The sequence below is a fragment of the Dipteris shenzhenensis genome, chromosome 6, assembly GCF_047967505.1.
Source record: "Dipteris shenzhenensis isolate YYH24624 ecotype China chromosome 6, Dip_SZ_1.0, whole genome shotgun sequence".
NCBI classification, from domain to species: Eukaryota; Viridiplantae; Streptophyta; class Polypodiopsida; order Gleicheniales; family Dipteridaceae; genus Dipteris; species Dipteris shenzhenensis.
The window spans coordinates 32,883,519-33,027,697 of NC_141601.1; the positions used below are offsets into that span (position 1 = coordinate 32,883,519).

General features: G+C 42.3%; 1 protein-coding gene across 6 annotated transcripts; it reads right to left on the reverse strand.

The window, feature by feature from the left end:
• Window positions 1-34,737: 34,737 nt before the first annotated feature.
• Window positions 34,738-110,355, reverse strand: LOC147901072 (S-adenosyl-L-methionine-dependent methyltransferases superfamily protein). Of its 6 annotated transcripts, none has more exons than XM_087375894.1 (10): window positions 109,823-110,355; window positions 105,257-105,316; window positions 105,056-105,153; window positions 99,133-99,202; window positions 98,936-98,984; window positions 71,502-71,590; window positions 71,125-71,172; window positions 48,415-48,435; window positions 47,780-47,839; window positions 34,738-35,317 (listed from the first exon to the last, which is right to left on the reverse strand). In XM_087375894.1, exons 1-10 carry the CDS (start codon window positions 109,880-109,882, stop codon window positions 35,282-35,284), a joined length of 591 nt encoding a protein of 196 aa, XP_087232020.1. In that variant the 5' UTR covers window positions 109,883-110,355; the 3' UTR covers window positions 34,738-35,281. The 6 variants fall into 6 exon arrangements, with proteins under 6 accessions (XP_087232020.1, XP_087232016.1, XP_087232017.1 ...); XM_087375890.1 differs by having other exon boundaries at window positions 34,738-35,346; window positions 109,823-110,354; XM_087375891.1 differs by having other exon boundaries at window positions 34,738-35,346; window positions 105,257-105,313; window positions 109,823-110,353.
• Window positions 110,356-144,179: the final 33,824 nt, after the last annotated feature.

The window sequence follows — 144,179 nt, forward strand, 5'->3', positions numbered from 1 at the left end:
GCAGCACAGTGCGAGAGCCTCTCCTCCCCTGATCTTGAAATCGTGATATATGGGAGCTCCTCTCTCGCTCTTCTAAAGCCCAATTTGAATGCTCTCCAAAACTTCACCAGGTTGGCACAAGAGGTGAACATGAAGGAGGGGAAACTAGTCTGTCAAGGTTAGAAGATTACCACCACTGAAAGTGTTATTGAAAATGCTCTAGGAATTTCTCGAGGCAGTAGTTTGCAATTACAAATTTTTTTATAAGAATTGGAAGAGACATGATATTCTAGATGTATACCCGAATGCTCAGATTAGTAAAGATGGTGGAGTCAAGCTTTCTAGCTTGCCAATAGAGCTCCAAGATGTGCTAAAGAAGACCATTTACTTCTTTCTTGATACAAGAGGAACCGTGAAGTTCTGGCAGGTCCATGCAGTAGTAGAGCAACTGAAAGGACGTGATATATCTTTCTCAAGGGAGATCTCCAAGAGCATGTTAACTAACCTAAAGAACTGCATGGATGGAGAATCCCAATTGTCATCTCAGTCCACTGCAGTTGCAATGTACTTGATGGCATCTACCCTCAAAGGGATTTTTGAGCAATACGATAAGCAGATGTCTCAAAAGGTGACTTCTCTACAAGCGAAAGCCACCGATGCAACAAAGTCAACACAACTTGAGAAAATTCTCAAGGAAGGTGCAGAAGCCAAGGTAGAGGAGGCACAAGAGAGAGCGAGGGCCTTGTAGGCACAAGAGCAAGCTATGGCCGCTATAAAAATGGTCGACATGGAAAGGCATAGAAGAGAAGAAGCAGAGAAGTGCATGAAGGAGCTCCGAGATAGGCTCAAATAAGTAAGAAGTGGCAGGGACATCACGGATAAGGAGCTAGTGATGATGCAAAAGGAGCTTGAAGATCAGAGAGCCGAAAAGGAGGGTCTTTACAAAAAGCTTTGCAACATGCATAACGCATTGAAAATTGAAAATGACCAGATGATGGAGGAGCTGAAAAGGAGAATGCAGAAACTAGAAAGGTGATGCAGGAACTACGAGAGAGCTTTAAGGCTAGGAATGATGGGGTAGAGAGCATCTGGAGTGGGTCAATGAGGCACCTCTCTAGGCTAGGAAGGATGCAGGGAGTAGCCACAGTGGAGCAAGCTATAGTAGCCAGAATGAGGGTTGTTCTTTCAAAACACTATTGGAAGTCCAAAGAGTAAGCTACAAGACCCTGCAACGAGATTATGATAGGGGTGTGCACGAGCTTGCCATGGCTTTCGACAGTTTTGAAAAGGATTCCATCATCTTGAGAGATTTCCAAACTAGACTGGAAGTCTTGGAAATGGCCCATGTTGATGTTTTTGAGCAATTTAAGCAAGCAACTTCATCATGTATAAGGCAAGACTGTGGTATTAATGGCTGCAATAGTTAAATTGGATTCATATCTTACTGTGCCTATCCAAGCATCTACCCATCTCCAAGCACTACAATTCATAGGCCCTTTTTTGACAGAAATACCGACCTTTTTTACACTAAAAAGTTTTTTTTTGACGAGCGTAAAGGTCGGTATTTACATTGCTATAAGTGTCGAAAAAGAACGATTGCTATATAAGCATCACTATATAGCAACACTAATAAATGTCACTATATAGCAACACTAGTAAATGTTGCTATATAGTGACACTGGTAAATGTCGCTATATAGCGACGATTAATAGAAGCTTTACAAAAACATTAGTGGGACTAAACAGAGCCACAACAAGCCCTGTTTTGCCCCACTAATGTTTTTTATTTAGTAATTACAAAAGAATGTTTTTTGTTACAAAATTTCCCTTATGGAAAGGGTGATACAAAATCGCTCAAATGAATTGAGCGACAGAAGCATATACATGTGGAAGATATACAACATTGTTTGTCACAAAATTACCCTTTTGAAAAGGGTGATACAAAATTGCTCAAATGAGCCGATATACAAATGCATATACATGGCAAAGTATATGCAAACTACTACTAATACTACTACTACTACTACTGCTCATCCGAATTGTCATCCTCATCCTCGTCGCACTAGCCTAATCCCTGGCCCTAGTGAGCTGTGCTTGATCCCTAGTGTGAGTTGTGCCTGATCCCTAGCCCTCATCGAAGTCGTGTAAGCCTAATCCCTTATCATCACCACTCACCTCCACTTATGGGACGTTCGAGCTTTGATTCTAAGAGTGAAACCATATTAATTAGAAATTAGATTGGAACTTAAAGAATAAAAAAATTTAAAAAGTGAGATTATAAGTAAGAGTAGACTTATACCGTGTAAGCAGCCACCTCAACCCAATCGACCGTCGCTCCCAACACCTCCTGCTCAATAAACCACGGCTTTGTTCCTATGCGAAATGCACATCTCATCTCTATGTCTATAGGAAGGCGACCCATCACAGATTGCTGTGGGCCCAATTTACGAGAGTTAAATAAAGTGCATGCAATATGTAGTAAAACAAATAGAACAATACATTAAATGAGAAGAAGTAGACTTATCATGGTTGCCTTGAACGCCAACCGTCCGCCTGCACCAAAGTGCAAAGTACCTATGGAGTCTAGCCATCTCCTCGCAGCTCTCCTCTAACCCTCGAACAGTTCTAGATGGTCCTTGTACTGCTTCTTGAAAAACTTCCAATCAGCTTTGTCTAGCCAGCTGGGTTTAGCTTTCCCCTTTGCGATGGAAGTACATAAGGTTGACCTACAATGCTTCAAGAGGACCCCCATGCACTCTTTCATGTAATCCGAATTGAACTCCCAATTTGGAGGGTTAGGATATTGTCTTTTCAATTCATCCACGATTGCTTGCTTCTTTCCCTCATCTTGGTACCCCCAGCCAGGAGCTATGCTACTCTAGAAGTGCTGGCTCATCAATCGCCTCATGGTAGCCATCGCTGAGCCCTTTTTATTTTCTATTATCTCTCCAGCAATCGTGATTTCATAGGATTGGTCCTCGAATAGGTAAGGACTCATGGTAGTGGAAGAGTTAGAGCAAGTGGTGTTACTGCAAGAGCTTACGGAGCGAGGAGTAGCATGGGAGTAGGAGAGGGCAAGGGACTTGACTGGTACTGAGTCTCGAGACCAAGTGGAGACTTGTAGGGATGTGAGTGTGCTGACTCTACATCTCCTGAGTCAGCACAACGTAAGCGACCCCTCCTACTCTTCCTCCCCTTATGATGGGCATGCCTAGGGGACAGTTTGTGGGGGAAGAGGGAGCACTCAGGAAGGGATAAGGAGACACCAAAAGTGGTGGAGCAAAAGCTACTCCAGCTTATTCCTCTATCATATATATATATGAGTATACATGGGCACTGTACAAGTGGGTGGGCACACTGCACTTTACCCCAACATCCTCCCACTTAAAGGCAGTGTGCCTTTAAGGGAGTATAGTACACATACAATACAATCAGCCATAGGCTGAAAAACAAGATGACCAGACCATCATCCTATGCCCATCGGCACTTTACAATGTGCAAAGTGCATAGAGGATAAGCTGCTAGTAGACATCAGGTTTGTAGGATAGAAAATGACAAGCTGTAGATGCCTGTCAACCAAGATCTCATGCCAGATCTCACTGGGAGAGTGAACTCTCACCACCACGTGCTCCTGTGCTAAGTCCATAGCACCCAAACTGTCACTGTGCAAAGAAAATGTATGTACCACTTGTGACCATAAGCACATGCCCTACAATAGACCTCTGCTGGTCTACCCAACCTGCATCACCTGCATGCTGCTCCTGGAAGCATAAGGACCTAATGTCCACAACCGCTTCCCTACTGCCAAAATATGCCATAATCATGCTACCAACTCCCACTGCAACGGAAGCAAGAACTGGAAGTGTAGCCCCAATGGCAAACATGTGAGCTTACCATCCATTCTTTGCTACGAAAACCGCTTTCTCTCTTCACGATTTTGTACTACTCCTTACCTTCAATCCTAAAGGCCTTTCGATGGTTACACGGTGTGCTCTTGTCTCCCATCTTGCTACTCCTTGGCCCTAAGCACTTGATTACTAGTGTTGCTCTTATGCTTGGTAGATGGCCAGCTTGTTGGCAAAATAACTTACAACAACCAGATCTACTACTCTTTTGCGGGTCTTTACAATTCAGACGATTGTTTAGTTGTCCAATAGTTTTCTATGCTTATTACATTCTCCATCAGTAGCACTCCTACCCGCTCAATCTTCGCTTGGTTGAAAGCTCTTGGTTCTAGAAAGATACCCTTGATTAGTTGGGACTTTGGGACTTGGGTACTACTGGGTGCACTTTCTTTCCTTCCTAGCTACATTAAGAAGTTGACCTCGTGTACGATGCTTCACTTAATACTTTTGCTAGTTGCTTGATTCTCGTGGTGGCTTTTACATAAGTTTTTACAACTTTTCTACTTATAGTATCATTCATCTACTTAGCTCCTTTATATACACATGCCTTATTAAGTCGCCTGGCACTCTCCAAGTTCTCGCTATCTACTCAGGTGCCCTATTGCCTACATTGTATATTGGCGAGCTTTCCTACGTATTTTTTTCTTCTTTTTACGCCAGTGGTTGCCTTATTCTTGTTGCCTTATTCTTGTTGCGGACACAGTTTGTTGTGTGTGCTCACTCTTTTGCTCTCTAGCTACATTAATACATGTGGCTTCACGCGCTACTTTTTACAAAGCATTGGTTATTTCTTTAGGATTTATATATGTATATATATTTAGGTACATAGTTCTTTTTCTATTTTTCCTTATTTCTTTCTCTCTTATTTCTTCTGGTTAGTCCCTTTAATTAATATAGATAGTGCTTCTATAGAATGTCTTAGGACCACCGTTTTTTAGATTCTTTTGTTCATTTGCCTATAAACATACATACATACATACATACATACATATATATATTTATATATATAATATTCATTATATATATAATTTTTTCCTTTGGTTCATTTTATTTGTTTTGTACTTTCCCTAAAAAGTTTTTTATTTATTTAATTTTTTCTAATAAATATATTGCTTATAATTATTACAATAGTGTCATGAAAGTATTTACTTCATTAAATTAGGTGTTCTTTACAATTGAACCTATTCATTTAAATTGCTCACAATAATATTTTTTGCTCCCTTGGACCTTAGTGCCTTACTTAATTATAGCAATCAATGATAGTTTTCAATATATTATGCATTTCCTTTGAATTATTTCCCCAAGTAAATCAATTGCTTTATTCTACTTATCAATTACTTTAATCAGTCTATCACTTAAGGGAGTGGTCCACCTATGGTATTTTTAAATTTACTTGTGAATCTTGACGGTTGTCTATGTTCCTTGGTAAAGCAATAACACGCCAGGGGATATAGGCATTACCTATCTACCCATTTGAAACGATGATGTTCTAACACCTCGTTTTTCTTGGATGGTGGCAGGTAAGTAGACCCTGACCTCGCAGCCTGGACTATCTGACGTATTCGACACTGTTGTAATGTTTCTTTGCTTAAATTTGCAATTTCAATATAAAGAAAAATTCTAATGCCAGTCCTCTTTTTTTCCGTACCAATTTTTTGGATTACAATGTTGTCAAAAGTTATTTCAATTTAATATATACATACATCTATATAATTTTTTAAATGGAAATGTTAGTTTTGGTCTGGCATCCACATTGGATTCTAATCACTTCAATAGATAAAATTTACTAGACAAGGCATCAGAGCTACGAATGGCCCTATTTTTTCCCCAATTTATGGGATAATTCTGGGATTTTGGTCACCCTAACATACACATTCTACTATAAACTTCACCATTTGTCCAAACCACCCTCAAAAAATGACAATCATTTGGCCAATGATTGAAAGAGTCTATATCTATGCCTATATGTAGATATAGATATAAGACTCTTCTTTGTATAGATATATCCCAAATATATATAAGACTTTGTATAAGGATCTTATATATAAATCTCATTGATCAATATATTGTCTCAAGTTATGACAAAACTAGATGATGTTATCGAGTTGTGTCTTGAGTCATGGCACAACTCAATAACATCATCATGGGGAAAAAGTGGGGCCACGAATGGACCTATTTTTTCCCCAATTGTTGGGATAATTCTTGGATTTTGGTCACCTAACAAACACATTCTACTATAAACTTCACCATTTGTCCAAACCACCCTAAAAAAATGCCATTCATTTGGTCAATGATTGAAAGATTCTATATCTATGCCTATATGTAGATATAGATATAAGACTCTTCTTTATATAGATATATCCCAAATATACATAAGACTTTGTATAAGGATCTTATATATAAATACCATTGATCAATCTTTTGTCTCAAGTTATGACAGAACTCGATGATGTTATCCACTTGTGTCTTGAGTCATGGCACAACTCAATAACATCATTAAGTTTTGTCATAATCAATTTAAAGAATAGTAAAATAGCTGTAAATTCTGAATACTAACTCTGTTTTAGGATCTTGATGGCTCAAAATCTAGAGCACAAGCGAATCCTTGTTTGCCTATGTCAATCCATCCAAATTTGAAGGCACTCAAAAGTCAACCATAAGGTAAAGTTTTCATTATCTACTTCACATTTTGTTATATAAAAAAATGCTATCAAACAAACACATATACCCTACAAGTTTCCAACATAAATATTTGCATAAATAGAGATCCATTTGTACATATTCAACTCATATTATTCCTCATTGCTGTTTCGTCAAAACCTCTAACATAACTTGCTAATATCATTGAATTTTGTTATGAGTTATGACTACACTCGATGTTATTACCAAGTTATATCATAAGCTATAATAACAACAACTTCTCTCATGACTTATGGATCCCTATGTGATGGGATTGAAATCAATTAAAAACTTCCACAAACATGATCCCTATGTACTCCTCACTATCTTGGAGTTTGCTTAGTAACTCGATATTCAATACATTAAATGTTTCATCTTAGGTAGATCACATAAGAATTTGTGTTTGTATTTATGGCACTAATCAATGAGTTTATTGAGTTCTGTGATAGCATCGACTTCCATACATAGCACTTGACACAACATATATCAGGATATGAGTCAGTCTCATATTTTCACAATGTCCACTATTAGTCCTACCTCTAAGCCCTAAACCCTACAAAGTTCTTAGTATCACGCATTCATGTTAGGCAAGCATTTTGGGATTGGATTGGATCTACATGTTACATGACAATGCATCTTAGAATGTGGTTCTAGCAAAGTGCAAAGAAATAAACTTGTTGTTCGGATATAGGCCAATATTTAAACCCTTGAAAATGCTTGAGTAGGCTGCCTTTAACTCTCCTAAGATGAGGAGAACAACATATGTACCCTTGATGATATGAAGAAAGAGGGGTTGGGGATTGCATGTTGAGGTGACACAGCTCCATATCATCATTCAGGAGTCATTCAAATTACATGTCAGCCACAATGAATAGAGTGCTTGGTCAAAAATGTAAGTCTAACATTGGAAGGAGTTCAATTGAACCACCTTCAACCAATTGCAAAGAGGACAATGTGCATGATGCCATTTGGGCAATATGGAGAAATGCACCACATAGTGCTGTCACATGCTTTGGGTAATTAGCAAATACATGTGGGAGTTGTGGGATGTAGAATAATCTGCTCAATCAAAGGGCTAAATAAGAGTGCTTTGCACCATGCTTCAAGGCTAGATGGTGGCAAAAAAGTGATCACGGACCACATCATCAAGTTTTGCAATACAATAGTTAAAGATGTGCCTATAAATTCTCCAAGAGTGTGGATGATTGTTTGGGGCACCTCTCTAACTATGGATGAGAAAGATGAATTGGTCAAAGCAAGGTTTACCTTTGATGATGTTTCCCAAGGTGTGACACAAAAATCAAATGTGAGTAAAGAATTCAAAGATAGCGATGTTATGAAAGAGGATATCATTATGCCCAATGACGTGCATCTGTTTCATATATATCTATAGGTACAATTTAATTAGGAGGCCTTACAACAATCCTTGAGTGTTGGATTAAGTGCAACAATCCATCAACTCATTCATCAAGCTGCTCTCACAAAAGTGAAGATTGTTTGAGGCCTTTAGTAATACAAGAGACCTCACAAAATAGATGGATGGGAATGGCATGGGACACATCATTTATATTTGTGACACACACATGCGTGCATGTACACACACAGTATTTGTGTTTGTTTTTGTTTTTATTTTTTTTTAAATGTGGGTTTTATATTAATATGGAGTCAAATATATACATAATCGTCAAAAAAGACCAACAGACTTCCAACAGAAGTTTTGATCATTGACAATGCAACCTCTAGCTATAACAAAAACCATCCGTTCAACTGAAAACCTAGTAGTAGAAACAAAAAAGAATAGTGATCTAGGCCGTCTCTTGCGGCTCTTCCTTGGGTGCCAAGTGTGCAACCACTCGCAGAGCAATCGTGCTTGGGATGCAAGGATGGGGGCATGGCTTTTGGACTCTGGTACGTGGTCTGGGCTATGAAGGCTTGAAGTCGGGAGGAGTGACTTCATTACAAACTTTGAAAGTAACTCTAGCGGGGTCATTCCGTGACACCGGTCTCTTGTAGACAACCAAGGGAGGGGGGGCTGGTGGAGAGGGCGTAGTGCAGGCAGGCAAGACATGCAAGGATGTCGTGGTTGTGAGGAGGGGCTATGTCATACGGGAGGCTAGAAACAATTGACCCATAGGCACATGGTAAGAAAGCACAGGCTCAGGAACCTTGATCATCCTCGTTGCCTAGCCATGAGATAGTACCATCTGTGGGGTGGCGGTTGTACGAAACTCTTATTTTCCCACCTATTTTTGTAGTTGTGCCAGCAAAAGCAGTCTCTTTCTTCGCGAAATGTTCATCCTTTTTGTTGCACGCCTCAATTTGATGCTGCAGTCTCATGATATCTTTTCAGATTTGCACCTCTTTCTTGTGTTCAAACATACATTCATTACAATTTCATTAGTACAAATAGAGACATTACCAAAAACCTAAGTGCATCTCTGAGCCCATAGAGACCAAAGAATGGAATTGCGCATAGTGTTTCAATTTTCCGGGGACATGTCGCCTAGCAGAAGGAAAGCATAGTTGATCGAGTAAAAGCCAAACTATTTGTGCATAACGTCCCATACTTCTCCAGAATATCTGCAGTTTAGAAATAGGTGGGGGATATCTTCCTGTGCTCTATTACATCTTTGGCAATAACCATCTCCTTGTCCTATTATCATTGCTCATTTGGCTGTCGAGACTCCTTTGTGCATGATGAGCCATAGAAGGCAAGCTTCTTTCTCTAGGAGTTCCCTGTCCCACATTTTTTCGAATCTTTTAGACCACACTCTTTTCGAATCTACTCTCAACCACTTCCGATTAAGTTGAGCTAATAGCTCTTCCCGTCCTTCAACAAATATGGGGACATGGAAGAGTTCTGACTGGCCTGCCCATCTAAATTCTTTAGTAGAGAGAGGAGCCCTCCTACCCATCCAAGCAGTCGATTCTTTGTCCCAAAGAGACTGTCTCACGGCTAGCATCTCTAGGTCAAATCTGTTTAGTATAAATCTAACTTTTTCCTTGTCTCCCCACTTCCTTTGCTCTCTATCCCACATATCTTGTCTATCCCCCACCTGTTTGTTTTTTTGTGCAAGAGTGAGTTGATATTGGGTGCTTTATTTCCTCATAATCATGGGAGCACCTCATATCATTTGGTATAGAGATTTCTTTTATTAAACAAAGTGTTTTCTCATTTTTTGACTTTCCATTCTATTTCTTGATAGAGGGGTTCAAAATGTTCGCAACTCCAAAATCCTGCATGCATCTCTTTAAATGTAGTGCCAGCCTTTCGTGATGTGATTGATGCACCTCTTGTTGTACAGAAAGAAAATAGGAACCGAGAGCAAGTAAGTGGGTAACTGTAATTATCAAGTTGCCAATATATAAAAAAGATAAACCAAGCTATATCAAATATGAATGTGTTGACTCTTGATTTCCATTTCTTGCTCCATCGTATAGGTGAGGAGTGACCTTGGAATTAGGTGTGACAAGAAACTCCTCTTCAACTTTGGTGACCAGGTGTGTTCTAGTGAAAAGATTTCTTTGGAAAGATGTGATTTTTTAAACTAGGGAGGAGGCAATGCTAGATCCTAGTACTCTTAATGCAAAATTTCTTTTGCAAAAAACATTTAAAATTGTCACAAATGTCACGCTCCAAGAAAATCCTTGCTCCACCTTTTCTAGCATTGCGTAATAACTTGTGACTTTCTTCTTTTTCTACAGCAGCATCTCTGAGCCCAATTTCCTATTGCTTGCTTTGGCAAGATTTTTTTATTTTTGAGGATTTAAAGACTCTAGAGTCCTTCGAATCGTATAGGCTTTGGAGATTCTATTTTTCCAAGTTTCACTACTTCCAAATGTCACTCGGGCAATATTTCTATGATTTTCTATATGTTATTCTACTTTAATTTTGCATTGCATGGGGATGGCATGCAATGAAAATATCTTAGTGAATCACATAAAGCAGTATACTTTTGGTTTACCAAAGCAAACCACATGCAATAATACTTTTTCTCTCTACATGGAAATGGGTGGTTTACCTCTCCACCATGAAGAGCATCTATTTTGCATCCTTTTTATCTCCTTCTTGAATTACATAGTAGAATATTGGAGTGCAAATGGCTTCAATTTTCCCAAGTATCGATTGGATATGTATTCATTATTTCACCCTAGGGTGGCATGGTTTGGTAAAACTAAATATTTTTGTTAAAGAAGGGTGGCTACTCAAAGAAGATGTTAGAAGGCATTCAAGTTAACCAACTACCAACAAGTGTAAAGAGGGTGTAAAGAGGAGGATATGCATGATGCCACTTTTTCACAATCTCATAGACCCATCGGTCTTCCAAAGGCTTTAATAAACTCTCTCTCTCTCTCTCTCTCTCTCTCTCTCTCTCTCTCTCTCTCTCTCTCTGTGCATCGCAATGCATATAGCAAATATTTGATCATTGGTGTCTCAAAATTCTACCATAGATTTAAGGGGTCTATTGGGTTGCAAAACAGAAATACACTACTACCATTATCCCCTATTTTGATGGTATTCATCAATTCTACTACTTAAACTCTTCAAAAATGACATCATCATTAGGGCATCATTAGTATTACTAAATTGATGTTTTGTCAATATTTGCATTGATACCTTGTTGATATGATAGCCCATATTACTACAATATGTTCCCAAAACATCGATATTAATGTAAATATGCGTTTGAAAAGAACACTGCATTAAAAAAAGCATCAATAATTTGCAAGCACTTGAAGAAAATTTTGGACAGTGTGGGGTTTCACCCTGCACCTTGCAACAATAATGAAATTAAATCCAAATTAAATTTAAATGTTTTATTGATAAAAAATATATTCTATTAATGTCATCCTCCATTCTTTAGTTAATCAAAGACCTCACTAGAATCTTCCTTATGAGATTGATCGAGCATTGATTCTCATCCTCTCAAGGATCCATGGCTAGGTCTCCCACATCTTCAAATACCCTCTAAGGAACTCAAACTGTCTGCACGTTCCAAAAGTCTTGTAAAAGGGATATTGGAAGTGCTTGCTTCCAACACATTTATTTGATGATCTTGCATCTCATGATCTACTTCCATATCTTTATATATATGACAGTTTCTACATGCAACTTGAATCACAAACAACCATTCGTTGTCCGCTCTATTGGGTTGAAAGACCATCGAAGATAGAAATTCATGATATGTTCAATATGCAAGCCTTAATGAAATCCAAGGCCAAGGCACCAATATAAGAAAAACTATTAGTTACTCAAAGTGTGCAAGTAGAACAAATGTTTCAGTAAAGTCATCCTAAATTTTTATTGAGTCAATGGCAAAAAACCCACTTTGATTCTTCCTAATTGTAGCTTGAGCACCTCCGTACTTGAAATTCATTTTCTAAAATTCACTCGTAAATGTCTTGTATGGTTCCAACATAATCCATTGTGCCTGCAATGAGATTTGTATCTTTTACACTAGCTCTATTGTCTTGCTAAATGTTGGCCATGACTCCTTGATAAGATGTGTTGTGCTTTGCATCAATTTTCTTTACTCAATAGTGATTACCTATGCCTCTTATATGCCCACATTGCATTGAACAAACAGTGCTGCGGAGGTAATGGACTTTACTTAAAGGTTATAAACAAATGTAAATAAAAGCAATATGATTATATACATTTAGATCACATCCCCGTGCAACTTATTCCTCCCTATCTGTCACAATCTCCCCCCTTTGACTGGGCATCTATAAGAGCATCTTCTAACCAATTCAATAGACATTATTGATAACTTTGAAGGATACATCCCATCTCTATTAGTCCTTTGCCATGCTTTTCTATCCTGCTCTCTTTTAGCTGTATCTTCTTCATATTGTCTTATCCATTTCCCCACAATTGTAAAGATTAGAGTTGTTCAATTTGCGTTGCAAGGAGATACTATTTTTCTTTTGCTTTCCTTCCCTTGTGCAATCTCTCCTATCATTGCTATCCCAAAGTTGAGGCACGTATGGCATGGAGGATTATAAAAAAGCAAGCACTAAAAGTGAGCAGAGATTCAAAAGGAAGCAAGAAAAAATGAAATACAAACCTTAATATCTAGTTTTACAATCTACACCACCATGAGCGTGAAATAGTTAATACATATCTAATCCGTACTTAGCAAAGGTGAAGCCATTCATTATCCAATAGATTACTATCTAATACAAAAAAAGAGGCAAAAAGGATGTAAAATAGATGCCCGTCATGGTGGAGAGGTAACCTACTCACAATGATGTAGAGGCATCCACAAAAAATAATGCTACTCTACAACTTCCACGAAAACATTTTCATTGCATGCCATTCCCATGTAGTCCCTTCCCATCTACTTTATGAGATTTCTTCTACTACTCAAGGCTTGGAACAATCCCACTTTTGTCAAAGTGACTTGATGCATGAATTGATAAACCATTACACTTAGTCCAAGCACAAACATGAACACAAAGTATATGTGCTCTTCTTTGCATTGCATTGTACAAAGTCCACACACGTGCAATGTGGAAGCACTATGATGGGAGCAAGTAATGCCTTTAGCAACTGAACGAGTAGTCTATATATGAAACACATGCATTACCATTAGGGATGATGATTTCCTCTTTCATAACCCCCACCATTGCCTTCTCTATCCTATCTTTGAATTCCTTACTCAATTTTAATCTCCATTTGACAATCTTTCCATCACAACAAGGTGCTTGTGCATGGCTTATTGTATTGCCTTGTCACACCTCTACACCTTGGAAACCTTAGCACCTCAACACCTCATGAACTACTCAATGATACCTTTTGGATGCTACCATCTACCCTTGAAGCAAGGTGTAGGCACTCCTCATATGGCACCTCTACCAAGAGCATTAAACATGGCCCCACACCTCCCACATGTATCTGCCAAGTACCCTAAGCATGTGACCATGCTATATGGCTCGATTCTCTATAATTCCTAGATGTTTTTCCATTTAGATACTGTCATGATAGCCCAAATAATCTCCTAGTTGTAACCCAAATCTTATAGGCTTTGTATGAGGCGGCCTCTCGGAACGGTGTCAAATGCCTTGCGAAAATCCACAAAGTAAGAGTAAACCCTATGCTTCCGTGCCCGCGCCTCCTCAATGATACATGAACGCGAGAATGTGGTCCATGGTCCCATGATCCCGCTCTAAGTTCTCGACACTCCGTTGACCTCAAAATCAAGTACTGATGCATAAATCTTGGACATGACATGTCCAATCATAATGGTCATGTAGTCCTTTGGGCTCATGGGATCCCCTGCCTTGTGAATGGGTGAGATAGTGTTAATGGTCCAGGTGCATGGAAACCCCAAGCAAACAGCTTCATTAAATAGCTTGGCTAAGATCGGGGCTAGGAGGTTAATCTTATATGCAATGAACTCAGTGCATAGTCCCTCATGATCCTTTGCTTGGCCATTATAAAGTTTCGTTACGGCATCCTTTACCCCCCCCTAGTGAACAAGGTGTAGGATGTGGGGCATGGCATATGTGATAGGTTCGAGGCTGGATAATTTGGTATATCATAGAGCGTCCGTGCATAATCAGGCCACACCTGAGTGTTAGTAAGTGGTGAGGGGGACCATCCCTCTAGAAATCTCCGCCAAAAGTCCTTGGAGTTGTTACTGAACCAAATGTTTAGTAGCTCCTCCTCGTTCCGACACACAAAGTCAAGTTTTTTCTTGCGTACCAGTCGATGGTACTTGCATAGCGTCTCTAGTTTGCTCGAAAGGCTATTTTTTGTTTCGAATCTGAGTTGATGGCGTAAAGCCTTACACACATCATCATACTAGCTATTACAGGGTACGATCCAAGGTGGTGGTGGGCGGGTGGTGTGGGGGAAGGCATGAAGAGCAGCCTCATGTAGTGAGCGGGTGACCTGGGTAGCACGATCCACTAATAGGGGTATAAAGTCAATGTATGCGAGAAGTATGTACAGATGGCCAGAGTAAGTAGGTGAGTGATTGCGAGATCAAAGCGTATATCATGGTAGCGAGTAAGAACTCAACAAGGTAGAAAGTGTTGTGTGGTGGGGGGAAGAAATGCTAAAGAAAAGATAGGTATGATGTGGAGTTGAATTTGGAGCTAGAGCTGAAGCTAAGAGTGGCGTTGAGGCTGAGGATGAGGATGTAGTTGAGACCAAAGCTGAGACTGAAGTTCAAACTGAAGTTGAAGTTGTGACTGAAGCTGAGGCAGAAGTGGGTCCCGCCTTTGCTTTGCTGTCCACTCCGAGTCCACTACTGTTGTAGCATGTGTTCACATCTTCAAGTTTCATTTGTGATTGTTTCTTGGCATTGTTATCTTTCTTGGCGGCTTTATCTGTATCCTTCCCACCTTTCCCCATTTTGCTTGACAGACCCGTGTTTGGTGCAGGTCTTAGTGCAGGAGCGGGAGCATGAGCCCCCCCCCCCCCCCCCCGCCTCGACAGAAGGTACCCCCCCCCATGACAAGAGATACCCCCAGGGGGTTGAAAAGAGGCGGGGAGCGAGAGAGCTCAATGGAGAGGGCAGAAGGTAGGGTTGTAGGTCGGGGAGGAGTGAATGTGGAGGGGAATGGAGGAGGGAGGAGTGGTGATAGGGTAGGATAGGGCGGGGTGGACGGGGGGCTGAGTGGTGGCAAGACTAGGTGGAGGTAGGGCTAGGCGAGGAGGGCTAATGGGGTGGTGAGGCTAGCTGAGGGTAGGCGGAGGGAGCTGAGAGTGGCGAGGCTAGGCGGGGGAGGCCAAGAGGGAGGGTGGCACTGCACGGGCGGAGGAGGCAGCGGAAGGGCGGAGCAAGGAGGAGCTACGGGGAGCTGCAGAGGCGGGCAGCAACACCGCGCAGGGCGGAGCCAACAAGAGGGGCAGCGCGGGGGAGACAGAGCGGGCAGAAGCAGGGGAGAGAGGGTAGCAGGCAAAGGAGCTATAGGCAAGAGAGCAGTGTCGGGGGAGTGGAGACAGGCAGGGAGGAGCAGCAAGAGTGGAGGGGCAGTGGGGGGGATCACGAGTGGAGGGGCAAGAGCAGCGTCCGGGGAATGGAGACGAGCGGAGCTGGAGCGGAGGGGCAGTGGGGAGGAGCAGGTTCAGAGGGGCAGCAGGGCGGAGCTGTAAGCGGAGAGGAGGAGGAGCGGAGAGAGAGAGAGAGAGAGAGAGAGAGAGACATGGGACCACTCTTCGGGTACAAGCGCCCAGGCTCTCTCAAAGAGGGAGGTGGTTTTTGGTCGATTCTTTATTTGCAAGGTAGCATGTCATTTTTAATCTTGCAATGCAATATGATACATATTGCATGCATGTAATCCAACTATGAAAAGAACTATATCATATTGCATGCTTGCATTGCAAACAATATGAATGATGCATCATCTATCGTGTTGCATGCATTGCATCTTACATTTGTAAGTGTTAAAATTTGATTGTAGCTCATGCACATTCATAGAAATGTATGTGTTAAATTTTATTGCATTTGTGCATGCATTATATCTCAGAATACCTTATGTGGACCCGTTCTTTCCTTAAACCCTCACACAACACTATTTGAGATGCCAGGAGATGAGCCACCTCATGATGATAAAGCTAGAAGAGTAGAAAGAGACCGTTGACACAAGTGGAGGAACATGGAGAACAGTTAAGTGCCCATGCAATCCATGCACATTATGAGATGATGTAAACAATTGTTATCACACCTTTTCAACCCTTGTTGGACATTATCAAGTGAACCTCATAGTCTAAGGGCTCATAGCTCAATGATATCAAAACATTGGTGTCCATGGAGGACGTATTAACTATCTGGCCTATAGATGCAAAGATAGAGGTAGATGCAAAGAATTCTCTAGGTAAGGGAAGCTAAAGAAAGAGAAGCCACTTGGTGTCTGGTGCTCAGCTAGTTGAGCGACATGGCATATGAAAAATCAATGACTGTAGGCATCCAAAGGTTAGAGCATGAACACACAATATTTGCATCAATGTATATGGCAAAGAGCCTCATCATATGGCAAAGATCATCATCACAAGGATGCCCCTCTTGCAAAGATTTTATTTTGGCACTTTATGAAAGGGCTCCCCATAGATTTCTCCACACCTAGTAACAAATGTGTAAGGCCTCACACAGATACCATGGTAACACAAGAGATGCTTAGAGATGCATTAGTTAGAGCACGAGAGATAATGGAGAAGTAGTTGTAAAGGATTTTTTATTTAAATGAAGCTCATTTTGAGGAGATTCAATGGGTCAAGAACACAAAGACAAATGAAGTGGCACAAAAATTGGTCATAGCTTAAGCTACACAGCTAGCGAGCTTAACTGAATTGACCATGTAGTAAAGGCAAGAATGCTAGTATCAAAGAGCCACATTGTAGGGGGCATAGCCACATGACACACATAGTAAAATGTGTCACCACCCTACAAACCAATTGTTTCTCATGCAACCGCTTCCTGAAGGTAGTAAAGATGCACTTCTGAAGGTAGTAAAGATGTGCTTTATGTCCACTTTGCTAGGCAATTTTTGATTCCTTTATCGAATGCTGTGTCACACCTTGCAGGCATAGATTTCATCTTATCTTCTTATTAGGAGGCATGCAAGCAAGAAGTCTATGCCCACTTTGTCGGGTTGAGTTTTTAGCTTCTTTGTATATGGTTATTGAGATTGGCGATTTGATGCCCTTGTAGTATCTTTAAGCTCTTATAAACTACAACCTCTTTTATCTCGCATTTGACATCTATTTGAATATATGATAGCCATATATTTTTTGGGTTCTGAATATTGGCTCTTCAGTTTTTAATATTATATTGTTTGCACTACATATTCCAAGTTCTTGATATTGAAATGTCTACACAATATATGCTAACTTGACTCTTAAATTACGATTTTCAAGCTATATATAATTATGCAACAAGCAAACCCATTGCAGCAAACCATTAAAAGTGAAGCAAGAAAAAAATCCATTGGAGCAACCCATTCAAGATTTCTCAAGTTATTCAAATTACAATGTGTGTGTGCATGTGTGTCACTAGAATTGGATTCACGCGATTCTATCATCTATTACAGCCTAAGGTTCTTGACGTGCTCCTATATCATCCACCATGGAGTCTACATTTGCATGGGTGGATCCTCGCAAAATGGCTTCAACTTTCTTGGCTCGTGGACCCATATACTCTTGGTATAGCTTCTACTCATTTCCTAAGAAGTACTTACTCATTCTTATGATTGGTCCCTTATGTTACATCTCCACTTTCCATCGACTAACATCATAACATAATCCTATTCCTTTATAGGATTTCAACTTCACCCATGATCCTCACCCTAGGATACCAGACATGTTATTCCATCATCCATCATAGCCTAAGATCCTTGACATGCTACATGGCTTGTGATTTTTGATATGCTGCCTTTGCATGGGGTGGCTTTGTAGAATGGTTGCACCTCTCTTAGCCCTAGATCCCTTACACTTTGTGATCCACTTCCTCTAATCGCCTAAGAAGTGTTACTTTTTCTTGTGATTGGTCCCCGCAACTCTTTTATGCAAATGTTACATCTCCACTATCCACCGATTAACATTGTAACAAAATCCCAAGTGACTTCATCTCTTTGGAGCCATTATTATTGGAATAGAAACATAAAAAATTTCACTCTTGCTATTCTATTTCTCGTCTCTATACTTAAAGGCTATATCTTTTCAAATAAAAAGTCCAAAACATTGACATGTATGAACACAATCTATATTCCAAATACAATTAGTACCCGCACACATATACAAAGATAGGATTTAAATCCAAAAACCTCTTTGAAATCCTAATGCCTCACATAATCCCCTTTTGATTCATTGACTTTTTATTGTGTTTAACCCTTACCATAATACACAAAATATTGGAGCAGTTGACCACTTCAACAATCACAATAAACAGTCTCTTTCTCACTTCTCACAACTCAATTGTGGTCCACCTTATCCCGACACCCTAAGGACAGGAACTATGGACTACAATCTTGCTGAATGAAGAGTTCTTGCGGCTCTTACAAGCTTTCTATATGCATAAAATGGGCGGGAAAGCTAATCGAAGATACCACCAATGTACAAGCCTTAATACCATCGGTATTTCTATCTATACTATTGGTATTGTTAAAAATATCGCCAGGTGTATTTGACATATCGCCGGTATATGGCTTTGCACCGCTAGTATGAAGAATGTTGCTACTGCACTGTCTCATGTAATAGAGGCTAGGTCTCTTTGCATGGAGCTCAACATAAATGATCTTGCCATAGTCTACTACTATATGTAACTTGTGGACCTCATGAGAATCAAAAGAAGGTGGCACAATATGTGAGCTACTTTCTGGCCAAAATGTTTTTGCATATTGATATCAATCCAAAGGTATTGTATGTGAAATAAACAAACAGATCTTGTGTCCCTACATATTATACAATGGACATTGCATCTTGTCATAGTTGATGTAGCTGTGGACATCCATGTGTGGAAGATGGAGGGAGGATCCTTCTTCTAATTGTGGAACCGTGGATTGGCAAATGACATATCCTAGAAGCCTTAGTACAACTCACAACTTGAATTTTTTCTATTTTGTTTGTAATTTGTCCGTCAAGCATGCTCAACACTTGTGTAGAAATCATCAATGTATTTCTACAACATCATGCCTACAAGAAATAAGCCTTTTGTGTAAATCTGGATCTTACTCATTCTCAATCAATGAGATTAGTATTGCAATTGAGTTACTTTTTGGCAAAACATAGTGCAATGACATGCATGTTGAGTGTATGTTTGAGATATGTTGAAATGGCCATTTAATCATAGCACCATAATGTGTGCCACATGGGAGATTTCATCCTCCAAAATAGGCAAGAGGATAGTGATTTCAATCATAGCCGCCGATGCGTTTTAGCATTGATTGGGCCTAGTCTTGACCAACTAGCATCATAGGCTTGATGTGCTTAATATCACAAACACATATGAATGCATGAACATATCAGTTTACAAGGGTGGTGCATACGCTACAAGGCCTCAAGAAATATAGAGGTACGTCAAGGTGGGCAAAATGTGGTTCCTATTCTGTAGCTCGTTTCATGTCATAATGTATATTTGGTCAAAAGATATGTGAGTTGCTCCAATCTGATGGTGCATGTTCCGTGAACCTAAAAGTTTGAAACCCTAGGTACAGAGTCTAAAATCTCAATGCTCAATGAAGGGAATATAAATTTGTATTGTAGCTTCAAATCAAGGCATGGAAGCTTTCAGTGCCAAAGTGTGGCTCTATTGTTCAAGATGGAGATTTCCACCACAAAATTTAAAGGAAAGAACTTTCCATCCTAAAAATTGGGGGACATAAATCATGAAGCCTAATCATCTCTAATCATTACCCTCCTATCTGTGAAGAAAGGACTTTGGGAAGTTGCCTTTGATGCAAAGAAGTAACCAAGTAATAGTCAAGGAAGGGAAAAGATATTAGCTTGGGACCAAAAGAATGAGAAGGTAGTTGACCTGCTTGGCAAAGGTCTGGCACATTACTATTTTCATCATGTTGATGTGATGAAGACAATAGCAACAGGGTATAGGAACATGATCAAGCCTTTTTTTGGAGCAAAATTCAAGACTTTTAAGATAGTTTCATAGCAAGATTTACTTGAACCACATACGATTGAAGGTGACAACTTGGGCATAGATCTCAATCATATGCAAGCCATCTTGAAGCAGTTACATGCCTTGGCTCAAAACTAGAGGATGTAGATGCCAATGCAATTCTTCTTTCAAGTTTATCTCCATGACGTGCAAATTTGGTTACAATACTTTTAGTAAGTTCAGATAACATGGACTTTAATGACATGCTTTCATGCTTCTTGGTGAATAACATCAACCTACCCTTAGTGAATAACATCAATCTAAAGTGATGATTCCTAAAGGAGGCCTAGCACCACAGTGAAATATGAAGACAAGAAAATATTCAAAAATATCAAGGACAAACTCACATGTGAGTACTATGGGAGAGAAGGTCACTGAGCAAAGTTTTGCTACAAGAAGGCTTATGCAAGGAGACAAGGGCGTGAAATGTGGGAGAGGTGTCGATGACATAGCCTAGTGCTCTTGCAGGCTTGTGAATAATGTTAGGATGATAGGGATTAAAGATCTTAATTTTTTGAATGATAGTTTTTATGTGTCAACCAGACCTTGTGTGGGTGGTTCAATCCATCAATGTGGACCTTTGTGGGTGGTTTCTTTTTTTTTTGGAGCTTGACTCTATGTGGGTAGCTTAGCATTGTCATATTTGTTCCCCTATTTGGTCTAAGAGGGGGATTTTGGGGGTCTTAATCCTCATATGAGGACTTAAATAGTTTTAGGGCTAGTCATGCAGTGTGATGTGGCAACTTGTTCTCATGTGGTTGGTTGGACAATATATGTGTATATATTCAAACTGTCGGCATATTCTCAAGGTGATGGCCGTGTCAAGAAAGATAGTTCTCTTCCTCTACAAGCGTGCCTAGTTTTATAGGTGAAGTTCCATGAGACTCAAGGAATAGACTTAGATGTTGATAGGGTGGTTGAGTGTTTTGCACATAGGTTAGCATGCTTATGTGCAACACTTAGTAAAAGTTGCATGAGAGCAACAAGCATGATAGGTATGAGCTCTATTTTAATTTAACTTAGTAGGATATTTTTCTTTATAACTTTTCCCCGAGTTTGTGCTTCATTCATATTTACTATTCAAGTATATTGTGAGAGAGGAAGAGACAGAATTTTGTGAGCTAGGTTTCATTTTCAATTCTTATGATATCCACAATGTTTCGAAATAGGACTTGAGACTCCATGTTCTTTTCTTTCGTTAACATTAACACACATAGCACCTCTTGTTTCTACTTTCCCACCTTAGAAAATGACTACCATATATGAATTCCTAGAGTGAGATCTTCTTAAAGATGCAACAAGATATCAAAACCTTCGCCTACGATGGTGGGAAATAAGGTTATTCTCTCTTGGTACACCATTCCTTGTAAACTAAGAAAAGACAAGCATAGGCAAGCATCAGAGTAGCACTTCAAAATTGTTGCACCATTGAAAAAATCTTTTACATGCATCTATGTTTACCTCTTGTATCAAAGAGTGGAACGAGGTCTTCGAAAAAAGTTGATTAGCTCAATATTACCAACAATAATCTTGATGCCTATTCTATCATCTTTCATAATGGAAGACGTTAATAGGTCCTTTGTGAGATAGTCTACGCTTTTGGGACTCGTAGATTTGTCAATGTTTAAATTGCTTATTGCATAAGAAACCTAGTCTTCTCAATATACCTTCTTGATGTGCTAGGCTGAACATCATGTAGATGTGTCCCACTATGTACCTCTTGAAGTTCTCCCATGGTTGCATGGCATAGCACACCATACCATTCGTTTAGCATGCATGTGCCTGGCTAATTGTAGACTGAGAATATCATATGGGCATTTCCATCATTAGCTTGAAGGCCAAGTAAGCATTTATTTGCTAGGACTCCCTTAAAAACATATGTATTTTTCTTTGAATAATAAGGACACATAGTTTGGAATGGTGTTCTAGCCAGCTCATGCATATAGTGCACTCAAAGGCCATATTGCTAGATATTGAATTTATCCACAAATGCCCACCATTTTGTTGTTCCAAGCTATCCAAAGATATGACTTCTCCAAAAACAAAATGGCATTGTAGGTCTTGGAATCTACTAATAGTGAACTTATTTTGTGCTTCTTGTAAATGGAATAGTGTTGTTTGAAAGTTCATCATCATAGACCACTTTGTTGGTATCATTTTTTGTCGCTTCAATTTGAATTGCCATGCTTTGACTTCTATCTTCACTTCCAACACATTTTTTTGCACATGCAAGAGTTTCTATGCCATAAAGAAACTAAACATGATCAAAATCTCTATCCAAGGATGAAAGATCCTTGTCACTAGTGTCTAATTTTTTTTCGACCAGGACATAATGTGAAGAAATAGATACCTCTATCAAATATTGCTCATTGTCATCAACATCTAGGCAACTTGGAAACTCAATCATGAATATATTATCTAAACAACTATATTGCACAGTGTTGAAGCTAAGAAAAAATTCATCATTGCCAAGGCATCTTTTCAAATAGGACTTTCCAACAATATTCTTCCTATTAGATATCAATGCTCCACTCTCGTGTAACTATGCGGGAACTAGGTAACTCTACTTGTAAGCCCCCCTATATGAGGAGAAGGCATTTGAGTAGCTCGGTTATCCGGTAGGTCCTGGTTTGGACACCAGATGGGAGCCATGTGTGGCTTCAAGATGAAGACCATCCTAAGCGCATACGAGCTTTGGAATACTGCTACTGGGGTGGACCTGAAACCAGTTCCGAGACCTAATCCGGCCAAAACAGCACAACAGATAGTACCAACTGCGGATGAGATTCTCACGTGGACAAGAAGAAATGAAGATGCGATGTGTTCTATTGTCTGTAGTGTAAGTGATTCCATCATGGCGTTAATTCAACATGTCACCACAGCGGACGAATGGACGGTCTTGAAAAATTAGTACGAGACCACGAATCAGATGCGGATTCAGAATTTGGTGACTCAACTCGCGAATGAGAAACTATCTGAGTCTGAAACGGCAGAGAAGTTCATCACCAGGGTGAAGAACCTTGCGCGATCAGATGACTTCGATTGGCATCACCATCACCAGCGAGAATCTAGCACGGAGGTGCATACTGATTCTCCCACCAAAGTACAACGGTCTTGTTACGGTGCTGAATACGCAGAACAAAAATCCACCCCTCAACTTTGAGGATTTCAGCGCAATGCTTCTGGAGGAGGAGATGCGTCAAAAGACGAGGATTGGAGAAGATTCGGCTTTCTACGCTGGATCAAAGAAAGGTAAGAGTAAGGGCTCTGGTAACCCATCTTCTTCTGATGATAAAAAGAGAAAGAAGAAGATCAAGTGCTTCTATTGCAACAAGGCACGGCACAAGCAGAATGAGTGCCGAAAGAAGATTGCAGATGAGGAGAACGAAGAAAAGAAAGAGTCCAGCAATAGCGCGCAGGCAGTTCTAGTAGAGCTGGTCGTAGCAATTGAGGAGATTTGCACGGAGGCAGTTCATGTACCTGCGGATGAACCTTGGATTCTTAATAGTGGTGCATCGTGCCACATGACCAGTTGGAAGGATTGGTATACCTCTCTACAACCGGTAGGGAATGACATCCTGGTAGCAGTCGGCAATGATGCAAAATGTCCAGCAAAAGGAAAAGGTACGATTGCTCTCAAGTCAGATGGAGTTGTAAAACAGTTGTCTGATGTTCTTTATGTGCCAGATATCAAGAGGAACTTGTCCGTTTCTGCGATCACAAATCGGGACCTCAAAGTTCAATTCGATAAGAATGGTGCACAGATTCTAGATCTTCAAGGGAAGGTCGTTGGTAAAGGTACACGGTGCAACAACATCTACGAACGCTCAGCTTTCAGTGCTCGAGCCGATGTGAAGAACACTAAGCTGTGGCATGAGAGGTTTGGTCATCTAAACCTTAGTTCTTTGAAGGAGATGCATAAAAGTGGTATGATTGCAGACCTACTAGAAATTTCAGATCTGCCCGATGAATGTGAAGCTTACATAATGGGCAAGCAGCATCGGTAGCCCTTTCCTAAAGAGGCAGGCCAGCAGGGCAAAGGCTCCTCTAGAGCTCATTCACACGGACCTCTGCAGAAAGATGGACACGGAAGCTTTGGGTGGTTCCTACTACTTCATGACGCTGATCGACGACTACAATAGAAGGATATGGATATACTTCCTGAAGACTGAAGATGAGGCTTTTAGTAAGTTCAAGGAATGGCATGTAATGGTCGAGAAAGAAACGGGGAAGAAGGTGAAGAAGTTGAGATCAGACAGAGGTGGAGAGTTCACATCAACTGAATTCGAAAGTTACTGCAAAAGTCATAGGATCAAGAGGCAGAAACCCCCGCCACATACATCACAACAAAATGGAGTAGCAGAACACAAGATGCGCGTCATCTGCGAAATGGGCAGGAGTATGATGAAAGGGAAAGATTTGCCAAATACTTTCTGGGCTAAAGCATGTAACACAGCCATTTACATTCTCAATCGTAGCTACACAAAGGCTGTGAACGGGATGACTCCACTATAGGCCTTTTCTGGTAAGAAACCTTCAGGTGCACATTTCAGAGTTTTTGGATGTGACTGTTTTGTGCATGTCCCTGATGCTAATAGGACCAAATGGGAACCGAAGAGCCGGAAGTGTATTTTCTTGGGCTACAGTGAAGAGGCGAAGGGTTACCGTATCTATAACCCTATTACCAAGAAGGTAATAGTAAGTCACGATGTGGTCTTCTCAGAACAGCCGCATCAATTGGAGGAGGATGCTTCCTTCCCAGACAACTAGGACCATGATATCCATCCAGTACCACCACCAACAGCAGACCGAACTCCCCCAACGGTGCTTGGGAGGATTCAAGATAAAGAAGAGGAAGAAGAGGCCTGCAAAACCACAACGGCAACGGCCATTCCCGAAGAGGGTAAAGTAGCTTTTGGACGGCAGAGAACCTCCAGCCATTGAGGAGGAACCATCCGAACACCGCCGGTCCAAGAGATAAGAGGAGCAAAGAAGGGCGCAGGAACACTTGGTCAACTATGCTTTGATGATAGAGGTGATCCGTGCTAAAGAACTCAAGTGTCTTGAAGAGGCACAGGGTGATGATAGGTGGATGGAGGCTATGCAGTCTAAGTATGGCTCCATAATGAAGAACAACACTTGGGATCTTGTGGATCGACCACCAAAATGCAAGGTAATCGGCACCAAGTGGGTGTACAAAACGAAGTACAAGTCCAACGGCACGTTGGATAAGTACAAGGCTCGGCTCGTGGCAAAAGGATTCGCACAGGTACATGGTTTTGATTATTAGGATACTTTTGCTCCCACAGCTCGACTAACCACAATTCGCAATGTTTTGGCTTTAGCTGCCTAGGGAAGTTGGCCCGTGTTTCAGATGGATGTAAAATCCACCTTTCTGAATGGAGATCTCAAGGAGGAGGTATGCGTGAAACAACCACCAGGTTTTGTGATCCCCGGTTCAGAAGGTAAAGTCTGTAAACTAAAGGCACTTTACGAGCTGAAACAGGCCCCACAAGCGTGGTACCAGCGAATTGATGCCTACTTTCTGCAAAACGGGTTCAGGAGGAGCCCATCTGATGCAAATTTGTATATCTTCAGAGAAGGCAAGTATATGATGGTGGTCCTTTATGTGGACGACCTTGTCATAACAGGGAACCATGAAGAGAAGATCTTGCAGACAAAGCATTTGTTAGGAAGAGAGTTTGAAATGACAGACCTCGGACTAATGCATTTCTGTTTGGGGATTGAAGTTTGGCAAGAGCCGAAACAGATCTTCATTTCACAGCTGAAGTATGCTGGAGACATACTGAAGTCATTTGGCATGGCTGAGTGCAAGACAGTTGGTACCCCTATGGAGGTTGACGTGAAGCTCTCAAACGAGGATTCATTACCAGTGGTGGATGAAGCGAAGTACAGAAGGCTTGTGGGCAGCTTGATTTACCTGTGCAACACACGGCCAAACATCAGCTTTGCGACTGGTGTACTAAGCAGGTTTTCCAATAAGCCCCGGGAGAAACATTAGAGGGTAGGGATGCGAGTGCTGAAATACATCAAAGGCACACTTGATTATGGCATCACCTATACCAAGGGCAACATCTTGACCGGATTCTGTGACTCGGATTGGGCAGGAGACATGGACAGCAGGAGATCAGTGACAGGGTACTGTTTCTCACTTGGATCTGGAGCTGTGTCATGGGTCAGCAAGAAGCAACCCACAATTGCTCTTTCTTCTACCGAAGGCTGAGTACAAATCTGCATGCTTTGCTTCTTGCGAAGCAGTGTGGTTGAGGAGGATTTTAGGAGACATGGGTGCAGTGTAGAACAAGCCTACGTAGTTATCATGTGACAATCAAAGTTGCATGGCAATTGCAAAGAACCCTGTGTTCCACGCTCGCACAAAACACATTGAGATTCAATATCACTTTGTACGCGAGCTCATCATAGATGGAGAGGTCGACTTGGTGTACTGTTCGACTACAGAGAATGCTGCGGACATCTTCATGAGGGGGGGTGTTAGATATCAATGCTCCACTCTCATGTAACTATGCGGGAACCAGCTAACTCTACTTGTAAGCCCCCCCATATGAGGAGAAGGCATTTGAGTAGCTCCGTTATCCGGTAGGTCCTAGTTTGGACACCAGATGGGGGCCATGTGTGGCATGATGGCTAGACGGCTTCAGATAGAGTTGGCACACCGCCAACTAGGCTACATGCAAGTGCGGGAAGGCATCCCATGACTGACTGCACTGAGGGTAAACGGACCATTTCCCGAGGCAGCCCACTCTTGGGTTGCGGGGCTCGTTTGGAGCCTCAGATGATCCCGGATGGCTCTGGGCCAAAAGTTAACCGTAGGTTAGTTGCTCTATTTTGCGCACCGGTTCTATCATGTGGTCGGTGGCCTATTTCGGGACCAATCCCCAATTGACCGTTTTGGGCGGACTGGGTTGGTCAACCAATTGGCTCTAACCGACTACTTGTGGTGGCTGTATAAGAGCAAGCCCGTGAAGCCTATTTTATCACTGGCTACAGCAACCCTGATTCCTTAGCATCCAGCCTCCTTCCTCTACTGTTTCCAGCACGCCATCGAAGCTTCTCTCACAGGAGCGCACGGTTGGGAGGCAGCGCCATCTATTGTATCAGTTCTATAGTAATCAAATTTTTTATTCTCCATACTATCTGTTTTCTCTCTTGCATACGAGATCCTGTTATCTGTTGAGCACAGACGTTGTATTGTTTTCTTACACTTCCTATCTTTCATAAAGGTAGTCAAAGATACATGTGTCATTGTCAAGGATGCAATGAGTGCCTCTAGAAAATTTACTATGCTAAAATGACGAAAAGTCTTCAAAATGGTAGTACAATAAAATGATACCTCCCTTAAGCATCACATATGATAGGTGATATCATTGCTCGTTAAGAACACCATTATTCTAGAAAGCTCTGATTGCATTAAAATAAGAAGCAGAAGAGCATTCAAATGGGAAGCACTGAAAAAAAATGTAGTGCCACATCAAATTTGGAAGTTTCAAGTTGCTGATGGCATCATCTACTAAAAGTCCATGAGAAACAATAATTACCAAATGGATGATAGCATTAGGAATACTTGTAAGTGATAGGGATATGACAAATATGGCAATGAGGCAAGGGTTGATAATTCTCATTAGCAAGATGGAGCATATGTTTCTTGCACAATAAGCTTATAATGTGCTTCAACAATGTGGTTGAAGCACTTGTCTCCAAAGGTAGATCTGACAATTGAGGGATGAGAAAAGGTGAACGTATGATTTTCTTTTAAAATTTTATGGATATGCAACATACTTTTTCCAATAACCAACAACTAACAATTTCTCAAAGACAGTGCGTCTATGGCGCACTGTCTTTGAGAAATTATTAGTTGTTGGTTATTGGAAAAAGCATATTGTATATCCATAAACTTTTTTTTAAAAATCACACGTTTCTCGAACATTAAAAAAGCGCAATCATGATTAATGTTTAAAAATGGTCGCAAAAACCAAACTTTGTTAGCAATTTAAAAACAATAATGGCCCAAGATTTGACCTGTTAAAGCTAGGTGAAGATTGAAAACTCCCTGTATATATATCCCAACCTCCTCTTTTTCATTTCAATTTACAATCCACAAGCTCTCCCTCACCTCCACAATGTCCCATTGCTTTCTTATATAGGACTTCTCAATGTTCCTCTCTCATCCTCGCTTGTTTGATATCCTCCAAAGCTTGTGCTTCTTGAGGTTCCTCTCCGATCCTCTCTCTTCATTCTTTGTCCTCTTTCTAGAAGACATCCCGCTCTTATCTCCTACAGGAATTCTCTAGGTTCCTTTCCCATCCTCGCTCTTCATCCTTTGTGTTCTTTCTCTAAGCCATTCCATTACTCTCTCCTACAGGACCTCTCTAGGTTGCTCTCCCATTCACTGGCACTTGACATCCTCCAATGCTTGTGCTTTTCGAACTTCAATTCCCATTCTCTATCTTTTGTTCCTCTCTCTAGGTACGTCTTAGATTCTATCTCATTCTTATCTTCATGTTGTTTGATAGGTAAGGATACATGGGCTACAAGAATGGATGAAGGCTGAATGTGCCCTGATGGCTACAGAAGTTTTACCTGGGTTTGGCAGGAGTTCAAAGTTAGGAGCCCCTAACCTAGTGTATGAGTTCCCTAATAAATTTGTGTGTGTGTGTGGGGGGGGGGGGGGGGGGGGGGGGGGGAGATATTGACTTTTTCAACCACCACAAGCGAGCACCAACCTATCTCCCAACAATAGGGGCTATATAACGATAGCATGTACAACCCATTGTAATTCACTTCTATTATTCTTGTATTGCCCTAGAATACAACCTCTATTCTCTACTATTCCTAACATGCCATCTTCTTCACCAAAGAACATGGTCAAGAAGCAGCTATTGCCATCTATTTAATCCATTTTCAGTAATACAATTTTATTCTCCACACTCTCTCTCTCTCTCTCTCTCTCTCTCTCTCGCCACCATGCCACAACCTGTCTCACAGCCCATCTTTTGTCCACCATAGCCCATCTCGCCACCATAGCCCATCTCGCCACCACAGCACCAACTCAGCTTGTTTCGTCTCACCTCCAAGCCTCCTCCAAGGTTTCGGGTCCTAATGTTCCTTACAAGCCGCCAGCCTCATTTCTATTTTAGTTCAGTATAGTTCGCTTCTCACTCCATTGACCCCAGGTTGGGCTAAGCCCTTAACCCAAACTTGGAGGTTAGGACCAACATTGGGGTAGGCACTTTTATATAGGCCATCATGAAGCCTACCAAGAAGTCATTTGCTACCTTGACCTTGACCTCGACCTCGACTAGTTGGATCTCTTACTCAACTATTGCAGCTTTTGCCCCAACCCCTAGCGCAAAGAGATACCACCCAATGAAGACCATCTCAAATCGACAAGAGTGCATCTATTACCTAGAGCTTAAAGTTCGAGAGCTCAAGCTTCAGCTTGCAACTCTAGTAAGGAGGGTTCATGATATGGAGGGTAATGGAAAGCAAGAAGTCATCCATGAGGCAATACAAAAATGTGATGTATCTCCACTAACAACGCAATTGGTTTCTAAAGTATAAGGCAAACTAGCAATATCTGTCAAACTAGCACTCAAGCACAAGTCTATTTCAGAGGGAGGGTAGCAAGCGTTAAGATCCGAAGACAAACACATAAGTTGAAGGGCACAAAGATTTGGATATCTGAGGAGCTCACACCAACCTAGCTCAAACAACGAAATAGTGAACTCGCCAAAGTAAAGGGTATGCAAAGTAGGCAAATGGGCAATTTACCGAGATGGGCAAGCACTGAAATTATGCCCTATAATAAGTTGGGAGGAGCCAAGCTTTGCGCACTCCCCCGATCCTCTTTGGTTTTCCAGATGTAGTCAATCACTTTTTGAAGGTTCTACAAAGCCGTGAGTTCTTCTGCAGACGTTAGTAGATCTCTCTCTCTCTCTCTCTCTCTCTCTCTCTCTCTCTCTCCCTCTCTCTCTCTCTCTTCTCCACTAGAAATGAACCTATGTAATCATTTAATAATTATTATTTTGGATGCCAAATTTGTTGTATGTCAACAAGTACCTTTCCTGAACCCTAAATTGTTCGGATGCCAAATTTGTTGTCTATCAACAAGTAGCTTTCGTGAACCCTAAATTGTTTGTCACTATATCTTCATATAACAAAAATCGATAAAATATCCTCATTAATGGATGCTTGCTAAAAGAACACATTCACAGCACCTCTATCTCCCTTGACCTTGATCAAATCCTCTACTCTTTGCATGCATTTGCTCATCTATCTTAGTCTCTATGGGCTTTGCTACTACTAATCATGCACATTGTAGTGCCCTCCTCTGATGATGTTTCATAGATATTACCATTTTGGAAAGCTAGCTTTGCTGCTCTCCCTCCCCCCTAACGTTAGGCCAATGTGAGGAGAAATCCATTTTATGACCTCTCACAAAATGCAAGTATAGTTACATGCCAAAAAATAGAACAAGATGGTTTTGATACATCAACCATTATTCATTTGTGCAAAAATCATTTTTACATCATGATGTCCTCATATGTATAAAAGTGGATCTTGCACTACCATGCCTCTCATCATAAGAGAGAAAAAAAGGTTCCACATCTACCTTGCTCAACTCTTGGCTACATCTTTTCACTTCATAGCCAGTGGCCATGCCAACCTATGCTTCCTCTTTATAGCTTTCACCATGTGGGTGTGAAACTGATTGGAGGAAGAGTGCAAATTTCTAATAGAGTTTCATGTATTGCATTAGCCCATGTGTTTTTGGACTCCTCTTCATCATTATTCAGGAAACATGTCCAATTCCATCTTTAACATTGGGCTCATTCCAAGATCCCCATTACAACCAAGCTAAATCAAGTAGGATTTGACAACATTATGAGATCACTCATAGTGCTCAAATGTGCCATCGTCGCTGTTCTTTGTTCTTCCACTATAGGTGCAACTCTTGGAACATTTCTTTGAAAACCTATCCATAATCATACACATTAGAGGTAGATAAGTATGAAGAAGGTAGCCATGAATCTAGAAGCTTTGAGGGAATCTACTTGAAGGGTAAAAATTGGGCATCTTTCCTTCCTTCACACTATCTTGGAAGTCAAGTTATGACTCTAGCTATTTCTTGGATGCAATTAGGGCACCTCTTTTTCTCATTAAAACTGAGATCATGGTCCCAATTAATAATGCCAATGCAGATGTGCCGCCTGGGAGCCCAATCTAAAACAACATTCCAAAACCATGCAAACTTAGTGAATCTAGCCATATTTATCTAACACAGTGAGGCCCAACACTAGAGAAGCATTGGCCACATCAATAGTAGCATTAGTAAAATGTTTAACTTTACCAAGCATCTCATCCATTTCCTTAATTGCATTCGCACTTGTTACTATGGGTCTCTTGCTTTCATATCCAATATATTTATCCCTATATTGTAAGCATCACGATGGCTATAAGGTATAAGCATAGTATGGTGGACCAAAGGTTGTGTTCAAGACATTGCTATTTTGGTGCTTCTAAAAATTTAAAAAGGATCTTTTCAAAGCATGGAATGCTAACACATAACCGACATTTGAAACATTTTAAAATTCCAATAAGGTTCCCCCAAGCTTATTATCTTATAGTTGACCCTACCCACTCCCCTGTAATTGTCTATGCTAAGATCTCTCTCTCTCTCTCTCTCTCTCTCTCTCTCTCTCTCTCTCTCTCTCTCATGCGCGCTCTATTAGAACTTAGTTCTCTCTCTATTTAGCAAACATAGTATCATGATAGACCGGCTGGATGAATACAAATGAAAATTAAAATAAATTAGGATTTAAAAAACTTGATAAATGAAACTCGCTAAACCCCCCTAACCCCCCCAAATCGGGGGGCGAGGGGGGAGGGTCCATTTCCTCCTCTCACCACCCCCTCCTTCCACCCCAGCCCACACAATCCCACCCCGAGAGAGAGAGAGAGAGAGAGAGAGAGAGAGAGAGAGAGAGAGATGATATATAAGCATCCTTGGGAGGCCGGTGTCATGATTTCTTGTCTATGCTCAAAAAATTGTACCTACAAGATGGGGATTTCTATAGTTCATCTCAAGAAAATAGGAGAGATTGGTAAAATGGTATGAATGCATCACTTGGTGAAAAGGACAACATGTATCACACAAAAAGGAAGAGAATATCATATCTTCTTCACCCATTTTCCAACACATCCGCCAGCTTCTAGAAAGAGCACTTAAGATACTTCTTATTTCATTATACGTAAAAAAAACTCACTCTTCAACAAGTAGAAATTATTAAAAAACCCCATGGCATTCTTATTATACAACCCATATATAAAGTAGTCACCTACCCTACGAGCCTCAAGAAGCCAAACACTATCTAGTTCAAAAATAATGGCTATCTCACATTCCTAAATAAAAGGCTGCTCTTCAAGAGAATGCATATATAAAACCTCAATAATATACCTACTCACTCTAACTCTAGTGCTCCTCCCACTTATCCTAAAGCCTGCCTGCTGCCCAAGGATATTGAAGCAACAAACTCTTTCAAAACACATCTTAGAACCTACACTACGCCCTCTCAAATCTTAGTTAGATGTGATGAGGTTAGAAGCATAATTATATTATACATTGAAGAGTCGATCCACATTGGTGTGGTAGAGCTTTTGTGAACTCTCAACATCCATTCAAGGGAGTGACAAGGATAGGAGGTTGGATGGATATTTTCATTGGTAGCAAAGGATATTTGAAAGAAAGAGAACACTTCGAGGTTGCCATGGCAAGGTTTGCACTATAGCTATGAAACTCTTATAGAAAAAAGACCAAAATGTGGCACTCAAAGGAAGGAAGTGTGATTGCTGCATTCATGAAGGAAAAGCATCTTACAAGGACCATAAACAAAAAATTATAGACGACGTTGTAAGAATAGGCAAAGGACAAAATCCTATACCCAGTAAGATGCACAACAGAAAATTTGCAACGTGCAAATGTTGAAACCCTTGGAAAGGCAATTTACCCTTCAAAGAAGGTGAAGCAAATTTTTATCCTTTAAAAAAGGGGCACTTTTTCAAAACATTGTTTATTTACCCTTTCATGAGGGATATGAAATTTGACTTGCCAATGAAATTCTAAGGTCATCCTTCAAACCATGGGTACTTGTGACTTAGAGCATGATCTCGCGCCTCACATCATTATACATATATACAATTTTACTTCTCAAGACACATCAAAGATGTAGTCTATGTTTTTGGGTATCAATCAATGCCACAAATATGCATTTCTATGATAAGCAACCTCCTAGATCACAAGGAAGGATCCAAAGTCTTCTTGAGGATTGCTTCCAAATCAAGGTACCATCTAACAAGGGTGAAGCTAGACATGGAAAATTGTATTGAAGAAAAGGATACAAATAGTTAATTAGCCATTTGTTCATCGAATGACCTTCCACTATAACAAGATATATTATTAACCTTTTAAAAATGTGTTAGATTTGTTTTTCAAAATGCATTGGAAAAGCATTGATTTATATGTTGAAAGCATGTTCCACATTGACATAGCATCATTAGAGAAGCAACATTGGTAAACGTGAATTTTTCAAAACCATTAGTCACAAAGATCGTATTCATTACAAAGAGCTTCATGCATAGATTCAAGCACTAAACAAAGGAGCCATTACTTGCTTCGGGCACAAAATAATTTTCACACGACTTATAAGTCTATACACTCACAAGCATAAATAATTGTTAAAATGTTAAAAGTGCAACATTCCCTCAAATATTGGGTCACTGAATGTTAAGAAAATGTGAATATCAAAGTGTTATTGCCCCTAGAGACCACCTATGCATATTATTCATGTGGTTATATGCACTCAAAGCTTAAATTTTCCTCAATTCTTCTTGATTGGAAGGATAGATAACACACAAACATACATTCTAGAGATATTTACAGTACCTCCATCTTTTTCACTTCTAGTACAACCAAGACTACAAAATTCCCTTGTCCATGAGGAATGTTTGGGAAACTTTCCCTTGTATATTTCACACAGACCCTAGGGTCATTCCTCACCCAAGGCATGGCAACACTCTTTAACTGCGAAGAACCACTTTGAAATTGGTAAACTGATTACTTAACAAAACATGTTTTAATTTGAGTCAAACGAAGGCTTCAACCACTTAATACATCAAAGGGTGGTGACTACACCTAGAGTCAAATGGCAATATTTAGAATATGTATTTTTGTACTAGTTCTAGTAGGCCCTATAAAACTAACTTTCGAGCCTACCCTTGACCAAAAAAGATATGACTAGATTGTATTCTAAAGCAGCTACATGAGAATTCTTTGTTCCATATGGTCTCAATGTGCTCTCTCCAAACATGAGCCCAAAGTCAAGATGTTCTTAACACATCTTTGACAAAACATTAGGATGCAATTCAGGAACACCAAAGGTAGGTAATATAACACCTCTGCGAATTTTCAATTACATTTTAATAATACATTAAATTGATGTGCTAAGACATTTCCCCATGTAAACAACATGTCAATAATGGAGCTTTGAGCTTCACATTTAATCTCTTCTGTATAATATTAAAGTGATCCATAAATTTAGATTATTTCAATCCACAATTTGTAGTTCCTTATAACAGAAATCTAACTTTCTACACAAGCTTCAAGGATTTTATAAACAAGTGAATGATTTAGAAGAAGTTTGGACACCTACACCAAAGATTTACCTAGAAACAAAACACATACTATGAAATCCTTTACATTGAAGATGAGGACAAGTTATATCCATTTTCCCCCAAGAAAGGCTTGAGGGAAAGGATTGTTATTTTAAGCCTACCACATGGAAACTATTCCACATTGTAAAGAAGTAAGCAAAAAGAATCACATGGGCCTCTCCTTGTTTTTTAAAAGGAGGGGAGGGGGGGTGAAGGGAGGGCGGTGTAGAGGGGTTAGTGGAGGAGATGAAGGGGTTTTAGATCTATAGAAGATATGGATTGACACCATACAATCTAACTTGGGATTGGAAGGGGGAGTGCAGCACCTTAGGTCAATGTGAATCGCCACAAATCAACAGCAATGTCGACTTCTTGCTTCTTGTGGAACCTATAAAGTGCAGGTAAATCATATCGCAACTGCAAAAATAAAATTTCAATTAAATGCATGATAAATGATAGTGCTTTATACCTATTTAATGTCCTTGAAAAACATAAAAACATAAAGGTATTCCAATTATTGAAATAATCTTACACGATGATCCAATAATCATTTCAAAGATTTCTTCTTACACCTTGTATGTGGCATCCACCATTCCTAAATTGGCATGTTATTTGTTGTTCTCTTTCATCTTTTAAGTGAAAGCACAATGGTCGTATGAAAATTGGCATACACCATAAATCAATGTACTTTGTATCATTCATATCATCCTTTGTCCCTCCCTCCCTTGGTTTCACCCTTATTTGTACAACTATGTCTCAATCCAGACTTTCATATATTTGCTACAAATATCCTATCCGTACAAACACACAAAAATCTCAACCTATGAACTATGAGGCATTAGAGTAAACCATAATGCCAAAAAACACTCCTGATGCTACCATAATCTAAAATAAAGAAATCTCCTTACCCTAGGGATTGAGCGACCGAGCATCTTTATACATGCTATTATATAGCATGAGACACCATGGACTACTACTCAATCAAAGGGTAATCTCTGTGATGCTATAAAAGCAAGTATGAGCCCATGTTCCTACTAGTGTGGCTGATAAGACAACCTTCAAGCCAAATGTTGCATCTAGGTGCAATTACCAACCCTTGTTGTAAAGGCATTAAACGATGAGACTGACCTTTGGGGCCTCTTTAGGTCACCAAGTCTTTGTTGAAATGATTGGTCCTCTGCGATCCAATCTTCAAGCAATAGCACTAGTCCTCATGCCTGCAATCTAGTAACTATGTCCAAAGTGGAGCCTATAAGACATCCCATTTTGAAACAACCAGTTACAGTTACACACAGCAACAAAAAAAGGGGCAACAAAAGTACATATGATTGCTCATCGACAATCAAGCCTCCATTGCCAAATTTTGGCATGTGCTATAAGAATTTGCTCATATATAACACCATTAAGTATGCACTATTTTGAATTATTTCCTTAAATTTCAATCTTACTCTTCTCAAATTTCAATCATGCAAAGCTCGCTATCAAGCATGCCATACTTATGTGCAAAAGTGGCCTCATGACAATGCTCTTCCAATTCCTCTAGTTCCCATAGTGGACATATCCAATTAATGCTAAAATTGATTGCCCTTGGATTAGAACACATTGGCATCCTCTAGTCTAGTTGATAAGGCAACACTACCTCCAACCCATATACAAATTCAAATGGACTATATCAGTGTTGTCTATGTTCATGATCCTGCAAGCAAATAGAACAGTTGGGAGAAGCACCTTCTATGTAGCCATGCAATTGAGACACATTTGCAAGAGAGTATTGCATATTATCTTATAGTGCTTTCTACTAGCCCCTTGGACTTGGCATTCCCTTATGCACTATCTATCGTTGCTCTGTGATTTAAATTGTGATTTAAATTGTGGTAAATACAGTAAATACATGCAATACTTTCACAAGAATTTTCAATACTATTTTACATAATTTCTGCATCTAGAGGCATTTGCCATCATGCTTGGACAATTGAACATAGTTAACACATAAAAGAAAGCATGAGATATGTTCTAAACTCTTTATGAGTACAAATGCTTCTTGAATTTTGATACTTAGAAACCAAATCAATCAGATTTTCTACGATAGCAATGAATCTACTCATGCCTACGTACTCAGGGTCAAAGATACAATAATAAACTTACAAAGCAGAGAATATGAAGCCCGCAGAGATGGTTCAAGTCACCCTCAATGGACTGGGTAAGGAATATGAGAATCTCTTCGAGAGTATTCCCATTCAAAGACAAGAGACAAGTTCCATGACTTGAACAAATACATTCAGTGTTACTGAGAAACTCGGGACTCATGCCATCCAAGCAAGGAAAGACTGGTCGAACGAATTTATAGACATCAAAATCAGCATCAATACGATTATCAATTATGTTGATGCACATCGATAGTGGTCCATCATCTCACATGACAAGACATTAAAGATGATTTACGAAGATCAAACATTGGAAGGAGCCAAGAACATCATCTATACCGTTCATCATAACACACCGAGCCCATCTCAATGAAAGGCATAGTCCCTTTAAATACAAAAGAATCCATGAAAGATGTACTTTATGTTTTAAAACTCAGCAAGATGGAACATAACTATAGAGTCATACTTGATGGAGATGAATGTACCATTAGAGATAAATCTAAAGCATATCAAATCATTAGAAAAGTAGTTAAAGAAGGATGCATGTTATTCAGCATGCTAACTTCAGTACCAAACTAAAATGTCATGTTACTTCAACATCAATCGATGCTACTTTCCGTAATATGATAAAAAAAATATGTTCTTCAAAAGTTTGGTGTGATGGCAATTAGAATTCCTAAACTTCGGTTTCTTGAAAAATTTTGCGAAGCATGTTGCTTTGGTAGACAATCAAAAGCCAACTTTGAGAGAAGCATTTCTTGAGCAAGAGCTACTCTTGATTTGAAACATGAAGATACTTGGGAATAAGCATAGACTGGCAGCATTAATGATTCAAGGTATTGCTTGACTTTCATCGTTGACTACAATAGATATTGTTGAGTTCTATTTTCTTAAGGACGAATCTGAAGTTCTTTTCAACCAGTATTCATGAGCCAATAGAACTATGTGGATAGTCTCCTAAAGAACTTTCATATGACAGATTGCAAGATTGTAGCCATTCTCATGGAAAAAAACTTGAAACTTACCAAAGATTGAAAAAAACCTATTGCAATTGATAAGTATTATTGATAGCTCATTGGATCTCTTACATATCTGATCATCACAAGACTAGATGTTTGTTATGCAATTAGCTAACTCGCATAGTTTATGGCAAATTTCAACCCTCTACATACTTTACACTATTACCTTTTGTTACATGATTCTGCTTTTCTTGTACTCTCATAGGTTGCTAGATCCATCACGATGAACATGTGCAACCATGATTTAGTTTCTTGGTCTCATGAAATATATCTAGGTTACTTCAACCATACCATGGAGGGGGATTGGGCATCCAGACTATACTTGCATGTTTTCCAAACAATGGATTTCATCACAAATTGATCAAGTTCGAGGAAGAGGCAAAAGGAAACGACATACCAAGTCAGCTACTATCGACATTGCTTCCATTAATGATTGGCTACAATTACTCTTAATATTCCAAAAGGATCCCCACACCTCCAATGCAGCCTTTGATTCTTTTCTCTGGTGTCTCATTGATGTCAACGCTTTCAATGAGCAAGATTTAGAGTTTTGCCACAAGGCTCTCCCAGCCATTGTGAACAAACGCCTACTAGTAAATAACTTACCAATGATTCCCTTGCGTGCATTCCCCTGAACCCCATGGTAGATGTTGATGACTTGATCGAGAGCTAATCGAGAGCTAAGAAAGAATCCTTGGCAAGCCGAACCCAAGACTTTGCCTCCTCTGAAAATTCTTCTGACAACCCTCTTGCGCAGTTTGCCTCATTAATTCCTCTTCTTTCACCTAGGCAACTTGAGTTGGATTCCCCTTGATATGGCCTTGTAGGCCATTAAAACAATTGGGCCACTTAAGACATCTAGGATTGGTACACTTAGGACATTTAGTCCTAAGTCCGTTGGTTGGCCATTATTGTACTTTCTCATTATACATTTACAAGTACACTTCATTGCATTCTCAGCTTGTTTCCTTCCATTCCATTACATCCAACATGGCTGGCCAAGCATCAAACATTAGTGAACTATGTTACAAGCATCATCACAACCTTACCTTGGATACAAGTTCTTCAGCATTACTTTGACCCAAGTATCACATTAATGTTCTCATGCATACAAGTTCTTTGGCATTACTTTAACCCAAGTATCTCCATTAGCACTTGCAATATAGCAAATTAACACCTTCTATGTAATCCTAATAGCTTAGGTACCTCCTTCCTTGAAGGAACAACCACCATGCCTTCCCTAGTACAATCACTAAATGTGGAACCTTTGAATTATCCACCCACGAGGTTGCGGCTCGGCCTTGATGAGATGGGATGTTCAACCAGCTAACTTTCAATTGATAACCTTTCCATTCATCTTTCTACTCATTACCTAGTTGAAGTGCCCAATCAGCAAAGGTAGACATTTTCAGTCTCCACATGGTCCACAAGGACCTTAGTTCGACTTCTCAAGATAGTTCCCCTACCTCCCAATAGATCACAATTGCTAAGGCGAGACCCAAAAGTTAAGCTGTTTCCATAAGGAGGAATTGGGTTCCTTATCTTAAGGCAACTAAGTCAATCTCAATGCCTAAGGAGGTGATGGTCTTACTATATTCACCTACAGTGGCAAGGAACCTTGGGTTATTGATGCTTGGGGGCTAGTATTACACAAGGCAGACTACCACCAATAGATCGTTGACAGTAAGGAGCCACAACACAACAAAGCAAGGCTCGCTACCTTTATGTCCCACCTATGTCACTAAATGACGTCAATAGGCACAACACGATTTAAGTCTCTTCACGTGCACGGGCTGTCCCATAACAACAAGACATACCTCTTTATCAAGCGGTTGCATTTCTTCGTGAAGGGGCACACCCCTCCACACGATGGAGGTACCCATTAATGAAGGATCAAAGCCCTTCACCCAAGGGACACACCCCCTTTTGAGCCATCAACATAATGGTGCCACAAAATGTCACCCTACCACAAAGACACCCCCTTTTGAGCCATCGACATGAAAGAATTGCTACATGAGCTAGATGCCCCTTCCTTAAGCGAATACCCACATTTGTCCTTGCCATTCATGAAAGGACATAATATGTCAAAAAGACGCGTCACAAAAACACCCCCTTTTGAGCCATCAACATGAAAAAGGCATTACATGAGCTAGATGCCCCTTCCTTAAGCGAATACCAAGATTTGGCCCTGCCATTGGCTTCCATTGCAACAAATCCCCTTCTTGCCAAAGTCCCACCCCCCTTCTCCTAACCCCCCGTCCCTCCTGATCAGGTGTCTATCCCTGGCCCCCTGCATTGTTGCCTTACCTTTTGCCCTGCAGCCTACTTCCCCAAGACCTGCACACACACCCTTGGTAAAAATCTATCTAACCCAGGTGGAAATCATTCGCCTTGCAAAAGTCACCTGTGTCAAATCATCCTTTTCTCCCACATGGTTGCTTGATCTGCCCCCCCCTTCTACGACTGTTTGGAATTACCCCCGCCCCTTTTCGTGGACATGTGCCAACACTCCCCCTGCCTACATACATACACATCCCCCCCATGGAAGGCCCCCCTCGTGGTGCCTGTTTAAACACTATTTTACAATGTGACACCCCCCTGACTGGCCTTGTCACGACATGATTATTTGTATTAGATCCTTGTGGATCATTCTAGGGAATTTGGCGATTACCCTATGGTTGTAACATTGTAAACTGGCCAATTGAATATAAGAATGTGACAAGTGGTATCAGAGCCAAGATCCTCTGACTGTGAGAGCCTGCCATGTGGAAGTTGCAACAGTCACTGACATCGGCGTGAAGTCATCGAAGAGAATCAAAATGCACCCATCACGAAACCACCAGGGGGCTTCCTTTCCCTCTCTGAAAGTCGCTTTCTTTTTGGCGATAGGCAATTTTGTTGGTAAAGTCGATAGGGCAAATTTTTTTATTTTTATTTTTGTGGGGAACCGGTCTGACGCCGCCAATCGCGAGCTTTCAAGCCCTGTGCAGTCGACGCGCGCCAGTGATTAGGCACAGTCCTCAACATGAGGAGACTTATATATAAGGCCTTGTGTATAAAAGCCTTTTGTAGGCCTTTTGGAAGGTCGTGTGGCACACGGGTGGCATGTGGCATCGCAATTTACACCGCGACTAGTGCTTGCAGCCGCCCTTGCAGTCACCTTGTAGACTTAGCCATGTGGCGCACCAACCATTGGGAGCCGTCGCCACAGTTGGCCGCCAGCCCTGCGTCCTCTTCTGCACCCTGTTCTGCCACCCCCCTTCGACCGTCAACCGTCAGTCCTGTCAGTTGTCAATCGTCAGTCCTGTCCAACCACGACCCACTACCGCCCGCTACCACGTGTCAGCCCGCCCGCTGCCCATCTTTGCACCCTGCGTGTCTAGCCGCCTCTGCGCCCTTGCGCAGAACGCATTAAATCCCCCTCCCCCTTTCATCATTACTTACCCCCCCCCCCCTTGCATTTCGAAATCCCCCCCCCCCTCATCATTCATTACTTATCCCTCTCTTTTACTTTCGATATATATATATATATATATATATATTCCCACCCCTTGCAATTCGAAACCCCCCCCTCCTCGTCTAGCAAATTGCCCCATTATATTTGCTCTCATCTTTCCTTGTCTCTTTTCCCCCCTTATATTGTCATTTTTAAAATTTATTTATTTATTTATTTATATATTCCCACCCCTTGCAATTCGAAACCCCCCCCTCCTCGTCTAGCAAATTGCCCCATTATATTTGCTCTCATCTTTCCTTGTCTCTTTTCCCCCCTTATATTGTCATTTTTAAACTTTATTTATTTATTTATTTATTTTAAAGAGAAAGAGAAGGAGAAGGGGCCCTTGTACATCCGAGGGTCGTGGAAGCACCGAAGAGTCGCGGCAAGATCGTGGAGTGGGCGCTTCATCAAACAGGCGAGGGGAAGTACCACTATTCTTCTCACACTTAAATTCATTTCACACACTCTTAGCTCATCACGAAGCTTAATTGAAAACTTGATTAGTTCCACTTTGTATTTCCAAACATGGAAGATAATCAAGAATTCACACCTGACAACGTTCCTGAACTCACATTAAATCTCATGGGGACAACACCTTACACCCCTATCTACCAAAACGTATTTGATCCATCATCCGATAACCCTCAACCACCTACCGAACCTCCACCAAGGACACCATCACCACCACACTACCCAGACAACGCAATCCAAGAATTTCTTCAAGGATTGTCGACAATCATAAGTGACACAATTCAAAGGGAAATGCCCTTAAAAAGGAAATTATTTGAGGATCAGGCAGAAGACTAAGAAAAGAAGGTTTGATCCTAAGGAGCCGCTTCAATTTCCAAAGTATGATGGAACTAGGCATTCGGAGAAACTCCTTGATTGGATTAGACATTTCCAATTGTACTTTTGTGCAATTTGATCGTACAGAAGATGAGAAGTTAGCACTAACTACTCTACATTTGAAGAAGGATGCGTTACTTTGGTGGTCCGCACGCCAATCATAAAGTAGTCCAATCAAGGAGTGGTCTAAATTCTTGGAAGAATTAAAGACGAAGTTTCTCTCGCTTAAGTATAAGGAGGACCAAATGTTTAAATGGGAGAAATTACGGCAATTTGATAGGGAGACAGTGAGCGAATACACTATGAAATTTTGGCGTTTATCTCTAGAGTTCACAACGAACACAGAAGAGGATAAATTATATAAGTATCTCTCGGGTCGTAGACCCAACATCCGACATGAGTTGGAACTCTTGAGTCCGACTAAATAAAAGGACGCCATTAGATTGGTCGAGGCAGCGGAAAGGAAAGTCAATCCTAGAAGGAGAGAAGTAACATATGAGGCGTCAACTTCACAAAGTAGACCCTTTGTTCGATCAGCTAACTCTAAACAAAATGGACGACGTTTTCCTAAGCGAGCGGGAGTACGAACAATTAATAGCAAACCAACAAGGAAACCTACTCTAGGAGGATGTGTGAAACTTCCATTCATGTCTCCTCAAGAAAGGGATAGATTGTTTATGGAAAGAAAATGTTTTGGGTGCAAAAAGGCAACAGATCATAGATTCTATGATTGTTCGGAGTTAAGGAAGAAGATGGGTAAGACCAATGTAACTAGGACTTCTCACCCTAAGCAAGAGGGTGAGCCTTCTTGTAAAAATATTGAAAATAATAAAAAGAGCAATAATGCTAGTTTGCATTACACCTTTGGTCAACACGATTTATTTAAGTTACATGGATATGTTGGGGGTCAACGTATCATTGTCCTCATGGATGATGGTAGTAACTATGATATTATCTCAGATAGGTTGGCTAATATAGTCAAAGCTAAAAAATGGCCATTGAGGTATATGAGTATTAGTGGTGCGTTTAGAGGTAATGAAGAGCAATGTACTTCTAAAGTCAAGAACTTGCCCTCCAAGATCTAAAAGTATGAACACGTATAGACTTTTATTTGCTCCTCTGCAAGAAGTCGACATGATCCTACGCAAGTCTTGGAGGTATGATTTCCAACCATCTATGGATGTAAGCAAACATACTTGTACCTTTGAGCACCAAGGTACGAGGATCACTTTACAAGGTGAGCGAGATATTTCTCATATTCCACTCATATCTCATACTAGAGCTAAAAGAAAATTACGTAAGGGAGTGAGTTGCAGTGTGATATATGTTAGGGAAGTAAAGCCCAAACATAGTAATCAGGAACGTCAACATTTAGAGTTCCTTAAGCAATTCAATGATCGATTTGCTAGTGATGACCGGCATGAGTTGCCTATCTCTAGACCTGAAGATCATACTATTGAGTTGATCCCAAGGTCCTCTCCTCCATGCAAAGCTTCCTATCGAATCAATAAGGCAGAGCTAGAGGAAGTGAAAAAGCAAGCGACGGACTTGCTAGAGAAAGGTCTAATCAGGCCAAGTAGTTCGTCTTTTGGGGCTCCAGTCCTTCTAGTGAAAAAGAAGGATGGGACCTTTAGGATGTGTATTGATTATAGAGCCCTTAACAAGTTGACAATTAAGAATAGGCTTCCTATACCTAGAGTTGACGACTTGTTAGACTCCTTGAAAGGTGCCACGGTATTTAGCAAATTGGATTTAAAGTCAGGATATCATCAAGTTAGGATGAGGGAAGAAGATGTGCTTAAGACTGCCTTTAGAACACAACAGGACATTATGAATTTGTAGTTATGTCCTTTGGGTTGACTAATGCACATGCTACCTTTTGTAGGTTAATGAGAAGAGTTCTTCAACCATACATAGGCAAGTTTGTAGTTGTGTTCTTTGATGATATTTTAATCTTTAGTCAAAATGAAGAAGAACACAAGCAACATCTTGCACAAGTGATGGAATTGCTTCGAGAGAACCAACTCCTCCTTAATATTAAAAAGAGTGAGTTCTTTAAGAAGGAAATAGAATATTTAGGCCATGTCATCAATGAACAAGGAATTCAGGTTGATCCAACCAAGGTGAAAGCTATAAAGGAATGGCATGTCCCTATGAATGTACATGAACTAAGATCTTTTCTTAGTTTATGTAGCTATTATAGGAGATTCATCTTGAATTTCTCTAAGATTGCATCACCACTTACTGATCTACTTAAGAAACAATCAATGTATCACTGGAGTGATAGACATTTGAGTGCCTTTGAGAATTTGAAGCTTGCTTTAATGACTAGCCCTGTGTTAGTTTTGCCGGATTTTGATAAGCCTTTCTTTGTCATATGTACTGATGCTAGTGGTACATCTATTGGGGCCGTACTAACACAAGAGGGACATCCTATAGCCTTTGAAAGTCGAAAACTTCAAAGTGTTGAATTAAAGTATAGCACATATGAGAAGGAACTATTAGCCATAGTTCATGCTTTGAAGTTGTGGAGACATTATCTTTATGGATCCGACTTCAAGGTTAAGACAGATCATCAGAGTATTAAACATTTGTTTTCTCAACCAATAGTTTCACCTCGACAAATCAAGTGGGCAGAATATCTCCAAGGGTTTGAACAACCTGAGTTAGAATATCAACCTGGTAAGGAGAACGTAGTTGCAGATGCACTGAGTCGTAGACCTAGTGTAAACTATGTCTCCGTAGTGAGAGAAGAATCTCTTAGTGCAATGAAGGATGCCTACAAAAGTGATAATGAAGTTGGGACTATTTATGATGCGTTACTTTAAGGACAAGGTGATTCCTTAGAGCGTTATGCAATTCATGATGGGTATCTTCTTAGGAGACGTTTTATCTGTGTACCCTCCACTTTTAGATTCCTAGTTTTTGAAGAGATGCATAGTAGTCCCTATTCTGGACATAGAGGTATTAGAGGAACCATTGATAGAATTGAAAGATATTTCTATTGGTCAGGATTGAGAAAGGACGTAACTACTTTAGTCCAACAGTGCTTAACTTGTCAAAAAGTTAAGAGTGATCATGATGAGACACCAGGATTACTTCAGGCATTACACATACCTAGTGAAAGATGGGAGTATATTACTATGGACTTTGTGTCAGGATTCCCAAAGACAAGGACACAAAATGAGCAAATCCTTACTGTTATAGATAGACTTAGTGAACAAGCCCATTTCATTTCATGTAAGAAGAACATCACTGCTATAGAAACCGCTAACTTATTTATTAAGGAAATCTTTAGATTACATGGATTACCTAAATCCATTACATCAGATAATGATCCCAAGTTCTAAAGCCAATTCTGGCAAGCTCTTTTTGAAAACTTAGGAACTAAATTGCAATTCTCCACTACATATCACCCATCGACTGATGGACAAAGTGAAATAGCTAACCAAGCTATTATCCAATTGTTACGTAGTTATGTCCATGACAATCCCACCTTATGGGAATTATATTTACCTCTATTAGAGTTTGCATATAACAACTCTACCCATTCTGCTACCTGCAAGGCACCATTTGAGATCATCTATGGCCAAGTCCTTCCCACACCCGTTGTACATTTAGGAGATAGGATTTTGGCTGCTGATCAATTTGCTGAGGATGTGCAGGAAGTACTTACACAGGTTAAATCACATATTCAGCGAGCTCACAAGTCTGCGAATAAGAAGCGAAAGGATGTTTATTATGAGAAGGGAGATTGGGTTCTTTTAAAGATTGACAAAAGGCGTATAAAGAAAATCCGAGGAAATACCAAGTTTGTAAAGCTAGCAGTAAAATATTATGGACCTTTTCAGGTATCGAAGGTTATACATCCAGAAGGAACTCCAACATCATACATGTTGACATTGCCTACCAGTTGGAGGATGAAGAATGGTTTCCATGTTAGCATCTTGAAGCCATTTAAGGGAGAACCACCGGTGTGGCCTATTGAAGAAGAAGAACCAAAACTTGAAGACGGGGTAGAATTACTTGTTCCAGAACGAATACTATTCCATGAGGTCAGGAGTACCAGGAATAGACAGAGATCTCGATATTTGGTAAAGTTCAAAGGATATCCTATGGAAGATGGTCAATGGTTCGATGAAGATCACTTGAGGGATTACCCCGCACTTGTGGAAGATTATTTGAAGGCACACAGATGAGGACATCTGCTTCTCTAAGCAAGAGGGCATGTCATGACATGATTATTTGCATTAGATCCTTGTGGATCATTCTAGGGAATTTGGCGATTACCCTATGGTTGTAACATTGTAAACTAGACAATTGAATATAATAAAATATGCACGTATGCATTAGGTCCTAGGATGGTTAGGAAAGGGTAGCATTGTGCATGGGTATCACATTAATCAATGGTAGGCATAAAGAGTCATAGGCTAAGGGTAGAATAATGGAGTATGCCCAAGGGATGTGATCCCAAGAGGCATGAGGGTTGCACCCTCTCATGTCATTCATGGTGTGTGAGTATGGGCATTTGCACGCATATGGATTGTGGATTGCGTGGAGCATGTAGAGAGAAGAGTCTAGCAAAAATACACTCACGTGGGCACTCCTTCCACCCCATTTGGAGGGCCAATACTTCTCAATTTATGCATCATCTACACACATGTGCATCTTTGCATTGAAGAACGTGACAGGCCTGCACGGCCCCGTTCTCCTGCATGGCTGTTTCCAAAACTCCTCAATGCCAGGCTATTATTACATGGCCAACATCAGCATCCATGCTGGGACCTATGATTCTGACAAGGAGATGCAGCAATCGGTTAAACAACTGAGCATCCCAACTATGCACACCCGTTTTCCACAAAAATTGATGCTCTAACACACAAGGAAAGGCTGACATTTCTGTAAAATACACAAAAAAACAGCAGCAAATGCTAAGATTACATTCAAAAACTGTTTGAGAGTGTCATGATGCAAATCCTGTTTAAATATTTCACCCTGAGAACCTAAATATTGTCATCCTCACATAGCAAATTTTATCTCATTATTTGATACTCTAATACTTGTTGATTTCTTGGAGATGTGAAATTCCTGACCAAAACTTCATGGCCATATTTTTTATTTGCTAGTTGCCTTTTGAATTGCATTTATACTGTGTGATTTTGGGCCTATCTCAAGAAGATGCAGATCCCTTGTCTCCTTTTTGTGTATAAGAATGTCAGAAGGCATATTAATTGTTATTTATTGAACAAGGTTTTCACAAATATGTTTTAAGTGGAAACCTTCTAAATGAGATAAACAAGCACACATAAACTATTCAAAAGCCATCTGCACCAGCAAATTACCTCACACAGTACTTCTGCAGTCTTCACTCCAAAGTCCCGCAGAGCTGATCGCTTTACATGCTATCCAAAACAACAAACAGGTGGTTACATTAGAATACATTATAAAGGTTGCACATATCAGATATTAAAATGCAAAGAAGCTGTAAAATATTTTCCAGTCCGTCAGTAATCACCATAAATTGCCATTTCAACACCTTGGAATACCAAAATGTCAATGTGGCTGCTGGGGCGTTCTGGTTTGCTTTTGGAGCCGTGCAGGCCATTCCAGTTCATGTGCACCACAATCACACTCAATTTTCGCCATTCCTTGTACTCAATTAAGCTCCATGATCACATGCAGATCACTCCCCAACCCCTCCACACTAATCAAGGTTTCAGGTCTCACGAAGTATCATAGCGTGTCTCGGGAACCCACACTTCCTTCTCCAATGCTTTTTACTGCAGAATGGGTACATTATTAAGTGCACGCTGCCCACTGGTGATTGGTAGCACAGCATTATGAGTAGGGCATGTGTTATAAGATATGTATAGCATCACGTAGGCTTTGCCAAAACCAAAGCCTACTTGTAATCAAAGTCAATAAGGGCCTTTCCGTTATTTTTTAAAGAAATCAGGGAGGAGAAGGCATTACAAACCTCAATTCGGTTATATCCCACCTGAAAACAGGCAGAATAAGTAATCATTTTTCTCCCATGCTGCCATCATTTCAATCCAACATATAGTTGTCTTATTATTTTTCAAACACAAGAGCATAAACCAACAAGTGAAGCACGTAGGCCAGTGTACAGGGTCACCCTGCCTTTTGAGATCAGACAAGTTGAGAGCGACAACTGGGGATTCAGGCCTTCTCACAGAAAAGATAACTCCAAACAAATCTTAGGAGCCTGGGGATCTCTAAATCAGCCTGCAGGCTTGGTTACTTGCCTTCTCAAACTAGGGACAGATAATTACAATGTATACATTTCTAGAGGAAAAAAAGGGAAAAATACTTGTGCTCTCATCAACAAAATATTATGATTGATCATAATAATATGCTATGTCCATAACCACACTAACTAGGGCCTAACCATGATTGGATTATCTGAGGTGGCCTAAGATCTAGGATTGGATCGAGGGTTAGGGTGTAGTCTTAGGGTACAAAATAGCCTAAGGTTGGCACTGGAGCTAGAATAGATGAGGTGTAGATCCCATGGATAGAGCTAATCCAAGTAAAGTAAGCTATGCATGGAAAAGCTAGCTTCATTGGAAATGAAGAGGTTCTTATGAGAAGTAAAGCTACTTTATGCATGAAGCCTAATGTTAGGGCTAGCTACTAAAGATAGCTAGGCTAGGCTTATAAATACAAGCCTAGGGCTTAGTATTGGGATAGTCCATGGGCTACACCCTACCAAAGGTCAGAAGTGACTTGCCTGGTTTGGGGTATTTCAATTGGTATCAAGTCCAAGATTTTGAGCTTTTGAAAGAATCTTGCTAAGTCAGATTTGCATGAGAAAAAAAGAATGTTTTCCATTGCTTGTTTGTCTTAAGAATGGAAATCTTGATGTGCGGGAGGACTTGGCTTTGTGTAAGTTTGGGCTTATCTAATTGATAATTTTCCTCCCAAATGATGCATTTTTGAGGCATGTTGGAGGGCTTGGAATTCATTGCATATGAGCACGAATCCCTTTCTTCTTCTAGTCGTTGACCCTATAGAGTTAGGAGTCCATCATGAATTGCAACTTGGCTCCCTAAGAAGGTGATTCATCCAGGACTAGGATACGATTCAAATGGCTAGAAAAATTTGCCTTCATGATCCTATTGCATGATGCAGTTCGAGCTAAATGTGAAACATTGGTTCTTGGCCGGTTGCCAGCTTGGACAGGATGAAAGTGATAGCAAATAGCAAACAGCTTGTGGGCTACTTTGCCCAGCTTCTAAGTTCTGGAATAGCCACTGTGAGAATACATGCAGCCTTACGAAGGGTAGGTCAGCTATATGTATGAAGATCGAGAGATGATGCAGGAATCTGATGTGCTTTGTGAGAAGCATGAAAGCTATGGCTGCTGCTGCTCTCTATTACGTAGTCAAAGAAACAAGAAGATGAGAAAAATGAGAAATACTGCAAAATGAAAGACAAGCTAGCATGGCCCTTCACAGTGAAATCCCGTAATATGCGATAAGTTACTTATTAACGATTAAGAGGTAGGATTTGGCAGAGAATCTTCCTTGACTAGCAAATACTACTAATTTAAAAGAGCTGAAAGACATATTAGTAGCTAGACGAATCAAGTAGCCAAGACTATACTAGGACTACTTGATGTCGCCACTGTCTCTCATCCAAATAGCAAACTTATAGGTGTCAAGCTTGTCATTCAGGAAAGAATTTGTGAAAAGATCTGCCACATTCTTGAATGTAGGCACATACATCGCCTCCACATGTCATGTATCAATCATCTCCCACCCATTGATATAAGTCTTGCCATGTAGCACTAGATTATGTGCAACCTCAATAGCACTTTAGCTGTCACAAAGACTTTGAGAACTTTTCGCCGTTGTTCCTCTATGTAACCTACTCCTTGTTTGAAATATTTATATTCCCTAAGACAGTCGCCAATGTTATGTAAAAGGGGCACCTTTTTCCTTTATTAAGGTTTTTTTATCCCTAACCTCAGTTAGAGGTTGAACTTGTGGGTGAGTAAGTCACCACACATATTTTGATCTCAGTTAGGATTCATTCTAGGGTTTCATCTCTATGACTACCCTAGCATTGTAGTTCATTGTTGCTGCTGCAATGTCCTTCCAGCTTTGGTTCAGCTCCATTCTCTTGCGTACTCTCGCTTCCAATTTTCAATATTTGGTATTAGAGCAGGTCCCCCCTCGCTCCAGTGTCACAAAAAACGTTCCTAGAATTTTACACGTGTTTTGTCTAGAAATGCCTAATAAATGTGTATTTTATATAAATTATATTTATTACATAAACTAAGCACTCTAAAAATTCAAAAGACAGCCCAATAGCCTACAAGTGACAATGGAGTCATGGAGATTCCAATCTCGTCAACATAGATCTTACTGGTTGCAAATGCATTATGCTGCACAAAATACAGTGCAAACATATGCCATGGCCCATGGCCCATATTTTAAACAGTACTGAGTAAACAAAATCAAGATTCAAATTTGATCACGATTCATTCAACTTTCGATGTTCAAGTTTAAAGTTTAAATTAAAATTTGTAATGCCCATTTGAAGTTTAAACTTTGAAGAATCAAGATACGCATTGCAAAAGATGATCCATGGATCAGATTTCATTGCTCAAGACTCAAGAGTCAACCATGGATACAAAAGACAATAAAATGTAATACATGTAACATGTAAGGAGGATCCCGAGGCCATGGTAGATGTCTCTATATCCTCTGTAGTAGCACCAGCTAGTACTCGTGGTGCGCGAGCATGAGCCATCGAACGTGACTGACATCGGAATCGAAGTATATCATGTCGCAGAAAGTCGTAGGTATCATCGTTCTCTCAACTTCGCTGGATGATAGAGATATCAACAGGTTTTAGCTTTATCTTGTCGGGATTAACTTGCTTCGGCTTCTACCATTACCATTTGCAGATCTGTACGTCTCAAGCAAACATAGCTGCTCCACGCTCAACTTGACATAATTTACAAATTCTCACAACTTAAGAGCTATTTTTCAAAATATAACTTATAATCTATATCTATTGACTAAACAATTAAGAACTTACTTGTTTGCACATATACTACATATCATCTCAGCTGAACCTGATGTGCAATCTTATGAGAGGATGCGAAGAGCCAGGGTCTGCAATGAGGGATTCAAAATCCTAGATTTCTCCCACCAAGTAAGAGCCAGCAGCCTATTGTCACTTTCCTTGGCAATTGCACGGGAGAAATGACCCATGTCGTTGCGAAACTACACTATATCCTCTTCAATTCTATTGCAATTTGCAATACAAAAAAGACAATATAAATAATTAGATAATATAAAGTAATTAGACTACTGCAAGCTGCAGTAACTTACTAACTTGCAAGCCATGCTAGCACGGAGTAGCTAAATTGCTAATCTTGAATCTAGATTCTTAAATCACGGTTCACCTCACCTATTCTGGACCGATGGCTTGCGTACTTTCTCCAAGTACTGGGTCCATCCACTCACAAGCACACAATCATCCAATGTAGCAAGCTCCTTCCATAAGGGATGGACCATATGTGCGACAGTGTGGATTGGCCTATGAAACCAATCGCATCTCTTCGTCCAAATCCCTAATGTGTCATCTTTTCTGAAAATTTTTTGTTTACCAAAAGAGATCAAGTTAGAACCTAGAGCCAAGAGCTTAAAGGAATCAGGACTTAGTATTAAGTAATAACTTATAAGGGCAAGTTACAAGACTTTTAATTTATCTCCTCTGCTCGAGGATAGGGCAATCCTCTATGGCTTTTCAAAGCTTCAGCATGAACTCATATAGCAGGCCCATAGTACAACCCTCGTGGTTGAAGAGTCAAAGCACGAAGTACAAAAGGGCTCTATGGACATCTCAATGCAAAGGGCTTCCTGCCAAAACTGATTGTCGAAGACAATCGCCCCTACATTATGTCCAGCGGGCAATCTCGAGTCATTCCAGTCCAGCCAATCTGAACTGGTCAATATTCGACAAAGGCTCTCTTTGGTCTTAACTAGCCTAAGAAAATTAAGCCCTTTGTGAGTCCTTGGTGAAGAAGAAATTTCCAAGAGAGAATTACAAACAAATTTAACAATCAATAATTTGATGCATTAAATATTGAATGAGAATTCATTATTCAAATTCATACCTGCTAAAAACCAAGAAAATGTAGCGCTTTTTGTACCACAATAGACACCCAAGGCAGTTTTCCAATAGAGTGTGAAGCACAAGGAGTCTATATCATCTTCAAATACTTCTCCTCAAGGACACTTCCCATTCTCCTACAGTTGGAGCCATTGTCGATGAGGACTTGCACCACATTGTCTTCACCAACCTCCTTGATGGCTGCCTCAATATGACCCCATATCCACTCTCTGGTGATGTGAAGGCCCACATGTGAAGCATCAACCACCCTCAAGAAGATGTTGCCCACACAACAAGTGACCAACATATTAATCATATGCCTCCTCTTTGTGTCACTCCATCCGTCGGACACTATGGTGCATCCATACCGACTCCAGGCTTCCTTGAGTCCCCCCACATCTTTCTGAATTAATCCCACTTGCTTTTTTAAACATGTGGTACAAAAAGTCTCAGAACTAGCAGGTGTAAGGGATGATACTCCTGCTCTACCAGCAGCTACAAGTGCGTGGTAAAACTTCTTGTAGGCAGCAGTCCTTGCAACATTGAAGGATATATTGCAAGCACAGAAGAACTTCTCCTATGCAGTTTCAGCCTCTTGCTTCAGGCGTGGTATCCAAGCAACCTGTATAGGAATAACTCTTGGAGTGGAAGCTGCTAGACCACGTGTTCTCTTGGCTGGAAACCGTGGAGGAGCTGATGGCATAGTGGATAGCCCAACTGACATTGCATGTAGATGGAGTGGTGCCATGGAGAGGCTCAACTGAGATACTCCCATGCACCTATGATGTCGATGTAGATGGGGGCCCCTCCTGCTATGGGTGAGGCATACCTGAACCCTCCACATCCCCGGTATCTAATTAGGATGATGTGACCATTGCCTTAATGCCCAACTTCTGCTACTCAATCAACACCTTAGCTTAAAGAACCTGATCTGTGACCACAGGATGGAGGAGGTGTCAAATCTCAGCAAATTCGGTAAACGTATCTCCGTATGTCAAGAAGATCCCCTTTGGAATGGCATGGCAAGGACCTTTAGATGTGCCATCTCTCTTTAAAAAAATAGTATATCTTGCCACACATCCCACCTTGTGCTTCCACCGGCACGTCTCGAGGCCATGGCATGGATAATGGAATGAAGAAGGGCTTGGAAGTGTTGGAGAGGGAAGGCAAGTAGAGGATAGAGCATGGGATTGGCAAGGCTAGAGGTTGGAGAGGATAGAGGAGGCAAGTAGAGGCAAGTAGAGGTTGACTGTTGGAGAGGATAGAGGTTGGAGAGGATAGAGAACACAGGAGAGTAGACAAAGTAGAACTAGTTAGGACCCTCTACATCAAGAAGGATGGGGGGGGATATTTTAGTCATCATTCTTTATGTAGATGACATGCTTCTCACAGGGTCACACAAAGAAAAAATTGTAGATTTCAAAGATGAATTGAAAGCTACATTTGACATGTCAGATTTGGGCATGTTACATTTTTATTTGGGGATCAAATTTAAACAAAAGAGGCGTGGCATTATTATGTCTCAATCCAAGTATGTGCAAAAGCTCTTGGATTGGTTCAACATGCAAGATTGCAAGCCTACAACCACTCCCATGGAGCCAGGGCTGAAGCTTACTATGTATGATGTAGGTGAATCAGTAGATGCCGCACTCTACAGCCAAGCTGTAGGATGCCTCATTTATTTGTGCAATACACAGACCCATATTCAGTTTGTAGTATCACAAGTGAGCAGATAGATATATGCACAGCCCAAAGACAAAACATTGGTAGGCTATAAAACGCATCTTCCGTTACATACTCTGATTGGGTGCTATTAGGGCAACACGCAATTGAGGCAGCTAAAATTTTGCAAATGAGTGATTTTCCAATGGTAAAACATACCAAGGTGTTTATGCAAGAAGAATCACAAGAACAGTATTGAATTGTCCAAAGCAAATGTGTTAGGTAATTTCATGAAATGCCAATGAGGAACTTCAAAAGAACGTATAACAACTGAAGCAGTTACGAAGTCAGTGGGTTGCATTCAAGAGACCAGAGAAGCCTAAAGCTGAAGCTGCTAAAGGACATCAATCACAAAAAGAATGGGATGTAAGGATTTCTTCTATCATTTTGTTTTTAAAATTTGCTATCTTGGTGACATTCTTCATTGATGATATAAGATCGGGTTTTAAAACCATTCTATAAAAAATGAGTGTCATTCTATATTGTTTTTTATGCTTTCTCTTCCTTGTGTAAGCTTGACTTTAAAACGAATCTTGAGAGCAGTGAGCCATATATGCTATATTATTGTTGTGCAGGACTTTATCGATATTATCCAAAATTGTGGAAACAGTTTCCACCAAAAAGATGTTCATATGATTATATGTTCAGATGTATATATATATACATATACCTTTGTAAGACTAGAATAAGTCCAATCATACAAATTTAGAATTTTTGTTGTTCTAAAGATCAAAAATCTACAAAGAAAATAAAAGAGAAAATGAAAGAGAAGAAAAAACAGGTAAACAAAAACTTTTATGAAAAACAAAAGGAAGACATACTTAGCAAGCAAAGCAACACGTCATCAGTGCCCAAGCATAAGCAGCTATACTGGGTTTCTAAAGACCCGCGGAGTCTCTTGGGCAAACCCAGTGCTTACTAAAATACGTCAAATAAACAAAAGAGAATGAAAACAAAGCAACACTTCTAAGGACCTCTTCCAAGGATGGATGGAAATCATGCATAGATATGTCAATGGAAATTTACCAAATCAAAAGGGTGAGGTATTGGTCCAAGAGATGAGCACAATGCAAGTTTCCACTTTCGGTAACATGGGAGAAATCAATCAAGCAAAGGGCAAGACTAGGACCAACAATGTTCTGTTGTTTGTTGGGCATCGAGGACTCCATGATATCCGCTTTGCAGCATGAAATCTTAGAAAAAAAGGTCATTTTATCTGGTTCCTAGGCAACGAGCATCAAAACCATGACGAAAGGTGCTGGAAAATGAAAAGTCATAAAGTCCTTCAACCAAATATTGCTACTTTCCTCAAGGCAAAGTCACAAGATAATGTAGGTAAGAGTTTGGAGGAGCTGAAACGGTTTTATGATATCACCAATGACACGTATCAGATTATATTTGGTTATTGTAATAAGTAGTTGAAAGACCACTTAAATCCCAGCAAGTCGACAAATGTGATGCTACCTCAAATTGCTTTGACATTCCTTTCTTGGATACATAACTCTAAATTTGGTACCTCCATTCAGAGTGTGAAAGAGATGCCATGGAAGATTGTACATGCTAGAGGCAACTTAGAGAGACTAGAGAGTGTGAATAAATACACAGAACAATGAAGAATTGAAGTAGTTGTTCTTGATATGCAAGCACCTTTGGAGCAATACTAGAACGTGTCTTTCTTTGAAAGATTCTTTAGAAATAACAAACAAAGCACCTGAATGTGGATTACACGCGTATGTTTTGGTTAAATTTTTTCCCTATTTGTTAGAAGCAATCAAAGGCTTAGACTTGCACTTCAAGTATCAAGTGGGAGAGTATGGCACAGAGTCTTCAAAAGATGCTTTGTTATGAAGCCCCTTGCTGGTCAAAAAGGTATCGATCTTAGAGTACCATGCACATGGGGCTTCTTTCAGCCCGTACAAAGCTTTATTCAACTTGCAAACTTTATGTGCATTACCCAAAATTTCAAAGCCAAGAAATTACTTGACATAAACCTCTTCCAACAAGTCTCCATTAAGAAAGGCTGTTTTTATGTCCAACTGATAAACATTCCAATCAAAATGTGCAGCCATAGCAATAACTAATCTAATAGTGCTCATCCTGGAAGTAGGACCAAATGTCTCCTCATAATCGATGCCCTCTTCTGAGCATAGCCTTTTTCAACTAGCAGTGCCGTGTACCTGTCAATGGACCCATTTGACTTTCTTTTTACTTTGAAAATCCATCTGGTACCTATGGCATGCTTTCCTAGTGGCAAATCCACAAGATTCTAGGTCTGATTTTTCTCAATAGACTGCAACTCATCTTGCATGGCATGCATCCAATGCACACTGTCCTTAGCTTCTTCAAAAGTATTAGGCTCTTCCTCATCAAGAAGAGTACCTGCATAAGCTGATTCAACAGAAAGAGCCCCCCCTTCGTGCCTTGTTGCACTACGAGTTCTGCTAGGCAAAGGAGCATCAAGCCTACTCTCTTTGAGAGTTTGGAGTAGGCAATTCGGAATAGTTTTGGCTGCGTGTATTTCTGTAATCTCTTGCCTGACAGCATCTTCCACTACTTGTGGAGGAATTAAATCAGTCTGTGGCTGAATTGGGGCATGTGCAACAAGAGAAGCTTGCTGTAAATGCTGATTTTCAGTGGGGATGTCATATGCGGAACCCAAAGCAATGGGTATTAATCCCTCAAAAACATCATCTGATGTAGAAGAAGCTGGCACATTAAATTCAGCTCGTGTATGTGCTGAATTTTACATCTCTACTGACAAAAATCTTGTGTGTAGCAGGATTATAGGGACGGTAACCTTTGCTCTCTGCACTATACCCAACAAATATGCATTTAAGTGCCTTGTCTGGCAGCTTATGTCGAAACTCAACAGGCACATGGGCATATGCAACACATCCCAAAGACACGAAAATGTTCCATTAAAGGCTTTCTCCCATGCCAAACTTCATAAGGGGCCTTTGTTTTCAAAGCCTTAGTGGGAGCTCGATTCAAAACATAGTTGGCACACATGAGACCCTCAAGCCAAAATCTGTGAGGCAACTTTTTGCCTGTGAGCATGCATCTATCCATCTCAATAAGAGTTCTATTCTTCTGGTAAGCTTTGCAATTTTGCTGAGGGGTAAGCCTCACTGTAAGCTGATGTGTGATGCCTTTCTCTTTCAAATAAGCCTCAAATTCATGAGACATAAACTCCCCCCCTCTATTTGTGCGTAGAATCTGCACCGTGAGTCTTGTTTCATTCTCAACCTTTGCTACAAAGTGTCGAAAATGCTTAAACACATCTGATTTTTTCTTTAAACCATAGACCCAAGTGTAGTTTGAGTAGTCATCAATAAATGTGACATAATAGAGATAACCACCCAATGCAGGAGTCCTCATGGGACCTCAGACATCACTATGAAGAAGCTGTAATTTCCGAACAGCTCGTACTACATCATCCTTCTTGAAGGGAAACCTGTGCATCTTCCCAAGTATGCACCCTTCACAAGCATGAGGGGGATGTGACTCCAAGGGAGGTAAAGCATCAACCATAGAGTGCTTTTGAAGTGTCATCAAGCTGCCATAACTCATATGTCCATATCTGGCATGCCATAACTCTGCATTCTGCATAGCAACAGTGAGAGTAAAACTGCAAGTGCATTATCTAATATTTTCTCAAAAACATCAAGCTGAAAAAGACCACGAAACAGCATGCCAAATAGTCTCAAGGCATAATCATCTTCTCTATCTCGAACTGCATTTTCATCTTCGAAGACAACCTGAATTCTTCTTTTATTGAGAGAGGACACTGAAAGCAAATTCTTCTTGATTCCAGGTACATAAAGCACATCATGAATTCTGAAATGTGTGCCATCTGTGGCTGTAAGTACAATCTCACCAATACCACGAACTGAATAAGAAAAATCATTTGCACAAGACACCCTTTTTCCAGTGGGTGATGGATGCAGAGAATCAAACAAACACTTTCTGGAAGTGATATGTTTGGTGGCACCACTATCAAAGTACCAATTATTCAATGTCTCGTTGACATTGAAAGCACATGAATCCTTAGAAGAATCATTACTGCAAGGCAGAAAAGCATAAGAGTCATCCTCAGATGTGGCTGTAGTATCCGGAGCAGCCACTTGAAAATCAAGTCAAAAAGGCATAGTCTTCTTCCACTGAGTTGGCTGAAGCATCACCACCATCATGAGGAGCTGAATCTGTGACAACCATGCTTGAATCCTTTTTCTTATCCTTGGCATTTCTTTTCTTGCATTCTCCTATGTAGTGACCTAGCTGCTTGCAATAATGACAAACGCCCTTTCTCTTGGGCTTCTCTACATCATTCTTGGCCTTGTGAGAAGGCTCTCCAGAATCAGCTTTATGCTGATGTGTAGGCTGATTTGCACGTTGCTTATGCTGCCCCTTCCCTTTGGGCTTGAACTTCGAAAACATGGCATGCTCACCAGCCCGTGAGGCCATGTTCACCCTGGTTTGTTCTTCCTGCAACAAAAGCCCTATCAACTCATGAAAGGTGAGAGGGTTGCCACCCCCCCTCAAAGGCAAGTTCAATGAAGTGTGAAAACCACGATAAGACTCAAGAAGAGAATTCAAACTGGTAGTAACCATCTCTGAATTTGGAATGATCTCATCAATATTCAACAATTGCTCTCGCAAATCCTGAAGTTTAGTGAGGTGCTCAGACATAGAGTCACCCTCATCCATATGAGTATGAGTCAACTCTCTCTTCAGGAAAGATACCCTGGCATCATTGCGGGCTGCAAACATACTCTCCAAAATATCCCAAGCTGCCTTTGAGGTCTTGCATGACCGAATGTGCAGAATAATAAACCTTTTGACAAAAAGAAAGATTACTGAAAGTACATGTGCATCACGTGAATCCCACCTTTTCCATTCCTGTGTGGGAGGCACCACTGTAGCAGCACCTAGCACTTGTCCTACACCCTGAGCTTGCCCTCTACCCCTTCCTCCACCTTGTTGAGGAGGAGTGGCAGGTGCAGCCACATTCTCTGGCCGTGTCTCATCCCCAATGACATAATTTCACAAATGTTTGCCACCTAAAATATTATGTACCATAAAACTCCATAAAGAGTAATTGGTACCATCCAACTTATCCTCCTGTGTGAGGACGCCAAACACTTGATTGGGATTGTTACGGGCCATAACACCCAAGGAAAACAAAATGCAACAAATGTGACAAGAAATATCCCATCCTGGGATTTCAGATGCACAACCCAAATCTGCCAAAAACTCTGTCCACAATGACAAGTTACTGTCATAGCCAATCAAAGGCTCAAGATGCCACCAAAATGTCCTACAAATGCCCAAATGTATGCAATGTCACTCCATCTGAGTCCAAAACTACCTGCAAAGATGCCAAACAACTTGTACACTGCAAAATTGCATCCAAAAGCCAAAAGCCCCAAATTCTTGTGAGGAATTGCAACTGAAAGAGGAAAATTTGACTAAAAGCCCTAAATTTTACAATTATCAGCAAAAGCCCCGAATTTCTCTACAAAACCAAAAGCCCCAAATGCAATCTGCAACTATCACCTGCAAATGTAACCTACAAAGGTCACGAAAAACGAGAGCGCCTAAGTGCACACAGGAGATGAACAAGGTAGCTACTAGCACGGAGTTCGAAGCATGCGGGACCTGTAGTGGTGAGACAGTCCGTACACTATGGACTATACGGCTTTACGATACAGAACCGTACAGTTGTACAAACATGTACGATCGACTGAACGATGAGCTGGCGGTGGGTTGGCGCAGGTTGTACGACGATGCAGTACGGAACAGTGTACGGCCGACGGGCTGCAATGTATGGTTGACTTATGGACGGTGCTTGTACAATCAACGTACGGACGGAGTGTCTCGACGTACGAACAGACAGCTTAGTCTTCCATATAGGGTATGGACTGACGACAGCTGTACGAACCGAAATGTACAGGCTATATGGGCAGGAGCTCTACGGGCGGGAGGTTGAAGCAAACGAAGAAGATGGTGGGCTGGAAGGGCTTGGAGCTACCTACTCTGATACCAAATGAAGGAGAAAGGAGAGCAAGAGCACACGAAGCAATGTATTGAAAAAGATAGGAACAAGATACAAGCCTAAGGTTTTGTCTTAGTGAAAAAACCTTATCCTAACTACTAGCTGTACTTAGGGGTCCTAACTATGGTTAGGGGGAAAAACCTCTAAAGAGGGAAAAATGCCCCTAACCCACTTGTTAGTCATACATTGGTCATTGCCATAAATTATGGCGATAATTCCAATAGACCCCGCTCCCCTATGTGGAGGAGCGGACAGGGTCCGGTAATGAGACGTCCATCATGCACTATTGCCCACTTTCCCTCTTTGCGAGCCGCATCACGCAGTTGCAAAAGGGCACGTCTCTCCTCTATTTGTTAAGGAGTCAGGTCCTCATCCATAGATATAGTGGGGTGATCTCATAGAGCCGATCTATGACGCCAAGTTGCTAGGCATGCCTGAGTGTCCTTGAAGCGTATAACAAGAGGCTGCTCTCTGTTGGGATCTCTCTCTGCTCGCCATGCTCCCACAATAGCATGGTCCGAAACCCCTAGTATGGTCGCCACGAAGGTGGTCGTGTCGCCCATCGGTGCAATCTTTGTACGTGGGATCCCTCCTACTCTGATATTGAGAGCCTTGGTGGCCCTCTGCTGCTGCTCCAAAAGGGTAGCCGAAACAATGGACTTTGCAAGTTCCCGCTTCACCACATCTATCCATTGGATGTCTCTACTATGGCTAACTGCATGGTGGCTATCTGATCCTCCACGGCTACTGCAGGTGTACCCCCTAAAGGCCACGCTCAAGGAAGAAAACTCCTTCTTGAGATCCACGATGTAATGTCTAAGCTCGTGACTAGCTTGCTGCGTCGTAACAATCGCCTGCTCCTAGGTGAAATGGGCCTGCTCCTGGGTGAAACGGGCCTACTCTTGGAGCAATTCTCAAGCACTCCGACATGCGGAATCAGGCAGGAGCAGCCCTAGAAGAGGTGAAAAACAGCAAAAACGATTCTGGCACCCCTCGTCCCTTGGTAGTCCACCAATCCTCGTAGGCGAAATGGATCTGGCACCAATGTGGCACCCCAAAAGCCTATCTGGTGACCCTAGAGTGGATCTGGAGCAGCAAATTCAGGTCTGGCAGCCCTGGAAAGCCTTTGGCACAGCAAACCTTGAAGCTCCAAACTGCCTAGAAAAGTGCGGTTTTGATAGTTAGGCGCCTAGCCTCGAAGGCTCCTAGAAGAAGTGTGAATCAGATTTGGGGCTCTGGGAAGGCATGAACAGTAGGCATGCAGCAGAAACGAATTGCTTTGGAGGTTTTTGGCACAAAAGGAATTCGTTTTGAGCATCTGGCATCCCACCGCCACAGATTGTCCTAGTAGTCCAAAATCAGTAGGGTGATGTAATAGAATAGCACTTTCCCAGCCTATGACTTGCCTGTCCTTGTTCTTCTGTGGTCCAGAAAAAAAGCCTCAAAGCAAATTTGACTTTTTGCCTTGTCCCAGCTTGCCAAACGTGGCTCCTAGAGCTATTTTTGGCTAAGGGGATTTTTACCCCTCTCTAACCTTCAGTCCCTTGCCTTGGCCCATGGAATGAAGTGTCCTTTGCAAATTTAATCAGTTTGAGGCCAAGTCAGTCACTGTAGATCCCTAAAAACTAGAAATTTACATCCCCATGACATGATCTCACTCTCCTACAACGGGAACAATGGAAGGAGGGTATGGTATGCATAATGGAAGCAAGAGAAGCAAGGAAATGGGCTGTATACAGGGATAGTAGGGTGATCATTCGAGAGAGAGGAGAGAGGAAGGAGAAGGAAGTGAAGGAAGATGGAGAATTATGATGGAGTCAAGCCCATGGGATGAGTGCACACAATGGAATGAAATGGCAGTGTGAAATTGTAATGGCACACTTTGGTCCGATCCGGGAGGAGTTCTGGAAATATACAATAACAGAGACCTAATATTCTACACCGAGACACATGAGAGCCTAGAGAGAGCGCTGCCCACAGTGATAGGATACACATGGGAGTCATCTCATAGGAGGGAATTGAGGAGAGAGTGGGGTACAAGGCTCTAGGGCATGGCTGTCCTTTTCAAAAACACCACACCTGAGACCACTCATATATGCGGCATGCATGCCATATGTGGAGCTACTTTATCTGAGGATAGTTCCACGTTGATCTACACAACATCCCTGCAATAGGTGGCATAAAAACAGAAGCTGCACCTTGCATTCAACGATAGGAATTGAGACGCCGATGCGTCAATAGTGATTGGTGCCAGAACCACCCGTTTCTTGGTTCTGAACCATAAACAATACTTCGGTGGATTCGTTTGGCTACCTACTCTGATACCAATGCTACATCAACAACAAGATAGAGGGCTTTTTGCGCATTGTCCACCCAGCCACGAGTACTCTAGAAAAAACCCCTTCATCTCTATGTGAGAGAGAGTCGTATGTCTTTCCCTTCATTCTCTCTCCTTCTCTCTTGGGTTCTCTCTAGAACTCTCCCCCTGTACCTAGTGCCTGCCATGTGGACTGTCTTTTTACAGGACCTTACCTTTTAACCTTGCTTGGACATCCCTCTTTAATGCTAGGTATGATTATTCCCAGCCCTTAACCTTTGTGTCCACCGTAGCACTGTCGAGCCCTCTTGGTTTCCGACCTCCTATCATGGCCTAGGTATTATAGTTGACGTAATAATAACCATGCACTTTATTTGTGACTACATATGTATAAATGTACAAGTATACACAATGTCGGAAACCACTGAGAAAGATCAAGATCCCGAGCAAGATCCTGAGACTTCTGCAAAGAGATGATGGCACCCTCTTCTAGGAAAGAGAGTACAACTAGCACTCACCGCAGCCCAAGTGATACCCATGCCAGAGTTTTCAGCTGGAGTATATCCAAAGGAAGATGCACCATTCCATGTACAAGAGGGAGGGGGCCTTCTAACAGAGACCATTTTCTTGGGTGTTTGCCAACCATCATTTGTCTTAGCTTTTGGCTGAGCAAGAGAAAAATTTGAGCCAGCTCCAATATTAGTTGAGGCGACCGTGGCTTTCCCTTTTTCTTGCACTTTAAGAGGTAGCTTATTGCTCTTATTTTTGGACCCAAATGTAGAGGTGACATCCTTGCTTTGAACAGGAGGAGGCATCTTGTGAAGAACCACTAGACATTGAGAAGCCATAAATACACCATTTCAATTTATAAAAAGCAATGCCCATGTCTACATTATTTACAGTGACAGAGTAGGAAATGGAGTAGGGACATCAGTGCCTGATAATATGCAAAACCTGTTAGAATTGCCATTTTGTCTAGGAGGGCAAGCCACTGTGCCTAATGAAACTGCAATCTTCGGTAAAAGTTTTCCCAAACATTGGGGAAACTCCACAACCTCTACACATACTGGACAGCGATGCCTAATGAGAGAGGCATAATCCTAAGTGAGAGACCATGGTAAGATATGCACCATGTGCTACCCATAATAAATTGGAGAATACTCTAGGAGTGTTGTTTGTGCTCCTCATCAGTCATGATAACTTCAAGAAAACCTCTGGCAGCATAATGAACCTTTTTGCATAAAACAACCCCCCAGGGTCCTTGTGAGTCAGTTGCCCACATCAGTAGCTACAAGCATTCGACCTGGGAAAAAATTTATGACAGCATTTTTGGCATATTCCCTCACGTGATCAACTATCTCACTGTAGGAGGATCTTTCCAATCCATCCTGGTGTTTTCAAAACCTTCACACATATATGTACTATGTGTAAGGAAGTTGTGTAGGGTCTAGATTCTTTTCATGAAAAGCCAAGCTTGGTTTCGAAACCCAGCTTGGCTTTACAAGCGAGCATGAGAAGCCAAGCTCAGTTTTAGAACCGTCATCGTGGAGGATGAAAAGATAAGCTCGGTTTTAAAACCAAGTTTATACTTTCATCCTCCAAGAAGCTCGGTTTTAAAAGGAGCTTGGCTTTTCGCCAAAAAGCTAAGGTAGTCTTTTGATCCTCCACCAAGCTCAGTTTTAAAAACGAGCTTGGCTTTACAATCGAACACATGCTATGCCTCATGAGAGGCGTGAACCGGGTCATCCTGACCCGAACTAAACTATGCTTTTGCTTCTTACTTTGTGAGAGCATTATCCTGACAAAAGTCTTATCTACTTCAGAAGCTGCCACTACTGTAAAGATATTGATAGTGGCACAAAGAGAGGCGAAATCTTGCAAACCTAATGAAGGTTTTGAGAAGGAAAAAAAGGGAGTAGAAAGGAGTCTTACACTCAAATGGGAAATGGCGTACGGACAGCAATAGGATTAGAAGAAAAGCAAGGCAAAATTACCCCCACACAAAGGCAGCTTATGAACAAAGAGTAAATGAGAGCAAAGATCGTCGATTACCGACCAGCAATGATGGAAGACCAAGCAAAACAAACCCTAAAGGAAGCGAGAGATTAACACACAAGTGGAACAAATTACCCACAGCCACCAAGGAACACACACGCAGAAGCTGCAGCAAAAACGACAAAAGGGTACATTGAAAGCAATGGGAGAGAGAAGCACCTCAAGACAGGACCATGAATGCACGTGACTCTGCAGAAGGGCTACGATCGACGAATGGATGCTCCACGCAAGGGACAGCTAGGGCCAGGCACAGCAAAAATGTGGACTCCAAAGATTGCAAAAAAACCACGCAAGGGACAACCATGGCCGGGGCGAAGCAAGAATGTGGACTGCAGAGATGGCGAGCACAAGGTCACTGCAAAGCGCGAGAATCCTGAGCGGAGCCAGATCAGAACGTCAGCCACCCATGGGGAGGCGCAGGTGCTAGACTAGAGGATTGGGGGCGCCATAGCTAAGCTCCACCTTCACACACCCACACACATTTATTCTCACTCACACACTCATGGTCTCCTGAATCCTTTCTCCACCCTCACTTCGTTTCACCTTCACGTGTTTTTCTTCTTCTCCCTCTCTCAGTGATGCTTGCAAGTAATTGATGGGCATCCGAAAGGTCTCATGTCAGCCTTCCCTCTAAGATTCGCGAATGGCTACCCATTCAGCCAATCTTCATCCCCTTTCACTGACTGCACTTTTTTCAAAGACGAAATAAAACAACTTCAAAAGGAGATGATACTTGAGAGCTCCACTCCTCTCTCCACACCTTTCAAACATTCGTTTGTTAGGGAGAGGATTCTTTTAGGTGGTCTTTGATTCCCTCGAAGCCCCAGCTGTCGTGCTTCACGCTAGCCCTTTAGCACCCTAGCTCCAGCATTATCTTCCTTTCACCTTTCTCAATGGGGTATAACCCAGTGGAGGAGGATAGATGTGTCAGTTCCTTCTTTTCAGGTCCCTTGGTCTTCCATAGGTCTACCACCGGCTGTTATCCATTATTGGAGTCTCTTTCAGTTTCGTCACACAGATCCTCTCTCTCCCTGATTCACCTTCTTCCGCAATAGAGTTCACAAGGTCCCTAGAGTTAGGGTCATTGTTGCTGACCCTAATATCTCCCATGACCACATTGTGTTTCAACAACCAAATGACTCTCTTTTTCAGCAAAGGGTTGAGATTGAAGGCCGACAAGACCAGTGTTGGGTTTGCACGCTCTTTGGGCACTTCACTTGAGATTGCCCAAGGAAGGGAAGAAAAGGCCCAAGAAGACTAGTCTTGTCTCTCCCATAGACAAGATTCTCCAATGGCACCCCCACCCCATGTTGCCCCTCAACAGAGATGGGTTAGAGATGGCAGACTTTCATATTTGGTTCCAATAGATCAGGAGGCCCCTCCTCCGAATCATGGCTTCCCATTTCACCCTGAGAAGCCCCTCGCTTCTTCAGCATAGTAGGTCCTCTATCTTGATTGAGGGCCTAGGGTGGCCCCCAGCTCATTAATCACCCTCACATAGGCACCGATTTTATGGTCAATTCTTCATTCATTGTTGCTTGCCATTTTGGTTTTGAACTACATCGAACATATGTCCATCTCTATGGTTGTTTCCCTTCTCTTGTCCACCTTCTCGACTTTTGTGTGATTTGTAGGTTTTTGCATCTCTTCTTCCTACTTTTCACTATCAAATTCGTGTCTTTTGGACTCGCTATTACAATCATCTCTTTTGAATTAATATCTTCCACTATGAATCTTCATCAAATGCTACATCTCTTCAGATAATTGTTTTCCTGTTCATTGGAGAGTTGATGTGTTCGATATATCCAACCATGATGCATTTCCTTGATTTAAGATCTCAATTTCTTATGTGATCATCATGAACATGTGCATATGCTATGCATCTAAAAACCTCAGAGACCACCTGTTGGCTTGTATCCAGTAAATGCTTAGTAAGGTGTGATACCTTTTACATTTTCTGCTTGTAGCTTTCTCAACAAATGGTTGGAAGTGTTTATGTAAACCCCTGTCAACGTGATTTAACACATTTGGATTTGCTTGCCCATTTGTTTGCTCCCATACTACCGTTGCAACTTTTGCAATACTAACCGAACTATTTTACCTCCCAACCACTAGTGCTCTAGATGCATTTGGAAGGTGGTGAGAAGAGCCTTGATACATCCACAGATTCCATTTAGTCATAACAAGGACTGAACATTCTAGTGCACTACTTTCTTCTGATTTTGGCCTCATCTTAGTAGCATGGAAGGAAAACAATCACTTACTTAGGCCAGCTTTGACCTATTGAGATTTTTTCATCACTCATCTTACTCATTTCCGACTTTTTTGCATAGTTCTAATTGGATCTGTCCTTGGTACAACTTGATTGGGATTTTGTACAAGGGAGATGGATGGTCCCAGAAATAGTAGTCACCTCCATACCACCAATCAAATCAGCACTAGTCCGATAGTCAAGCTTGTTCGATTGCTCATGGCAATACTCAAGGCTTGCAAATGGAGCCATTGTAAGCATATAATCGAGGAAAGGTAGATCCCTTGCTTCAAACAGCACACAAACATATAGTTGTAGAAGGTGTACGGTGTACTTAAAAGGGGGGGGCCCCCACCCTCTTTTGGAATGACTCCCGGATTAGCCGGACACACACCTTGGTATAAACTATAACACCCTGCAGGGGGGGGGCTTCGTATGCCTGATAATCTAGTTTCCCATTTGGCAGAGCAACTCGTAAAGAATGCAGAGCGGAAGGCAAAGCTACTTCATTTTCATTTTCTATCTTTTCCCTGAGGATTTGCCAGTCTAGTCAGACTTCACTTCAAGCTAACTTACATTCAGTTATTCTATAAAAGAGATCATAGATTCTTGTTCATTTGATTTTTTCCTCATCTTAACGGCATAGTATGAAAGCAATCACTTGGGCAACATCTATCCATCATTGAGCTTTACTCATTTGAGAATTCTGTGCACAATTCTTCTTTGGATCTGGAACAACATGATAGTGTTTCTGTACAGTTGAGAAGATCAGTGGTGGTCCTGAGAATTTCTGTTTGATAGCAATAGTCTGTTTGATACTATCAATAGAATCAGCATTGATCCAATAGTCAGTAGCTCATCGCAATTCTCAAGGCCTGCTTAGATGTTCAAGTGCGGCCATTTTAAGCACATAATCAAGGAAAGAACTTCATTATGTAAGATTGTTTTTTTTTATGGAGAGTGCAAAGCCTTTTAGTAGATTTGCACCTAACCATGCAGAGTCGTAGCAGGCTATTTTTAGTACCTGATCAATCATCTAAATCCAGATGACAATCTTGTTGGAGAACTGAAAGGAAAGCATGGAGTGAACACAAACTGAGAATTCTTGCTTATGGAATGAAGAAACGTGAGGTCCTTATGTAGGCACCTCTTACATGATCACTGACATCACTGATGACCTCTGAGCTCCACAATCATCTCCTCAATCAGCTCCTAGATTCTCTCAATCATCCTATGTGGCTTCTACCACCACCTAATAGTGCTTATGGGCACCTAACTGTGCCTCTAGCACACACACATAGAAACCAAGGTGTGCCTGGGGCATACACCTTGAGATATCCCATCATACCCCCCCTCAAGGGAATGCCTCAGGCTATGTCAAGGATACATCTAGTCTCATAGTTTCTCATGCAATCTCATGGTGGTTAAGGATAAATCTATGGCTAGGTTCTCATGCTAGCAAGGGGTTCCCAAGGGTGTGAAGTAAACAAAAGGGATACAAAAGACCTTCCAATGGTTATCTCCCCTGCATGTACATGCACACAATGTCTGCAGGAGGTACCATGGAGCAAAACACATACACATGGCCTACATCATATGGTGACCAGAGGTGTTTACAAAACACACAATAGTTTATTTCATTCATTTTAGAGGACTATCCAAGCTGAGTACCTTGACTCAACATAAAAAAGAGAGATATGGAGCATATATGGAGATGATTCAAAAAGCATAATCTTCATAGGATGCCTCATCTTGTGGAGGCACATCAACTGAAAGTAGATTAAAAGTTTCTGACTTTGTAGTTGCTTCCTTTTTGGCTCTACAAAACTTTTCATGGTGATTGTTTTTGCCACAGTGTTTGCATGGATTGATCTTGAAGCAGTCTTTTGAGAGGTGATTAGTCTTCCCACAATGTTTGCAAGGTGAAAACTTGCCCTTCTGGATTTTTATGGCATACGCTGTGTCATTGCCTCTCCGGAGTTCCATGTGCCTTTCTTCTTCTTGAAGAGCAGAAATAAGACCTTCAAGATTAGGATTAGGAAGATTTTTTGAAGTGGTAACAACATGATCATAATCTTCAGGCATACTCTTGAGCAACACTGCCATTGCATCATCTGTAGTGATTGGAGAGTTGATAGAAGCAAGTTGAGTCATGAGACTCCGCATATGATTGACATTGGCAGCCAAAGGAGTGCCACTAACCATCTTCAATTCAAAGAAAGCAATCTTAAGTGACAATTTTGAGATGTGAGAGCTAGCACCAAAAATAATGTCAAGCTTCTGCCAAGCTTCTGAAGGAGACTCTAAGTCAGAGATGTGATGAATATAGTCATCTCCTAAGGCAAGAGCAATGATGCCATAGGCTTTCTCCTCTCCAGCAAGATCTCTTGCCGGGCATGTCGAAGCTGAGGATTCTTCAGCATTGGAGGCTGTTGAAGAAGAAGTTGAAGCCGGTTTGACAAGCCCCCAGAGGTTCTCCCTCATCAATGCAAACTTAACCTTCATCTGCCATGTGTGAAAGCCCTTACCATTGAACTTATCCATATTCAAGATGGTAGCCATGAGAGGGTCTAACCCAGAATGGGCAATGTCTACTCTCTTACAAGAATACAAGCATTTAGAGTAGCAAAGGCTTGCAACCAAAATCCATACTACAAATCAATGATGCTTTCACTTGCATGCTTCATAGAGGTGACTAAATGAAAGTATTCCAAGCAAATCCAGGTATAGCAACTTAAAAGAAAGTTGTAGCCACAGTTGTACTGATGCTTTTCAATACTTTCAAACCTCAGAAATGCTAAAGTAGCATCTAATGTAGCATCAAACTCACAACCTTGTCAAAACTGTCCAAAACAGAGGCCTGAACTTGGAGGGCTTGTATCTCACTCTTCAAAGCAAAGAAAACAGGGCTTTTTGAAGCAAAAGAAAGCTCATATACCAGAGAAGATCCAGCACAGAGGTTGGGCGAAATGGCGCGCGATATTGCTGGCTGGAGCGTCGTCAAAATCTACTGGTTTTTGGCTCTGTTCTCCTTGAATATGCAACCATTGCTGCTCAGATTTCAACACAAGATAGCCCAAGGTATGGAGAAGCTTCCCCTGAAAGGAATTAGAGAAAGGTGGAGCAGACACAGAGAAAACACAAAAGACAGTTTCGACGATTTTCGTGGAATGGCGACCAGCAGCGACGACCTTTCTTCAATTGCAGGTGGAAGTTCGCCCATTCAAGGGGTATCTCCAGCAAGAAGGGCTTGGAGAATGGCGGAGAAACGAGGGAGAACAAGCTTTAGCAAGATTTGGGAAGAAAGGGAAGAAATGGTGAAGATGAAGAAGAAGAAGATGATGTGGCACAAATGGGCTCAAGGAGGATCAAAGGGCTCTGATACCATGTTGGAGAACTGAAAGGAAAGCATGGAGTGAACACAAACTGAGAATTCTTGCTTATGGAATGAAGAAAGATGAGGTCCTTATGTAGGCACCTCTTACATGATCACTGACATCACTGATGACCTCTGAGCTCCACAATCATCTCCTCAATCAGCTCCTAGATTCTCTTAATCATCCTATGTGGCTTCTACCACCACCTAACAATGCTTATGGGCACCTAACTGTGCCTCTAGCACTCACACATAGAAACCAAGGTGTGCCTAGGGCATACACCTTGAGATATCCCATCAAATCTCAACTCCATGACTTGCATTTGACCATCACGATTTGCAATGGTCACCTAGTTGCAGTGAATGGGGCCTGGGCAGACCTTCAGTATGTAAGATTGATATCTAGGAATTGAGGTGAGATAAGGGATTCTTCCAAGCAGGCTTTAATTGGGCCAGCATTTTGTGGATTTGTGCTTTTGCCCTGTGGACTGATAACGGCATCCAATCAATCATAAAAATCTAGATGACTACCACCAAAAGATTTAACCAAGCACCTGACGTCATTTTCTCACACATTGCAGTCAATGCCAGGCAAATTCCAGATATATTGTGTACCCTGTATCTTTCTAAATGTCTTTCATTGTCAAAATTTGCTCGCCTTTCATTCAACCTTATCAGTATATGTGCATCAATGGGTTTGAATATTTGGCAAGATCGTTTATCCAATTCCTATGATTGAATGAAGATCCAGAGAATACTCACTTCTCGAGTAGCAGTTTTATGCAAAGAGTACACAACTGATTCAGCAATCTGCACAAGTACCATCAGTCATAAGAACCTTAAAAGAGACACAGGTACCCAACCAACACATTATAATAGATGAAACCCATTATAATAGTTAGCCAAAACCTGCTGAACAAGCACAAGAGTGACCCACTAATGAAACTAGCATTACCAAAACTCAATAAGATGTCCATAATGAAATGAGAAAGTGCAAAACACAGTAATAATTGTAAAATGACAACACTCGACAAAATAAAGAAGCTGCATTACATTTTCATGTTGAATGAAGAATGCAATAAAAAACTTATGCACCCATTATAGATTTTAAAGATTGCTGATAGAGGCAAATCACAAACCTGACATGCAGATGAAAGGAATACCATGTCAGCACCCTTCTTTCTTGTGCCAAATGGGGGATTCATTACAACAGTGTCTACCTTCCAGCCTGTGTCAATTATATCATATGAGAATTTTGCATGAAAATAGCATTGGCCATCAGCGTATATATTGCCAGCAAAGTGGCACCATAAGTTAGGTACCATAGTACAATATGAGTACCAATACGTGCCTCGTACAGGGAAAAAATTTAACGTACATAAGGTGCGCCAAATTTGCACATCATTATTATTTTTTCCAGAGGAGGGAGGGAAAAGGAAGAGAGGGGAGGAGGGGAGTGAGAGACAACATTTTTAGTACCTATAGTTTCAATTTTAAACCCACAGATTTATCATTGACGTCCAGATGGCACAGACGCACATTTTTAACTTTAAACCCACATATTTATTTAAAGATTCAACATTCAAGATGAAGAACATTAAAGATCTCAAGGTTAACACAACTGATCAGTGACAACAAAATGTATCATGTGGCATGCACATGTCTAATATATCAACAACTCTAAATGCAAAAACTCATGAATCAAGACTCCCCTTCCTATTCTTTAGCTAAGGATGTAGAGGTAAAATCTCCATGAGTGATATTATTACCATCACGGTCATACTAAGGCTCATAGATCTCTATCTCCTGCTCAACTTGCTCATCCTCATCCTTTGAGAATGCATCCCCTAGAGCTAGAGGTATCTCCTTAACGTCTAATGCAAACCTGTCAAGGAGCTACCTCAACCTATGTATGTGCGTTGAATAGCCTGAACTAGAACATGTCCTTAACTTATAGTGCAAGAATTTTATAAAGGGTCGAGCCATAGATGGGACGGCTCATAAACACCCACCTTTCTTGCAAAATATTCCTGATGTCATCCATTTACACAGTACACAAGCATTTTATGTAAATAGTAAGTTATAACTTGTAGGATTTAAGTTTCAAATTACATCATTGGTAAATATACTCACCTAGATGTAGAAAGGCTGGTATATTTGTCCAACTCCATGTGTACCTTCTGCATCAAATGGTATAAACAACCGGGAGTGCATCCCTCCATGTTTGTCATGCGCAGCATCACAAATAGGGGCCTCAAAGCAATTACAATGGCATATATCGACTGCCATAATGAGTATCGAGGATAGAGACCTGCAATGCATGTGTCTCTAGCGCGCCCCTAGTGTATCCAATCATCAGATACCACTGTTCGGTGCAAATCATGGTACACAGCATACAGTTGCTCCAAGACAAGAAAAATGTAAGGAAATTGACTCTTGGAGAGCCATATTATCTCCAGCTTTCAGTACTCGTAAAAAATGGGCAATGCCTTGGTCTATTTCCTAGAGAACATCACAATGTTCTTAGCCCTCCCTCATGGTAGTCTGCATATAATCAAGCTTGCCTATGTCCTCCATCAAAAGTAAGGAGTCCATACTATGAAACGAAACTCCTCCCCTACCATCTCTCCCATCCTCCTATAAATGGAAGCTTTATTTTAAATTACATGTATCATATTCTCTAGGCCACCTCCATGATGGCTACACGAATGTACTGATAAATGGCATCCCCTGTTATAAACATTTCCTTTTCTACACTACTGCAGATCACAAGAGTAGCACCACAGATATTCCTCCCAGCCATATCCTTGCTAGAGCGTGAGAGCACACAGAGAAATTCAAATCGAATCAAAAGTCACGTAAAAGTTCATTCTCATCTCTCACTAACTCCAACAAGCCCCATCTCCCTAGATGGATCTAGATGCCACATGTCATCATCCTAGGGCCTTTCCTAATGCATCTTTTCACCCCTCTCTTGGGATGCTTTAATTTCCTTTGCCCCTAGGCACATTGCATTTACATGAAGCGCAAACAGATATATTACAAACATAGATTCTTTAAGGGAAATGTCAACTGATTCTTCCGAGGTCATGCTACCTCGGCTAGAGTGTAACATTCCTTCCCTCTTCAGACATCAGCGTCCTCGATGATAAAGTCTGGGAACACTCTCCGCAACTGGTATACGGATTCCTAGGTAGCTTCTGATAGAGGCTGACCATGCCATGCAACCAACACCGTGGGTATCTTCCGATTTCGCACTTGCATTGTTCCTCGATCTAGGATTCTTGTTGGTTTGCGCCTTGCATTATCCTCTATCTCCTGAAACAAAACCACACCTTCGATTAGTGAGTCACCAGTATGTAAAATTTTCATTAAACGAGAAACATGAAAAACCGAGTGCACCTTGCAACCCTGTGGCAATTCTAATTTATAGGCTACCTTGCCTATTCTCTTTAGAATTAACCACGGCCCACAGTATCGAGGTGCACACTCTCCTGAAGTTAACAACTTTGAGTGCAAAGGAACTCTGAGAAAAACTTTTTCTCCTTCCTTAGACCGGTTTTCATCCGCATACGCCTTGGCTCTATCCATAGCCTGGCGGATATTAGCTCTCGCAAGTGCTAGCATCTCCCGCATCTGAACTACAAAGTTCGCGGGAAATATGTCTAACAGACTCTCTAGTCAGAATGAAGTGAGCCATCTTGGTTAGACGATCAACCACCACAAGGATAGAATCATACCCACCTTGTGTCGTAGGCAGCCCTATAATAAAGTCCATGGAAATGCTCTCCCACTTACTTCTCGCTTCACGAGATCATATGTCTTCTCGACTCTTGGATGTCCCGCACATGGGCTATCATGGCACTGTCGAATGACTCTCTGCCTGAGATCGTTCTGACTAGGTACTACAACCTTGCCATTTCTTTTCAGCATACCATTCCTTATGGTATATCTTGCATAAGTTTGGCCTTTTCTGGATGCCAGGTCATCCTTATCGTTTTCCCCGGGTTTTAACACATCAGCCTTAGGCCATAGACTCTGGACAAACTCGTCCACCTTTTGAGTTTCTCTAATCTCGGTCATTAGAGCACTCTCTAATACCGTGAAACTCATGTTATGCATAATGCGAGACAACGCATCGGCAACTTTATTATCTTTTCCTCTTCGGTACCGAATCGTCAAATTAAACTCCTGCATGAGCTCTGCCCACCTAGCTTGGTGGCCCCTCAAGTCAGGCTGTTTACAAAAATGTTTCAGAGTATCATGATCCGCATCCACATAAAACTCTGAACCATACAAATAATGCCTCCATGTTTTCAAAGCATGGATAACAGCATATAACTCCAATTCATGAGTTGGCCAATTCCTTTGAGAGGAAGAAAGCTTCTTGCTTTCAAAGGCTACTAGCCTTCCCTCTTGAAGGAGAACTGCTCCTACCGCAATACCACTTGCATCGGTTTCCAGGAACAACAGTTTCTGGGGATCAACTATTTTGAAGCACATAGGCATATGCACAAGCATAGTCTCAAAGATTGTCCACATAATTTTTTTTTTCACTTCAGATTCCCTTCTACTGTACAGGAATAAATCAACTGCAAACTAAGATGCCGTATAAAAAGGGAAAAAATGATGCTCCCTGGAAGTTCCACAAATTGCGGATGTCTCGAAGCCTGCTCTCTGTCTCGGAACGATGCGCTATCTACTGCTTTGAGTAGCTGCTAGATAACCTGAAGGCTTCAACGTGAATTTTAAAAGCGGGGGACCCGTCAACCACGCATTGTCGTCGAGTCACCCATATGACCAAACCGTTGCCCCTGCGTCGCCCATCGCTACGCTTGAGCTCCACGAAGTAATTCTGCACTCTGATCATCCGAAGGTCTTACGCCTCTACAAACTATCTGCAAGCTATCAACGATATGTTACCTCGACTGCATCACGCTGTCCCGATCGTCAGCGCTCCCTTCATACGCGATTCCTCTCTTTCACGCGCCACCGTTCCCAGGCCCTACTGCTCGTCGTTACAGCCTTGACCGAGCAATTGATACGATCATTATCTAATTCTCTCTCTCTGGCTTTTTCGTCGACCAAACCAAATTTTGAGTGGCTTAATTTGTCGCATGGAGGTCACGAGCCCCTTGACTCTTTTCCTCCGTTTGGCATCACGCCATCTCTAATTCCCCAGGTTTCTCAAACGTAGTTCCACGTAACGGAATCTGCCTCAACCCATGTCGTTCAACCCCCTGCGCTCCGATGCCCCAAATCCCGTTCGTCCAGCCTGGAGCTCTGATAGCAACTGTTATAAACATTTCCTATTCTACACTACTGCAGATCACGGGAGTAGCACCACAGATATTCCTCCCAACCATATCCTTGCTAGAGCGTGAGAGCACACAGAGAAATTCAAATCGAATCAAAAGTCACGTAAAAGTTCATTCTCATCTCTCACTAACTCCAACAAGCCCCATCTCCCTAGATGGATCTAGATGCCACATGTCATCATCCTAGGGCCTTTCCTAATGCATCTTTTCACCCCTCTCTTGGGATGCTTTAATTTCCTTTGCCCCTAGGCACATTGCTTGCATTAGGCCATTAGCCTTAGATCCACCTAGTCTCGTGCTATCAGCCCTCACCTAGGACCTTGACATTAATTCCCTCTCGATCATTTACATGAAGCGCAAACAGATATATTACAAACATAGATCCTTTAAGGGAAATGTCGAGACTGATTCTTCCGAGGTCATGCTACCTCAGCTAGAGCGTAACATCCCCTATCATCTTAGTGCCTACGCTCCCATCATAATCATCCCCAGCTCACAAGAAGTGTGCACTAGACAAGAGAAGACAAGGATATCAATAGTGCTTCTCTAATATTGTCCTCTTCTTATCCATTCGTCAGAAAGTACGCTGCATACTTTCTCCATGCCTCCTAGTAAGCTGAAGTGCGACCTTGATTCTTTTCATCAATTCATCAAGCAGGGTTGTGCACATGCAAGTTCCTACCCTTGTGCCCAAAGCCACAGACCAAAAGATATGACCTTGGATTTTTTCTAGCTGTCGTACAAGAGCCTGATTTTGCCCTATAAGGGTGTTTTTTTCCTCATGCCTTGGAGAAGTAGTTCTCCCTTGAGCTTTGCTATTGGAGTTTCTTTCCTACTTAATAGAAGTAATTAAAAAGAATAAGAGAAAACTAATCTTACGTCTCCCATCGAAAGTGTAATACCATGTTCAATCACAAGGGAAAGAAAATAATCTAAAACTGAAATGCAGTTCCTCCCTTAATGCCCAAAGTCAAACACCACTATCTTTCACTAGCTTGTGTTCTTGAATAAAGAGAATGTCAACAAGTCTCCCACTCAGTGCTTCCGGCAGTAGCAATGAGATAGCTAGCATTGGCGAGAGGAAGTAGGCTGGAAAACCTTACCCGACCTAGTGGCAAAATCACGTCCCTCCTAAGTAGAAGATCTCTTGGATCTATGAAAGACCAAAGGATCTATGAGACTTTAAAAAATAAGATACAATGAAAGCTAAGGGATAAACCACAAAACGGGCACCCCTTCCCAAGCTGATGTTTGTGACGAGGAAAAAAGTAATACATCACGCTATAGTTGCGAGAGAAACCCTAAAGGGAAAAAAAACACCAAGGAAAATCCCCTAGCCACCTACTAACCGATCAGTTGTCCATGTGACTGGCTAGACTTGTGTATGTTATTTGTGGGATCAACTCCACCAGACAGCTGAGGATAGACAAGAGAAGCTCATCTGATAGTGCCTCAGGATCGAGTGAGGACTAAGGTCAAGGAAGAACGCTAGTGATAGATCGATGTTGGTGCGCGACCTATCCAGGTCCATCCCTCCTCCACCGTCTAACAAGTGCTATAGTCACTCCAATGATCTGTCTCACCACATCGAAGAGAGAGGATATGTCTATGGTTCTCATATGAGTGTCCCCCCAAGGCCGGGTTTGTCGAGTCGTGCCCTCTGGCTCTCGATTGCACTTGGTCCCCTACTGTCCCTGGGTCGGGTCACCGGAGAAAAACTCCATGATCATGCTTTGATTGGGCCTCATGTGCTCTCCTCTGTGCTCGTAGAGGAAAGGAGGAGAATCCACTAGGTAAAGAACCCCCACACGTGTGAAAGAGGATGCTCTATCAATAGGAAAACCAATAACCGTGTCACCAAAGGTAAGAACACAAACTCTGCCTCTCCAAAATCAGCCAAAAAAGAAGAAGAGTTCCTATGAACCAAGCACGGTGCTTGAGTCCATAATATCCTTGCTTGTAAGAGAGCTGTGGCAACAGCAGCCACATCCTTCCCTTGGTCAATGAAGGGTGTCTAAGGAACTAAAGTGGAAGGAGACTACTCGGATAGGAGGCAAGGATCTAGAGAAGGATATGAAGGAACACATCAAAGGCCTCGTCTAACACTGAAACACGGGCAACACTAGTGTAGGCCATCTCCTAGTGGTTCTAGTGATGCTACTTCCGTACGTACCTGCGTTGTATTTGCGACGTACACTGTATCTGCATCCGTACATCGTACTTCCCACGTACTTGCACCCGTATTGCTGTCGTACACTTACCGTACACCGTAAGTTGTGCTCCGTACTTGCCCTGTACCTACTTCCGTACAACAGATGTAACTGCTCTGTACTGCATACCGTACTACGTTTTGTACCTGCGTACAATTGTACCTGCTCCGTATAGCTTCCGTACATTGTACTTCTACCGTACTTTGGATTTCGTATACTATGCTCCGTACAGTTGTACTTGCATTCAGTACAGCTTCTGTACCTTGTATGTACACCGTACATTGGATACTTGTAATGTCCGTACACAACAGCATTCCGTACAGATCGTACTTTTCTCGATAGTTTTGTACAGTTTTACACGTGCAAAGCTATCATCAGGTTTCGTACTTGTTTAGGCCTTGGCTGTGAACTTGCGTTGGAGTTTTTTTGCAAGACATTTGCAAAATTTTGGGGCTTTCAGTACCTTTCATCTCTTCTAGTTGCAACTTCTTGCAAGAATACTAGAGATTTGGGCTTTGGTCTGCAATTTCTTTTCGATTGCAGTACATTGAGTCACTTTTGTAGGACATTGAGTCAGATTATCATACATTGGGTCACATTTGCAAAAAATTTCAGCAAATTTTGGGGCTTTTCTGCATTTGCCCTCTTTTTGGCCTATTGCCCTCATTAAATTTGGGGCTTTTGCCAGACTTGCTGTTTTTGCAATGAACATTGCCTGCCACAGTCACATTTGGGTCAGATCTGCATTTGCCCTTTAATTTGGGTTGGAAATTTGCAGATATTTGCTGTCATTTTTGGACAGCCAGCTCTTTGCAGTGATAGCCTTGAGGCTTTTGGGTTTTCAGGTCTCTTTCAGGGTATCACATTTGCTATGGTTGAAAACAATCAAGATCTATTTGGCGTTCTTCATGAAGATGATAAGTTGGATGGCACCAACTATCCGATGTGGTCTTATCTCATGAAACATATTCTTGTTGCAAAGCATTTGTGGAATATTGTTTCTGGGGTTGATCTGAGGTCAGCCAAAGCTACAGTGGTTGCCTCTACTGCTGGTCCCTCTGCAGGGGGTACTCCTCCTGATGCCTCATCCTCTAGCACTCCTGCTGCTGCTCTTCCAACTCAGGGACAGTCAAGATGGGATGCAAGAGATGCAAATGCACATTCATGTATTGCTTTATCATGCAAGAGAATCATTATTCCACACATCCGGTCTTCCAGGACAGCAAAGGATGCTTGGGATAAATTGGCTTCTCTCTATCAGATTCGCAATGAAGCTCGTATTGCATATTTGAGAAGGCAATTACAGGAAGTCAGTATGAATGAAGGTGACTCTATGGATGCATACCTGACAAAGGTCAAGGACCTCATGGAACAACTCGCCAACATTGATGAGGTGGTACCAAATTCACAGCTTGTCAGTACCACATTGAATGGACTGCCAGATACATACCAAGGGTTTGCTACAACCCTTCGATTAGTGGCCATGGGTAATCCAGACCACTATTCTTTTGATCAGCTAGTTACTTTGCTTTTGCAGGAAGAGCAAAATCGAGCTAATAGACAAGCCATTATTCCTGATCATGCATTTGCTTCACAGTAGACAAGAAGAGGCAAGGCTTCCAAGCCTATGGGCAAGCCAAAATCTGCGCATAGGAGCTGCAATTCCTCCCATGCATCTAAAAATACAGCAAATAAGTCAAAGAAGAAAAGATGCAACTATTGTCGCAAGCCTGGACATGACATTTCAGAATGCAGGAAGCGCATTGCTTCGGAGAAAAAGAAAGCAGGATTGACAGCTAATGCCTCACATGCTATTGAATCCCATGAGCCACCAGATGCTTGACATGCACATGCTCTTCAGGATGATTGGGCATGGGCTGTCCATTGCTCATTTGATCCCTCCAAAGCTGATGCACTCTTTACTGCTAATGACGCTCAGTCTTGGTATTTTGATAGTGGTGCCTCCAAGCACGTCACATCTTGCAGACAGTTTTTTCACTCTTTAGCTGATGCACCTCAAAGGGGGACTGTCACGTGTGCTAATAATGCTTCATATGCTGTAAAAGGAATTGGAGATGTGCAGCTCACATCTATTTCAAGTCATCCTGTCACTTTGACAAATGTTCTCTTTGTGCCTGGAATTGAAGTCAACTTGATCTCAATTTCAGCAATTGCTACTTCAGGTTTCAGAGTGATTTTTGATGGCTACAGATGCCTAGTTTATGATCTTCGTGATGACAATGCCATAGTTCTCAATGGCACTTTGCAAAAGGGGCTTTATCACCTTGATCATCACTCAGCTGCACTTTCTACTGAAGCATTTGCTATTTCAGATTCGCAGCTCGCTGAAACTCATCTTTGGCATGAGAGAATGGGTCATCTCAATTATAGAGCTCTTGCAAAGCTACATTCACAGCAGATGGCAAATGATGTACCTCAAACTCACACAGTTTCCAAACATGTGTGTGAGGGTTGTCTTTTGGGTAAGATGCATCGGTTTCCTTTTCAAAAGAATTGTCCAAAATTCTCACAAAGGAAATTGCAGCTAGTGCACAGTGATGTCTGTGGCCCAATGAGGACAAATGCCATTGGGGGGTACAAATATTTTATGACTCTCATTGATGATTTCACAAGATATTGTTGGGTATATCCTTTAAAAGAGGGGGGGAGAGTATATGTCAAAGAATTTTGATGCATTTCTGTCTTCACGGGGCATTATTCACTCATGCACTACTCCTTACACTCCTCAGCAAAATCCTGTTTCTGAAAAGAAAAACAGGTCCACAATGGAGATGGCCAGATGCATGCTTAAGGCCAAGTCTTTGCCCAATAAATTTTGGCTTGATGCAGTGATGTGTGCCAACTATGTGCTGAATAGATCACCTACACGGGCATTGAAGACTGTTACACCTTATGAAGCATGGAAAGGCAGGAAGCCTTCACTTTCACACATGAGAGTTTTTGGGTCTCTTGCATATGTTCATGTACCATCTCAGCTGAGACATAAGCTTGATGACAAGGCAATCAAATGCATATCTATTGGTTACAGCCAAGAAAGCAGAGGGTATCGGTTATATCAAGGGAAGATTATTGTCAGTAGAGATGTAATCTTTGCTGAACATTCAGCTTCTCCTCTTGTGGACTGCAAAGCTAAGCCAGATGTTGACATGTTTGATGCCTTTGAATCTTGGTTACCTCTGCCATCCTCAGAAGAGGACTTTGACCAGCAACATGAGCCTCCTGCAAGCCCTCCACCAAGCAATAATCAGCCACTACCCCATGCTGATTATTGCTTCCAGGACAAAATGATCCCACTATTCATGATGCAGTCATTGAAGAAAGAGCTGTCAATAGACAGCAAAGGCAAGTTCCCAGATGGCTTCTTGATACATTGAGGGACAGCAAATAAGATCAGCCTTTTGCTGCCCGGACAAGATCAGGGAATAGACAGATGCATGGTCACTTTCTTGAGTTTGCACTCCTTGCTACAGCTTGCAATGAAGAGCCTTTGTGCCATAAAGATTTCTCCCTCCCGGCAAGCATGCCATTGGTACCCGGTGGGTCTACAAATTAAAAAGGAAATCTGATGGCAGCATAGATCGATACAAAGCCCGTCTTGTTGCCAAAGGGTATGCCCAACAACAAGGCATTGACTTTGAGGAGACATTTGCTCCCACATCCAGGATTACTACCAGTAGATGTGTCATTGCCATTGCAGCCCATCATCATTGGCAAGTGCACCAACTTGACATCAAGACTACTTTTCTTCATGGGGATCTGCAGGAAGAAGTCTATGTCACACAACCTCCTAGCATTGAGGTTGTTAATTCTGAAAACAAGGTATGCCGGCTTAGAAAATCCCTTTATGGTTTGAAGCAGGCACCCAGGGCATGGTATGCCAAAATTCATGCACACTTACTATCTCTTGGTTTTCAGAATAGCCCCACAGAACCCACTCTTTATGTCCGTGGGAGTGGATCTGATTTTTTAGTGCTGATTTTATATGTGGATGATATGCTTATCGCGGGCCCAAATACTCAGCATATTGCAGCTTTCAAGGCTGATTTGCAGGAGATTTTTGAAATGTCAGACATGGGACAGCTCCACTATTATTTGGGCATTCAGTTTGCTCATGTTCAGGGGGGTATCATGATGTCTCAATCCAAATATATTGGACAGCTCCTTGATCGTTTTCAGTTTGAGGATTGCAAACCAATCTCTACTCCAGTGGACCCTGGCTTCAAATTCTCAGCTCATGATGGGAGCCCACCATGTGATATCACTCTTTATCAGCAGGCTGTTGGATGCCTTATTTATTTGTCACACCAGACCTGACTTACAGTATGCAGTATCTCAGCTCAGCAGATTCATGCACATGCCCAGTTCACAGCATTGGCAGGCAGTGAAGAGAGTCTTCAGATATCTCAGAGGCACTCAGGATTTAGCCCTCTTCTATGGTGATCAGGGTTCACTTACAATGCATGCTTACACGGATAGTGACTGGGCAGGATGTTCCAACACCAGAGTGTCACATACCAGCAATTGTTTTTTGCTTGGCAATTCATGTATCTCTTGGCTTAGCAAGAAGCAAATCTAGCTGTGAGGCTGAGTACAGGGCAGCTTTCACCGCTACAGTAGAGTGTGTTTGGCTTTGACAGTTACTTACAGATCTTGGTATTCGCCAGACATCCTCCACTATTGTCTACACTGACATCCAGAGTGCTTTGGCCATTGCGCGTAACCCAGTGTTTCATGCGCGTACCAAGCATATTGAAGTTCTATCATTATGTTCGGGAGCGGCTGTCAGCAGGAGACAGAGAGTTAGTAGATATGTTTACAAAGGCACTTCCTCGTCCCAAGTTCGAAGTCTTTCGACAGGCTTTACACTTGGTTCCCTTTGTTACATGATCTGACATCCCTTGTACATTCATAGGTGGCTATATCCTTTTGGATGAACATGTGCCACCATGACCAGAAAATACCAGGTATTCTAAGACGTTTCCAGAGTACTTCAGCCCATCCCATGGAGGGGGGTTTGTAGGCCATCTCCTGGTGGTTCTAGTGATGCCCTATAGGCCATGGTATGTGCCTTGTAGGCATAAATATAGGCACTTGTAGTGTTAGTGCCTTTTAGGCCACATAGGACACTTAGTCCTATGTGACACCTAGGATACTCAGTCCTAGGTCTAGGTACAAGTACCTTGTACTTCTTTTTTCATCTATCCTAGTTGACGTGATGGCTAGGACTCGTGCGACTCTTTGCTACCTGCACTCTCTCTTTCATTCAATCCTACAACTAGCTGCGCTTTAAACTAGGTCATCACTACCCGCAACCAAAACTAGGATACCACTGGCCACGACCAGCAGACCTGGGTCCTGAACGAGAGAAGGGACCTCCTAATCTCCACGTCATGGAGGAGTGGTGCCAACTCTAACCGCAACCTAATTAATAGGGGGCAGCAGATGCGAAAACGGGCAGCTGGTGTTGGATGTGCAAGAGGTGCAAAAGGAACGCTATGAGAAGGGGCCGCACCAAAACTTCTTGGGCCTTTCATTCTTCTTCTCTTCTTTTTTTTCATAAAAAGGTAAATTCTATTAATGCTTGAAAAAAAACCATACCATCAGCTTCCCAAAGGAGCTATCGATGAGAACAGATCACAACAGCATGGCCTCCCTCCGTGAGCCAAGCCACCATCCCCCACGTGAAATCCATGCTCATCTTTTGTGTGCTAGTAGCAATCCTAAAGGACACCAGCCGCATCCGCTGTGCAACAAAGAAGCCCCATAGAGGTATTGACTCCAAAACTCCATCCACACAACCGGTGCATCCGCCATCTATCCGTATCTGCTCGAGCCAAGGGCTGATGAGCAAGCCCCCATGTGCCAACAGCCAGAAGAAATAAGAACTCTTCCGCGGGCACAAGCTCATCCAAAGACGAGACCAAAATCGGCCTATGACCTCTCTCGAGACATCGTGCTCTAGCCAATGGCGCTCCCTCATGGGGGACCATGCTGCTACCTCAAGCTGTAGACGGCGCCTGATGCGAGTAGTGTACGAGAAGAAGGACACCTTCACAACCCGGTCCGAATGCCCTATGCGGGCAGGCCAAAACCACTCCCTTGCATCTGCCCCTGTAAGTCCCTCAAGCGTTGTAGCTGAATCCCTACTGATTGTGGTCTTGCGGTCTAGAAAAATTGTCTGGTCATCCTGTTCCCTTATTGGACCCATCTGGCCCGAGAAGAGTGGTAAGAAAACTCTACTCTGCGGAACTCCAACTCATGTAGCTCCGGGCGTGCACACACCAAACGATCCCTAAGCCATTGGGATCCCAGGTCCTCTCTGAGTCTCTCAATGGACACAAGATCCCTACGCAAAGCCCACCGCTCCCGCTCTTGAAGGGCAGCTCTCTGTCTCATGGCTTGGCCCTGTAGCTCCTGACTGCTCCGTTGGATCCGCTCGGCCACCCATGTCACCCATCCCTCAATAGGATTGTCCTCAGGCTGTCGCCAGAGCTCTGCCATCAACTGTTGGATGTCCTCCTCCTGTAAGAGACCATCTGGTATATGGAGCCCCTTTTGGGGGAGTCCTCGGCAGGGCTGCTCCAAGTGAAGGACTACTGGTGAGTGGTCTGACATCGTAGTGCCTGCTAGAATGCCGGTGGAGCCGCCACGGAGTAGAGCCCAATCTCCAATATAGAATCTGTCCAGACGCACTAGCCGCCCATCATGCCATTGCTGGCCAAAGGAAAAGCTCAGGTTGTCTGCAAGCCTAGTAAACTTTGGCTCGCGACAAGGAACCCTGCCACTGATCACAAAAGTGAACTGTTCCCAAGTACTCTTCTCCCCAGCTGGCGTCTTTACGAAAGAGGCTCCTCCTTGCTTATCCTCCATGAACTCAAGGTTGTTGAAGTCTCCCCCAACAATCCATGAGTCAACCTCTAATAGGCACTTTGTGAGTCACCCCCCGAAAGCCAAGCGGTGTTGCATGCAAGCGTGTACACGTTCAGGATACCGATCCGGGCCTCCCCTACCTAAAGGCCTACCCAAAGTACGCGGCTTGAAATGAGCTCGCCCTATGCAAAAATCTCCGGGGCCAGCACTTGAGATATCGAAATGCATACCCCGCCACTGCTATCAATTGCTGAGGACCAGATCTCCGGGCCCCTCCCAAGGAGAAGACGGTAACGGCGTGCTATGTCTACTGCTGAGAACATGTCCTCCTGAATCAAGAGAAAATCAACTGGTCTACCTACCAAAGCCCACTGCAATTCTTGGCGTAGACTCTGGTCATGGAGCCCGTGCACATTCCAACTCACCACCATCAAGCTCATGGAGATGGAGCAGTAGTGAACAAGGCTCGCCTGTGCGTGGGAGCCTGCTCTAGAAAATTGGATTTAAGCGACTTTGCCAGTGGTTTCGAGGGCAAATAACTTGTGTCCGTGCGCCGACAAACCAGCGTTGCCACTAGCTCAATCCCAACCCTCCGAGCCCAATACTGCATAAAGGAGACATCTACACCAAAGAGGCCAGCCCACAGTTGTAGCGTCTAGTAGTGGAGCTGTAGTGAAAACTGACTCTGTTGGCAAGCGGATCACAGCTACGGCCAAGTCTGACCCAGACTATGCTGGAGAAAAGCCAAGCTGAAAGTATGATGAACTACCAGCCAAAGATCCATACCTTGGGGTCCCATCCAATTGTCCATCATCTAGTATACCTGGTGCTCCATCATCACGTCAAACAGCTCGGGGGTCTACTTCTCCAAACCTATGGAGGCGAATTGGAGGATCCTAACTAGGTGGGTGCGGGATCCCACCGCGCTGATGCCCTTGCTGTAGGATCAGAATGGTCAGGTCCAAGGGCATCGGGTACAAATCCGGGATCTCCAAATAGTTTCAAGGCCCCAATCGCCAAAACTCCCTCGACAAGGGCCGGCCCGCATGCATGCGAGAGTCGGAGGACTCAATTTCGGAGCCCCTCTCCGCGGACGTATGAGAAGAAGCCGTATCCTATGTGCCCAAAAAACTGCACTGATTCCATGGAGAAGTCAGCATGGAAATCTTTGCCTTCCCCTTACTCACAGAAGAGGAGTTTACCGTCAGGCCTGGCAGGATGCCCGAGGAAGAGGCCTCGAGCCAGGCTGATGTTGCTTGTGGGGAAGGAGGAGAGGCTGATGAGGGGGGAATGAGCGCAATCACCGTAGGAGGGACAGGCGATGAAGGCTGAGGTGGTGGAAGGTGCAAGAGGGGGTAGGTGGATCCAGGGGGATGGGGAAGGTGGTTGGGCACAGTCTGCCGCTGTCACAGTAGCCAAGTCGCTGCGGGTGGTTGTACCTGCGGTCTCGACAGAAGTCGCTACTCTAGATGGACCTAAAGAATGTCCTGAAGTCCAAGGCTCACAATTTGGTTCTCGTGGCATGCTTGTCTGCAGGCCACCGACCTAATCTTTTTGTGCCTTCGCCACTGCCTATGCTCGCCTCTTGCAGTTGGCGCGTTGATGTTGATTCTTTCTGGCCCATTTGCTCCGCTTTTTTTTCCCCACCTTGGTCCACCTTCCCTCTGAAGGCTCAACCCAAGGGATCTGACTCTACCTGCTGCCGCTGAAAATGTTGTTGTGCCTACCTGGAAGGTCTCAGAGTCCCACCCTCTCTCATGTCGCTATGTTGTCCAATGACTCCTGTGAGGAGGAATGCGCTCTGCTCAAGCCTCTGGTGCAATCTCTGGCTAGGTGTCCTTCTGCCTACACCTCCAACACTGTCCTGGTAAACCGGAGACATCCACACGCTGGTGAAACGTACCTCCCTCCAAGGTCTCCAGAACAATCCCCTCTGGAAGGGTGTCCAAGCTCTCTACCACAACCTGAGTCAAGGGGCTCCATCATCCATCACCGCTACCACCTCTGACTTTGATGGGTACTCCAAAACTGCGTCCATAAATAGTGACCTCTTGAATGTGGTCACCATCTAGTGCCAGGCTGGCCTAGATCCAATCCTTGATCTATCTCCCTCGTATCCAGGGAGCCAAGCTGGAGGAGGAAAACACCGTGTCCATAAATAGTGCCCTCCTAAATGTGGCGACCATCTAGTGCCAGGCTAGCCTAGATCCAATCCCTGATCAATCTCCTCGAGGGAGTGAAGCCAACTATCCTGTCGACAATTGCCCTATCCTAAAGAAGATTCATTGCCTGCTGTACCTGTTGCTTATCCGACAATGAAGGAAGAACTTTGACAACTCTGGGGATCGAGGGTGCTGCCATAGAGCCCCTTTGGCTAGACCAAAGGTCGCCACCAAAACTCCAAATCACTGGAAAAAGCAATAAACTGCACCTCCCACTGAAAGGCGGGAAGGGGAATGAGGAAGGTGAAAAGAGAAGGAAAGAAAGCGCCCATGAGCAAAGTCCACCAAGAAACTCCTCAACCTCATCACGTCCTTGGAGGAGCCTCTAGCTGAACCGTGGGATAGGATATAGCTTGAAAGCCGTTCTGTAGAGGTGAATGCTAAAGGGAAACCACTCTGGATTGCTTACACAAGCAAGCTCGAGATCACGATCTTGGAATGGAATGAAGTGCACAACGTGAGCTGCAAATACACCATGAAGCACGATCTTCACATGAGCTGTGTACGATGGCTGAGACCTCAAAAGGGGCTGGCTAGAACTCCAAGATTTTGCTGGCTAATCACATCTTTGTCCACCCCGGAGCAAGAGGTTATAACGTTGTGGGCTCTCGATATGCCAAAGAAAGGGGCTGCTGTTCATCCAGGTGTGATGGAGGCTCTTGGGCGCTGGCAAGACTCCTGGCGATGGTGGCGGCAATTGGCTGCAGCCAGTCCTTGTGTGGCAGCTGCTCTCCTCTCCTTCTATCCTCCCTCCTTCTCACCTCCCCCCTTCTTTCCTCCGCTACCTCCTTCTCTTCTGCCTCCCCGCCACTCCTCGCCTTCTCGCCCCCTGTCCTCTTCCGCCTTCCGCTGTCCCCCCCTCGCCTTCCTTGCCCTCCTTCCACCTCCGTCCTTGCCCTCTCCCTCCTTCACCGCGCCTCGTCTCCGCCTCCCCCTCTGACGTACTTCCTCACACCCCCTTTTTTCTTCTTCCTCCCTGCAGCAACGAGAGCATTTGTGCTTGTTAAGGCGAAAGAAAACCTTGGTGGTGACCCTTGGTCTAGGCCAGAGGGACTCTATGGCAGCACCCTCGAATCCCACACCCGTTAAGATTCTTCTTTCCCCATCTGACAAGAAGCAGGTACAGCATTCAGTTGTCCCTCCAGGACAAGGCGATCGTGGTGGGCAGAATTGTGGACCTCACGCCTACAAGGAGACAGGTGCGAGAGTGGATCCAGGAAACCTTGGCATTAGAGGGTGACCACATCCAAGAGGTCACCAAGCGCATTCCTCATCCAGTTGAGCTCCCCCGACACTGCCTCGACACCATGGACACGACACACCATGTTCCCCGTTTTCCGATTACGCTCCGCTTCCCAGGGCTCCCAAAGGAGTATCGAGCCATCCTCCCCTCCATTGGTCGGGCATTTGGCACCGTGCTCGAGTCCCCGCCAAACTCGGCTGCCTCAGTTGTAGCAGATGACGGGGTCCCCACGATCAAACTTGTGGTTAAGAGTCCAGAGTCCCTCCCAGAGTTGATCCTCCTAGAGACCCTCAAAGGGGGCACACTTTGCCAGCGAGTGGAGATTTATGGGTTACTAGGCCAGCGTCTTCGATGCAAACAAATGGGTCACCTAGCCAGAGATTGCCCCCGTGGCCATGGCCAAGCACCTCCCCCCCATCCCCGCAGAGTAGGCAGAGTCAGCATACAGAAGTCCAGCACCCCCTCAGACCACCCCCTCAGACAGCAGGAGTCTCAAACCCCCTGAGTGACCCCCTCAGAAGAGGACTAGACCCAAGTTAAAAAGAAAAAGAAACCAAGCAAGCAGGCTCGCAAGCACCGTAGGCACAGGGCCAGACGCAGAGAGAGAGAGACAGGATTGTCCGCGATGCACCTGAGGAGGAGCAGCAGTAGTAGGAGCCCTTATGTGGAGATCCACCTCCCCTAGCAAAAGGGGCCACCGCCCAACCAAATGATCCTCCTATAATGGAGGTTCAGCGTCCGCATCCACTCTTGCATCAGCAGCGAGCCCCAGGAGCTCCTGATGAGGCGATGGCGGACGTTAGCCAAGCAGTGGCTGGATCCAAAGCCCGGAAGAGCTTGACCAGCAAGGGGGGCCTATGGTCGCCCCTATTCCCCCCCCTCCCCCTCCCCCTCCAAATCCCTCCCCCCCTTCCCCTCCACTCCCCCCCCCCCCCTCGGTTCCCCCCACCCCCTCCCCCCCTCCCTCGCCCCTCTTGCTATGATCACTCTCACCACCCGCCCCCTTCCCTCCGCCCCCCCACCTCCTCTCTCCCCTGCTGCCCCCCTCCCCACCTCCGTAGCAACTTCCTCAACCTCCTTCCCCTCCCCTGCTTCGATACCCCTGCCAACAGGCAAGGGTAAGACAATGTTTCCTTTTGCTCCCTCATTGCAGCATCAGGTCCATTCGGGAAGGGAACCAGAGGGACGGGGCTCGTCCTCCTGGTCAGCAGCTTCCCACCTCCAGCCTGGGTGTCCCTTACCGCAGGACTTCTGGAGGTTGGGACCCTGGAATTATCTGGAGATCCCGAACTCTTATCCTTTACCCCTGGAGGTAACACTTATGGTCCTGTAGCCACGGAAGGGGGGTTTGATCAGGGCAGTGGGCTCTCAGACACACCCCATTTGGAGTTTCCAGTTTGCCTCCACAGGGTTGGAGAAGTGGACCCCAAAGGTGTTTGATGCTATTATGAGAGATCAGATCTCACGCATGATGGACGAGTGGATGGAAGCACGAGGACTGGACCTTTGGCACGCCCCTGGTGCGGAGGTGAATTTTCAGCTGAGCTTGACGCGAGAGGAGCAAATGTGTGGTTTGGCGGTAGGAGTTATCAGATTGCCACTTGATGCAAAGGTGGATCAGGCATACTACTGTCCCCTCCAGAAGTGTACGGAGCTGTTCGGGGTGGAAGTCTCCTTCATGATGAAGTGGGCACAGAAGATCGACATTGAGCCGGTATCCACCCTAGTACATCATCGCACAGACATGGACTATTCGCCCTCCAAACCCCCGGCAAAGTCACATAAGGCAATCTTTTTGGAACAGGCACCCACTCACAGGAGAGCCTTATTCTCTGCAACCCCGTCCTCATGAGCTGGACTATAGTGAGTTGGAATGTGCACGGGCTCCACAACCATGCTCGTAGTCAACCGCAGTACCTGATACTCCGACAGGAGTTGCAAAGGGTAGTGGTGGGGCGGACAGTGGACATCCTTTTGATTCAGGAGCATATGTTCTCAGCTGCAGACATCAGACGGCGACACCACCTTCTCCCAGGGAGAGGTCCGCAGGAGTGATCCCCTGCAGTAGGACGGAGCGGAGGGGTCTACATCTCCGTCTCACAGACTTTGGCTCCAAAGGTCTACGATCAAGGCGAGCTTATCCCAAGACGGCAGTTTGGATGGGAGTTAGGATGGGAGAGTCCAGGATTGGGATCTTGAACGTGTATGCCCCAACGTGCAGACAGCACCGCCCGGCCTTTTGGAAGAGACTGTCAGAGTGTCCTCCAAATGTAGACTCCTGGATTGTTGGAGGGGACTTCAATAACCTGGAGTGTGGGGAAGACAAGCAAGGCGGCGCCTCCTTCTCTAAGATGCCAGCAGCAGAGTGTAGCACCTAGGAGCAGTTCATTTTCATGATCAGTGGCAGAGACCCGTGGCGAGAGCCAGATTTCAGCAGGATACCTGCCAGCCTCCTCTTCTCTTTCGGACAGAGGGGGCACGATGAACTACTTGAGAGACTAGACCATTTCTACGTTGGGGACTAAGCACTGCACTGAGGCAGCTCTACTGGGATTCTGGCAAGTACCACGATGTCAGACCACTCTCCCGTAGTACTTCACTTAGATCAGCCCCGCCCAGTTCTTTCCCAAAAGGGGGTCCGCATTCCAGAGGACCTCCTACAGGACAAGGAGATCCAGCAAGTCATGGCAGGGATTTGGGAGCAGTCAGAGATGACACCATGCGAGGGTTGGGCTTCATGGGTGGCCGATGCGATCCAGAGGAGCAGTGAGTTGTTACAGACTCATGCCCTTAGGCAGAGGAGGACTCTTCAGGAGCGCGAGCGGGTTTTGAGGAGATACCTCGCCTCCATAGAGCGGCTCAGGGAGTAGGACCTAGGTTCTCAGTGGCTTAGCCACAAGTTCAAGAGCGCTCGCCTTGAGCTTCAAGACACGGAGATTCGGCGGGCTAAGTTCTCCTACCACTCTTCCTGAGCCCGGTGGGTACAGCAGGGGGACAAGATGACGAAGCAGTTTTTTCATACTACTGGGCCCCGATCGACAGGCACACAGCTGCAGCGTCTCCGAGATCCGCAGGGCATCATGCACACGGACCCGCAAGAGATATTAGACCTGACCAGGTTCTTACAGCCAGCTCTTTCAGACGGTAAGGATGATTCCAGCTGGTATTGTGGCCCGAGAGGTAGTTTGGGATCACATACTGACAGTAGTCTCGCATGATATATGCAGCAGACTAGAGGAGCCTTTCATGGATGAGGAGCTCTGGGAAGCCCTCAAGGCTCTCCCAACCCAGAAGTGTCCTGGCGAGGATGGCTTGACTCCGGCCTTCTTCCGAAACTTCTGAGAAGTTATCTCCACCCCTTTCTGACTAGCATGCCAGCAGATTTTTGACACGGGCTCCCTCCCTCAGTCCCTGAGCAGGGGGTGGATTTGTTTGATCCCGACAACATCTTCATGCTTTGGGAGGCAGTGGATTGGTCCAGGGAGGAGTCACAGCCGCTAGCCGTCCTTCTCTTCGATTTTGAGAAGACCTACAACAGAGTGGAGTGGTCCTTCCTAGAGGGTACTATACGGAGATTGGGTTTCTCAGACAGATGGGTCGAAGGAGTTTCAGCGCTTTATGCAGGGAGCTCTAACCAGATGCTTATCGGAGGACACACGAACGAGGCCTTTCCTCTCTCTCGCTCGGTCCGCCAAGGCTGCCCACTCGCTACCTTCCTCTTCTTGTCTGTGGCAGAGGCTTTGGGCTACTACTTGAGATCACAGGTGGCGGGCCTCACAAGGTTGAGGCTCCCTTTCAGACATCCCAATCAGACAGGAGGAAGAATTGCTTAACTCTAGGTTTGCAGATGATACGGCCTTGTATGTTGAGGGCACCACAACGAGTTTGGAGAGAGTGCACGAATCAACTGGACAAAGTCCATAGGTTTCTTCACGGGCTATAAGGAGACACAAGAGATTCGTGAGTGGGGGAGTGACTTTGGCATCATATGTATACCACGGGGCCAGACAGCGAGATACCTCAGATGCCAGGTTGCTATTGACAGCAGAGCAGCAGATCGCCCCGGTCCTTCAGAGTGTTCGGCGCAAGCTTCTCTACTAGAGCTCGGCCAAGCTCTCCTTAGCAGGTCGTGCCTTAGTGGCAAACCAAGTCCTTGCCACGACCTGGTATATCGCCTTGGTGATTTCACAGAGGATGCATTGGGCAGCTCCGACGGTTGGTTCAGAACTTCCTTTGGGCAGGTTCGGACGACATCGGAATACTAGAGCCCGGGTCGCTTGGCAGACAGTGATCATGCCGTAGGCACTGGGAGGCTTGGGTATCATTGATCTGAAGATGCAAAGCAGAGCCCTCCTGAGCAAGTTGGTTGTTCGCGACCTCACCCTAGGTGCAGATCCTTGGAAGCTCCTCTTACAGCGAGGGCTTCTCAAGAACACCCCACGCACCGGAGGACAGATGCAGCTTTCGCACAGATGGATCTTCTCAAAGGCCCCCCTTATAGGGAAGGGTTCCCCCTTGATGAGGAGGCTTCACAAGGTCTGGCAGAGACTAGCAAGGGGTCTCATTCGTGCTCCGCCCAGATGCAAAGAGGAGTTTGAGCGTCAGCCCCTTATGTGGCACCCAGAGATCCGAGATCAAGAGGGACATATGCTCAGACAACAGACTCAAATTAGTTGGGCACAATGGGACATTGGTCCGGCCGGGTCTTTTGGCAGATGGAGCAGATTTTTTCATGGAGGCAAAGGGCAAGGCTTGGCGCCGTAGCACATCTGCGAGGGGCAGGGCAACGGATGAGAGAGATTAACCTAGCCATCCCTAAGTCTTGGTGGGAGGAACTTCGCGTTTGGAGAGATAGCATTTGGTTGGGGCAGTTTTCTCGGATTGGTGTCCCCTTGAGGATGATGATGCAGCGAGGCAGCACGCACCCCAACTTCTTCTGTGTAGGACCTGCAAGCCTACTTCATCCGCTCACTGAGACCCTGAGATGGATGGGAGTCTTGATGGGATTCACTGGTAGATGATCAAAGTGGTGGGACGTTTGGGGCACATTGACCCTCCCAGTATCTCAGAGCAGGATGCCCTTAGATGGCGCCTCTGACTATGGAAGGGTAGACCCTTGTGGGAGGTCCAGTGGGATCCGAGAGAGTGGTAATTGGGAGTTCAATGATAATTACATGCGAGAACGCATGTGCTCTGTCTTGAAGCATCATAGGTCAATCTTGTGAACTTCAATCGCAAAGAAGGCGGCTAAACTGAGCTGGGCGGATAAAGCTAACTTGAAGTTTTTAAAGGAGTACAGGGACCACCCCCAAAAGGTCGACAGTCAAAGGAGGGCTACGAGGAGACGACTGGGCACCGTAGGTACTTCACACCTCGGCAATGATGGAACGGCCGCGTTCCACGCATGGGTGGTAAGTCTACTTCTTATCATTTAATTTATTGTTCTATTTGTTTTATTACATATTGCATGCACTTTATCTAACTCTCATAATTTGGGTCCACAGCAAGCTGCGATGGGTCACCTTTCCACAAACGAAGAGACGAGATGCAAATTCCGCATAGGAGCAAAGCCATGGTTTATTGAGATGGAGGCGCAGGGAGTGGCACTCGATTGGACTCAGGTCGCTGCTCGCTCGGTATAAGTCTACTCCTACTTATAATCTCACCTTTTAAATTGTTTTATTCTTTAAGTTCCAATCTAATTTCCAATTAATATGGTTTCACTCTTAGGGTGCAAGCTCGAACGTCCCATCAGCGGAGGCAAGCAGTGATGAACGAGGAGGAAGGTCTCAAGGGATTTGACTTAGACGGCTTCGATGAGGGCCAGGGATCAGGCGGACCTCAAGAGGGCCAGGGATCAGGCCAGGGAAACCACGACGACGACGACGATTCGGACGAGCAGTAGTAGTAGCAGTATTAGTAGTAGTTTGCATATACTTTGGCATCTATATGCTTTTGTCTATCGGCTCGTTTGAGCGATTTTGTATCACCCTTTTTGAAAGGAAAATTTTGTAATAAACAAGGTTGTATAAACTTCGGCATATATATGCTTTTGTCTCTCGACTAGGCTTGAGATTGCAAGGGAGAACGAAACGTTCGAGAGGGATAGAAGACAAAACGGTTAAGGGAATGGAATAGCAGTTTGTAGCCCGACTACACTGTCAAGGTGAGAGCCACCGCAGTGGTTCGCCCAAATTTTGATTAATTCAAGGCGGCAGTACTAACTTGCATGGTAATGAACAATTAGAGGTGATGGCATCTAAGATTCCCAGCCACGTCTGTGGTGGCGGCTAAGACCCACCCGGCAAGGTTAATTACCAATCACCGCAGTGGCCCGCAATTACTCAGCTTCCACTGGGCTTGCATGCATGATTACTACGAGTGCAGTAAATTACCAGTCACCGAGCTTGCATGCTCAGGAGAGTACTAGAGTGCATAGTAATGGGGATTAGAGGTGATTAGGCTTCATGATTTACTTTTATAAGAATTACTGCCCAATGGTGGTGGCTGTCATCAGCCACATCTATGACAGCCACATCTGTCGTGGCTACGATTCCACCAGTTTGGCAGTTAAAATTACTAGCCACCGCTCACCCACCACCGGGCTTAAGCACGCATGATCACTACGAGTGCAGTAAAAATTACCAGTCATTGGGCTTGCATGCTCAGTAGAGTACTAGAGTCCATGGTAATGAGTGATTACAGCCACATCTATCGTGGCTACAATTCCACCGGGCCCGATGACTGGTAATTACCATGCACTCTAGTTCTCTACTGAGCATGCGAGCCCGGTGACTGGTAATTCTCACGCCTTGCTGAGTAGATGGACGAGGTGCCCTTCTTTTCCTACACCACATAGATTGGCAGGAGGCTTCAGATGGACTCTTCGAGGTGGACCCCCTCGAGGGAGCAGCATTGGGTGATCCAGAGAGTGCCCCGGGATGTCTGTTTCAGGTTTTAGACACGGTTATGGTCCAGTTTGCGACCCAGGAAGATATCCTACTTCTGGCTGGCCGCCCATGGAGGCTTGCCCATCGGACTGTAGTTGGAGCAGATGCGAGTGGAGGGGTAGTGCCATTGTTGCCCGGACCCAGCTTCACTATGAGACCCGCGATGTAGGCATGCTTGAGTAGAGGGTATGTTTCATTGGCCAGACTAGAGAGGCAGTGTCTCCGCTCGCACTTTCAGGATGCACACACAAAGGGGCAAAGGGGTTTCTTTTTGACTCCTTGGTTCGACCAGCGGGGATGTACGGCAGCCCTTGTTGGAGGCCAAACTTGTCGGATACGGAGTGGGCCCGTGTGGAGCGGCTACAGGTTCTCATGTTATCACGGATGATTCGTGGTAAGTCATCCGTTCCTCACTAGATCATTCAGGCTGAGTTTGGGTCACCCCGTTTACAGCTAGATGCTGCATTTCAGGTCATCACGTATCTGAACCGAGTTAGGGAATATGGGGATTATACCTCGGGGCGTAGCAGGCTACCATGGATAGCTCTATCCTCTTCTATGGCACTTGCAGCAGGAGGAGACTAGAGGTGCTGGTATGCACGTACAGAGAGATGGTTTGAGCGATTGGGGCTCCACATGGATAGACTACCTCCCTTCTAGTACAGCATGGATGATCCGTTTTCTCCCCTCTTATCACACGATGTCAACCAGGTTATCCGTGAGGATCTACTACAGCTATACACTTTTCGGACCTGGTTGGGACCGAGTGAACTCCCAGTGAAGCTTAGCTTCTACAAAGATCACTTCTTACATATCACAGCGGAGGGTTTCATTGACCCACCTGGATACACACAGATTTACCTACCCCACTCGCTGAGGATCTCTCTTGGGCAGTTCTGGGTCTCTTCACACAGACTTCGCATCGAGAGCGGCAGAGCAGAGAGAGACTACCCAAGGAGAGGCGCATATGCACACTGTGTGACATGCAGGAGGTTGAGACAAAGGAGCATTTCATCTTCAGGTGCCCTATGTACTATGAGATCCGAGGACATTTTCATTGCCTCTTCAGGGATAGTTATGCGATTTTGGCATGTTTCCTCTCCTACCCAGACCAGCGGTGTTTGGCAGGTTTGATTCATGAGGCACTTAGACACCATGAGAGGATACTCCGAGCATGGAGACAAGAGCAAACTTCTTCCTCGGCTGATCCCTCTCAGAGCTCTATCACGGAGTTCTTTCAGCTAGATCACATGGACTCCCACGATATGAGACCTCGACATGGCCGTGACCCAGAGCTTGTGACCCGACAGCTCAGACAGAGGGTCGACACACAGATCACACTTGGGGACATCCCCTCCTTGTTTAGAGTCGCAGCCCAACTGACGGGGGTCACAGTAGCCCTGGTCAGACGCAGAGCTACGACCAAGAGACGTGCCAGGACCGCACCTCTAAGTGGCCGACAGCACTCTATTGCTGACTTCATGCCTCCACTGCCTCATCCATCCTGATATCTTGCTGCTGCCGATGATGATGATGATATTGATGACGATGCTGAGATTGATATTTAGTCGACCATCGACATGACTATGTTGTACTTAGGACGTTGTACTTAGGACTTAGTATTGCCATTTTGCATTTTTGCATTTTGCATTGGTATGGACACTCGTTTAGTAGCTCCACTACCACAGCTTGTTGTATCAGGATGTTCACAGTCTCATAGACTCATCGGTCTTCCGAAGACTTTAATAAACTTTCTTTCTTTCTTTCTTTCTACTGGTTTCCTAGAGACAATGCCGCACTGCCTTTGGAGCTGTCGTAGAGCAGCAAGGATCTGGATGGGAGCCCTCAGGATCATGACCCATATGCAGAGTCTTCAGAGAGACTACACTTGGGGGATGGTGGCCTAGTTGACTCATGGAGGACATGTGTTCTAGATTGATGAGATCTCCCCAGCCTACCGGATACAAGGTCAGAGCATTCATAGGATAGCGCTCCATGAGGCAGTCCCTCCTGATAGCCTAGCTCCCCCTTCTCCTCCAGAGGACAGCGTTTGGGAGGTGGTAGCCAGTATCACTGCGTGGAACATTTGGGTGGCTCACTGCAGTCTCGTGATGGGAGCATCCGGTTCCAGCCTCGGCTACCATGGTCGCCATCTGGCAGGATATCATCTACGCTTTACACTCCACCTGGGAGCGAGGGACTCCAGGCTCTAGAGTGACTATCAAGAGGCGTGCTCGATTCTACAAGGCTTGGCCTGCAGGAGTTTTCTAGATCTTCACTCCGCAAGGGATTCGCTGGTTGTATAGTCCCCCCACTTGGCTGTTAGCCCAGTACCAGAGATCCCCTAGGCAGTGAGCTGGGTTTCTCTAGAACAGGCCGGTTCTTTTCTTTCAGCCTTTTCCAGTTTTTTCCATACTCAGCACCTTCGGGGCTGCTGTTTTGTATGAAGTCTTTCAAGCATTAATAGAAGGTTCCTTTCTTTGGGGGGGAAAAAAAACTCATCTTTTGAAAATAAGCAAGTTCTCGTGACGAGTGGAAGTGGTTGTGGATTGAATGAATGGGAGTCCATTCATCAATCAAAGAAGGAAGGCCGACTCAAACATAATGGCCTGCCTCAAACACAATGAAGTCCCATCCGTCGATTCGAAGAAAGACTAGAATGAGGGAGCGTTGAGGGGGAGGGAACAGAGACGCTGAGACAGAGAGGGGGAGGCTGAGAGAGAAGGGGAGAAGAGGGGAGAAGGAGAGATAGGCAGCGGGAAGAGGCCAGAATTGCCACATGCAAGAGATTGCACAAGCCCTCCTCCGACAACAATATTGGCCCTTACAGGCAAAACTAGAGCAGAGATAAATATACACTTCTTGCCATTGCCTTCGAGAAAGTTATCAACCACCAAAGGCCTATTTTTTCTGTCTGCTTAGTGCAACAGATAGGAGCACTTGTGGATTTACAGCTATAGAGGGAGCCCCACATAAGAGATGGATTATAGATTTGATACCCTAGATGAGACTCTTCAGTATTGCCTGCTGTATTTGAAGGGTAGAGCATGATGCTTGGGACCAAATCAGCCCTTGTTTTATCACTCATGACAGAGTGAATTAGTTAGCTAGCAATAGTCTACCCACAAGGTAAAATTTTATGACACCCCTAAATAAACCCAATCCACACTCTTGGAGGCCTGGAATAGATTGTCTCGAAAGCACCAGAGCTAAAGCATGTCTTCCTACAGGTGACAATCCTCTATACATAACCTATTCTTTATGGTATTTCCTTGTTACTAACCTTTAGAATGAGCTTCCTAAGTGGCCTGTTTTATTGTACATTGAGCTGAGGATCATCTCACAGCCTAATTTTTCATATTCCCCAAAAAAAACTGGATTTTAAAACCATTAGAGACTAAACCAGCTAGCTAATACATGCTTGTACACACAATTCAAGCCTAGTACTTAATACTGACTCTACGTAGCCATATAGAAGCCTGGTCTCTTTGCACACCCTTTCTGAGTTCAAGTCCACTCATCTGTGTGTAGAGCTTCACAACATTTTCAATCACCACGAGTTTGATTTCAACCCATATAAAATAAAGCAAAGTGGGCCACAGTTTGAGGCCAATTAATAAGTTGAAACGTCATTAAATCTGTGTACCCAGGGTACTGCTTGTATCCTCTATTCAAAATGAAATGTGCTTAAAATCCAGCTACAATGCTTCCAGCACAAATGAGACCCTCTGATGAGTACCTTTAAATATATGTTCTGCAACATTCGCTTGTAAAAAGTCCATCTCCACCTGTTCACATTGTCATTAAGGTCAAATCACTTAGCCCCTTTGAACCTTCAAATTGCACAACCCTTCGCATTTCACAACTAGGAATAGTTGGCATGGAAAATATCATTGCTACAACTCTACACAAGAAGTTAGAACCAAAAAAAATTACCTCAAGTTCCAAGGAATTGTATTTGGCTATATCCAGAGCTTCGATATCAATATCTATTCCAATCACATGACTGCAACAAAATAACAGTAGTAAATTTCACATTACTTTGGACAACAATCTTGAGGAACATTGGTACAAACCCTGTACTTAGAATCCCTTTAAAGTAGTTCTGATGAGCAGCAAACCCATAGCAATGCTTATGCATTCAGCACACTGCCCAGAAAATGTAGAAAAGAAAAACAAGAGAGGAAAACAGAGCATAAATTGTGTTCTTTTTAATATACTATAATATAAACCCACAATTCTCCCAAAAAAATTTGTGTTCTTTTCCTTTATTTTTTCCTTGTATTACAATAGAAAGATGGGCATGATCCTCTCACACAAGCACCTAAGAAATCTTTGACAAGTCTCGTATTGCTCTTCTCACTTTTCTCAGCTCCCGCTCAGCCACCCCTTGCTCCCTGCTCCCCCGCTCAGCTCCCTCGCTCCCTGCTCCCCCACTCCCTGGCTCCTTGCTCCCCGCTCCCCGCTCAGCCACCCCTCGCTCCCTGCTCCCCCGCTCCCCGCTCAGCCACCCCTCGCTCCCCGCTAGCCCCTCACTCAGCCACCTCCCTCCCTCCTTTTCCGCTCATCCACCACCCCCCGCCCCCCCCCCCTTCTCTGCTCCCCTCACCACCTTCGCTTTTTTTTTTTGGGAACTTCGAAAAAAAAATCCTCACCATCTTAGCCTCTCCTTCTCCACCTCCTGGTTGCCTCTCCATCTCAAGCTTCCGCCCTGCCTCTCCACCACCTTGCACTGGACGTGCCTCCCATTATGGGGGGGGAACCGGTGCTCCCCCTCCCGGCCGGACACTAAGACTTGCACCCACACCCCAAGAGAAATAGGGGACAAAGCCAAGAAAGACGACAATAACAACAACAACAAAAAGCAAACGACACAACTGAAATTGGAGGATGTGAACACACATTACAACCAAAGTGGACTCGGGGTAGACAGCAAGGCAAAGGTAGGACCCGCCTCAGCTTCTTCAGCCTCTATCTCTACCTCAACCTCAACTCCCGCTACAGTGTCAGTTTCGTTTTCAGCTCCAGCCTCAGCTCCCTCTATCTCTATCTCTACTTCGACTTCAGCCCTGCTTCAGGCCCAGCTCTAGTTCTAGTCTTAGCTCCCTCTACATCTATGATCAGTGACATACTCATGCCCATGGCGCCAGTTGTTGTTCCCTTCCCCTCTTCTCCTGTTTGTTGTTCCCTTCCCCTCTTCTCCTGTTACAGCTCTCGCACAACTTATGACCCCTACTTCGGAGGTGTCATACACTGTGCCGCATTACGCTTCACTCTCCCCTCTCCCTCTCAGTCAGCCCACCCTCCCACACCCCGTTGGGACTGCCTCATCCATTCCACTGTCATCTCCATTCCTCACTCAATCACCGTCCAGTTTTCGAACTCAGTCCCACTCTTTCATGCCACAGTCACCACAGTCGATTCTGACGTGATCATGGAACCCATGGACCACATTCTCACGCTCACATGTATCATCGAGGAGGCAAGGTCACGGAAGCAGAGGGTTTATTGTTGCTTTGTGGATTTCCGCAAGGCATTTGACACGGTCCCGATAGCCCGCCTCAAACGACGCCTACAGGACTTGGGTTATGACCAGGAGATCATTTGGGCTGTCATGGCACTTTACGAGAGAGTTTCTGGCAGAGTTCGAGCAAGATCCGAGTGGACAGACGAGATCATGAGTACCATTGGGGTCAACAAGGGTGTCCTTTGTCGCCTACCTTGTTTGGCCTCTACGTTGATGAGAGCTTGAGACAATAATGCAAACACAGGGGGGTGTAGGTTGCTCTCTTGCGGGCACGCTGATCTAGATTTTGCTCTATGCAGATGACGTGGCTCTCTTGTCTTCCTCAGCAGAGGGGCTTCAGAGACACCTAGACGCACTACAGTCCTTTTGTGAGTCTCATGATTTGAAGGTCAACCTGAGTAAAACCAAGGTCATGATCTTCAATACATCTCGAGCCATCATGCGTCAGGAGCAGTTCACATTTGCGAGGTCATCTATTGAGATAGTTTCATCATACACTTATCTTGGGGTTATCTTCTCCGGACCGAGCTTCACTATGAGACCCGCGATTAAGGCACGCTTGAGTAGGGGGTATGTCTCATTGGCCAAACTAGAGAGGCAGTGCTTCCGCTCGCACTTTCAAGATCCACGCACCAAGGGGGTGCTTTTTGACTACTTGGCTCGCCCAACGGGGATGTACGGCAACCCTTATTGGGGGCCAGACTTGTCGGATACAGAGTGGGCCCCTGTGGAGCGCCTACAGGTTCTCATTTTATCACAAATGATTCGTGGTAAGTCATCTGGTCCTCACCAGATCATTCAAGCTGAGTTTGGGTCACCCCCTTTACAGCTAGATGCTGCATTTCAGGTCATCACATATCTGTACCGAGTTAGGGAATATGGGGATTATACCTCGGGGCGTAGCAGGCTACCATGGGTAGCTCTATCCTCTTCTATGGCACTTGCAGCAGGAGGAGATCAGAGGTGCTGGTATGCACGTACAGAGAGATGGTTTGAGCGACTGGGGCTCCACATGGATAGACTATCTCCCTTCCAGTATAGCATGGATGCTCTGTTTTCTCCCCTCTTATCACACAAGGTCAACCAGGATCCGTGAGGATCTACTACAGCTGCACACTTTTCGGACCTGGTTGGGACCGAGTGAACTCCCAGTGAAGCTTAACTTCTACAGAGATCGCTTCTTACATATCACAACGGAGGGTTTCATTGACCCACCAGGATACACACAGATTCACCTACCCCACTCGTTGAGGATCTCTCTTGGGCAATTCCGGGTCTCTTCACACAGACTTCGCATCGAGAGCGGCACAGCAGAGCGACTACCCAGGGAGCGGCGCATATGCACACTGTGTGACATACAAGAGGTTGAGACAGAGGAGCATTTCATCTTCAAGTGTCCTATGTACTATGAGATACGAGGACGTTTCCACTACCTCTTCAGGGATAGTTATGGGATTTTAGCCCGTTTCCTCTCCTACCCAAACCAGCGGTGTTTGGCAGGTTTCATTCATGAGGCACTTAGACACCGCGAGAGAATACTCCGAGCACAGAGACAGGAGCAGACTTCTTCCTCGGTTGATCCCTCTCAGAGCTCTATCACGGAGTTCTTTCAGCTAGATCACATGGACCCCAACAAGATGAGGCCTCGACATGACCGTTACCCGACAGCTCAGACAGAGGGTCGACACATAGATCACACTTGGAGACATCCCTTCGTTGTTTAGAGTCGGAGCCCGACCGACGGGGGTCACAGTAGCCCTGGTTAGACGCAGTGCTACGACCAGGAGACGTGCCAGGACTGCACCTCTGAGTGACCGACAGCACTCTATTGCCGACTTTATGCCTCCACTGCCTCATCCATCCTGATATCTTGATGTTGCCGAGGATGATGATGGTATTGATGATGATGCTGAGATTGATATATAGTCGACCATCGACATGACTATGTTGTACTTAGGACTTAGTACTGCCATTCTGCATTTTTGCATTTTGCATTGGTATGGATGCTCGTTTAGTAGCTCCACTACCACAGCTTGTTGTATCAGGATTTTCAGTCTCATAGACCCATCGGTCTTCCAAAGACTTTAATAAACTTTCTTTCTTTCTTTCTGTCTCACGCATCCAAGGAATGTCGAGGTAATCAAGGACCTGCGTGGTGGACCACATGTGCATCTCCTCATAACTCTGAGCTGCTCTACTTCGTCCAGTTGGACTTAAGACCTGCAGATTCCATGTCTGACTTAGTGTCCTGTAAACTTGGTGGCCTCTTATGTCACCTCGTCTTTGTGGGCTTGATGTCACCATCTTCATCTCGGTCACATTTGACGTCATCATCACTGTCCTTCTTACCTCCCAACACCATTACGTCTTGGTCACCACAAATGTTCCAGGACATGCTTGGTCATACCATGGCCTGCTAGTCTCCAGATTTCCCTGTAACATCCCCCTCACTATCATTCATTGTCTTGGTGAATAGGAAAGCTAGGGTGGAGGTATTTTCTTCCAAGGTACCTGATATTTTTCTTTGGCCTTCCTTTTTTTGGGGGAGAAAAGTATTCATGTAGCACTAAAATTGCATTAGCCCTGTGAGCTAGTCATCACCTTTTCTGAGGATGCAAAAAAGAAACCTTATTGCCCTTTTTTACAGCTTTCTTTCTTAGCTACACGTCCTTGTGTGCTTCATACATCCGCAAATTGTTTGACAGGAATCTTTGAAAACCTGCTCTTGAGGTCACCTGCTAGTTTCTCAGAAACATTGACAGTTGTTGTTATGTCGTCGCCCACAAATCCCCTGTCCTGAGTATCAAGGCCAACAGCTCTTTCATTGCTCTTTGTGCTTTTCTCTTTCATACTCTTCTTTTTTTTCTACTAGCAAGAAGAATAAATACAAGATTCTATAAAAGAAAATAATAAATACAAGATTCTATAAAAGAAATAAAGTGGCCATTGGTCTTACAGAAGGACTGCATAGTCTGTTATTTAAAGAATACCACAGGAAAGAAAAACATAACTGAACTGCATATGTACTCCAAAGCCGGTGTCCAGGAGCAAAGGGCTTGCTGGACCCAAAAACATGGTGCAGAAGCGAGAGAGGGGTGGGAGCAGTGATGCAGGGCTGCTCATCCTTTTACTGAAGTGAGGCTAACTAAGTCTGCAATGCTGTATAAGCCAACTCAAAGCTAGTGCACTATCTGTTCAGTGAATCTGAAAGATCCATTGCTCAGGGGCCTGCATCTATGGTGTGAATTTTAGTTTTCAGATGAGCCTGTGCGCTATACTCATTTGTTTCTCACTCAACCAAGTTGGGCTTTCTTGCTGCAAGCTATTCAATTCCTCAAGTAGGTCAGCCTTCTCTTTTTGCCAGTTATTTGCGGTGAGAATAAACACTTGTCCTCTTTGGTAATCCATTCTTCTATTTTCTTCTCATCCAGGAGTGGCTATTTGGATGTGCCTTCAACAATCTTCCACAAGCTCTTTCCTGTGAATAGCATCTTCATTGAACCTTCCACACATGATAGTTTTGGTGCCACTTGACTTTTCAATCCACATGAGGGATGCATTTGAAGACATGCCTACAAATAACCAAATACTAACAGTGGTATCTCTTGAATTGCAAAAGCCATTTGCGTAAAAATAAATTGCTTTGAAATGTGTGTAGTAGTACACCAAATGAAAAGGCCCTCGTTTGTCACTATAATATGTGAAATTACAGCAAGAATTAAATGTCCCGAAGCTCAATTGGTTGTCAAAACTGTCACAAATGCAGCCCATGTGGAAATACCACAGAAAGAGCCTCCTTTCCATTTATCTTCAAGGAAGCAATGTTCTTAACACAATCCAAAGCCTATAACTACGTCAGGTCCATGACATTTATGTGACAAGTTCAGCCTTGGTTGCATTTTAACCCTATCCCTCTCAACCATGACCTTGAGTGGCAATCTCCAAACATAGATGTGGGTTTCTTTTTTATGAACGAGGGGGGATTTTGGGCACATTTTCCCTTTTCCTATGCTTCAAACTAATGAAACAGGCAAAGGGATGGGCATACACATAGAGCGCATACGCTCCCACCGCACTCACCCAAATGCACACACAAAAAATGAAAGAAAGAAAGAGCTGAAGCTTATTTACGTCTACAAAAGACCAGGATGGTCTACAAAATAAAGTATTGTGCAATGCATGAAGCACCAAAAGGGAGAGTGTGACTGCTTTATAACTTGAAACAAACTCATACATTTCCATTATAGAGACCGTATACATTGTAAAGAGTTCAAAGTCATGGTCAAGAAGAGAGAGAGAGAGAGAGAGAGAGAGAGAGAGAGAGAGAGAGACTTCGCTGATAATAAAGATGCTGCCATTCCCAACGTGCCACACCCACAACCAAGATCAGCTACCATTTTTCCATTGATATCCTGGAAGGAGTTTTCCGCCTGTTCAAGGTAACACACGTCATAACTTAGTCTTCCAAACTTATGGCCAATTTGTGCAATCAGACCACCAAGAAAAGCATTTGAGCCAAGCGCACAACCTTACCATAAAAAGCATCCTTGAAGCAATGTGGGGACCCGTGGAATACTGCTCAAGCTCAACCTGCTGCAAAAGCAGGTAACTTAAACATACAATACATAAATGATTATCATTGAGATGGATACAAATGCGTATAGATTCCATTTCAAGTTAGCAAAGAGTTACAATTATGACAATAACAAAAGCTGCCACAAGGACAAATAAGAAGAGACAGCTAAAGATGCAAATCAAAGGATCTGTCATGGGTTTTAACAACATGAAGCCTTGTAAAGGACACATTGAACCAAATGTCTTGGTTTGCACATACATAGTCCAAACAAGAAATATCCATGCCTCTTGTCAAAACGAACTTAAACCAAAAATTTGGCACCTTCAGCATAGCAAGGTTAAGAAATGACACAGGGGCTGGAGTGCCGTAAGCCTTTACCAGCTATACATTTGATGGTTTGCATGTATCAACAAGGCTTAAGAAGTCATCATGTATATTTTAAAATGCTAAAGCCCCTCCCATAAGGAAGTACAGTGACAAGATCCAAGAGTGCATAGAAGAAGAGGGGAGGGAGTGAAAGTAGGAGAGGAAGTACGAGGCAGTTTGATTCAATGCCAACACAATCTACAAATCAGAGTGATAAATGTACTTCTAGAGTCCAGTGTCCCTCGCTCTCGAATATCACAAGAAACCCATCAATTTGGCCTATTTTGTATTTTTATTACACACAATCTACATAGGAATGTGCCGATGTGGCTGGAATATAGCTTTTAGGTTCAGTAACACATCAGTTACACCAAGCATATGACAACTGCTTCAGCCTATAACACAAACCACTAAATCTCCTAGAAGAACCTGTTGGAGGTCAACATCTCCTGATGTCACATGGCAGAGAGAGAGAGAGGGCCTTGCTTATGGGTGTGCCCGCCCCGTGAGAGGTTAGGTTAGGCTGAGTGAGGGCCTTTGTTGTGGGTGTGCCCACCCTCCATGAGGGTAGAGTAGGGCTGAGGGCAGATCTGCCCACTGTGGAGGTCCCACCTGGGGGCCATCTAGGCCTATTGTTGCTGTGGCAGCCCATATGGAGGCGCTGTGTGCTGGCCTGTGTGGGGGCCTGCATGGCCATCCCCTGATGCTGTAGCCCCACACCGATCAGGCCATTTATGGGCAGAGGTGGGCCGACCTGTGGGTTGGCCACCTAGGCCTGCTGGTCCTGCAGAGTAGGGCTTGGTGGTCAGCCCCTAGAGGCTGTGCAGCAGCCCTCTTATAGGGCAGGAGAGGGTCGGCCATAGGGTGCAGCCCAGTCAGCTCTGGAGGCAGGGGGCAGCCCCTTTATAGGGCTGCATGGCAGCCCCTACAAGGTGGAGAGGAGGTCGACCCACCTATAGCAGGGGTCGGCCCACCGATGAGCCGACTAGGAGGGGGAGTGGTTGCCTATATATAAGCCTCCTCCCTCACTTGTTGGAGCATCTCAGTTCGGAGCCACAGTTCGGGGATTTGGTCCTGAGGTCCCTTGCAGCCTCTCTTGTCTTTTCCTCTCCTTCTCAGTTTTGTTGGAATGGTCACCTCCCCATCTGTAAGCCCCCCATATGAGCAGAGCATGGGGGGGGTGAACCTATGAAGAGGATCTCTTTGGAAGTCTAGATGAGATTGTTGAATTCCAAGAAGACTTCATTGATACGGGAGCACATCAACAAGTTACAAGAACTTCAACAAGAGATCCTCCAGGCAGGGAAATATATCTTCCAAGGACATGGCCATCACATTGATGTCCCAACTATCTTCTCAGTATGCTACATTCTATTCGTCCTTATAACCAGTGGAAGGATGAATCCATTGACCTAGGAGGAACTAGTCCCGATGGTGCTCGACCAGGAGGAGAGATTTGTAGGTCGTACCTATGACAGTCACTCTGAGGCTTTGACAACTAAGCAAAAGGGCAGGAAGAAGTTCACAGTAGAGGAAAGGGAAGCCCTCAAGGCCTCACGTACATGTAACAATTGTGGCCGGAGAGGTCATTATTGGCAGCAGTGTCCTCAAAGGATCAATGAAGGGACCAGTGAGCAGAGGGAGGTTCTACGGCCAAACGTCGATTATTCCAGCCTTCATAGTAGCACTAGGCAGGATGCCCTACCAGCAAGCTTTTTGTTTCCAAATGGAGGATTGCTTGCTTGTCTGTGGCAGTGAGACTTGCAAAACAGGTGCAGTGGGGAAGGAGTCTTTGATCGAGGCATGCTTTCAAGCAGGACCTCGAGCCACGAGGAGTTGTTCGCGCTGACTCAAGTGGAAATAAGTTACCAGTATGTATTTTGTTTGGATGTCATGACCTGGCAGATCCCGAAGGGGTTTCCTTGTGTTCTACTGCAGCGATTGTTTGTTGAGTTGTTGGAGATCCAGATGGGTCAGATGATTGCCACTGCAAGAATTGAGACACAGCAGATTGAACCTTGTGAGCAGTTGGACGCCCATTGTTGTTGGAGCACCAAGGTTCATCGATCTAGGGACAGTGTACGAATTTGGACCTAGGAGGAGGCTTTAGAGGGGGTTGTATAGCTCTGAGATATAGGTGCATTGATGGCAATATCAGTTGGATTCTTGTACCAGTGCCGGACCAGAGGCGTATACCTAGCACTTGTGGCCTGGGAGCATCAGTACCAGGTTTCCAGTGATAGTGCTGAGACGGTTCGTGCCAAGAGGGGCTTCTTCGACAATACCTGTGATGGCCTTCAGCAACGGAGCATCACATGATGGACATAGTGGCAAGAAACACCGTTTCCCCCAAGCGAAACGGAAACGGAAACGCAATTGAAACAGAAACGGTAGAAACGCCGTTTCCATTTCCTTGTTTTTTTCAAAACCCTTAGGGTTTTTTCGGCAGCCTTTTTCCTGCTGCTGCCCGCACCATGCCTCTTTTCACCGCCTGTGCTGCCTCTACCCTCCACTCCTACTTCTCCTCTACCCTCCACTCTCCATCTTGGTCCCTAGCGTTTATGTGAGAGGGATGAGCTCAGACCAAGCCACATCTTACTTCTGCACTGCTCACGGGCATGCACCTTCTCATTCACCTTCTCATTTGATTGTAGGTTCGGCCTCGTGGAAATGGAAATCAGCTTATTCACACTTTGTTGATCACACCTTAAACCGATCAGAACTTTTCTCAAGGCTTGGCGTTACCATAGCTTGGATTTCTTCTCTCCTTAGAATTGCTATTGCATTTTCCATCGTTGTGCAATAGTGCAAGCATTAAAAAATTTGTTCTTGTTTCATGTGCTTCACTTTCATGCAACCAAATTGATTAGTTGATAGAAGGATCTTTTTCAGCAATCCTTAAAAAAGAACTTTTAAAAAGCAGTCTAGAATAAGATACAAGAGACAAATCTCATTGTGCTCCTGGAATGCATCTAAATCCAAAAGAGAAGACTCCAGTAAAACCAGTCACATGGGAATATGTTCACATGGTTCCCCTTGTCTATGACCCGCGCTGATTGACATGGTGACGCCAATTCTGCCATGTGCAATCTGCTGTTTGGATTTGTAAGGCACCCACTAGTTCCCTCCACACAGGTGTGTCAAACATTACCATTCTGTTCTTGCTAACGTTTGCATTCTCAAGTGTCAATCTCATGCTAGTCCGGGAATTGCACTGTTTAGCTTGCAAAAGGCTTTCTCTGGGATCATAACACCCCTTCGATTTCTTCCCTGAACTTGGACTAAACAACTACTCAAAAAAAGCCATTCCAAGAATTATGGTTCATGATATTTAAAAAGTAAGTGGATCTAATCAGGCTTCAAAAATCAGAAACATACAGCGTTCTTGTTTCACAATTCTTAGAGTGACCCGTCTTCAGATTTGAAGTGCTTCTACACACAGGTTTGCAATCCAATCGCATTAAGCCCTGTTCCTTCAGGTTGTGTTTCAAAAATGAAGGAATTTTATAGTTTTGACAACGGCTGGTGGGCGCATAAAGAGTTTTTGAGCCATGAAGAGCTTCAATTTCTCCTTTTAGAATATTTCCAATATGTAGCACCCAAAAGAAAGAACACTAGTATGGATTTTTTACAAATTGTCCTTCGACCCATAAAAAGTCTTATAATCGTTTGAACCTATGAAGAGGTTCACAATTCTCGTCTTATTTAGCCTATATTTACTAGTACTTAGAACCGCTAAAACTTGATTTAATTATAAATTTGAGCAGCTAATGCAAAGCAAAACATGCACAAAGCAGTGTCTTTGCTTCCAAACGCTACAAAAGACGTGAATCGATGCAATGGAAGGAGCATTCTAGATGTTTTTAAACCGACAAAAAAACACACACAGAAACTAGCTCTTAAAATTTCAATTGCACTTTGAATAACTAAAAAAAAGACAATCTACCTTGTTTCAATAGCTATATAAGAGTTTCCAGAATTATGATTTCACATTATCCATTTCACACTACAACATACAATTTATGAGTGCTTTTGACGATTCAATGCACTCTAACAGGATACTTCATCACGCAAGTTTCATGTGCAGATAGTGATATCAAATGTATCACCAGGAAGATGCGTTGTTCAATTTAGACACTACAAGATAGCGATCATACCTTCGGATTTTGAAACTGAGTAAGCTGAGACATGACTGCCTCCAGCTGCTTGAGCTTCATCGTAATGCAAGTTGTCTAGGAGCCACAGTTGCCACCTGTTGATTCAGTAAGAACCTAAAAGTGCAGTCTACTCCACGTCCCTCAAGCAAATTATCAATCTGTTATGAAATCTCAGTTGTAAGACTGTCAACGAACAAGAATGCGTGGGTACTGCCTGGTCTTTGGGACAGAAAGGAAATACAGTTTCTAGTGATGTAAGATTACATCTATATACCAAATGCTTTTTCGTATAGAAAACAATCTATGGGGTAGCTTGAATTTGTTCTTCCAGTCCAGGACACTACTTCTTGCGGTAAGAACAAGGTGAATTTCCTTTAATGGGGAAATAATCAGTTGAGCATCAACTAATAGGTGCAATACCCTTTGAGCAGAAAATCAAATGGAGGGAAAATAATAAGTTGAGCATCAACCAATAGATGCAATACCCTTTGAGCAGAAAATCATCAATAAGCCCTTCCCCTCCTTGGGCACGCCAATAACAAGATTCAAGAATTATATCAATTTGACATTTGAGAGTGCACTTTGACTTGTGTTGTACTTTGATCAATGGCTTGACATGGATAAAAGTTCGCTATGAGCCTCTTCGAGGTGTTTGCAAACCACCCTGTCCCTATCACGGCTGATCAGTAACCAACATGCCCCCTTCACATGAATAGGCTCGCCTCAGTGTTGATGCTGGTGATGTTGAGAACCTAATCTTTGTTTATACTGATGCCCTAAAAATGTGAAAAATGATCTAAGGAACTCAAATCCACTTTGGTGATACTTTGGTTAAAGGAAGGGGACACTTTGTTTGTTGAATGAAAGATGGCAATTGTGGTGGTAAGTAATAGGCTTTGTATATTATAGGGACAAGCATGTCCCTACAATAGCAAAAACCTATTGGTTTTTCATTTTCAAAAAACTCAGTCCATGAAGGGTTTAGGGGGAAAGGTAAGCTACAAATGATAAGGACAAAACCTTCCATTTTTTAAAAAATCATTCCATGACAAGTCCAAATGGGGGAAGGCCAACTGCAAAAAATGAGGATGAGTGTAGAAAGGAAAAGTGATAATTGAAGAAGATATGCATGAGGAATCTATGAAGTTGGAGGAAGAAGTAGATTATGGTGGTTATCGAATTTGAAATTCACAAAAATGGAAGACCATATTCTTCATATAAACCCTTTTTTAAAAAAATATGAAGACCATACTCTTCACATAAAAACTTAGTTACTACGAATGATTGGTCTCAAAGTTATCATATTCTCAATCTGTAACCACTAGAGGTATATCCCCAACTCCTCAACATCAATTTGAAATGTCTACCTCTTAAATCGGAGAAACAATATAACCACCAATTTATAAAGGGAAAGAACAAAATAAAAACAAGGATGGAATTAATACATTCTTACAAAATTGGCAAGATTTTCATGGACTTAGAAATAGAGAGCTTCACAAAATACGAAGGTATTAACGTGAGTTTAAATAAGCATTTCTGAATGATTTTTTACCTAAAAATGATATTGAGAGGGCATGGGGAAAAGAACTTTATTGCAATATATGAATACTTATAGTGAAGCAATCATTAAACTAAAAGGAAATAATGAGTGTCAAAACATAAGGGGTGTTGTGAGAGGTCGAAAATACTATTACTAAGAAGTAATTCTCCCAAAACCTTTGAAGAAGCTATCATATGCCCAAACCTATGATGATACAATGGGAAGGTTTAAAACTAACATTATGGATCAAACTATATTGCTCATTAATTCTTGATTTAAAAAGAAAGAGTCAATTCAAATAGGGAGTTTCTCAGGCACAATCCAAAGACTCCAAACTCAAAGGTATCCACATTTGAAAAAAGAAGATAATTAAAAACTAGCAAGAGAATATTTGCTTTAAATGCTAAGCAAACACCATTGTACTTGAAACTACCCAACAGAATTCAAAAGATGGGAGCTAAATCCCCAAATAAACCCCAACAAAAACAAGTACATGTGATGTAGGAGTTACCATTTAAAGGTACTAAATAGTAATTGAGGTTTTGAGGTAAGAAAACACCTAAGGATTCAAGAGAAGAGGAAGAACACGGTTGGAAGCTTAAGAATTTGTGGCTAGGGGCTAGCAGTGAGAAGCCCTCCTTATTTATAGTTATTATAGAGGGTTGACAAAAAATTGCGTGTATTCACATTTTTTGCCAAAGACATTCAATAGTGTTATTCTATTAGAATCATTTAGTAGTAGGCATGACACATCATAATCATATGGACAATCCAACCTTTGATATTAGGAAGTGCTAGCCATCAAGATAGATAAGTTGGCAAAACTGTATATGGAGCTACAAACAATCATCTGAGATAGGTCTCCTTGATTAAAAGAATACCTTAGGATTTGTAGCATTTAGTATATGCACAATCTATTGTTCAGATGCCTTGTCATCATAATACTTTGAAACTTGTAACAATGAACAAACATGCAAGAACAATAAGATATCAACACAATTCATTCCATATGTTATTATGTTATTGACCTCCATCTACCAACATGATGTTGCCACACTTATTTTGCACAACTAAGCTGACCCTTATTGAGCACATACTTTTAGAGAAAAATGGAGACACCTTCATGTTTTGTGCCAAAGACCAACGACTTGGAAAAATCCAAAATCTTTCTCCATCTTGGATGACATGATGGTTGGACTCCATAAAAACATGCTCATCGAGTTTTGCCAAGGCAATTATAACAAAATACATGAAATTTAAGGAGCTGATGGAACACTAAAAGCCACGAGACAATGGGACTGGATACAATATATTTGATGCTCAGACATGCCATCAACTAAGATACTTACATCAAGAAGACATAGACCTATCTTGCACAGGAATACTCCTAGTCACAAAGAAATTCACAAGGGAACTACACCATTACAAAGATTTTATATGATACAACTAGCAATAGAAAGGATAGTCCATCATGAAAAAAATCTAACACTAGAAAGGCTGTCTTTTGATTCAATCGAATGAACAAACCATGGACTCGTACACATAACACTCTAAGAGGTAGGCGACAAAGAAAAGCTATACCTTGCTAGAATCATTGAAATAAACTGATTTCCATGTAGACATGTGTATGAAGCATGAAATGAAAAGGGTGTTGACTTCAATACCTTGGATATTCAACCTACCATGCTTGAAGAAATGGGAGTGAACTCACAATATCATTTAGCCCCTAAGCACATAGTCATTGCAATTTCACCATATAGAATTGAATGGTGATTAGAACTAGAGATTCAACAATGTACATTGAGACTAGAAAATATTCCACAATCACAACTTTGTTGACATGGTACCTACAACATTGTATAAAAACAACTTTTTCCTAACTTCCCAGATTTTAGTGATCACCAATGGACCTAAGTTAATTGCAACACACTTTGAAGTAAATGCAAGGCACAGTGGCATATTAACATATTCTCATAGTATATATGGCAAATATTTGACCAATGGGCCATACATGTTTGACATTCCTAATCGGAGACCTCAAAGATTCATTAAGGAAAATATGGTTGATAGAGCTCATGGCATGAAACCAACATTATTTGGCATAAGCCCAACAATAATTTACAAATCCCAAATCAAAATCACTATTGGACAGACACCCTATGCAAAATACATAACGTAATGCTGAAGCGTCAATCTTGTTGGAAAAGCAATGAGAGAAGGTGGATTATTTAGGATGATAGCTTCAATATTTAATATGCATGCAATGTCAACAAAATATGAACCCATGCCAATTTCAAAATTGTAGAATAATCTTTGATAAAAGAGAATACTTATACAATAATCTTTGGTGGAGATTAATACACTCTTTAACAAATCAAAAGGATTCCAACTTGTCAGAAACCAATGAGCAAAGGAAGAATATTTAGGATGATAGCTTCATTATCTAATCTACTTTCAATGATATCAGAGTATCAACCCATGCCAATTTCACAATTATGATATAAAAGTTATGGGTGTGTGATATCAAAAGATTAATATAGCTTAGAAAGTAGAATATGGCAGTTGTTATTCCAAGATTCAAATGAAAACCATGTGAAGCATGTTGCTTTTGAAAAAAATTTAGAGCCAACCTTGGAAGTAGAGCAAAAGGTACTTTGGAATTGATATACTTTGATGTGTGGGTTGATGCATTGAACAAAAGCAATAATAGAGCATCATAATGCTGGACTTTATTGATGACTACAGCAGACACTATTGGGTCTACTTTATCAAAGATAAAGTCTTTGGTAAGTTGGGATAATTTAATGAATAAGAAAAACAATCAAGGTACTCATATCAAATAGAGGATGTGAGTATAGATTTATAGCATTCGTGAATTTTTGCAAAGATAGCTTCAATATTCAATCTACATGCAATGTCAGCAAAATATTATTTCAGAATGATAGAGTAACCTTTGATAGAATAATCATTGATGCATATAGATATGCCATGTGACAAGTCAACAATTCCACCTTGTTGGAAAAGCATTGAAAGAAGGAAGACTATTTAGGATGGTAGCTTCAATATCTATATGTGCTTGCAATGATAGTAGAGTATCAAGCCATGCCAATTTCACAATTATGATACAAAAGATGTGGAAATGTAACTTTCAAAAGCTTGATATAGCTCATAAAGTCTAAATATGTCAATTGGTATTCCAAGATTCAAATATCTTGGAAAGTATGTGAAGCATGTTGATTTCACAAACAACATAGAGCCATCTTTGGGACAACTAGAGAAAAAGGTGCTTTTGAATTGATATCCTCCAATGAGGGGGGTTATGCATAGAACAAAAGCATCAATAGATCATTGTAATGCTAGAGTTTAATTGAGTACTACACATACAATGTAGGTCTAATTCTCAAAGATACTATTGGGTCATTTTATCAAAGGTAAAAGTCTGCAAAAAAATCAAGCTACTCAAAGCACATAGAGGAACTGAGTATATGTCTATAGCATTCATGAACTTTTACAAGATCAAGAAATAAGTAGACAATTCACATATGCTAACACACATCAACAAAATACAATTGTAGAATGAATAGAAAAACATTGGCTAAAGGTACTAGAATCATGCCAAATGATAAAGATTTACTAGACGAGTATTGCATTGAAACTATAACAGTGCCAAAATACTTGGTGAATAGGATACCGACTCAACTAGCTCAAAGTATCACACAATATGAAGCCTTTATAGTATATCAAGAGTGGTCATTATAGAAGTTTTAGTTACATAGAATATGCACATACACATAATGATTTGAAGAGAAAACTTGATGTTAAATCAAGAAACCACATTATGGTTGATACTATGAGCACACTAAATCTTATAAAGTATGTGATTCCAATCAACTAGAAAGCTATTATCTCAATAGATGTAGCGTTTAATGAAGATCTAGAGTGAAAAACATTAAATACATAAGAGATAATTGTATCAAGAAGCACAAAATACACAGAGTCAAATAATACTAAGAGCAAAAAAGAAAGCCTGAAGAAACATAAGAATAGGTCAACAAGACAAAAAGCAACCACAAAGGTTGGCATATATCCAAAAAGGAAAAGCTATTCGAATTGAAGACACTCATATGCACTAATGACAATAATCATGCAAACAAGGGAGAAAATATACTCTAAAGATGAAGTCCAACAACAACAATGGAAAATAGCTATGAATGAGGGAATGAGTGCATTTTACAAAACCAATACATGGGAGTTATGTGACTTAAATCAAACCATTACAAACAAGTGGATTTACAAGGTAACGTACAATCTAGATGGAAACATTGAATGGTGCAAAGATAGACTAAATGGACATGGATTTGACAATAGCATGGATAAGGTTTAAAGAAATTATGCTCTATTAGCAAAAATCTATTCCATAACATTTTTGTATCATTGATAACCATTAGTAGGAAGGATCTGAACCATATATGTACCAACTAGATGTTAAAAAAGCATTCTTGAATGGATATCTAGATGAAGAGATACATGCATCAACCATAAGGGTATGTGAAAAAAGGAAAAGACAAAAAATCATAGAATTTAAAGAAGAGTTTGTATGCTTGAAATAAAATACACAAAATACAATGCAAATATTGTGAGATGTAGCGATGAAGGTTTTATTGCAAAGCTAAAGAAATATCTATTTCTAGAATTTGAAATGAAAGATCTTGGCTTCATGAACTATTATCTAGGCATATATTTGGAAAGATATAGATACCACATGCATGAACCAACAAGAATATGATGGCAATCCACTAAAAAAGTTCCATGTGCATGATTGCACATTTTTAGAGACTCTAATGAGCATAATATAAGATTAAAGAAGATCCAATTGTGAATGAAGTTATCATAATTCATAGATAGCTTATCAGATCTTTGATATATAAAACAATTAGAAGGATAAATATATGCTATTCTATCAGTTCACTGTCGCATTTTATGTTAAGCCAAAACAATTAGGTAAGAGAGTATTGAGATACATAAGGGGCACAAGACAATTTAGAGTTAAATGGAAGTCATATAAGGCTGCATGGTTATCGTGCTAGTGACTATGCAATTGACCAAACTACACGAAGATCAATCCAGTTATGCATTTTTGATTGGTCATATAGCGATTTCATGGTTATTAAACAAGCAATAGTTGTTTCTTTGCCATCAATGGAAGAAAAATATAGATCTCTCATAATAGGAGTTTTTAAAGCAATATGGTTCAAAATAATATTGTCAAAAATAAGTAATTTTAATAAGACAAAACTGACAATGATATATTATAATACGTAATCAGCCCACGTAATGAGTGGAGCTTGATTTCAAAGATATTGTATTTCAGGCGCATTTGCACCAAGGCATGTTTGAACCCACTCTACAAAGGTGGTGCATAGGGGAGACTTTCCCCTCTTACTATTATCATCAAGGGGTTCCAAGGAGAGCTATTAGCCGCCTTGGTTGGGGGGTTTTGAGAGGCTTCCCTCACAGACAAAAATGCAAGACTAGTCAAGTAGACTAGTTTAAATGGGTCATGTCCAGACATGATGACCCCATTCCAACTTCTATGAACGGGTCATAATCAAAAGGCTATAAAATAGCTTGTGCATATAGCTTCTTGATGGTGATAGAGATGGTTTCTCTACATAGTGCGATAGCAAAGATGTGCTACTAGGTGTATTCTTATCCATAGAGAAAAAGCTATTACAAAGCCTCTATTTCTTTGTAAAACATGTGTGGTTGCTGTTTTGACTCATACAAACTATTGAGACTGAACAAATTTCTTCTCCTCCCTTCTCAACCCTTGACCTCCATGATCTACAAGGGACACGAGTTCTCCACCATGTACTCTACCCTAAACCTTCGATCCTCCTTCTAGCCCTTAAACACGTTCTAAACCCTGGACCCTCTTCTAAACTCTAGAACCTCTTTCTGCACCTTGGAACCTCCTTCTAAACCCTGAACCTCCCTCTAACACTTAAACTCCTCCTAAACCCCTTCAATCCCCAATGAAGGCAAAAGCCTTCATTACCCCAACCATGATGATGCACGTTCCTTTCACACATGCATGCACTATGTTTGCTTACCACATTTGAGCCTACATCTCTCACATAAATATGACCCGAGGTCCTAAGCTACACTTATACTACAAACGATGACACCAATATATCTGTAGGGTGACAAAAAGCCTCAGAACCCTGTATACTGAGAATATCCTGCTCTTCCTACGGAAGTTGTAGGAAAGAGCCAATAGAGGGAGAGGAATTGGGTGGCCCAAAGAGTGCCCTAGGAGGTCCATTCCAGGTTTATGGTCCAGTTTACGGCCGAGGAAGTTCTTATGCTTCTTCTGGATGGCTGCCCACCACAGAGGCTTGTCCATTGGCCCGTGGTTGGAGCAGATGCAGGTGGAGGGGCAATGTCATTGTTGCTCTGCTGGATTTTTGGAGATGGTCCCTCACTACCTCTGGAGCTGTCATAGCATAGTGAGGATTTGGATGGGAGCCCTCAGGATTATGACCCATATGTAGAGCCTTCAAAGGGACTACACATGGGGGATGGTGGCCTGGTTGACTGAGGGAGGACACGTGTTCTAGATTGATGAGGTCTCCCTAGCTTACCAAATACAGGGTCAGAGCATTTAGAGGATAGAGCTCCATGAGGCGGTCCCTCCTGATAGCCCCAATCCTCATTCCCCTCCAAAGGACAACGTATGGGAGGTAGTAGCCAGTATCATGGCATGGAACATTTGGGTTGCTCACTGTAGTCTGGTGATCGGTGAGCATCTGGTTCCACCCTCGGTCGCCATCTGGCATGATATCATCTACACCCTCCGTTCCACCTGGGACCCAAGGCTCTAAGACGATTGTAGCAGGGTGCGCTTGTTTTTGCAAGGCTTGGCCTCATGAGTTTTTCACATATTCACTCCGCAAGGGATTTGCTGGTTGTATAGTCCCCCCACCTAGCTATTAGCCCCTATACCAGAGATCCCCTAGGCAATGAGTAGGTTACTCTGGAACAGGTCGATTTTTCCTTCTTTCAACCTTTTTCTGTTTTTTCCATACTCAGCACCTCTGGGGCTGCTGTTTTGTATGAAGTCTTTCAAGCATTAATAAAAGATTCCTTTCTTTGCCCAAAAAAAAAAGGATAGTTAGTTGCAAAGAGGGTGACATTAGTTGTGTTATTTTCATATGAAACAAACATGAAACAAATTGGGCACACAATGTTGAATATCTTCTCCATTGGTTGTCGAGTGGAAGCAATATAGCCGATGTGAGAAGCTTGTGGGAATAAATTGAATGATTTCAAGTTCAAACCCCTAAATATAATTTGTCTTGCTTTAGCCATAAATAAAGTTAATCCTCATGTAAGGAATTGAATAAGACTCTATGGCTAATCACATAGCAACACCCTTAATATATCTATTGTTAAATTGAAGCCATGGGAGTAAAAGCTACTTTTTGAGAAGAAAGGGACTAAAGGTGAAACAAGATAGAGATTAGTTCTACAAAATCAAGGCAAAGCAATGGAATCCTTGGGGAAGTAAAATATATCAAATGAATGAAGAGACCAATAGGGTTTAGGATGCAAATAACCACTTTTTCTCCCTATTGTGGACCATGGCCTCAAGACCCTTGAAACCCAATAGGATCCCCTTTTTAAGGGATGGGATGAGAATAGATAAAAATAGATTTGAATATGGCTGGGCCTATTTCCTCACCCGTGCTAAGACCCTTGATGTGGCTTTTTTTCGAAGCTCCTTCTCTAAAGTTACTTCTCGTGAGACCCTTGATGTGGCTTTTTTCAGAAGCTCCTTCTCCAAAGTTACTTCTCATCAATTCTACTAGAGACTTGCCAACCAACAACCATGACTCAAGGCCCAAAGTGGCCAAGAAATCCAATGCAATAGAATGGCCAATCAAAGCTAGCTACACAGGTAGCTGAAAGGCCAGTAAGCTCACAAGCCTTAGGGTATTTACAGAGTTAGCCCACCTTGGGCATGCACGCCGAAGGATCATGGATCGACAAGATTACCTTCCCATGTCCAGCCCATGGTCAAGATGCATGCAATGCACCATGGGCAGGCATGGGTAGACATAGTTTAGAAACATCCTTAACAGCTTGAAGAACACTGCCAACAGAGACCGATAGAGTCCAGAGTGCCTTTGGCTTGAGTTTGGGATCAAGTTGATGCTTTAAAGAGCTCATAGTAGTAATGCTTTACTTTGAATTGTTTTTTTCTCTCCCATTTTGATCATGTGATCTTTCCTTTATGTTATTGGAAGATTTTATTTTTTTCAATTTCTATTACTATACATTTTTTTAATACGTGGACTTAACGGTTGTGCCACCTTTTCTCTCCCCCCCCTTTTTTTTGGCACACAAACACACAAAACACACCCACACATAGAACAAAGGAGGTGGGCACAAGCTTAAATATAGCAGAGATGTGGAACCTGGGGGGTCAAACACACATAGTTGCTCAAGCGGTAATGCCTTGCCATTTGAGCTTCCGCCTACAAGGTGAGGTAAGAGTCCATTGACACCATCCCTCTCTTTCAAAAAGCATTTTCTTCCCTTCAAAAAGCTAAGTCATAGGATAGACATTGTTTGCATCCCTATTCCCTTAACCTCTCCACAAGCTAAAATTAAGCCTCAAATTAAGCTGCTCCATAGCAAGTCATTTTCAGTCCATGGATAATGGAGCTTTGCTAAAAAAATTGGTGGTACTCAATGGTCATCATCTTCCAAAGTTATTATCACCTTGTCCAAAAGTCAAAATTCGAATCTATTAAGTTAAATTCAGAGCAACTCTTACAGTGCAACTTGCATTGCTTAGTTAGGCCACTTGAAAGCTTATTGTGCAAGTACAATTTAAGACCATCCATGAGATTTTATTCTATTATACTTTTTTGTCTAGAAAAAGGAAACTCTATTAATGCTTGAAAAACACCGTACAACTCAGCTTCCCAAGATTGGTCTATACATCTAGTGGATCTCTCCCACAGAAAGGGTGTAAAAGACGCTTGCAGGCCAATTCTTGCAAAAATGCTCCGTCTTTTGATAGTCGCTCTCAATCCTAGAATGCTGCACTACCAAATGGCGCGCAAGGTAAAGATGATGTCCTGCCAAATGGAAACCATAATAGCCGTTAGAGTGATGTGTTATCCTCCCATCACCTGATTGCACCGTGTGACCCAAATGTTCCACACAATAATGCTTAACACCGTCTCCCAAACCTATACTTTGGCGAGGGCATCGAGCCAACATAGGAAGGTGGCGAAGGGTTGTACATCTCTATCTAAAAGACCTGTTGGCCATGGACCATGTATGCTGGCAAACTGGATCCATCAAGAAGGCATGTACACCCTATGTGAGCTATGAAGCCATCCCTCAAGTGAAGTCTCGCTACATCCGTTGCGTGTGAGCCACTATCATGAAGGCCACTAGCTAGATCCTCTGAGTTGCAAAACGTCCCCATAGGCACTAGGGGATCGTCTCCAGAACTCCCTCTATGCAACATAAGCATTTGCCATCTGCCCGCATCTGCTCTAACTAGGTGCCTCCCCCATGAGCCAACAATTAAAAGAAATAAGAGATCTCTGTGGTCTCAAGCTAGTCCAAAGATGAGGCCAAAAATGAGAGATGACCTCTCGAGGAACCTCTTGCTCAACCGAATGGCGCTCCCCCGAGGGTGTCCAAGCCACTGCCTCCATGTTTGAGTGCTCTACTCGAGTTGGCCAAAACCACTCCCCTAGGTCCCACTCAATGTCACGGAGAGGTTGGCCCTCCCAAAGCCACGGACATTAAATTGATCCCGTCGAGGCTGATAGGACTGTGACTGGACCTATGTGCCAATCCTCACCAAATCGGCCCACTATCCTAATCTGTTGCGACTCCACACCATCTAGGTCCGCCTCATCCTAGGACGGTTGAGACAGTTGGTGCGGAACTTTCTTTCGGCAAGATTGGATGGCACGCCAAATACTAGAGCCCAATTGGCATGGTAGACAGTGACATGCTGTAGGCATGCGGATGTTTGGGCATCATAGATAGAGGAGAGCCCTCTTGGGCAAGCTGGTGGTATGGGGCCTCACCCCAGGTATGGAGCCCTGGAAGCTCCTCCTCCAGCTGAGACTTCTTAGGAATACTCCTCACACAAGTTGACATAGTGGTAGCAGTCCCACAGCTGGATTTTTTCAGCAGCTCTAAGCACTTCCCCCTCATGAGGAGCCTCTTTAGGGCTTGGCAATGGCTGGCTAGGTGCTCATTCGGGCCATCCTTCTTGCAGGGAGGAGTTTGAGAGGCAGCCAATCATTTGGCACCCAGAGGTCCGAGACTCGAAGGGGCCCATGTTAGGCCAATGGATGCACATTGGTTGGGCGCAGTGGGACAATGGCATGGCCAGGTCCTTTGGTGTTTGGAGACAACCCCCCAGGGATACGGAGACTAGGATGCAGGCTCTCTCACATTTGAGGGAGGCAGGTACATGGATAGCAGAGATTGATGCACTGATCCCCACCTCCTGCTAGGGGGGATTACATAGTCCTTGGACCCCACACTATTGGTCTAGGCAATTTTAGTAGACATGGGTTCCTCCTACGGATCGCTTTTTTTGGGAGTCCCTTGGGTCCTTCCTCCTGCAGGTTTTACAAGATGGGTCCTGGAGGCCTACTGCAAGCAAAGACAGAGACGGATGCCTATACTAAGGAGAGCTTGGCCAAGCTCAAATACAAGAGCTTGTGCCGAATGCTCTCTAGAACTGGGGCTATCTGCTGCTTTGCTAAAATATCCATGTCCACCTGGTAGCTACAACATCTCCTTGTTTGTCCCCTTAGGATCCAACGATAGCCAAAATTAGTCCCTCGGTCTTGAACCTCCTTTGTGCCAGTGAAGAAGCCAATAAATTTGGTCCAATTGATGTGGGCCTTGGAGGCTTCACAACAGATAGCCAAGGCCCCCCTAACCACCTCAAGCTCCCTGAGTGATCCCTCTACATATAGGGCTGTATTGTTTGCAAACTTTGAGTCTAGCAACTCCTCCTCCTGTCAGATTGGCAACCTCATCCCTGTGAGGCCAATTGCATGAGAGCATAGAAAATAGCCCAGCACCTACCCTAGAGGAGTGATACGAGAACTTTATAAGTTACAAGGGTCTTGACTAAAACTAGTGCTCACTAACTAACTTTGATAGTGGGAATAGTTAGAAGTCATGCTTGTGATCCCTAACTAGTAGTAACTAGTAGTGCCAACATGGTGACCAATTTCTACCATTACTCTTATAAGTGTCCACATCCTAATTAAGCCTATTGAATGCCATGGCGCACTGTAGGTGATTTCTCTAGTGCAAAAATCGATAAAATTCCCAGTTAAAAGTAAAAAAATATCATCAATTTATACTTTTTAGGGATTTTTATAATTCAATCTCTACATTAGACCACACGGTAATTGAACATGCATGGTAACTAGAATTCATGCAAAGATAACAGGACTAGTTAAGACCAATTCTTTCAAGCAACAAGTGTTGTCACTAAAACTAGTGCTCCCACAACTATTTGACTAAAACTAGTTCTTACTAACTAGTGTAAAAAAATAATTCAATCTCCGCATTAGACCACACAATTGAACATGCATGGTAACTAGAATTCATGCAAAGATAACAGAACTAGCTAAGATCAATTCTTTCAAGCAACAAGTGTCTTCACTAAAACTAGTGCTCCCACAACTATTTGACTAAAATGGTAGTGCCATTATTGTATCGAATTTACACGATCATGTAAACATCCTCTAAATAAACTAATTTTCTCCCATAGTACTCAACTAACATAGCATGGCTACAACCAGAACATTGGTTGAACCCCCCAAATTTCATAAAATGCAAATAGAAATTAACCAGCGTAATACTATAATAGCAGCAGACAACCAATATAGTGGTTGTAAACATTAGCCTCTTTTGCTTCTACAACTATTTCTCCCTTCTCGACAATAGCTCCCTCTCTCTTGCTTGCAAGCCTCCCCAAAAAGCTATAGCCTCATGGATTTAGTAGACAATCTTCATCTACAAGTTGACACACCTAGAATGATGGACCATGTATGAAAACAACAAATGAATATTGGCTCTCCATCATCACCCTGAACTTCACAAAAAATGGCTACACCCAATTAGGCTAGATTCACATACCACTATTCCTGGCCCCATAACTCCTCCCCTCTTTTTTCAATTCCAAATTGCCTATGCTCCCTTGCATTCCCTCTTTTTTGAATTATCATCTGTTCCACCCCTCTTTTCAATTAAACTCCACTCTCTTACTCATGTGTTCCTTGCCTTCCACTCTCTTGCTTCCTTGTGTTCCCACTTTTTCGATTTAACTTGACTCTCCTATGCCCTGCTTTCTTCTTAGCTCAATGGCAAAGTCCAAAGAATCATAAGGAAAAGAGCTACTCATGAGACTCTCAGATGAAGTGCGGGTGGAGCCTCCCCTTCAAAAGATGTTTTGTCGTCGCACAAAATAGTTCCATGATGATTACAGCCTTAGGATGGCTGGCAAGAATCCATGCAATATTTCTCTTCCAAATGATTTAACCAAAGAGAAATGGCTATCTATGTTTGACGATGCAATTCCAAAGTCCGGCCAGAAGGTGAACTCTCATAGGGTTCGTCTTAGTTTTGCATAAGAACTATTGTTGCTCCACTATAAGGTATACCAACCATGAGATTGGGATTGCCTTTGCAAAGGGGTTTGTATTTGAACACTGCAAAGCAGTGCAAGTCACAGTTCATAAGCACCTGGGCACCTTAACAGCATGGCCATATCGCTGGAAAGATGGAGAGGTAGAAGAATAGGAGGGAAGCTAGGAAGGCATTTGTAGAAGTCAAGCCCTCGTGTGTGCCTCCTTTGTACCTCCATGACTAGGCTCAGTTAGACGCCATAAAACATTTGATTTCACACACCAAACAGTAGGAGGCCGATTTGTAGGCCCAAGTTCATGCCACGTAGCACACGCTTGATGAGGCCAGAAAGCAAATGCATACAAATAAGGTTGCATTGTCAATACTAGCTTCACAACTCGCATAGGTGCAAGGCACCCTGGAAAGACTTCGAAAAGAATAAGCACAATGCAAGACAGCTAGCATAGTGGACCACCAAGAACTTGAAAAATTGCAGTATGAAATGGAGCTTATTGAGAATTGCTCTTGCTCATTATGCAGTCATCAATCCCGACTGCCAACGCAAAGTAGTTAATGAGAAAACTTAAAATTTGCAAGGTAATACTCATTCATGATACCAATTGTAATCATCGATAGGTATTTTTCATTCATTGCTTTCAAACAATAATTGGTATCAAGAAATGGGCAGTTGGGAAATCTGTATTTTGCATTGCTAAGTGGTTGTTTTGATGTGGTAGTTCAATTGTGATTATGAATAGGGACAGCTTGCAAAGCAACATCTGGATTTTTGCCTAAACTAGGAGATAATGGATTTGTTGATGCTTCCTTGTATACACATACACCATTTGTTCTATTTTCTACAAACATGCCATACTTGAGTCCACTATGTGCATAGGAACTGATGTGAGGTATTTATAGAAGCCATCAAGATCATGCTTGGGTTAAGTATCACAACGGCTAAGACAACTTCGATTGTGTGAGGTATGAGTGCCTGACGGATGTTCTTGCCGCTATCTCATCAATTAGGACTAGCTAGCATAGTAGGTGTTAGTATGTCCCCCCCAGAGAAATATGGAACATTAGTCTGCACTTCTAACATTGCAAGTACAGAACTGCTAAGGAGTAGTATTAACACTAGTATGATACTGCTAATTAGCACTAGTATGATACTACTAATTACTAGCTACAAGTATGACAGTAGCATACACTGTCTAATACTACTAGTAGCCATTGTAGTTCTGGTACTAGCATTGCTTTTGGTAAGTGCTGGTGGTAAGTGATAAGTACTATTTTGTTAAGTGGTAGCCTTGCTAAGTGTCAGCCTTGCAAGGTGCTAAGTGCTAAGTGTAAGTGTTATGTTGAGTGCTAAATGTTATGTGCTACTATTGCTAAGTAGTAAGTGCTAGCATTGCGAAGTGCTAAGTGCTATAGCCAAATGACAACATTGCTAAGTTCTAAGTGCTAAGTGCAACATTTCTAAGTGCTAGTATTGCCAAGTGCTAAGTGCTAATTGTGCTAGGTGAAATGCTTTCCTTGCTAAGTGCTACATGCTAGCAATGCTAAGTATTAAACGATAACATTTCTAAGTGTGAATTGCTAAGTGCTAAGTTCTAACATTGCTCATTGCTAGTGCTATCATTGCTAAGAGCTAAATGATAGCATTGCTAATTGCTAGTTACCAAGTGCTAGCATTGCTTAGTGCCCAGTGCTAGAATTGGTAAGTGTTAAGTGCTAAGTGCTAAGTGGTAGTATTGCTAAGTGCTAAGTGCTAGTTTTGCTAAGTGTTAAGTGCTAGCATTGCTAAGTGGTGAGTGCTACGCTAAGTGCTAGCATTGCTAAGTCTTAAATGCTACCATAGCAATGGTAAGTTCTAGCATTGCCAAGAGCTAAGTGTTAGCATTGCAAAGTGCTAAATGCCAAGTTCTAGCATTGCTAAGTGTTAAGTGCTAAGTGCTAACATTGTAGAGTGCTAGGTACTAAGTGCTAAGTTCTAGCATTGCTAAGGGCTAAGTGGTGCTAAGTGCTAAGTGCTTATGACACATTAACCATAATCCCAAAACCGTGTGGTGTAATTATGGTCAGGCAAGAAACTAGAGGGCTCGACGATGCTTGCATACTATGAGGCCTAGAGGCTTTGGGTCTAGGGTTATGATTAGGCCTAGACATTAATAAACATTTGATGCATAATAACTAACTGGATTGTTATGTTCGTAATAGCATTATCATCTTTATAGGTAGTTTTTGCAAAATCTTTTCACACTGTGATGTAGGGTCTGGACGGAGTTTGGTAAAGCATCGTTGCTTTAGTCTATAACAGTGTCGATCAACTGCAATGAGGAAAACGGACTTTGAGCTTTCCACCATCTCCCCAACTTTATTAGCAAGAGACAAGGGACTTTGAGCTTTCCACCTTGTCATCAACTTTATTAGCAAGAGAAAGTGCTTTAGGATTGAGTTGAGTGGGAGTTTTGTATTATTGTTACTTTTGTGATTGAGTTGATTGAGAGTTTTGTGATTATTCTTAGTTTTTTTGGAATTTTTATTAGGAACTTCTAAAATTCTTAACCTCTACTTTTAGATGGCTATTGGCTTTTCATCTTTTAGCTTGTGTGTGGCTGTTGGCTTTTCAGCTTTTAGCTTGTGTGTGCTTTTTACCCCCAACATGGCTATAAATCCATTCGGGGGCTCCACTCTCCCTCCATGCTTGAGCTCTTCCCAGAATGATTGCCTTGGCTTCCTCTAGGTACAAGTCTTCAAGTCACTTCAAGCTTTTCAGTCGCTCATCCAGGTCTCATGCGTTCGTTTGTGAGCAAGACGCTAGCAACATCATGTGTTTGTTCAAAAGGAGAGAAAAATAAAGTAATTCACAAATGCTATATCAAAACAAATAACTATAGACCTTCTAATTCTTGCTTGTATCAACACAAATATTACATAAACATTATTAATGAGTCATTTGAAAGAATAAATTGAAAAAGTTGACATGTTTTTTATATACATAAATAGATCATGTACTAGAAAGAAAACCATCAATCTTTGGAATATTATTTAGAAATTGTAGTACTATAAAAGGTTACAATGCATCATGTCGTAATGCACTTTCACATGTGACTTTGAATATAACTTTAAATGTATGAGTAACATCTCTTGCAGTAGGTCTATCTTTAGGAATAGGATTTCTCATTTCCTCTATTCTCTTCCACCAATGCTTTAAGTGATCCAACTTAGTTGTATCTTGGATGTGAACAAAGTACTTGTAAGCTAGTCGATACAACTTTTCTAATGAAAAGGCTGCAACATAAATATCAGTTTCCTTGGAAAACTTTGCATATGGAAAAGTATACAACTCAGGAGCCAACCACTTTCTTCGCATGCATCGCTCTTTGAATTGAGGTCACATCGATCCTTGCCATCATTGACATATTTATCACTCTTGCTTAATCCCCAATCGATAATTCCTATGAAGACCTTATCAGACTCACTATCAAAGTGAAGCATAATGTTCGAAGGATGCAAGTAATTATGCAAAAAATCTTTTCCATGCATGTATTTTAATGTCCCCATCAAAGTACCAGCGAGATTTACGACATGAGCACGGACACGAGATAAATGGTCAAGCTCCTCTCTCACATAGAGTGAGTTCATATACTATACATTGCACGACTTGATTTTGTAAGCATTCTGCCAGGGGAATTGCAGACCATATCAAGAGACCGGAGTGCTCTCGAGGCCATATTTCGTACATACTATACATTGCATGACTTGATTCTGTAAGCATTCTGCCAGGGGAATTGCAGATTGTGTCAAGAGACTAGAGTGCCCCTGAGGCTAGATCGCCTTTACTTCAAACTTTCCGGATAGTCTTAGTATGTATTAAGCAATCAAGTCGTGCAATGTATAGTTGCTAAGGAGTGAGATCAACATAGTGTTGGGGTTCATTGAAAGCTATGGTGGATGACTCTCCCAATGATCTAGTGGTATCATACTTGATGCTTGAAATGGAGGAGTCTATGAGGATACTTGAATTGGAGAGAGCTAATCAGACCAGAGTGTAGAGTTGGCTTACGTGGTTGGAATTAGGAGAACTCCCATCCAAATTCTTCTTTCAGTCGATGAAGAAGCACTCCATGGAAGCTGTGGACAAAGTAATGGATGCTGATGGTAGATTGCATACTGAATTTTGGCATATATTGGAGGTATTCTATATGGAGCTGTCGAGTATTCTTGGCTCCCCTAGAAAGGTGGATAGTGATTGGGAAAGTCAAACTGATATTTTTCTTCAGGTGGTTGATGCTTGAGTCTCTCACATCCACCAAAGGAGTTTGGACAGACCTTTGAGGGAGGACAAGCTTAAGGAGGTCCTAGACTATCTGGAGAAGGACAAAGCCCTTGGTCCAGATGCATTTACAACTGAATTATGGTACAAAGTATTAAAAAATTCTAAATCAATGTAATCACCTTTGGTTAGTGAAACTGTTTACTATTCTAATGGCCAATTTCTCTAAGACTATGTAGCATAGCTATCTTAAATCTACTCTAAGGCAGCTCAAAAAACAATATATTATTCCATATGGACTCTGCAGATCACGATTCACAACGATTTGCAATGAGCATAATAGACTTGAGAAATGGGGCATTTACACTACAAGTCCTAGGAAATGGCACCTTGGAGTAACAGGATCCGCAAAATTGTAGTACTCTAGCCAGGCGATGTTATAAGCTGAAGGAAATTGTTCTGAGGTTGATGTTTATCTTGTTGGATATACTTAGCTGAATGGAACAAGCGTGGAGGTAGCTCTAAACCTTGTGCAAAGTAGTCCAAAATCCTACGTTGCTATGTTGTTTTATGCAGCTTGGTGTCCATTCTCCAAACATTTATGGCCATCATTTGATATGCTATCTACCTTATTTCCTTCAATTTATCATGTTGCAGTGGAGGACACAGCCATTCGACCAAGGTATCAGCCTTTTAGGTGAAGGTTGCTGCTTTTATACCAAAGCTCGACTTGATTGTGCGGAATTGTGATAGGCACAAAACATACCATGATCCTTTTCTGTGGAGCAAGAGTGCTGATAGCTCAGGTGACGTTCATGAGTCCACCGTTGACTACCTTTGTCCGCAAGGATGACTCCCAGTGTTGACTGCACTTGTAGTAATTGTCATGTTCCTAGGAGTGGTGCAAATCATGTAGGGGAATTATGATAGCTCCATCACTGCTGCTACTCCACAGGAAAGTTTTGATGATAGCAACATAGCTATCACGCTCAAAAGCAGATACTTGGTATTTCATTTGTAGATTTGTAGCCATTGCTTGGTAAGGCAAAAGTTAGCACTACAACAAGTAACTACAACTATTCAAGTATTGTCTCCGATAGCCACCCAAGCACAGCTCCAAACACAGCTCTGGATCCTACTTGCTTTAGTCCCTGTGTGATTACCCTCTCTCGCATCTTCCCCATTGCCCATGACCCTCTTGATTTTAGGGGAACATTATCTTTTCTCTTCTTAAAAGCCTCTTCGATGGATACTCATAGACCGAGAGACTTGAGGAGAGAAGAGCAACCGTGTTCTTTTGGTGCCAATCGTTACACTCAACTTTCAAGGACCGAGAGTGATTGGTCATCCTTTTCACATAGCTTTGCATTGTAGGGGAAGGACCTGATCATCCAGAAGGTTGGAGTCTGGAGAATCAAGGTTCAAGGGCCAACTCATAACGTTTAAATTCTAAATGGTATGCAATAATCTAAATCACTAATGAAAAAAGAGATGGATATTGCATGCCCACTATGTCAAAACCATGGCCAAACAAATTAATGAGCTAATTGCATTTATTGAAGATCAATATTCTAGCTCAAGAGGAGAGAAAAATAAAGTATTTCACAAATGCTATATCAAAATAAATAACTATAGACCTTCTAATTCTTGCCTTTAAGTGATCCAACTTAGTTGCATCTTGGATGTGAACAAAGTACTTATAAGCTAGTTGATACAACTTTTCCAATGAAAAGGCTGCAGCATAAATATCAGTTTCCTTGGAAAACTTTGCATATGGAAAAGTATACAACTCAGGAGCCAACCACTTTCTTCGCATGCATCGCTCTTTGAATTGAGGGTCACATCGATCCTTGCCATCATTGGCATATTTATCACTCTTGCTTAATCCCCAATCGATAATTCCTATGAAGACCTTATCAGACTCACTATCAAAGTGAAGCATAATGTTCGAAGAATGCAAGTCATTATGCAAAAGATCTTTTCCATGCATGTATTTTAACATCCACATCAAAGTACGAGCGAGATTTACGACATGAGCACGGACACGAGATAAATGGTCTAGCTCCTCTCTCACATAGAGTGAGTTCATAGCATTTAAGCTTGACCATTTGACCAATGTCTCCCCATTCCAATACTGGTATACCAATCTTGGAGGATTTATCACACAAGCAATCGTGCGAACAAGTCCTCTATGAGGTAATTGGGCTTGCATTGTTTCCATAGTTGCCATTAACTCTTGCATGGACCTTCTCTCTTCCCTTTCACTTGGATTTTAAAATACCTTAAGAATCTTAATGGCAAAGGTCTCTTTTGGATCAAAGTAGTCTACACCAATGATGCTACCTTTCACCACTCTTCCATATGAGCCTTCACCTAGCACATAATCTTTCTCCTATACATGAATCTGTTGCTTCTCAAGAAAAAACAAAGATGGCATCTTCAATCCTGTGGGATTGACACATTCTGTTGAAGAACTGGCATTGAATGCTTCCCTCTTTGAACTCATAATTGCCTTCCACTTTAAGGAAAACCAATCAATCAACTCTTCTTTATTATTTGTATCTCTGGGATTGAATGTGCTTGTCCACTTTTCATAAACACTTTTAACTCTCCCTAGTTCTATGCAAATACTCACAGAAAAATTTTCTTGAAATTCATATTGCATATTCCATTGTGGATCTTCATTCTTCATTATGGTAATGACATCAGAGGAAAGATCCACACAAAGCTTATCCATCCCTCTTTCCCCTAAGTCAAAATACTTTTCCAAATCTTCCTGCCTTTTTTATAACAAGCTCATGCAAAGACACTTCGAGAATATTTTTTGCATTCCTTCCTTGAATCTATATTCATATAACACGCGTTTTTTATGACTCTTCATCTTGTCCATGTTACCTTCTGCACATAAAACAAAATTAGTTGCTTTTGTAATCTCTCTTTCTCTCTATCCCTCCCTCTCTCTCTCACACACAACTAACTGTTTTATTCTTATGAGCATGTAGATGTATTTCCAATTATTGACTTGATTCTCTAAGCATTTTGCTAGGGGAATTATAGACCATGTCAAGAGACCGGAGTGCTCTCGAGGCTAGATTGCTTGCATACTATACATTGCATGACTTGATTCTATAAGCATTCTACCAGGGGAATTGCAGACCATGTCAAGAGACCAGAGTGCTCCCGAGGCTAGATTGCTTACATACTATACGTTGCACGACTTGATTCTGTAAGCATTCTGCTAGGGGAATTATAGACCATGTCAAGAGACCGAAGTGCTTCTGAGGCTAGATTGCTTACATACTATACATTGCATGACTTGATTCTGTAAGCATTTTGCTAGGGGAATTGCAGACCATGTCAAGACACCATAGTGCTCTCGAGGCTAGATTGCTTACATACTATACATTGCACGACTTAATTTTCTAAGCATTTTGCCAGGGCAATTGCAGATCGTGTTAAGAGACCAGAGTGCTCCCGAGGCTAGATTGCTTACATACTATACATTGCATGACTTGATTATGTAAGCATTTTGCCAATGGAATTACAGGCCGTGTCAAGAGATCGGAGTGCTCCCATGGCTAGATTGTTTACATACTATACATTGCACGACTTGATTCTGTAAGCATTCTGCCAGGGGCATTGCAGACCGTGTCAAGAGATCGGAGTGCTCCCGAGGCTAGATTCAGTAAGCATTCTGCCAGGGGAATTGCAGGCCATGTTAAGAGATTAGAGTGCTCCCGAGGCTAGATTGCTTACATACTAGACATTGCACAACTTGATTCTATAAGCATTCTGCCAAGGGAATTGCAGACCGTGTCAAGAGACTGGAGTGCTCCCAAGGCTAGATTCTGTAAGCATTTTGCTAGGGGAATTGCAAGGCATGTCAAGAGATCGGAGTGCTCTTGAGGCTAGATTGCTTACATACTATACATTGCATGACTTGATTCTGTAAGCATTCTACTAGGGGAATTGCAGACCATGTTAAGAGACTAGAGTGCTTACATACTATACATTGCACAACTTGATTGCTTAATACATACTAAGACTATCCAGAAAGTTTGAAGTAAAGAAAGTTTGGAGAGATTTGACTACAGGTGTTGAAGACCCGATTGCTAGATGGGATTTGGCCATTCGAGTTGTTTTGAGGTTTGCTAAGGAGTGGGATCAACATAGTGTTGGGGTTCATTGAAAGCTATGGTGGATGACTCTCCCAATGATCTAATGGTATCATACTTGATGCTTGAAATGGACGAGTCTATGAGGATACTTGAATTGGAGAGAGCTAATCAGGCCAGAGTGTAGAGTCGGCTTACGTGGTTGGAATAAGGAGACTGCCCATCCAAATTCTTCTTTCAGTCGATGAAGAAGCACTCCATGGAAGTTGTGGACAAAGTAATGGATGCTGATGGTAGATTGCATACTGAATTTTGGCATATATTGGAGGTATTCTGTATGGAGTTGTCTAGTATTCTTGGCTCCCCTAGGAAGGTGGATAGTGATTGGGAAAGTCAAACTGATATTTTTCTTCAGGTGGTTGATGCTTGAGTCTCTCACATCCACCAAAGGAGTTGGACAGACCTTTGAGTGAGGAGGAGCTTAAGGAGGTCCTAGACTATCTGGAGAAGGACAAAGCCCTTGGTCCAGATGCATTTACAAGTGAATTATGGTACAAAGTATTAAAAAATGCTAAATCAATGTAATCACCTTTGGTTAGTTAAACTGTTTACTGTTCTAATGGCCAATTTCTCTAAGACTATGTAGCATAGCTATCTTAAATCTACTCTAAAGTAGCTCAAAAAACAATATATTATTCCATATGGACTCTGCAGATCACGATTAACAAACCACATCTGCATTTGCGATTTGCAATGAGCATAATAGACTTGAGAAATGGGGCATTTACACTACAGGTCCTGGGAAATGGCAACTTGGAGTAACAGGATCTGCAAAATTGTAGTACTCTAGCCAGGTGATGTTATAAGCTAAAGGAAATTATTTTGAGGTTGATGTTTATCTTGTTGGATATACTTAGCTAAATGGAACAACCGTGGACATAGCTCTAAACCTTGTGCAAAGTAGTCAAGAATCCTACATTGCTGTGTTGTTTTATGCAGCTTGGTGTCCATTCTCCAAACATCTACAGCCATCACTTGATATGCTATCTACCTTATTTCCTTAAATTTATCATGTTGCAGTGAAGGACACAGCCATTCGACGAAGGTATCAGCCTTTTAGGTGAAGCTTGTTGCTTTTATACCAAAGCTCGACTTGATTGTGCGGAATTATGATAGGCACAAAACATACCATGATCCCTTTCTGTGCAGCAAGAATGTTGATAGCTCGGGTGACATTCATGAGTCCACCGTTGACTACCTTTGTCCGCAAGGATGACTCCCAGTGTTGACTGCACTTGCAGTAATTGTCGTGTTCCTAGGAGTGGTGCAAATCATGTAGGGGAATTATGATAGCTCCATCACTACTGCTACTCCATAGGAAAGTTTTGATGACAACAGCATAGCTATCACGCTCAAAAGTAGGTACCTGGTATTTCATTTGTAGATTTCTAGGCCATTGCTTAGTAAGATAAAATTTAGCACTACAACAAGTAACTACAACTGTTCAAGTATTGTCTCTGATAGCCACCCAAGCACAGCTCCAAACATAACTCTGGATCCTACTTACTTTCTAGTCCTTGTGTCATTACCCTCTCTCGCATCTTCCCCATTGCCCACGACCCTCTTGATTTTAGGGGAACATAATCTTTTCTCTTCTTAAAAGCTCTTCGATGGATACTCGTAGACTGAGAGTCTTGAGGGGAGAAGAGCAACCATCTTCTTTTGGTGCCAATCGTTACACTCAACTTTCAAGGACCGAGAGTGATTGGTTATCCTTTTCACACAGATTTGCATTGGAGGGAAGGACTTGATCATCCAGAATGTTGGAGTCTGGAGATTCAAGGTTCAAGGGCCATTTTGGGTGTGAAAGGTGAATCAAGACTCAAGATGACTAGCAGGCTGAAGGTGACTAGTAGAGGAGGAAGCTAGCAGAGGAGGAAGACTATTGGTCACCCTCCACTGCACGCATCGCCTCTCCTTCAGCCTAGAATCCCCCCACCCCTTTTTCATTTTGCAGTAGAGGAGATAGCATGCTGCTTGCTCCCATCAATTTCATTTTTGTCTCAGCATTGGGAACCTCTGAAAACTCAGAGTTCCCAACTGATCAGCGTCATGGTAGAGATGACAGAAACCTACGTGGAAGTGCCTTCTAACATGCATTTTGAATTTCAGCTACTAATCTAAAGCGAGGAGAGGACTCAGAAGGCCATCAGTTTAAACAATGAATCTACACAACATATGAAATGCGCATGAAACAAGCTCGGACTAAAAAACCTGGAGTGACGACTCACGAGTCCTAGGTGATGGGTCCTTTGAGCTTTGAAGTTCGTATGAGTTGACCAGTGAGGAGTCCACATCGCACGATTGTCAATGCCTCATTGCCTCTCAAATCTTGATTCTGGATGCTGCAAACATTGAGGCTCGAGTCTTGAAAGGCGCCGGTGGGAGTTGGGAACTTGGGAACTTGGGCTTCCTTTAAAGATTGATTAATGTTTTGATGTTGAATTCTTGGGTTCTTTCCAATGTAATGGAAATTTGATCATCAAAAAATATCATCATGGGATCATCCTTAGACCACTCTAAGATCTATTATCGAATCTGCATACTCAAAGATTTGTCACCAACCATCTCATCCATGTAGCCTCATGTCCAATTTCAAAAATCTTGAATACTACACTATCACCTTCAACAACCTCCATTTGAAACTTATTAGCATTAAATGCCATTGATTTGAGTCTCTAGATCCTTTAGGATTTTTATCAAGCAATTTGAACATCAAATCTCTTAGCTCTTGGTAGTATAACCATTTCTCAAAGTGTGAATTTCGTTCTATAACATTATTCCATCCATTCTTCAAAGTATGATTAGTCATATACTTGACAACAATGCACTTTAGATGGAGAAGAACTAGCATGCTCATCAATGTTTTGAACGTCAGCATTCACCACAAAAACTTGTCTCCTATATCAAGAGCATTGCTCAATGTATTATGGTGAACTTCATATGCTACATCTTTACTTGACATTGAAGGATCACCAACATCACAATCGCTTGAAGGAATTCAACAACATCACAAATTTCAAGAGCACTACTCAACACATCATGGGGTGAACTTGATATGTTGCATCTTTGATGAAGGATCATAAACATGACAATCACTTGATGGAACTAGTGTGATATGTTCCCAACATGAAAGGGGTGCTTTGTTAGAACACATCTTCCACATACCTTGAAAGCATGCATTATCATAGCATGATCTAAGTGGTGCTAAGTGTTGAAGAGTACCCATTAACAAAATGAAGGGAAAGAGTGTTAGGAATGGAATCATGGCTCCATATAAGACATCTCTCTTCACATTTTGTTCTTTAACCTCCTAGAAAAAGCATTCAAAATATATTCCTTTTAGGAGATATAAATGTGAGCCTCCATTTTATGCTAGCCTGTAGGAATGTCACAACATCACTAGCACATTATAGCTTTGCACCACCTTGCTTAATATTTTTATGAGTCAACATTCTATTTACAATGGCCCTTGCACTATTGTGCTCTCCCGTTCCATGTCCAAGTCTAAGAAAGTTCCAAATCATGCACAAGCCAGTGAGACTAATAGACATGGACATGAATAGTGAACTACAAAGGTCTAGATGCTTTGAACTGGGAGGCTATGCCATCAAACCAAACTCAATGTTTCTCTACAAGTAATTACAATCATTGGTGGTGTAACATAATGCAATGTTATATGAACAAATTTTTGTGCTTCTTATCATTTGAAATGTAGAAGGTTATAAATATAGGGAAAGGTTATGTAGAAGGTTATAAATATAGGGAAACGTTATGTAGAAGGTTATATATAGGGTAAGGTGGTACTCTTTTTCCACTTAAAAGTGGTCAAGTTTTGTCGTACCCAAAAGGTACACAATAGGGAGAACTTTTGGAGATTCAAATTATACATGCTTGGGAGCAATGTAGTAGAAGCTTGCAATAACATCCTGTAGTAGAATTGTCCTTAAGCCCATTCCACATTCAAATGTGCTTTCAAACACACTTTATCCACTTTGCAGAGCTTGACATTAGGTTACTAAATTGCCACTTTCTCAAACCATAGCTTAAAAGATACAATTTGAGTCCTCTCTCTCTATGTGTGTGTGTGTGTGTGTCTCGCTGAATCCAACACTAATATCTACTTATCATGACTGTGAGGGCTAGTCAACACATTAAAACTTTTAGCTACCCATCAACAAATTGTGACTACTCTAACACATCATCCTAGATGAGACAATATTTAAAAAATAACTTTTAATTTGGATATGAGAATAAACACACCCTACTTGTTAATTTAGAAACGGTGTATAAAATTACCCCTGCTATAAATATATTTTTGTAAGTCTTGAGAATCAAAATACCCCTCATTTTGAACTCTCATAGTATACTTACATTTCTCGGATGGACCCCCTGAGGCACTGCCACATAGTGAAGCAATGGATTTGATGACTATAGCTACCAAGGTGCCTTTGACACCTAGTAGACTCATCAACTTTGTCCACACATTGACAAAAAGGAGATGAAGGAAAACTACAACATCAAGCATGCCATCTGATGACCTACCTAACAAAGGTCACACAATAGAATGTGAAGAGTAGAAGGAGTTGAATAGTAGGCTATAGAAGGCACAAAGACACACACAATGAGGCAGACAGGCTTAGCAATAACCCAGCATCTTCACCAAGATCCTCCTCCATCCATCAACATTTCCACATTTCCACATTGTTAGGTTTGAAGATTGGGTTAATTAAGACCTTGGGTATAGACTTAACCATGTGGGAGATTAGCTACCTCACATATATATAGGGTCAAGATCATGATCACCCAAGATAGGGCTTGGTCAAGTTTGTGACATGTGTCACCTTATCTACCACATCCCTAAGCCACCTATCCATTGCCACATTGGTAAACTTACCTCATCATTGTTACCATGTGGTAATGCCAACTAGGCACATCTATCCCTATAAGCATAGTCTTGCATATAGCATGTGAATGCACGTTGCCACATCACCCATAGTGCCACCCCATCATCCTTCGACAAAATTGACTTAAAATTCAAATGATCATAAATTTTGATTCAAGAAAAATTTTATAGTGATGTAGTAATAATGATCAAAAAATCAAGCTCTATGCATTAAGCACACCATATTAGTAATCAAAAATTTTTAAAGGCAAAAAATGGTATTGTTCAACCCTTTCATCTCTACAAAAAGTGTTGTAATCTACCCTCTAAGGCCATAAGATGCACTCAAGGTGAAGAGCCAAAGTAGTACAAGTACCAAGCCTTGTTGGCACCAAGGAGGGGTGTTGAGAATTGTGGTGCCATGGTGTGTGATGGAGAGTGATAGTAGAGTGGTATAAGGTATAAAATATTTGATTGGTGTAGTTGGATTGTACCAACATGATGATCACATGTGGACCTAGGAGTGGATGAAGGATAAGGCCTTGAGGCTACAAAATAATGTACTCAAAGAAGCTGGAATAGATTGGATTGAGTGTTACCTACTTTGCACCTCTCCTCTCATGGCTTGTCTTATATGGTTTTGTCCTCCATGATCTTTATGCTCATTGAGTGTTAGACTAAGGCTTAGTGGCAATCCTTTCCAAGATTTTGACACCTTAAACATGCATTGTAAGATTTACTATGCAAATAGTGCTGCTAAAACATGCATTGTAAGATTTACTATGGCTTGTTTGGTCCTCTAAACTCTCTTCAAAATAACCAGTTCTATCCTTTTCTTCTAATCCTTATTAAAATACATCATCAACATAGCCTTGTCCAATTATCCAAAATTTCACATAAGAAAAAAGTTGTGGGCTAGGGATTGTAGCACATGAACTTTGACCAATCTAGCATTGTGATTAGGAAGGATTGTAAATTAACAACATGGCATATAATCTCCACTTAAAAATGAATTACAGGTGACATCACACTTACCTATTATTTTTTCAAGTCTAGTAGGACTTCGTTCTATTGAGCATTTTTTTAATTTAAAAAATAGCAATGAATTCAAGCATGCCAACAACAAGATGTTGAATCTTCTATAACTATTTAACATTGCATGAGCATCAAAGATTTGATTTTGATTCAAAAGTAGAAACTTATTCTCACTTAAATTTGTCCATTCAACATCATGTTGAAGTTCTACTACTACAATGGGCCCCAAATTTGCAAGTCTTCCTATGACACCTCTATATTTAGCTCTTTTGGTTCGGTCATAGACACTAAGAAGCAACCCTTGTTGACAAAGTATCCCATAATATCAAATTTAGAGTCAATGACTATAGCATTTTCATTGGCAATTCTTATAGAGTTCTCATAGTCTCCTTTTATCAGAAGCCTCTACAAAAGAATGGGAGCTTGGAAGGGGGTGGCTTGCTTGCTTTCACACTAAAAGTTTGGATTACCTCTTGTATATATTGGCTCTTTATTTCCTTTCCATATCTATGCAATGGCAGGTTCTTTCCCCCTTCACTCATGAATGTTTCCTCCTCATCACCTTCACCATCTTCTTCTTTACTCTAGACTGGGCTAAGGCCTTTGTTCTTGAAATGCAATGACTCCACAAGCCAAAGATACTAAGAAAAAAGAATACTTTATTGTTTTCTTATTCCTTTCAACAATTATCCTATCTAATTAGAGTTCTCAAAGGATACCTACCAAATACCTAAAGAAAAAGAAAAAGTAAAACACTAAGTTTAGATTTAAAAGTTAGTCTCATCATCTCTCTCTTGCTAGATAAGATAAAATAGGAAGCACAAGAATCGTAAGTAAGAAATTCCATAACAACAAAGTGGAAGGGAGGCCCACAATCCCCAAAATTTAGGTCTTCTAGGGGCTCGCAACTGATTGCATGCATCTTAGCCATAGCACATTTGGTAGTTGAGACAACTTTTGCCCTCCTTGCACACCCTGCACTACATAGGTAAATGTCAAATAGTTGATCTTAGCCAAATATATCCCATCCTCCACAATGTGTAGTGCCACATTCCACCCACATGCTCCACTTGATGCAATTGTCCTAAGCCCCCTTTTGAGTATTCTTTAGGTACAATTGGACCAATCGTGACATTGTGGACTTTATTAACAAAAATTGTAAGAGTAGTAAGGACATTGGGGATAGATTGGTCCTTCAAGAATCCCCATGAAACCTTGGATTGTCCAAAGTGAGATCAAGATAAAGAACCACCTTACTTCAAAATTAATAAACAATATTTAGATGCAAAATGCTATTTCCAAAAGAATTTTTATGTGTTTCCTATTATTGGAGCTTTGAAGAATGACCAGAGGTGAGAGGAGTTTCATAAAAGGAATTTTTCTGTGTTTTCTATTATTGGGAGCTTCAAAGAATGACCAAAGAGGTGAGAGGAGTTGTTGTAAAACAACTAGAAGCTTAATGTAGGACAGATTAGATCTACTATCTTCACCACACCTAAGAGATCTCATGCCATTCATAAAAAAGTGCTTCATGATGATGAGGTATAAAATGGAATCAAAGATGAAAAGAACAAATCAATGCATGTAGATATAGTCCCTCCAATGAAGCCACACATCATTATGTCTGATCTTTTGAATTTATGCAAGGCAAAAACACACAATTATCAATAAAGATTTATTAAGCAAGAAAATTGGATTACCAAGAATTTGTTGAGAATGATGTAAGGTTTAAATTTATATTTTGAGATCTTGAAGTATGGGATGGACCAATAGAAGAGAAACAAGTGCATATTTATGAGAGTTTTAAAAATTTTGAAGGAGGAAATGGTTGCGCACATGCATCTTATTAGCTACCTTTTTATCATGGATAACTTAAAGAAAAGATGTTTATCATTCATCTAATGTTCAAAATGATTTTAACGTTTCATTCACAATAATTGATTACATTACTACACCATGTGAAGTTCAGACCAAGAACATCATATGTTTAGCTTTGACCACATAGCAAGGGAAAATGGAATAAATTTTTGCATGTACATGTGTATGCTTGTCAATAATGAAATAGTTAATAAAGATTAAATATAGTTTCCTATTTTTTGGACATACCCTTTATTTTATAGGTCAAATTTTTATTACATTCTCCAAGAATCTTCGAAGGAATGATGCATTCACATTAGATATCATGGTGTTTGTCAATGAACCTTGTAGTGCACAACCAGATATGTACCATTTAAAAGAGACTTATTAATTCAAAATTTTCATATAAGGGAACTTTTGAGTAAATATTATAGTCCATAGCCTGAGATGTATCATTTCAAAGAGTCTTATGCTTTTAAAAGGTTTATATCATCCATTGATGGTGAGAGTTTAGGTGTTCAAAAGTTCAACATTATGATTGTCTACCATTAATCTCTTATAAAGTCAATCAAAAAGCATCTCCATATGGGAAACAATATACCTCATCTCTAAAGTGTTTAAGGTTTACAATTTTATGTGGTGGGCCTTTTTTGACATGTTGTCTTTTTGTGTCCCAATGCTCATGTCTATAAATTTGTGCTTTAATGCAAGAATCTTTAATGATTGATCATGAGGTTGAGTAGGCACAAGCTCAAGTTAGGGGCATTTACTATGTGAAAATGGAAAATATGAGAAGAAAAAGTCATATTCCCAAATCTAAGATATTGCAATATGGCATAACACTTACTTTTGAGGATTGCTCAAGATTGGTCAATTTGTAAAAAACTATGTAATACATGCAAGCTAGTGCACATTTGAAATACCCTTATATTTAAGGTTTTACATTTTTTGTATAATTGTTTTCCCCTCTTTTGTTCCTATACATGTTGCAATTTTGATTTTAAAAGACCCCTTTGTACATGTACATACGTATATTAGATTATTTTTAAATCCCACTCATATCTCAAAATGGCCTATAAGTCTCGCAATTTAAAATACACCCTTCCATTGATGAACCTACTATGTCATGTGTTGTGACCACCCGAGGAGAATCAGGCCCAAATTCTTTATTACTTCAAGAATAAGAAGACTAATATATGTTCTATTTGTGTGCCTAATGCCTTATCTATTTTATTGGACAACTATACAATGCCTACCACTTGAAGGAAATGTCATTATCAAAGGAATATGTACCTAGATGCACAAGAATATTAAAATTACTAAAGTATGTCCATAAAAGGATGGTTCATTATGACGATTTCACAAGATGGCCCTCTTGGATGATCATTTTGGCTTGCAAAGGTGGTAGCAATCCATTCTTTGGACAAAGGGAAAGGCGACCTTACTATGGTGTAGATATTTGTAATCAACCCTTTCAACTTATTGAAATAGGGACTTATTCTCCATAGCTTCCCCCCATCCCATGCTAGGTAGCTTTGCACAATGCTTTTGAAAGGGAATATAATGCTAGAATTAAGACAAGATGGAAGGGATGAGTGCATAAGTATTTTGAGCCCCTCAATCTAGCACTCAAATGGCAAAAAAAAGCAAGGGCAATCCTTCCTCCAAGAATCTTGAGACATAGAAATAGGGGGTGGCAATATGGCATACCCTTTTGCACTCACATTGTACATTCCACCTTCACAATTTCACTCCAAATTGATAAATTCATGATTTGAAATCAAGAAAATATAAGATACAAGCTTAGGTTGACAAAAATTTTGACAAAGTGACAAAAAATTGACAAATTCTAGCACGTGTAAAAATTTAAAACCTTCAAAAACTCATAGCTTATGCTATTGAATTCCATTTGAGGAGCTACCAATTCCAAAATCTTAAAAGAAATGAGATCTATAGGATGCATTATGGCTTATATGTACTTAGAAAGAAATTTATCACTTGGAAAATACTAAGCTATCCCTAGTTTGGAAAGATGGAATGGACACAGACCTAGTCCTACAGCTTTGAGACCATGTTGAAGAGAGTGGTAAAGGTGGGAGAACAGATGATGAAGGAGAGGACAACCACCCCAAAATGTAGGATTTTTATGAAATATTTACACTTATCTATTTGAAAAGATGTGCCACAAGGATACATAAATAACCCTTCTAATTGAATGTTTGGTAGAGCGACATATTCACTCCAATGGGAGTGCTTAAGTGTTGAATAATTACTCACAGGTGTATATCCACTCCAATGGGAGCCCCTAAGTGTTAGATATTTTCCCCGTGGGAATCCGTTAAATCCATCTTTGAGGAGCAAATGAAAGCAGTAGATGCCAAGAAATTGATTCTAAAGGCTACACCCTATTAACTCATTGCAAGACAACTATGTGGGGGTTAAAGGTCATAATGCCTTTACCCCAGTTATGTACAATACTTAAACACATATATAAATGAATGAAAAAGAAGATTAGGGTGTTCTGCACCCACCAAAACTTGTGTGGCTCTCTATTTCTCTCTCTCCCTCTTTTGTTCTAGCTTTCGTTAAGAGCACTCTCAACTGGTATCAGAGCCCAAGTGATCTAGCCGAGCGTGCGTGAATGCTTGGAAGCTCAGCAGCTCTATGGGAGGAAGGAGAAGCTCTATGGGAAGCTTTGTGGGTGACTTTACTTGCATCCAAGTGTATAGAAACCTTGGAGGAACCTTTGGAAAAGTCACTTTGGTATTGCAAAGTGGAGTCTGTTAAGTGTTTTCAAAGAAAAAGTCATTTTTTAAAGCTTTTCCCTGTTCCGTTCGACGACAGAGACTACGTATTGACTTGTAGAGGCAACTATTGCTTGCTTTTGGTGTCCACTTCACTTCAAGAGCTTGGAAACACCTTCATTCTTGAATCTGGGATCATTTCATTGGATTTCTGACTCACTGTGTCAGTTTCTGCGTTTTTCTACCTGGGTGTTGGAACTCAAGTTTGGAGCAACCATTTGCATATCTGTCAGTTCCAGTGGACTCAGGAGGTCCTAAAACTTCTATGTTGCTCATCATTCGGACTCCGGTGGAGTTTACAAACAGCTCTATTTCCAAAAACGTTTTTTAGTCCGTGTGTTGGACCTAGTGATTGAGACCACAGTTTCCAAAACTATAAGTCCCATTGCGTTTCGGATGCCCAAAAACTCCTACCTGTCAGTTCTTGCATGATTCGGTGGAGTATTTTCAGAGTTATATATCTCTGTGTATTCGATTTTGTCTCTCTGTTATGCATTTTTCATTCTAAGGTTTTGAAACCTTAGATTTATGCCACATGGCAGTGGATAAGTGTTGACTCCCATTTCTCACTCATCGGTTGGGATTTTGGAGTTTTGATAGAAGAGAGATATTTGCAAATTTTCTTGCTGAGTCTGATTATGCAATGGCACCCATGTTTTGAGGCATCTCAGGTTCTATTTTTAGTAGCGGTCTTTTCCGTGGGACCATTATTTCTTGAGCATACCTTATGCAAATCACTCTGGTTGCAGTTTGAGCCATGTCTGCTCATTCGTGGTGTGCATTGGGTTGTAGTGGATGATTTATAGGCTATTTGGATGCATTGCGATCCTTATTGGATGAGCTGATAGGCCCAGATTGCCTTGTGGGATGCTACTTTTATGGACGCTTTGCACATGGATGCTATTTTATGTTGAGGGATAGCTTTGACACATTGCATTTGATGCACTGACAATGTTATGCTCTCTTGGATGAGATATTAGTGATGCTTATGCCCATGGATGGTGTTTATGCTTGAGGCATTTGGCACTTATTGGCATTTTGGAATGCCATTGTAGTTGGCATTTTCTTTTGGGCCAGATTTGCTCATATGGA

Excerpts from the sequence above, each read along its gene's own strand:
- LOC147901072 (XM_087375890.1), bottom strand. The coding sequence starts at position 109,882 with ATGAAGCTCAAGCAGCTGGAGGCAGTCATGTCTCAGCTTACTCAGTTT. Across the intron at positions 105,154-105,256 it reads CTTCAAGGATGCTTTTTATG|GCGGAAAACTCCTTCCAGGA; the intron begins GTAAGGTTGTGC and ends TACCTTGAACAG. Across the intron at positions 47,840-48,414 it reads TGGGATATAACCGAATTGAG|CATGTAAAGCGATCAGCTCT; the intron begins GTTTGTAATGCC and ends TGTTTTGGATAG.